Below are 111,952 nucleotides of genomic sequence, written 5' to 3'. Positions count from 1 at the left end.
ACTGATTGCCTAAGGTCAGAAAAGTAGTATGGCACAGAGCTGGGTTTCAAAGTGGGTCCTATGATGCCAAGTTCAGGACTCTTTACATTATACTTGTGTTGCCTTGTCCCGTTGTCCATGACTGAGGAAGTGAGGCCCCAACCTTGCTCCCTCCCACCCTCATCAGGCTTTCTATGTACCAGACAATGTGGGGAGAAGGGGAAATAATCCAGGATTTGGAGTCTGGCCCTAGGTTCAAATCCCAATGTGGCCTTGGACCAGACATATATGGTTTGTTGGAGAGGAGGATAACTGGGGAGATACGGGATAGCTTTGCTGGAGGAGGTAGTCTTGGACTGAACTTTAAAGGAGGGGAATCTAAGAAGTGGAGGTAAGAAGGGAGTATATTGCAGATATTGGGGATAATTATACATCTCCAACTGAGTATTAAAATGTGTGAGTGGATAGGAGATAGATTGGAGATATTTGTTCAATATATATAAAACCAAACTCATATTTTTCACTAAACCTCACCCCTCTTCTTAATTTCCCTATTTTTGTTTTTTTAATTGTTAATTATCTTTTGATTTTGCATCACCTACATTTTCCAAAATATTCCTCCCAACCCCCTCCTCCCCAAAGAGTAAGAAGAAAGGAAAAATAATTCAACAAAACTAACCAACACATAAAGCAAACTCAACATTACAGCTGGTACCATGTCCCCATCCCCCCCACCCCCATGAAGGACAGGAAGTGAATACTCCCTCCCTTCCATCACTTTCCTTCCCTTCATCCTTTCCTTTTTTTCCCTTCCCCTATTTTGTCTTCTTTTGATGCTGCTTCCTCCTCTTCTCCCCCCATCTGTCTCTGTCTGTCTGTCTGTCTCACACACACACACACACACACACACACACACACACCCCTCTAGGCTAAGTTTGGTCATTATTTCACAAATGTGGGTCTTCAAACTCCAAAGACAGCACCCCTTCCACTGATCCACACTGCTTCCCCAATCCTTCCCAGATCTCTCTAACCTCCACAATACATCTCCCATTCATCCCCTTCTGTCTGTCCACTCATTTGATCACCACCCTCTTTTAAGAGAAGCCGAGGGCCAGTGGGTTGTGCGGTGTATAGAGCACCAGCCTTGGAGTCAGGAAAATCCGAATTCCAATTTGGCCTCAGACACTTATTAGCTATGTGACCCTGGGCGAGTCACTTAATACCAAGAGAGAATGAGAGAGAGCGAGAGCCATCAAGAGCAAGAGAGACCAGACATCTCTCGTCAGCACTATTGCAATTGACCCCAATTGGCCTCTCAGTCTCCAATCTCTCTCCTCTCTAATACATCCTCGACACAGCTGCCAAGAAGTTATTAATGAAGTACAGGCCCAACAATATTACCCCCCTGCTCACAGTCCAATGATTCCCTCTTGCCCCCACAATAAAATACCAACCCCTTTGTTTGGCATTTTAAAGTCCCTCACAATCTGGCTCCAGCCTATATTCCTTGACTTATTATACACTCTTACCCTCTAATCAAATGGCCTGCTGGATTTCTTATAAATGACATTCCATCTCCATGCCTTGGAACAGATGGCCCCTCATGCTTTATTTGGCCCTCTCCTTTGTGTTTGTAATCTAATTCCTATAATAGTTATTTGTACACTCACTTTTTTTCTCACCTAGATTTTCTCACCTGCTAGATTAAGTCCTTTGGTGTCAAGGAGTCTATTATTTTACTTCTTTATCTTTACTGCCTAGCACAATAATAAATGTTTGTTGATGAACTGATTTATCTTACTGTGGGTGGAAATTGGCTGACTATTTTATTACCAAGTGTTTAAAGTATGTGGTATGTAAAATAGAACCTTGGATTACCATTTAGGGAGGAGAGACAAACTGAATCAACTCCCTAAGAACCATAAGAAACTGACAGAACGTCCGGTTAACCTAGAGATGTGTGAACCGCTCAGTGGACCCGAGGGGCTGTGGAGTCATCCTAGCTCAAGGAGGAGGCTGACATCCAGAGATCCTGGTAAATTGCCACAGACCTCAATGAAGGCCAGAACTTACCAAGCTCCTATCTTTGAAGCAAGAAAGGTAGATTTAAGGCCTGAGTGCTGCATAAGAAACCACAAGCGGCTGAAGAGGCTTCCACATGAAAGAAAGCCTTTAGGGACCCTGTGCAATAGGCTGAGATACCAGTGAGCTTGATAAATGAAGATGAGTTTCACCTAAGGAAAGTATCAGCCGACTCCGGGCTGATGAGGTTGCTAGGATACCACCAGTCTGATTCTTGAAATAGGTCAAGATCTAGAATAGAATTTCACAGACAGGGTCAGACAGTTAACTGAAAATTCTCTGCATCATGCTGAATGTGACAGCCTTGAATTCTATACACCAGTGTTTTGATTGTTTTTTTTTCTCTTAATTGATCAGGAAATCTTTTTTACTCTAACTACAAATTAAGGGGAGGGAGTATTTTATTCATGCTCAGGCCAGAAGTTTTGGGGTCGTTTTGTTTTTGTTTTTTGGGGAAGAGGAAGGGCAGGAAATCTGACTGCCACAAGGCCAGTCTCTGGAGGGTGGCAGAGGAAGAGAAAGTGATCCTTTTTCATCGGGGATTTGGGATCAGAGTTTCTCTGAGCCAGGGAACCCTGTCATGTTCACCTACCTCCAAACCTGCCTTGTGTCAATCAACAAGCATTTATTAAGCACCTACTATATGCCACACTGTGTTAAGTGCTGTGGAGACAAAGACAGAAAACTAGTCTCTGCTCTCAAGGATGCTTCATTTTAATAACATAGAGTTATAAGTAAATTCAAAATATATATGAAATATAATAAATAATAAAACATGAAATAAAATAAAACCCCCAAATTTCAAGAAGGGGGGCACCAGAAGCTTGCGGGGATCAGGAAAGGCCTCCTGCAGACCAGGGTATATGACCTGAATTCGAAAGAAGCTAGCAACTTTAAGAGGAAGAAGTGCAGGGAGAGTGTTCTAGGAATTGTGGGTTTGGAGGGATGGTGGTGAGGCATAATGCTGTGCAAAAATAAATAGGTGGGAGATGGAATGTCATGGATAAGGAACATGTGAGATAGTTTGGTTGAAACATAAAATGAGTGAAGGGGAGCCTTGTACAATAACCTTAGAAAGGAAGGCTGGAGCTAGATTGAGAAGGGTTTTAAATTCCAGATAGAGGGATTTGTGTCACATCCTAGGGGTCAAATGGGAGCTACTGAAGCTTTGGACCAGGAATGGAACATGGTCAGACCTATGTTTTGGGAATATCATTGGGGGCAGGGGGAAGGATAGAGAACAGACAGAAGAGATAGAGACAGGGGGTCAAGGCAGGGGTCTAAGAGACATCTTAGAACTCCATTAAAGTGTAAGCAGCTTGTGAGAAAGGACTCTCATCTCTTTTTATCTCCCTAGTGCTCAGCATAATGCCTGGTACACATTAAGTGATTAATTTTTATTGATTATTAATAAGTAGGAGATGTTATAGACAGCTTTGTAGTATATTGGATAGGACATTGGGCTTCAAGTTAGGAAGACAAGTTCAAATTCTGCCTCACTTAACTAGCTGTGTGACCTTGGGTTAAGTTGACCTGTTTGCCTCAGTTTCCTCATCTGTTAAATGGGAATAAGAACAGCACCTGCTTTCCAAGGTTGTTGTGAAGATCAAATGACATTTGTAACGTGCTTAACATGGCGGTGCGTGGCTCATAGGAGGCACCGTATAAATGCTGGCTATAGTATCGTTTAAGTTGTGGAGGTAGGAATGGAAAAGATTTAGAAAATGATTGGATATGAGAAAGAAGGGGGACAAAGAGAATCAAAGTAATGAGTCAAGGATAACTCCAAGGAAGTATGGGGATGCTCTTGACATAGAGAAGTTGTTAGAAGGAGGTCCAGGGGAAAGTTAATGAGTTCCCTTTTAGACATATTGAGTTTGAGCCATTTATAGGGCACCCAGCTGGAAATGTTAGTAGGCATTCGGTGATTTAGGACTGGAGCTCAGGAGAGAAACTAGAGCTAAATCTATATGTCTGGAGATCATCCTCAGAGAGGTGAAAATGCGACCCATGGGAGCAGATGATCTCACAGAGGAAAATGTAGCTCTTTTTCTGATGTGGAAAGAAAAAAAGAGCACCAAACAGAGACTTGTATATTGTGAGGCAGAACAGAGCCAAGATGGTGGAGGGAAGGCTGTAAGCTCTCAGAGCTCCTGACACATTCACTCCAAAAATCTCCAAATAACGCCACAGAACAATTCCTGGAGCAGCAGAACCCACAAAATGACAGGCTGAGATCATTTTCTAGACAAAGACAGCTTAGAAGTTTAGCACGAGGGGATTGCTGTGCTGGGGTGGGAGCGTAGTCCAACCCCGCAGTCACGTGCAACAGATCCAGCCCCAGGCAGGCTGTACCACCAAAGAAATTTACCCCCAGAGCCTCCGAATCAGCTGCAGCACTGCATCTTCTGGAACTAAGCTCACGGTCTGGTGAGAGAGCTGAGTGGTTGGCTGGGGGAGAATACAGGGGTCTCTGCTACAGCTGAGGTGGAATTCAGTTGTTCTACCCCGGTGGGGAACCAGGAAATAGGCTTGAGTGGCAGTGGCCCAAGTAGGGGAGGGGCGCAGGCTTGCAGGAGCTATTAACTCAGCAAAACAAAATTTTGTTTCCTGGTTGGATAGCAAGTAGGCTTGGGGTTATTTACAGACCACAGCACGGGCCAGGCAAGTGAAGAACCTGCCCCTCCTTAAATTGTACCACCTTGGACCCCCTGAAGTTTGGGATAGTGCATCCTGGAAGCAGTGCCCCACTTTAAGGAGTTAAAAGTCAAGAATAGGTGGGCAAGATGATTAGACAGAGAAAGACACAGACCATGGAAAGTTTCTTTGGTGACAAGGAAGATCAAGGTGCACCCTCAAAAGAGGATAGCAATGTGAGGGCTCCTGCATCCAAAGCCTCCAAGAAAAATATGAATTGGCCTCATGCCATTGAGGCACTCAAAAAGGACTTTGAAGATAAAGTAAAAGAGGTAGAGGAAAAAATGAGAGTGATGCAGGAAAATCATGAGAAAAAAAATCAACAGCTTGAAAAGCCAAATGGAAAAGCTCTCTGAAGAAAATAATTGCCTACGAATTAAGATTAAACAAATGGAAACTAGTGACTTCAAAACAGAGACTTGGGTTACACCCATAGGTAGGAGTAGAATCATGGATGATGACAAAACAAATACTGGGAAGCACCAGGTTGTTCAGTTAGGTCAAGAACAGGTGAGAAGATGAAAGAAGCGGTGTCGAAAAACCCAGAGATTATCCAAAAGGAGAGGGTCATCAATGGTGCAATGCTGCAGAGATCAGAAAGGAAGATGGACAACAAATCATTGGTTGGAGTGATGAGCTCAGAAGATGGATTTCAAAAGGTTAAATAGTGAGCAAGAGGCAAGAAAGTTGAAGTAACTGGTATAGCTTTTTTTCTAAAAGTGTGACTGTAAAATGACATACTTGGAGTAATGGTCAAGTGCAATTTGACTAACCTTATCCCCGTCCCCCCTCCACCCTTTTTTTAATATTTGTGTTTTTTAGTTGTTTTCAGTAGTGTCAGAGTCTTCATGATTCCTTTTGGGGTTTTCTTGGCAAAGATACTGGAGTGGTTTGCCATTTCCTTCTCTGCAGATGAAGACACTGAGGCAAACAGGATGAAGTGACTTGCCCAGGGTCAGACAACTAGTAAGTAAATGAGGCTATATTTGAACTCATGAAAATGAGCCTTCCTGACTCCAGTCCCAGAACTCTATCTGCCACCTAGCTGCTATCTGCTATGTTACTAGTCTGGTATGTACTTACTAAACATCTCTTATGTGTAAGTCCCACCAAAAGAGTTTTTACTAAAGTTTTATTTGTTTTGTTCTACTTTTAAAATTAAAGTGTAAGGGAATTCATTCTGAATTTTTTCTTAGGAGCCCAAAATGTAAATCCAAATATTAAATGTAGATGGGGCAGGATAAATAAGCAGCTACATTTTTCAAAAGTAAATGACTGACTTGAAACAAAGAATTCTTTACACCTCTGAACTCTATTTGGCTGTTTTTCCTTGAGTTTGTTGCTTATTAGAAAAAGACTCAGGTCTTTCTAATATGCAATATTCAGAACAATCCAACAAGAATTTATTAAATCCTTCACAACAGATAACTGAGAAAATAAAAAATATATTCAAAGTGGAATAAGTGATGATCAAGTTTGGGATACAGCTGAACAAAATATAGTCTATTAACAGAATATTATTACACCAAAAGAAAGGACAAAAACCAAAGAATTCAGAGAGCCATGGGAAGACTAGTGATTCAGAAACAACCAATAGTCCAAAGAGCATACACAATGAGGCAAATGAAGCAAACATGGAGAAGCATGCTCAAAGCTATACCAGAATGCAAATGGCAGCCAATCCTTTATGGTCCTTACTACTCTCACCGGTTTAGAACTAAAAACGACCCTGGAGGTGATCTAGCCCTAGCTTCTTGAACTGTGGGTAGCAACCCTGTATGCAGTCACAAAAAACTTGACAAGAGTAAAAAGTTATATATACTTATTTTATATACCTATATGCCAGGTATTGTATAAAAATTTCTCAGGTTAAAAGGAGTTGTAGGGGCAGCTAGGTGGCGCAGTGGATAGAGCACCGGCCCTGGAGTCAGGAGTACCTGAGTTCAAATCCGGCCTTAGACACTTAACACTTACTAGCTGTGTGACCCTGGGCAAGTCACTTAACCCCAAATGCCTCACTAAAAAAAAAAAAAAAAGAAAAAAGAAAAAAAAAGAAAAGGAGTTGTAAGTGGAAGTTTAAGAAGCCCTGTCTAGCCTGAAGATGACACAGAGAATAGAGCACTGCGTCTGAAATCAGGAAGACCAAAGTTCAAATACAGCCTCAGCCACTCACTACCTGTGTTGGCCTTGGGCAAGTCACTTAACTACTACCTGCCTCAGTTTCTTCAACTGCAAAATAGGGATGATAATACTAGCACCTCTCTCTCTTCTGTTGAAGTTCACTCTATTCAAATTTATCACTCAAAGCCCAAGAAGCATTTATCTATGAGACCTCAGAACATTCTTTCTCCTTTCTCAAGTTTATTCCCTGGCTCATGGTTTTCTCTGCACCAACTCTTGTCCACAAAGATTGGGCCTTCAACATACGTGTTGATGTATCCTCAACACCCTTAACCCAAAATTCTCAGGGTTGTTGTAAGGATTAAATAAGATATTTGTAAAGTGCTCAGCCCAGTGCCTGATACATAGTAGGTGCTTAATGAACCTACCCTCTTCATTTTACAGGTGAGGATTCCTGCTAACAATAATTTAGCTGTTGTCAAGGACTGTCTTTTCTAAAGGAGATTACTCGGCTATTTGTTGGGAAATATCTATTGTGTTACAAAGAAAATATATAGATAGCTTAAAAATATATTATTGTACCACAGGACAAGCCATTTAACCAGTTTGCCTCAGTTTCCTCAACTGTAAGAAGGAAGATGCTAACAGCACCTTCCCAGCAGGTTAGTTGTGAGAATCAAACAAAATATTTGTAAAAAGTATGTACCACAGTGCCTGGCACATGGTAGGTATTCTGTAAATGCCTAGCCCCCCCTCCCCGCCCCCATAAGGAAAGACAAATAGGAATGACAGGAGAATAGAAAATGTGTAAAGTGGTGAGAAGTGGAGAAAACATGATGGAAAGTAATAAAGAGTGTAGTGAACAGTGGATGGAGAGTCAAAGGCCCATTTATTATGGTAAAGTGATTTGTCCAAGACCACAACTATTGACCAAATGGGGACCAGAACTCCAATCTCTTGGTTCCTAGTCCAACATTACTTTTATTGTGCTGCCTCTCTCATCTGTTTTAATGATCATCTTCCCAGATATGCATTATCATCTTTATCTTGATAGCATCCCCAGGGCCTGAGTTTTTTTTTTTTCCACACAATAGGTACTTAATAAATACTGAATCAAATACAATTTTTCTTCCCCAAAGCCATTAACTAAGGTAGGACAAATGGCACAAGAGGAACAAGGCACCTTTTGTTTTGTTTTGGCGGGGCATTGAGGGTTAAGTGACATGCCCAGGGTCACACAGCTAGTGTCAAGTGTCTGAGGCTGGATTTGAATTCAGGTCTTCTTGAATCCAAGGCACCTCTTCTAAGAAGCCCTCCATAACCCTTAGTACGGCCCCTTGCCACAGTTATCCCTCCCCTCTCCTTCATTCCCACCACCCAGGACCATCTCCACTCCCTCTCTAGGCACTAAGCTGTTGGCATGTCCCACCAGACAAATTCTTATATTCTTGGGTCAGTCAAGCATTTTGCCTTTCTTTGTATCCCCAGTGCATAGTAAGCGCAAAATAAATGCTTCTTGCTCATCCTCAAGGAGCTCACATTCTAAAGGAAGAGACAATATTCAACTATCCACATGGTAGCCACATTCTTCAAGAAGACTGTGTCTGGGCCTTCCTTCACTACCATAGTACTCACCTCTGATGGTGTAAAGGAGCGCACCACAAATTTTCTGAAGTGGCATCCCAAGGCCTGTCCGCTCTGCATGAGGGAGGAGGACTTCCTTGGGCCAGCTCTACTCTACTCCTTCATCATCGAGGATGGGGAGAGGAGGTAGCTTCAGGATGTCCCAGGTCTGTCTTTCCACCCAAATTGCTTCAAACCCTCGTCCCCTAGCTAGTTCTGTATTCTCCCTTTGCCATTATCACTCAGCTACTTCTCTTCTGTTGAAGTTCATTCCATTCAAATTCATTGCTCAAAGTTCTAGTGGAATTTATCAGACCTCAGAACATTCTCTCCTTTCTCAATCAGGGATCAGTGTTATCCTTTCTACACCAACTCCTCCTCTCTATAGCAGGAGACTTCAACATACAAATCTTTCTTTTTTTCTTATACTGTATAGTTTTATTTTGTTAAATATTTCCCAATTACATGTAAATGTCTTAAAAATTGAGTTCTAAATTCTCTCTCTCCCTCTTCCCTCCCTGAGAAGGCAAGCAATTTGATATCAATTATAAATGCAAAGTCAGGCAAAACATCAACATACATGTTCATGTATCTTTAAACACTCTAAACTCTCAGTTCCTCAAACTTCAACTCCCATGACATCCTCCACTCTGCCTCAGCTACACCAAGTGACTGTGCACAATGGCTATAACAACAATTTGGGCAAATAAGAAATTAACATCCATATAGCACCTATTATATGCCACTCACTGTTCTAGGTGCTTTACAAATATTAACTCGTGTGACCCTGGGAGGTCACACTAGCTCATATCTGACAGGAGATTGGAGCTTAGGTCTTCCAGGGCAAGGGCTCTATCTACTGCACCACCTAAGCTGCCTCGGTAGGACTAGTGGGATAGGTACTAGCAGTACTGGATTAAGATGGATTTTAGATGGTTTATACCAGTCTTAGAAAGACAGACCTGTGATATCTGAAGAAGGTGCAGGCCTCAGTTGTTAGCTGCTCTTTATTAAGATGATTAACTGAGAAGTCACCAGAATAACTCTGACCATCTCATCAGAACTGTTGCATACTTGAAAATGATGTGTCCTTTGTTTTATCATCATTTTGAACACAGGCATAATAAACTATTTTCTGGCAGATGCTTTTCTGACCCAGGAATGGTTATACCTTTGATCTCCAAATCACCCACAAATGCTGCTGCACTTGACAATCACAACCTCCAAAACATCGACTTAAAAAATAACCTTGTAAGAGTCTGTCTCTCCTTGAACCTTGCCCCTTCAAAACCCGTGCTTCATTCTTGCCAGTTCTCTTCTCAACACTTCTCAGAAATCTCCCAGACCATCACCCCAGCTCAAACATCACTATCTTCTCTCCTGATCTCAGCTCTGCACTGTCCTTTGCTCTTGGATCCTTTGGCCCCTGGTCCCGTCCACTTCTGTCCAACAACGACCCTTGGATACTTCCTCCTGATTTTCAAGATGCTGCTGAAGGTGGAGCTGGAAGAGGGAACTCCAAGACAGAACTGATTGAGTTCTCTATGATTTCCTCCAACCTCAACTGGGTGCTGGTTTCTGCAAGACAACACTTCTACTCCCAATTTATCCTTCTAACTGATTCCCCAACACAAGCTGTTCCAAAGCACCTTTCCTCCCTCATCACCTCTTCCTTTACTGAGATGATTATGGCCATTTGCTGAGCTTCCTCTTCTCACTTTCTCTTTATCTCAAAACCTCCTGAGAAAATATCTGCATTCTTTCCTCTGTACTCATCGCTGACAATGAAGTGACCTGAGCTGGGCTTTGAAGGCTTGTTAAAAGATAGAGTTGGGGCAGCTAGGTGGCGCAGTGGATAAAGCACCGGCCCTGAATTCAGGAGTACCTGAGTTCAAATCCGGCCTCAGACACTTAACACTTACTAGCTGTGTGACCCTGGGCAAGTCATTTAACCCCAATTGCCTCACTTAAAAAAAAAAAAAAAAAAGAAGTGAGAGCAGGCAGTTAGGTGGCGTAAGAGGGCAGCTAGGTGGCACAGTGGATAAAGCACTGGCCCTGGATTCAGGAGGACCTGAGTTCAAATCCGGCCTCAGACACTTGACACTTACTAGCTGTGTGACCCCTGGGCAAGTCACTTAACCCTCATTGCCTCTCAATTAAAAAAAAAAAGACAGAGGTGAGAGACTACGTTCCAAACATGGAACAGTTTGGTACAGAAGTGTGGAAATGGGAAACGGATTCAGTGCTCACCTAATTAAGGATAGAAACAGAGCATATTGACATTAGGGCTTAAAGGTTTAGGTCTAGATTGATTGATTGACGGGCTGTGTGTCTCTAGACAAATCTTCATTTCAGGACAAGGAAGAGCAATTATTCATTTCTGCAGAAAAGGAGGTTGGGGGTGGGGGATAGGAGTGGGGTTGGGGAGGATAATGCCCTGGGAAATCTTCAGTAAGAAACCAGAGAGCTGTACATGCTAGACGGTTTCGACATCTAACTTCCTGATACTGAGGAAGGGCAGGATGGTCTCTACATCCCATTTTGTTTTTCATCCCATTCTTTTGAATACATACTGGCAGCACACTGTCTCCTCTTCCTAACAATGCAAGACTCATGCCCCTCTGTTAAAGGCCTTTTCTGATTCCCTGCTGTCCCCACCCTCTGAAGTTACTTTGTCTGTTGTGTGTGCTTATTTCCCCCAAGAGAAAATAAACTTCTTGAAGACAGACAAGTCTTTTTTTGTGTTTGTATCTCTAGTACCCATCCTGTAACAGATATGTCCCAAGGGAAGGAGAGAAAAGGGAGAGGAACACTTTTCCATTGTTTACTTGGGATCCCCTGCCCCCTGAAAATACAAGAGTTGTAGTTCCTGGAACATAATTACTATCCATCCTCAGCCCATATGACTGTTTTATCCATTGAAGAATAAAATCTAGACCCTAAGTCCTTAAAGAATTTTTATAATCCTCACCTAGAAAAAGGAGAAATAACTCACTAATAAGAACCACAGGAATTGTTTAGACAACATAAGAATCACTGACCGACATCTCTAGAGAAATTTAACAAAAGCTATCATTTTTCACCAAAAAAAGAGAGACAGACACAAGGCAATTTTAAAAAAATCTAAAAGGCCAGACATATGCAAAAACCCCTAATAAACTTTTAATTAGAGTTTTTTTTCTTTTTGTGTTTTGTGTTTTTTTTAAACAGGACAAGTGACAAATTACATCAAACATCTGAACGTCTCAAATGTCTAGGTTATTATACACATTCCCATCTGTCTTGCAGGAAGGGATATTGGTCAGCTTAAACAGTTGTAGGTAAAATATTCGGCATAATAGTACATATTACAATAATAAATGTACAATGTTTACATGAAATATATTTTAGAAGCAAGGGAAAGATGCATCTGCATCAAAAGGCGACCTTTTAAAATGCCACAGCTATTTTTACATTCATTCTTGCAACAGGTCACAAGATGGGGTCACTAAGCTCAAGTCAACAAATCACTATGATGCACATAAAATACAGCAAGATCAGTTAATTTATATATTATATATTTATATTTTCACACTTTAGCATCTGAGACGTAAACTGAGAATTTTAAATGTATTCTCTTCAGTTAACAAATCCACCTTTATTCTTCATAAACATGGTGCCCACAAAAGCACGAAGGTAAGGCACAAGAGGGTTTTGTGTTGCAGAAGTGTGCATCATGTTTACTTCACCAGAAAACGTGCATTATCTGTGCAAGTTCATGCTGCAAACCCAACACATTTACAAAAACAGGAAAAAAAACTGAGCTTTAAAAAAAAAATTATTAGAACTCATGTACTTCCAGGCTTGCTATCTATGCAGCATTCCTTTTGAAAAATGGATAAATATGCTGTATCAACAGGATATAAAGAGAGCCAATCAGAAGAATACAACTAAATCTTGCTCAGCAATCATTCTTACTCAGAAATTATCAACAGTAATAAAATAACTTATCAATAGTTGAATTTTAATACTGAGGCACAAAGTAATTGTCACTTGTACATTTACTATAATTCCAGCCCTCAAACCCAAAATCGCAAATATTATTTGTCAAACAAATGTACATTTTATTGCAAAATGGTACACTGCTTCCAACTTTACAGATAACTGGGTGGTTAAGACTTTATTAAATTATAAATAGATTGGGAGAATAACTCAATCCCAATGGTTCTTTGTCACAGTCCTGTTATAATAAATACAGCTTTTCACAAAATATTTTTCCAGTATCTGCCAATTGCTTCTTTATTGCTTACATAAATTTGAATTTGTTACAATTGGTATCAGAACTTTCACACAAAATCATAGCCAGACATTTTATATAAAACCTATAAAAGATATTTTAAACTGGTATCTAATACTTTAAGGTGTTTGGCTGATTGACCTAAGTGATGGTACAGCCTATATATTTATATATATTTATATATAATATAAAACATTAGGTTATGAATAAAATAGGAAGCTTATTCACTGCATTAATGCAGACATCCTCACAGAACAGGACCTTTGCCACCACCAGCATTTACATGTATATACAAAAACCAGTTTAAATATATCTGCATCCCTTCACACTAATATGCAACCACTAAAGCCAAATAAATTCCCCCATATTCCAGCGGCAGCAAATGAATCTCTTATAGCAACAGAAACCTAAGATTAAATTCTGAAATTAACAGTTTTACCTATCAGTCACCAGGAACCATGTAGGTGGTTTGTTACAAAAACTCACAACATTAGTTCACAGGAAACTATAAAAATGCAAGAAGTCTTCTCTTCACCATGCTTTTATGTGGTTATTAAAACACTTCTTGGTGCAAATGCACAACCACCATCATGAAAAATGTTTAATAAATTCAATGTTCCTCATGCAAAACTTTAAATGCATTGGTTTGAGCTCCCCAAATGACAGGAAGTAATTGTTCTATTTGTTCAATGTTATTCTAAGTCCCTTTGGAAACTGAAGATTTCTGGAACATTCAAGCAGACCTGTGTTCATCAACGAAAATATTACATACAAAAAAGCTTTTAAAAAAAAAAAAAAAGGGAAGACCGGCAGCCAAACAGGGATTTTCCTGCTGTGAATAATAGTCTTAGCAGTGGTAGAAACACTCTCTCAGGAGCTTCCCTGAGAATTAGCTGTGCCTGTCCGAAGACGGAGATGAGACATAGAGTTCATATGTTTGTTTGATGGCTTCAAGGGAACGTTGCAAGTGAGAGCTTGGGGAAAACGGTGATGGTATCTATCTAGTCGTAGGTATTTTACTGTTACCAATTTTCCTGTTGCAAAATACAAAGAATGTTTTAGATTCTAAGAAGAAATATATTTAGCTTTTATAAGAAAAAAAGCTACTGAAAGATGCATAACCTTCAAGTGTAAATGAATAATAATATTCATCTAAATAGGTTCATTTGAAATGCTGAGTGATTCTGATAGATAAAGACATATTTTTTCAAAATATTGATTAAAAAAATTTCTTACCATCAAACCATGAGCCATGTAATGCCTTAAAAGCCTTTCCAGCATATTCTGGAGATAGACATTTAACATAAACACAACCCTGTGATGAAATAATAGTTACAGTCAGTTTAATTTCATTATGCCAAATCAATGAAATGGATACATGCAAGCTAATTTACCTCACACGAGTTTCTGTCTACCGCAATGTGTACGATGCCATCATTATCGCTGCATTTTTCTAAAATTGCTTCTTGAATTGCCAGGTGCCAATGATCCCCTATTTCCCTAAAAATCAATAAAAAATACATTAAATTATTTAATAAAAAACACCCTGCAGCAATTTGACTACCAGAATCCATTATTTCAAAAAGATGCATAGTGATATTTGTTATGATAAAAAAATTACATTAAATTAAAAAGTATACCCTGAAATGATAGGCCTTTGTGAACTCACCTCTTCCCTAGACTACAGTGACTGCCTCTGGAATCATCTCTCTGCCTAAAGTGTCCCCTCTTGCCAATCCATCCTTACCAAAATGCTATTCCTAAAACAGGGGTCTAAAGGTATCACTTCAATCTCTTGCTCAAAAAGCTCTATAGCACTGGTCCCCTCAAGCCTCTACAATAAAATACAAACTACCTACTTTGGAATTCAAAGCCCTTCCTAACCTCAGGCTTTTATTCATCACCTTCTTGGACAGATCCTGGCTGGGTTTCCTTCTATCTCCCACCTCAGTGAGCTTGCACAGGATGTGGCACCTATTTACCACCACTTCAGAGCATCTCCAGCTCCCTTCAAAACTCACCTCAAGCACCTTTCCCCCAAAGAGATGTCATTTTCCCTTCCCAAAGAATACATTTAACATGTATTTAGTATGTATAATTTTTGGTTTTGCTGCACTTAATAGATGCCTAATACTGGTTGATTAATGTTTAAACTCATTTTAGTATTTGACATACTGTTATAAACCTCCAAATATTATTTTGCCAATGTTAAAATGATGGTTATTTACATTTTTACATTTGTATTACATTTATTTTTTAGCAAAATAAAGTTTTCCTTGTAGTCCAGTTATAAATTATAAATTTTGTTTTTCTTTGAGTAACTGGAATTATAAAATTCTTAAACTTAAGTAAAACTTTAGGTCTTTTTCTACTTTGAAATTTTATTTCTGAAAAGACTCAAGAACGTAGATAAATATAGCATATATAAGTTACTTTGATATTGTCATATTAACTAAATAACTTCCAAGAGTTAGTATAATGAGCTATTCACTCATGAAAACTGAAAAGATATTTCACTTTTTAAACTATTATTAAAATGAACACAATAATACTATGAAACAGACATTCTGCTAAGGTATTTTAGTAATTACAGAATTTCCCATTAAGCTATTTGTAGCAATGTGTTCAAGCCAGCTAGTATGCTATTTAAGAAAAGCAGTGGAACTAAAAAAGTTTCAGACTGTTAAAATGTATCACCTACAGTCAAAAGCTCATAGGTGCAATACCAGAAACTTTCACCTTTTGTTTGGATATAAAGAAATATTGACAGAACATGCTATGGAGGAAAAAATTGTGTTTTATTCAATATTTTGGATATATTTGTTATAATGACTTAACTAGAAAAGTTCTAGAAATAATATACATTTGTATATAGAAATAGGGATTTTTTTTTTTTAAAGATTAGGATATCAAATGAGAACAGTCATTCTATAGGAAAATCATTAAATGGTTCCATGATATTAAGTGAAATGATTTTATGGGGAACAGTTCCATGAATGTGTTCTACAGGGTAATAAGGCAACTGATTTTTATATAGTGGAATTTGGTTGTAATATTATTGCAAAACAACACTGATTACGGCATCCAAAAGTAAGGTATACTTGTAAATTATTATGAATGGACAAATATACTGAACGTGTCTTTTTATGGAGATGTAGTGCTCCTCATTCAATTGGTATAAGGAAGATTTAGTGTGAAAGCTTCAACCACACCAATGCAAATTAGTAACACATCTCTAAAGAGTCTTAGGAGAGTAGCCAGAGTCAAGAGGAAATCCTCCGTTAAGGAGCTTGCTCACACCCAGACAATGTGGATAGAGCAGAAGCCAGATCAAGTCTTCTTAATTCCAAGGCTGTCCCTCTATCCACTGTGCCTCTTAGATTATGTGCGACACAATTACAAAAATGTACTATTTTATCACCATCTACACTGATGTCAGACAGGAGGAAACAGTGGGCTGATGACCAGCTAGCCTTACACACAGAACATACCTTTGGCATTAATAAAGAGAAAAGGAGATATATTTTTTTACAATATTTAAAATGAAAATGCACTGTCACCTGTAGGTATACCCAAAGGACCTCCGTGTGATACATTACTGAGGATACTCTTCCTACTTAGATGATGATCTTTTTCTACAGTTTAGTTGCAACAGCAATCACTTAATCAAGCTGGCACTGGTGCTGGCGCTGAAGCTGAAGGCCTCCCATGTAGGTGGCCTGATCCTTAGAGGACAGACACACAGGCCATTCAGTGGGCCCAAGCTTGCAGCCTTTCCATCTGGGAAGGCCCAGCTAGGACTTGCACTCTGCTGGCAAAGAGCTGGAGACTCCCAGGGCCACCTCCAAGCCAGGCTGAACTCTCTAGTTAGGATTCCGGTGTGATAGCTTGATAAAGGGGAGACTTCTGACTAAATATCTCAACCTTAAAAGAGCCACAGAATATCAAGATCACTTGGTATCCATAACTATCATACTTACATAACAGGATCAAACATATTTCGAATCTTTAGGCATGGCGTCAGACTATTTGGCGGTGAATTTCTTCGATCTAAATGAAATGCTACAAAACACAAACAAATCAATTTTACTAGTATTCTGTAGTTATGCCATTTTATAGACATGTATTTCCTTAAAAAAAAATTCATGAGTCCCTCCGCTTCCTCCATTTAAAAGGAAGCAAGCAAGAAGGGATGTTACATACCATCTTTGATAATCTGATAAGGTAGCTGATAACTGAGCAGCCTGGGGCAACCATTTAAGTAAGTAGCTCATTTCTTGTATAAGGGCTGAAAATTATAATAAAATTCAGTGGGCTTTTCCCCCTCTTTGCAAAGAATTCTTACCACAAGGTTAATGATCCCCCTCAATTTCCATATGCATGGATGTTGCTGAAGCTCTAGGACTCTCCAGGCTTCTACAGTAATAAAAGAGTTTCTACTTGTCTCCTAGATCAGTCAAGTTCTAAGCTTTCCTACTACCTCAATTTCTGACGCTTTGGCTAAAAGAAAGAATGTATGTACCACAAAGAATGGCATAACTCTTCTCCATCTAACCCAAAATCCTACTTAGTTTTATGGACTAAAGACTGGCCTAGAATGAGCCTGACCAGGCCATCTTCGGAATGAAAAAAATTTTATAGACCCACTTCTTATATGTTTTTTCCTCCCAAGTAAATGGCAAAGACCTTGCAGCCAGAGACTTTTACCCTCCACGGGAAGACTCAATTTCAGAATCTTTAGAGCTTTCTTTTTGGGGTGAAAGTTGTATTATTTGCTAAATACTATAACTTCTTGATGTATAATCAATCCACTTCTTTTCTAGCTTTATTTATTATCAGTATAGTGAGTTTTCTCATTCCTTGGGAGAAATCAAGGTTATGATTCTTCACACATTCTTCAGAACTTCAAAGCATGGGGCAGAAAATTAGTTGGCCAAAATGCTTTTCATTTTTTAAGTGCCTAACCAAAAACTGCAATAGCCCTTTTTGGCACAGTAAGAAAAAAAAGTCTACACACTATGTTAAATAGTATGCTGCTACAAAAAAGAAAACTTATTTTAGGTATTAGCAGTCATTATATTGCAAAGGAGTAATATAGCTATAATTTCATGAGAAGCATTCATATTCTACTCTTTGAGGCAGCTGGAAAAGAGCAAAGATTTTAGAGTAAGGAATCTTGGATGACCTGGAGAAAAGCTGCTTGGTATTATCATTCTTTTATTTACTTTTCTACAAAATGTAGGTTAAAAACCTTTGTAAACTGTAAAGTCTTGTGTGTGCCTGCGCGCATGCATGCCAGCTGTTAATATTACATCATTCTAATAGTATACAGTGATATTTAAAATAATTAAAATATTTGCAAAAGTAACATGGCTGCACGCATTTGGATGTCATATTAAAGTTAGGGAAAGTCTGCCTTTTCATTATGGTTATGAAGTTCTATATTAATGAACGGGAATCCTTCTAAGACAAATCTCACCAAGTATAACCACAATTAATTAAAAATTCCTTTATGTTCTATATCTGGAAAATCCCAATAAACCTTGGGGTCTACTTATATTAGAAAAGTTTAAACTCCTTTCTGGACTCCACTGAAGAGAAGCATTGTAATGTAAAGTGAAGAATAAGGGTTTTCAAGTCTATAGACCTGAGTTTAAATCCTAACTCTGACTTGAACTGTGTTATCCTTAGGCAAAGCAACTTCTGGGCATCAGTTTCCTTTCCTGTCAAATGTGGATAATACTTACACTAAATGACTCACAGGCTTACTCACCTGTGATCTACAGAAATATAAGCTTTAAAAAAAAAAAAAGAAGAAACACTGGAGAGTATGTAAGCAGAAATACCACCAGAGAAGGAAACTTAACACTTCCCTTGAAACCTGCTTTACAGTGAGAATCTAGTTCACCAAACTTTCTGAAAAGCAACATCACAATGACATATATTTTGTTTGGGGCCCAGTGTAACTAAACTCTAGACTACCTTTTGCCTCACGTGCAGAGAATTTCTCTCTTCCCTCCTGTCTTCATTTAAAAAATTACAAACACCATTACACTTTAACTGAGGTTGAGGTAGGAATCTTAATGATGTTCTATACATTTTAGAGGCATCAGAACCTCCAAATGACAAGAAATCTAGTTTTCAGTTTGGAAAAGCAAGTGAAAGCATCAGTCATTTTTAAATGTACCTTGGGAGCTTTGTACAAGTGATTTGAGGTCATTCCTCAAGATTTCATAATTAACCTTACTGCAAAAACTAAGTATAAAATGTTATACTAGGATTACGAGTCCATTAAAAACAGGCAACCAGGCACTAATTTAAATCAAGTCTGATTAGTTTTAACTTCTAGCTTAATGTATCCTTTTTTGTATTTGCTAGAGAATTGCTAGTCTACCTCTAAATCCCTAGCAAAATCCAGACTATCATTTGTTCATGATGTCAAGTAGCCTTTTACTTTAATTTTGTAGGGATGATCAGTTGGAAAAAAAATTGTGACCAGTTTTTAATGTTTTGATTTTCTGTTCTCAATGTAATTTTATTACCTTTTAGATGAATGCTGTTTTCAGTAATTAATGGTGAGTATGCTTTTGTGGAACAAAGAACAAACTGACACACTCACCATTTTCTGATGTAGGACTTCCAGCTCCACTGTGGATCAAGAGCTCCATTTTTGTGAGAGGCCCTTTCCCCTCCCACCCCAATCCCACCCCCTTTGCTTAGTTTGCTGGTGACATCATAATAACCTTTGAATCCTTCTACAAAGGACTACAGCAAGTCCTTTTTTTGGTTTAAATAGCACATGGTTTTGTAAAGTTTTATTTTTAAATGTTATACCCCAATGGGTATAAAATAAAAACTTCACAGAACTGCGCAATATTGTAAGAAATGGAACTTACCTGACCTCTAGAGGTCGGCTTCATCAAAGAACAAAGGTGAGTGTGATGTTACCAGCAAAACTGCACAAAAGGGGCATCACAGCAAGCTGGAGCTAGCCATCTGTGGTGGGTCTGGACATCATGAACTTAAAAGGAAAAACAAATGGTAAATTTTGAGTTGAACATGAGGGGGACTGTGTGCCTATGAAAGACTTGGGTTTTCATTATGTTGTGGGAATCAAGAGGATTTCTTAGTGCAGGGAATATCAAAGGGCAAAAGGAAATGGAATATATAAAATTCCTGACATTCCCAACAAAATTAATCAATTTTCCAGTGGTTCTTTTGTCCTGTTCTAATAAGGAATAAGTCAACATTAAAAGAAAACCTGGGCCTGTGATTCTCTGTTCAAATTTAGGGATGTTGGAGATATTCTCATGCTCAGTTAACAAAAATGTGGCAGCACAAGATCAATTAAATCAAAGAATAGTATCATACTTAAGAAATTAATGTGTTTGTATTGAATAGGTAGTAAGTTGTCAATCAAGATTTGGAAACAGAATTCAAATAGAAAAGAATCGTTTAAATTATTTGAAGGATTGAGCCCTTTTCTTTTGTAGGAATAATGTAACTTCAATTGGTCCTTAGGAGATATAAACAAAAAGCTTAAGCAAAAATGTGATTGGTATAATGACAATATTTCACCTCCCCACAAGTCCTACAACACCCCTACATTTTAACTACCAAACCAAAAAGTAAGCCATACATTTGGAAACTAGTCTCAAATCTAAATCTAACAATTTAGAAGCAGAGCCTCTATTATACCATCAAATAACAAGATATCAGTTTCTATAGTGATAATTTCAATTCCAATGACGCACAACAAAACAAATAGTTTATTAAAGACAATGGGAACTACAAGAATAAAGTTAGCATGATAAAAAGGATATACACAATCCTCTAGGAAAGCAAAATGATCTAATGGATATAATTCAATTTAATTCTGCAATGGTTTTATTTTGTAATTTTGATAGTCACTCATGAGCTTCATTTTCATCATAAACAATACCAACAAGGTTCAATGTTGTGCTGACAAAAGTGACATATCTAACAAAATACATAGCAAAAAGCAATAAATACATACTCTCTTAAATTTAAAGTATTATAATATTTATTAGATATACCAAATTACCACTGATTATCAAATAATTCATTATTATATTGATATATTAGTTAAGAGAATGTTGATTATGTTAATATTATAATTGTTTTAGAATAGTATATAAAATACTACATAACAGTTATTTTATCCTTTCCAAATTTTTTTTCAAATAAATTTGTTTACCAAAGCCTTCCAATGAGTCTATAAGGCAGATAAAATTGCTATAATTAATCCCATTTTAAAATGAGGAAAAATACACTGAGGCTAAATGGCCTGCTCAAAGTCACACTGCTAGTTGGTGATGTGGTCAGATTTCCAGACTAACATACTGGCTGACTGATTTTTTTCACTATAATATTCTCCCATCCTCAATAATTATTATGTTAAAAGTTAATAGCTAATGACCTTGATAAGTAAGTTAACTTTTATAATAAGCTTTCAGACCAAACTGTTAAATCAACATTGTCAAGTGTTAAAACTATTCACTGCTTCTGTCATACAGCATCGGGACCCTAATTTACCCTCTAAATCCCTTAAGCATTCCATCTCCAAACACAAACTAAGAAAAATCCAATGGCCAAAAAGTAGTGGAATGAGGGGAGAAAAAACTGATAAAGTTCCATGGGTTCCTACAGCTTTGCTATAGTTTTTTTTCCCTCCAAGGGGAAGGGGATGAGGGAGAAAACGACCTTTAAAGAATTTGAGTGGAAGCTTAGCGGAGGAGGCAGATATTTATTTTTTTAAAGGACAGACTGGGTATGATGATAAAAGCATATGAACCTAGGTACAAAAGATTCAAAGATGAGGATGATGTAATTGTAGCTGATATTTATACAGTGCTAACCAGCCTAGACAGAGGACAACACAAGGACTGTCATCCCCATTTGATAGAGCTCACACACAGCTTGCTCAGAGTCACAAAACTAGCAAGAAGAACTAGGATTTCTCACATGTACAAAAATATTTATAGCTGCTCTTTTTGTGGTGGCAAGGAATTGGAAGCTGAGGGGGTGCCCATCAATTGGGGAATGGCTGGACAAGTTGTGGTATATGAATGTAATGGAATACTATTGTGATGTAAGAAACGATGAGCAGGAGTTCAGAGAAACCTGGAGAGTTGCATGGGCTGATGATGAGTGAGATGAGCAGAACCAGAAGAACATTGTACACAGTATCATCGACACTGTGTGTTGATCTACTGTGATGGACTAGACTCTTCTCACCAATGCAATGGTACAGAAGAGTTCCAGGGGACTCATGATGGAAAAGACTCTCCAAATCCAGGAAAAAAAAAAAAGAACTGTGGAATATGGATGCTGATTGAACCATACTATTTCTTTTGTTTTTGATGCTGTTGTTTTTCTATTTTGAGGTTTTTCCTCATTGCTCTGATTTTTCTCTTATAACATGACTAATGCAGAAATATGTTTAATGTTATTATTTATATATAACCTATATCAGATTGCCTGCTGTCTAGGGGAGGGGGGAGGGAGAAAAATCTGAAATAGGAAAGCTTGTATAAACAAAAATTGAGAACTATCTTTACATGTAACTGGAAAAAAAATAAAATACTTTTATCAAAAAAAAAAAAAAGAACTAGGATTTGAATTCAGGTGTCCTGAGCCCAAGATGAATCCTCCTTCTACTGTATAACATTTCATTCTTTCATCTCTATTGAGAATTTTGTCTGTCAATGATCTACTTGAAATGTGATGGGACCTGCTTTTAAACAATATGATTCCCTTTTTTAGCAAAAGATTTGCCCAAAAGGATCATGGAAGGGACCTTAGAGGTCATCTAATCTAAAACCTCATTTTACCAATAAGGAAACTGAGTAACAGACAGGGTTACGTGACAGCAAGAGTCAGAACCCTCCAACTGCAAAGCCAGCAGTCTCTCCTCTGCACTAGGCTGCCTCCTTCTGTTTTTCCCTGTGATTTGAATCTTTAACAGAACTAAAAATAAAAGATGACTTTAAAGGACTGCATACCTTGTCCTTGCCAGACTTTAGAAGGTACCACTAGAATTTTGTCACAGCATGCTGATGGTTGTATCCACCTCCAAACCAGAAAATCTATGCCACCTATTCTTCGTGTCTCTGTACGAACTCTAGATTCATTTGCTGCCAGGAAGTTGACGGCTCGATCCCAGACTTTCTTCATTTTTTTCCTATAACAGAGAATAAATAAAGCTAAACTCCCATAATGTGATTAATTGTCTACTTATTAAAATGAAATATGCTGCCTCACTTTTTATTCCAAATAAGAGATCAGATAGCATTTCTACTTAAATTTTTTTAATACAACAAAAAGACTCATGGTTTTGCTTGTGAAATGGCATTAGCTGATTGCCTGCTTGTATTTGTCACCCCCAATAGAAAGTTACCCCATCTTATTTACTCTTCTTCTGTCATACAGCTCTGGACTGCAAGACTCTTCATCTGTCAAAGGTTCTCAGGCTCCAACACAAAATAAAATGAAACTCTAAACAGAGGGAGCCAGGGATAGAAGTAACATGCAGAAGAATGAGGAACACAAAACAGTCTAGTTCTAAAACTAACATACTAAAGTATGTGGTTGCTAAAAGACTAGGAAGGTAGAGTGATGAACAAGAGACTATGAGGGCCCAAAAGGAGGCATACACCAAAAAGCACCGGCAAGGCTCAATGAGTCTGTACGTACTACTTTAAGATCACCCGCCATGCTTTAAACATACCTGTCTGCAGGTTGTATTAAAGAATCTCGAACATGTGGAATAGGCATGTATGGCTGTAAATCTTTATTTTCTTGGCAAGCTTCATTATGACTTCGCAACACATCTGAAAACATAAGATGCTGTCATACTTTACGGCTGCATTAGTTACTCAAGAGGTCTTAACGTTTTTTTTTTCTTTTTAAACACACTACTTATCAAAATGCTGCTTGAGAAAAACATCTTGGAATTTTAAAAATTACATAACTATAATCTTCCCAAAGAGATCATAAAAAAGGGAAAAACCCCACATGTACAAAAATATTTATAGCAGCTCACTTTGTGGTGGGCAAAGAACTGGAAACTATGGGAATGCCCATCAATTGGGGAATGGCTGAACAAGTTGTGGTATATGAATGTAGCTATTGTGCTGTAAGAAATGATTAGGGGGCAGATTTCAGAAAAACCTGGAAAGACTTAAGTGGACTGATGCTTTGTGAACTGAGCAGAACCAGGAGACAGTAACAACAACACTGTGTAATAATCAAATGTGATAGACTTTGCTTTTCTCAGCAATACAATGATCCAAGACAATTCCCAAAGGATTCATGATGGGAAATGCTCTACACATCCAGGAAAGAAACTCTGTAATCTGAATACAGATTGAACCATACTATTTTTACTTTTTTTGTTTGTTTGTTGTTTTTTTCTTTCTTGAGGTTTTCACTTTTGTTCTGATTCTTCTTTCAAAATATGACTAATGTGGAAATGTGTTTAATGTGATTGTACAAATATAACGTATTAGACTGACTGCTATCTTGGGGAGAGGGAAGGGCAGAAAAGGAGAAAAATTTGGAACTCAAACTGTTAAAAAAATGAATGTTGAAAAACTATGTTTACATGTAACTGGGAAAACAACACTAGTAAGAAAAATAAAATAAAATTACATACCTATAATCTTAATCACCATATCATACATCTGCCTTGTTTCTTCCTCTTCTTTTGTCCAGTGATATTTCATGTAATGCAGAACTACACAAACCATCACAACACCTGAAATATTTTAAAATGTGCTTTTAAAATTGTTCTTGGCTATATCTTAAAAACATTTTAATCTTAAAATTATTAGAAAGCTAGTTTTCCAAGCTTAGTATTTATGAAGCCAACAAGGAATAAGGATTCAAAGACAAAGAATTATTTTAACAGTAACTAAAATAGCATTAAAAATAACATTTAGGGGCAGCTAGGTGGCACAGTGGATAAAGCACCGGCCCTGGAGTCAGGAGTACCTGAGTTCAAATCTGGTCTCAGACACTTAACACTTACTAGCTGTGTGACCCTGGGCAAGTCACTTAACCCTAATTGCCTCACTAAAAAAACAAACAAACAAACAAACAAAAATAACATTTAAAGAAATTGCCAGTGTTCTTAACTATTTCTTTAAAAAGAACCCCTTGGGGCAGCTAGGTGGTGCAGTAGATAGAGCAAGGGCCCTGGATTCAGGAGGACCTGAGTTCAAATCCAGCCTCAGACACTTGACTGTGTGACCCTGGGCAAGTCATTTAACCCCAATTTCCTCTCACAAAAAAAAAAAGCACCCCTATTACTGTAACATTTATCTATTTATATTTAACCTAATTTTAAAATGTAAATCAACATGACAATGTTTTACAAAGATTTTTCTTCATGAGTTCAAGATAATGAATTACTACAAAAGCAAAATGATGGGTCTAAACTTTTCTAAACAATCTCCTCAAATAATTCAAGCATATGATTTTAGAAAAATGAAACTTCCTAAGAAGGGTTGGAAGAAAAGAAGAAATGAGTGAAACTGTCTTCTAATAAAAGTTTCACCATAAATAACAAACATAATGTGAACATTTTTCAAAATTCAGTATATTAATTAAAATATACATCCAAAGTATTTCATAGTAAAAGGATAATTTAAAAATCATAACTTTTCTTTTTCTATTTTCTCTAACACCATTTTCCCCAGCAAAACTTTCAATGAGAAAAGACAAAGTATATAAACAAATTTCATCTCCACCCCTACCCCATAACCCACCCCCAAGGGGTTCCCTTGAAATCTAATCTAATATTTTTCATGAGAGTTCCCTGGAACATAATAAATATGGTGTGCTGGAGAGAATGCTGGACTTGGAATAAGAAAAACCCTGGGCACATCATTTAACATCTCTCAATCTCAGTTTCATAGACTGTAAAATGGGAACACATCTAATCTCATAGAGTTATTGAGATCAAATGAAATAACAGAGATAAAGCACTGCAAACCACATAGTAACATATGTATGTATCAGCTATAATTTTTTAAAATAGCAAAAATCCTTAACTTTAATATGGAATAAATTAATACACATATTCTACAGACTACCTTCTCTTCTTCATCCTTTACATAATATAAATTATGACTATACCAGCACAGCAACTTACCGAAGCACAACAACAACAATCTGTGAGTCACAGTAATAAACGCCCGTCGAAAGCGACACCAGAAAGACATCTGAGGTCTGGTAGACTGCAAGAATTGCACATCAGTTATGTTTGTCAAATCTTCATTCGAGCCATTGCCAATACACCTGTTTAAAAATAATGAAAGGGGAGTTTAAAACCTAAGCCATCTACTTACAAGTTATAAAGGAAACCAAATTAAAAGAAAATTACTTACCTTATGCCAACATCCTTTCCATTTTCTAAAATCCATTGCAAAGACGTGTTAAATACATCTTCATATTCGGGACCTAAATCCTACCCAGATAAAATACATAAAAATAAAGATTCCTTAGTAAAACAAACTGAATTATCATAACAAAAATTATAATATTGCATTAAGAATAAAACTAGTAAGTGAAATTGCAGGATTTGAGAGTTAGAAGGCACCTCAAGGATCATCTATTCCAACCCATACACAAAGGGTATCCCCACCATAACACAGGCAAAAAGTGGTTGTCAAGACATTACAGACCTCCAAGGGAAGGGGAATCCTTTACCTCTAGAGGCAGCTATTTCATTTTTGGACAGCTCCAATTACTAGGAAGCTTTTCCTGATATTAGTCTGAGATTAGTTCTGCAATTTCCTATCTAACATGACGGCCTCTAAATATCTGAAAGACAGCTCTTATGTGTCTCCCCTGCTAATCTGTCTCTGGATTCTTCTCTGGGCTAAATCTGCCTAGTTCTTCCAATCGATCTTTATATAACCTGGCCCTTCACTATCTTCGTGGTCCTCCTTTGGATACTCTCTAGCTGATCAATGTCTTCTTAAACAATGGTGGTCAGAATTAAACAATAATGCAGATGAGGACTGATGAGACTACAATGGGGCTTTCCCTCCCCCACTCCTGAAATCTTTGCCTCTAGTAAGGAAGCTCAAGATTTCATTAGCATTTTTGGCTGCAACATCACACTGCTTATTCCTGCTAAGCCTACAGTCCACTAAAAGGCCCAGATCTTTTTAAAGAGTAAGTACTGTCCTTCCACCTTCTACTTTATACTTGTAAAGTTGATTATCCATAACCAAGTACTTGCCATTATTCAATTTCATCTTAGATTCAAACTCAGGTTCAGGCAAAATCCTTTTGGATCCTGTCACAAAGTATGCTCGCTATTTCTCCCAGCTTTGTGTCATCTGCAAATATGATAAGCACGCCTTCTATGTCCTGATCTCAATTAGTGAGAAAAATGTTGGACAGCACAGGGCCTAGCAGACACCTGAGCTCACCACTGGACCTCCTACATACTAACAATGAACCAATAAAAACACTTGGGAGTCTAGTGGTCCACACTGGGGTTTTTTTGTTTGTTTTGTTTTGTTTTTTAGTGAGGCAATTGAGGTTAAGTGACTTGCCAAGGGTCACACAGCTAGTAAGTGTTAAATGTCTGAAGCCAGATTTGAACTCAGGGACTCCTGACTCCAGGACCGGTGCTCTATCCACTGCGCCACCTAGCTGCCCAATCCACACTGTTTTTTAATCCATCTGAGTGTATTCCTGTCTAATCCATCTCTCTCCACTCTCTGCACAAGGTTAGAACAAGACATTTAATAAAAAGGTAAAAAAGGGAACGAGGTTAAGTCTGGAATGACTGGTTCTTGATGAAACCCAGCTGCTCTTCCTTCTAGTTGCATCTCATTAATGATGTTGAAAGAACTTTTCTAGAAATCAAAGTCAAGCTTGGGGAGCCTCTAGTTTGCCAGCCCCGTTACCTGGCTCCTTCCCTTCCCCTGCCAAAATCAAAACACTTGCCTTTTTCTAATCTTATAGCACCTCTCTTACTCCTAGTGATCTTTCAAATGTCACTGACAATGGCTCAGCAAAAACATCTGACAGATCTTTCAGGACTCAAAGAGGTGATTCATCTGGATCAGGTGATTGGTTAGGTGTTTTCGTTTAAGTACCAGTACCATCATTTTTTGTTCTGTCATTTTTGGTCCTTCTCCTTTGGAGAGAATCAGAAGCGGCAGGAGAACTGAGCAGCAAGGCATGCTCTACATTGTCTACTATTCTACACCCATCTATGCAAAGGTCCCAGCAGCCCTTATTTGGTCCCTTTGCTCTCAACACAACTCTATGTCTCTGTTTCTCTCCCTCTCCCCGCTCCACCCCCCCCCATACAGAGTTTGTTGTCCTTGGAGAGATGAATCCCTTTCATCTTTTCTTCCAGGAAGGAGATGCATCAGCCTACACTTGGAAGGCAGATATCTGTGGCAGAAATCTAGACTTCTCCATCAGGCTCTTCTTCATCCTTGAAGATTACTTTAGCCCTGGAACTCAAACTCTGGAAGTTCCCTCTGCCCCTGGGTTCCCTCCCTCAGAGTAGAGGGTGGAGGTCTACTCCCTGAACCTCTACTGCAGGAGGGCACCCAGGTCGCCATCTTTTCATCTCCCACCAGGCTGCACACTCCTCTGAACTGCTCCATCACAGCCCTGCACTAGGTACCTTCTCCCTCTCCACTCACTTTTCAGCTTCCTTTTGCATGCTGTGTTCCCCATTGTAAGCTCCTTGAGGGCAGACACTAAACTCTGAAAATTAACCATTTTACTATTAAAGCAATTCTTATTAGAACACTGCCAAAAGTAGGACATTCAACCTGTTACAGCTAGAAATAAAATGGAACCAAAGCTAGGCTTCTCTCAATAGTCAGTTACAGAAAAGAGGTGCTCTAAAGTCAGAGAACAAAAGGAATATTGGCTTTTTCTTAGCAAACAAGCATAGGGACAAGTACAACGTGTTTTTGTACAGGGTCATTTTTGCATTTTTTTAAACCAGACCAACAGAACAGGGGCTAGTCACAAAAATATGATGACTTCAATATTATATGTTCATCAACATGATATTATTTTCAAAATTACAGGGTTATTTAAATTTGCTTTAATACTTATTTTTCTCTGATTTTTTTGCAAACATTATGACAAACTACATGTTTCAAGGTAAACTCAAAATTAAGCTTGATCATTTGGTCTATTACATGAAGATAAATAAACTTTGAAGACATCTGATCACTTAATTATAGAATCTGCTATAAATTCAAAATTTTGTATACAGCTATTTTATAGCAAGGAATACATGCATTTAATATATCAAATGAAGCGATTCAACCATTTAATAAAAAAAGAAAATCTATTAAGAGTTAACATAAAAGCCATCAATGTATCCTTAAATTTTATTTTTTTAATTGTCCAATGCCTCATATTATGTAGAGGTGGTCAGCTATAAGAGAACAATAAGATATTGGGGAGTGGGGGGAAGCTGGATGGTGGTAAAACAGTAAGAGGAAGAAATAGTTAGGGAGGAAGGAAAATATTTTCTCATTTTCTACTTCCCCTATCCACACCTGATGTTTACTCATTTTCAGAAATACTGGAGAGCCTCACAATTTTCACTTCATTGAGAAATGCCACTAGCAGCTGCAGGGATCAGGAAAGGCTTCATGTAGAATATGGTACTTAAGCTGTGCCTTAAAGGAAGAGAGAGAGTGACTAAGAGAGGAGGAGGTAGAAGAGAGAATGCCTTACAGGTATGGGAGGAGGTCCAGGCTATAGACAGGAAATGGAGTAGAGTAGGTGAGAAATAAAGAGAAGACCAGTTTGGCTAGATCAGAGTGCAGAAGTAGGAGTGGTGTCCAATAAGTTGCAAAAGACAGGCTAGAACAAGGCTGTAAAGGGTTTTAAAAAGCTAAAGAGTGTATATTTTATCCTAGAGGTAATAAACAGGGAACTATTAGATATTAGAGTTTGAGAAAGTGAGTGATAGGGTCAGTCAAAGGCTGCTAGATGCCACAGTAAATAGAGTGCCAGGCCTGGAGTCAGGAAGACAAGTTCAAATCCCTGACCCTGGGTAAGTCATTTAACCTGTCTGCCTCAGTTTCCTTATCTGTAAAATGGGGATAATAATAGCACATACTTCCCAAAGTTGTTCTGAGGATATAATGAGATAATAAGTATAAAGCACTTTGTAAATATTAAAATGCTATATAATTGCTATTATTGTTATCATTATTATTTGTACATAAGGAAAATCACTTCGGCAGCAGATGGTAGGGTAAAAAGCAAGAGATGGCAACTTGATAACAGACAAGTAATGGCTTGGATTGATTTTTACCCTTAAAATACATGCCACTGATATATTTTGTTGTTACATTATTGTCATGGAGCGAGGAATCCTTGTGCTCCACAGTGAACTCTCCCTTATGAAGAATAAAATTAAGTACAACATGATGCATTGCCCTCCCCTGGCAAAGTAAATAACATTCTTTCCTAGTGGCCTTTTGCTTCAAGGAAGTGGGTACATACAATATGGCAACTGAATCAAGGGATGATGAGTGGACAACAAGCACTATACCTGCTATCCTTGAAATACTAAAGTATTCAGAGTTAGGGTGTTCAATAAGTTTGGATAAACCCTCTACAAAAGACAAGGATTACACAGGATAAAAAGCCATTGTTGGATGATACAAGTACAGAGATTTGTTAGAGTAACAAAAACTAACACAAAGGGGAAAAAAAGAATCTTGTGAAAGCTGTGTAATTATAATGATCAAATTTAACTCGAAAGAAAACTTACGAAAATGAAGCTTCCTTCCTTCTCAGTGGGGAATTGTGTGTGTGTGTGTGGGGGGGGGGCATGACATGACCTTTCTAGGTGCTGAATACCATATATAACACATAGATACAATTAATGTGGCTTTTGGTTTTGTTTAACTTTTTTTCTTCTTTTTTTTTTTTTACTATTACAAGGATGAGCTCACAGGGCAGGTGAGAAGGGTGATACATTTTGAAATGACAGCAATGTAAAAATAGCAGACTGACAAAATAAGATGAAGAAAAATGCATTCTATTTTTAGAATGTTAGGAAAAATCAAATTGTCTTAAATCTTATGAGGTTTTATTATAAACCCTAATTGTAGTTTCAGAGTGGTATATCTGCTTCATAAACTTCATTTTATAAACCCTAATTGTAGTTTCAGAGTGGTATATCTGCTTCATAAACTTCATTTTGGTTTGGTAGAAGCAACTCCATTGTCTACTTACTTGGATCAACTATAACTGTCTTATTTTATGAGAAGAAAAGAAAAAGAGAATGAAAGGCAAAATGAAGGGTGAGAAGAGGGAAGGAACCTACTTGTTGGCATTTCACAGAATGGCTAATCCACAAGCTGGCCATAGTTAATGGTATCTTACAAAGGCTGGATAAATACAACGTTGAACTCTGTCCCCTAGCTCTTCCTTTGCATCAAATATATTATACACGAAATACTAATTTTCAAAGACTTGGAATAAAATTAAATTGATGTTTGGTTGCTTCAGATTTTTTCTGATTTGAGATTTTCTTGGCAGAGATACTGAAGAAATTTGCCATTTCCTTTTTCAGCTCATTTTATAGATGAGGAACTGAGGCAAACAGGGTTAAGTGACCTCCCCAAGGTCACACAGCTGGTACTATCCCAAAGCCAACTTAACCTGTCTTCTTGAGTTGCCTTATTTTCCAGAAACACTGAACCAAGGGTATGCAAGAGGCCCTGAACAAGTCAAGAATAAAGTCTCACCCTGAGCTTACATAATTTGTTACTTGCACCTTTAGCTGGACTCACAGTGTGTTCCTGAGGATCAAACTACTAGTAAGAGTCTGAGGTCAGATGTGAATTCAGGAAGATAAGTCTTGCTCACTCCAGGCCCAGTACCCCATCCACTGTGCCACCTAACTGCCCCTATGTCACCATGACACAGAAATAATCCTCTATGTCTTAAGTGGACACAGATGAGGACACTCTTAGGAGGGTTAAGTTACTTGCCCCTGGTCACTCATTGCTAGTTTGTGCTAGGAATTGAGTTTGACTCTAAGTTCACGTCTCTTTCTGCTACACTGCTCTTAGTATAACCAAGAAGCTGCCTTTAAAATATCAGGTCCTACTCCAATGACTCGTGTCTTCCCAAAACTGCCAGGTTTGTGAGCTGTGGCGGGTTCTACAAATCTGGAAGTTTCAAATTTGGGCTCAGTGAGGCTCAATCACCACACACCACCACACTTCAAGGTTATGAATTTTTTGGTCACATCATTTATCCAAAACAAGTCATAGGGAAGCTGCCATCATGGTGAGTGAAAGAATTATTCACACCAAATAAAACTTTAAAAATTCAGCAAGATAAAAAATTTAAGACCATTAGAAGTCAAACTCTGAATAACAAAAGAATTAATGAAGGGCCTTGAAAATAGGTATTGAAACATACCCAAAGCCCCTTCTCATTTCACAGTTGTTTTTTCTCCACCCCCCTCAAAAAAAGAGGGTTCATCTTAGGAGAGGATTCCCCCTCTCTACAAATAACTATGATAACATATTAATAAAATGTAATTTTAAAGGAAAAAAATCAGTGCATAAAAGATTCAGGTTACTTGAAATGTATAGATATTAGATAAAAAGCAATCTGTTGTATAGGTACTCCTAGACTTCTACAAAAAGCTGACTAGAATAGCAAGAAATAGGTTATTTTAGGACATCAATAAAATCATGTTCCATTTTCTTCTCACACATAATTTAAAGTGGCATATTCCTTGTCACAAAGATGGTTAAAGATGGTAAATTATTTCAGGGTGTGTGTGTGTGTGTGTGTGTGTGTGTGTGTGTCTGTGTCTGTATGTGTCTTGTTCTTTCAATAAATAAAAGCAACCCACCAGGGCCACAAATACTTCAGATAGCTTAAAATGACATTCCAAATGGAAAGGTTTAAATATACTGTGAGTATATCTAATGAGGGTACCTACTGTTTCAACTACTTACAACTAGTTTCAAAAAAACATTCAATATTTCTTAGAATCATAGGATTAAGAGCTGAAAGGGATCTTAGGATGGGAGGAAGGGGGAGTGTTGAGGTTGTGGTGGCCTGGGTAGAAATCTGGATGTCAGAGAAAGCAGCGTCTAATTAAAGTATTTGCTTCCCATCTTCCCAAGGTTTCCACAGCTATATCCACTCACCAGGACTCATACTCAATCTCTCTCCAGCAGCAGCTGTGACAGGGGAATGCAATTTTAGCACTTCCATGTTTCCTTCTAACTATGCTTAACAGAATACATTTTCCCATAAAACACATTTTATATGTATGGTAAAGTTTCTAGTCTAACACATAAAAAGTCTATTCACTCCATAATTCAGCTAGTACAGCATACATACCACAGTTTAATTTTCTACTATTTTTCCATGACAAATGTATCGTATTGAAGTTATGTTATGGGTTTAAAAACATTTGAAGGATAGCCTGGGTACTTAACCACAACTCATTTTCTATGGAAAAATGCAGACTCCAGAGCGATCAAATTACAAAATGAATGTTTGGAATATTTGTTTTTACATTAGAGATGCTTATATTTTGAATAAAATAATATGTAATACTAAAGTGGTCCACTAGAGGGACCACAACCCTTCACACACAAAAATGAATCTACTTTCTATTTGTGGGGATATACAAAAACTAAGTAAAGATGTTTTATAAGAAAAAATAAATAGTATTAACAATCAGAAAAAAATATGAATGTCTTCCAAAGTATAAAGATAAAAGAATTAAATTTATGAGCACACAATGCATGTACAAAACACACGCGCGCACACACACACACACACACACACACACGGACAAGTGACTCAGTTCATGGGTACGATTAGGCAAGCAACGCAAAAAACAGCCTCTTTCATGGGAAGCACTGTCTTGAAAGAAGCCTAGACTTGGAGTCACAGGGTCTAGGGTCATATTCCATCTCGGCTACTCACCACTTATGCAAATCTTGGGCAAGTCATTAACCACTCTGGACCTCGGTTTCCTCATCTGTAATTTGAGGGACCTAAACTAGAAAATCTCTGTAATTCCTTCTAGCCCATCTATAAGACTAGGCCACCTATAAGATTTTATTGCACATGCATTAAAAATGACATTTAAAATCTTTACACCAAAGCTATCAAACATGGTAGGGAAAATTTGAAATTTATACACTCAAAAGATTCTCAACTTTTTTCTTTTTTAAGTTCTAACCTCATCAGTGTATGTGTAAAAAGAGTTCTTCCACTGAATAAAAACAGCCCATCAGGGCCACAAATACCTCAGGAGAGCTTAAAATGAGGGTTTAAATATACTCTAATGTGAATATGAGGGTACAAAAAGTTTCAAAAAACATTCAATATTTTCTAAAATCATAAGATTGAGAGCTGGAAGGGATCTGAGAAATCCTTTAGTTTATATCTCCTTATTTTATAAATGAAGAACCACAGAGTTAAAAACATTCAATGACTTGCCCAAGGTCAATATGAGCAAGAAACAGCAGAACTGGGACTTGAACTTAGGTCTTCAAATCCAGACAGAATATTCATGAATAAATTGGACTCCTATGAACACTTGGATGCATTTATTCTTCAGGAAATAATTCAATGACTCCAGTATGCCCATCATTTATAAAAATTATATATCAAGAGTCTATTGACTACTCATGTATAGCTTACATTGAATTGCTTGAGTTCTTGGGGTGGGGGGTGGGAAGGGAGGGAGGAAGAGAAGTTGGAACACAAAGTTTTAAAAAATTGATGTCAAAATTTGCTTTAACATATAATTTGAAAAATAAAATTCTAAACAATGTGAAAAAAAGGAGTCTACTGAACCAAAATAAGTGCCTCTAATTACAAAGTTATTATGGGCAAAATACACGTGAATGTTGCTTTTTTTGCATACATGCATGGTCTATGACAGCAGGGACATTTGTGTTCTTATTTTCTCCACAGCTACAAAATGCCTGGCACATAGAAGCTTTGGCTGTGTAATGATTGGAATGATGGCACCTACTGGAGACTTGCTGTGGGAAAGCTCTGCCATGAGGAAAATGCCTCAGAGGGCAAGGCCATGTGGCTTTTCCTTGGTGTCAGGAAGTGACATTTGCTCATGGGTGCTGTCTATCAAGGCTACCAGCCAATCAACTTGAGGAGCCTCCTATTTTCTGGGAGGAGACAGGAAGGAGAAAAGAGGGCCTGTGCGGAGAGCTCTCGCTCTTTTGGGTTCCTGACTTGATGGTGGTGGTGGCGGCAGAGGACTTCACAGGAAATTTGAGAAAAGAAAGGAATGCTAGGCTGTTGGAATTCTGTTCTCAATCTTTTTCTTTCTATTTTTCAATAAACCCTTAAAAACCTAAACTCGTTTTATCAGTGATTTTAGTCAGTTTCCCACAAAACTGGGGGAACAGATTAGAATCCACATTTAGAATCTTAAATTACCCAGTTGAATTAGTGAATGAGAGTCATGAAAATATTCTGAAAACTGAGGTTAATTCTGTTTTCCGAGTATCTGCAAGTAAGAAGCTTTACTGATTCATTAGGATGCCATTCAGTTCAATAGTCTTAAAGGTACCAACACTGAAAGTACTCAGAATGTAATTTTGGAAATTCTTACAACAGTAAAATGTAAATAAAAAAAGGAAGAAGAGGACGAGGAGGAGGAGGAATCTGACAATTCTGATGTTACGGTCTAACAACAAAAGAGTTAGGTTCAACCCATCTCTTACTATTTAATGAATCTTAACCATAATGTTGAACCAACTGTTTGATACACAAAAATCAGTCTGTCAGTGAAAATTCAAGTTTAGTTCCCAAAATAATGTTATTTCACCTAACATCTAATTAAGGAGAGTCTATTATCAATAATGGAAGAAATATTCTTAAGAGATAACCAAATTCACTTGCTTATCTTTAGGTATAGATGTGTCAATACACAAAAATATGAAACCAAAGACTTTTGAGTTAGAAGGGATAGAGATCAATGGGTCCTTCATTTTATAGATGAGAAAACAAGAGCATGAGAAGTTAAGTGATTTGCCAAAGGTTTCAGAGCTCATACTTAGAACCCAGGTTTTCTGATCTCAATACATTCTTCATGACCTACTTCTCCAAAAGGTTATCTGTAATAGCATTCCTTAGAATTTCTAGCAGTATTACAGCTAGTGACTGAGAGGCCTTGTCTATAAAGGGTAGGAATAGGAATTGACCCTAAGATTTCACTGTTACAGGGAACTCGCAGGTAAGGAAACTCCCTCTACCAATACAGATCTGGAACTTCAACAATTCATAATCTTACAGTAAGCCAAGAGCGCTGAAAGTTGTAAAGTGGATTGCCCCAGGTCAAACAAGTAGTATACTTGAACCAGGTCTTCCTCTTTCCGAGACTAGTTCTCTATTCATTATGCCTAACTGGTTCTTGTTATATATGGGAAAGAGGGGAAAGGAAGGGGAAGCAGAAGAAAAGCAGGTGGAATGTAAAAGGGGCAAAAGGAAGGAAAAATAGAAAAAGGAAAAGAATGAAGAATAAAAAGTGCATCTGGAATGGAGTAAGTGAAACCAACACTGACTTCAGGTTTGATCAGTGTCATGCTACCTAATCTTGCTCTAACTTTGACCATTAAAAAATCAAAACCAAACCTGAGCAATAAGTCCTTATTTCTTTTTCCAAAGAAATAGGTTCCTAAAAGGGCAAATTAATAATGTAATAAATATTATAATTAGGTATAGTAACATCTCAGTTAACCAGTGTACCAACAGATAAAACTTTCCAATTAACTAAGGATTAACATTTATAAAGCAAACCACTAGAAGAATGAAAGTCTCAAATTCTCTTTCAGGTACATACATATAGAATGCATTTGCAGACTCTCCAAACATGCATGTATTTTTATAAATACATTTTAGTAAGCATAATCTTGTTTCTAGTGACCAAACTAATCAAATTCTCAATGTTAATAATAAGAAAATTATGAATGAGATTTTTAAAAAAATACAAAGTTATGGCTCTCATGTAATATTTTTGCTAAGCAAAATAAATCAAAAAAGGAGTGAGGGACAAGCTCTGAATTTCCCTAAAGATAAAAAAAAATCACAATCGCCTAAATTCCTGAGGGGAAAAAAAAAATTAATTATGGTTTCAACTAGAAATATTCAGGGGCAGCTAGGTGGCGCAGTGGATAGAACACCAACCCTGGAGTCAGGAAGAACTGAGTTCAAATCCGGCCTCAGACACTTAACACTTACTAGCTGTGTGACTCTAGGCAAGTCACTTAACCCCAATTGCCGAAAGAAAGAAAGAAAGAAAGAAAGAAAGAAAGAAAGAAAGAAAGAAAGAAAGAAAGAAAGAAAGAAAGAAAGAAAGAAAGAAAGAAAGAAAGAAAGAAAGAAAGAAAGAAAGAAAGAAAGAAAGAAAGAAAGAAAGAAAGAAAGAAAGAAAGAAAGAAAGAAAGAAAGAAAGAAAGAAAGAAAGAAAGAAAGAAAGAAAGAAAGAAAGAAAGAAAGAAAGAAAGAAAGAAAGAAAGAAAGAAAGAAAGAAAGAAAGAAAGAAAGAAAGAAAGAAAGAAAGGAAGAAAGGAAGAAAGGAAGAAAGAAAGAAAGAAAGAAAGAAAGAAAGAAGCCAATGGTGAAAAATAATAGATCAACTTGTCTGCATAAAATTAATTTTTTCAAAAATGCTAAGCTCATGATCTCTTATCATCAAACTGTAAGGCTGAAACATTTTCCCTTAGCATCATTAAAAAACCCTCCATAAGTTAAAAAAAGGGGAGCGAAAGGGGGGGGGGGGGAGTTAGCCATCAGTTTAGATAACCTAATCGGCAACTCCATTAAGATTTTATGGCAGTGGATAGAGCACCGGCCCTGGAGTCAGGAGGACCTGAGTTCAAATCCGGCCTCAGACACTTAACACTTACTAGCTGTGTGACCCTGGGCAAGTCACTTAACCCCAATTGCCTCACCAAGAAAAAAAAAAAAAGATTTTAGGTTCCCCAATATTCACCACCCTGCATTAATTAGTGCCGGTTACATTTGTCAAAATCTCATCTGAATAGGCAGTTCCTAAACTGCACCAGTGCCTGAATGTTAGTACACATATCATTGTATATCATTTAAATTTTTAGCAACACAGAGTAATCCAGTTCACAACAATTTAGACAAAACTGCTAGACAAACAGCATGACTAGAACAATTAAAATTTTACTGCTTACTTTTAAATATGCAGCTGCCTCCTGGACAGAAAGCCTCCTCTGGACAGAACTGCCACACTCATGATCTCCTAGAAACGTTAATATTTTATGTGAATCAATATTTCATAAAAAGCAGATAATTTCAAAGCATTTACATACAGAATTTTGATATGTTTTAATGATCTTATAAAATATCAATAATACGGAAGACTAAAATATTGTTTATACTTTCTATGAAAAATACTTACAGCTTAAAAATACTGAAAAGAAACCACAATCTTCCATGGGAACATGTCCCTGAGTCAATTATATATTGCTTGTCGTCATTCTTCATTTAGTAATCTCTTTATATACTTAAGAGATGAATGCTAAATCCCACTGCACAATTAATAGTAACCCATAATAAATAATGCTTCATCTATACAATTCTTTAAATGCTTTCCTAATAACTTTATCATGTAGTAGTATACTCTATTAGAGGTGAAAACAAAAGATAGTAGGCATATAGTAGCTTACTAAGTGAACAAATTAACGAATGGCACTTAGATTGCAAAGAGCTGAAAATTCCCCTGCTCCCACCCCCGGAGAAGGGAGGGAAGAGCAGGGATGATAATGTGAAGAAAATAAAATCTCTATGCAAATAGTCTATACACATATCAATAATATCCTTGAGGAATACGTGAGAAAGGAAGAGGTAACAATTTTACAGTGAACTTTCTACTAAACCTTCTACTAACTTTCTACTAAACACTAAAATCTTTAGGCATAAAAATGCCAGCGGTACAGAGAACATACTATATTTGTCAATTTTATCCCCAAAGCATTTAACTTAAACTAACCAAATATAGCCTTAAAAGCTCTTTCACCCAAGCATCTCCCCTTTGTGTTAAAATCAAACAAGAGGATGTGATCAATGCAACCATGGAGAAAAAGACTGTTTAAGAGCCCTTTCGGGAGCGCTATTAACTGACAAAAAAGGTGTCCAAAAAGAAGAGGCAATTCCTAGACGTGCTGAGGCTTCCTAGATTTCATTTATGGAGGAGCAATACCAAATAGGGACTCTTCAGTCAGACTTACAAGGTACTCAAATAATACCAATTAGTCAAAAATTTAAGTGATCCTAAAATAAAATAGCCAGATTATTGAAAAATACATACTCCCCAAATTATGACATGCAAGTTGATGGTCATCTAGTATTTTAGACATCACATGTGGAAAGTATGCAGGGTCTAGTATCAAGGAGGGCTGGATTATAACTGAGAAACTAAGAAGCACTTTCAAACAATCCCAAGATGCTCCCAGTCACAAAAATCTAACTTTTACTGAAACTTGGTTTTTTTTTAAACTTTACTGATGACACTTTCTAATCAAAAAAAGATTTTCCCTTTCCCTCACTTTTAACATTTAATTTTTTTTGTTATTCTGTATTTGACAAACTCAAATGAGTAAATGTACAGAGAACAGACCTGAATATCAAACTTTGAATGTCTAGTAGATATAACTTGTATTAAAAAAAACAAAAACAAAACTAACATGTCTTGTCTCCATCTGAGCCTCTTTCCAGAACCATCTCTGGCGATAAAGAGCTATATATAAAACCCCCAAAATAGCACACTAATGTGATAAACTACCTCCCTACCTTGAGTAAGGCATTTCACCTGAACAGGACTCTGGTAAATGCACTGAGTTCAATTCTAATGTCTCAGTGTTTGTTGTGGTGGTGGTGCTCATTGTGTATACTGTTCCCTTTGCTTGGCTACTTTGTGCTGTATGATTTCAAACAAGGCTTTACAAATTTCTGTGAGTTCACTTTTTCATGAAACTATAATATTCTATTACAACTAACATAACATACTGTGTTTTGGGGCAACTAGGTGGCTCAGCAGATAAAAGCCTGGGCCTGGAGTGAAGAAGACCTGGGTTCAAATTTGGCCACAGACACTAGTTTTGTGACCCTAGGCAAGTCACTTAATCCTGTTTGCATCAATTTTCTTCATCTGTAATTTTTTTTTAATTGCTGGAGAAGAAAATGGCAAATCACTGCAGTATCATTGCCAAGAAAACCCCAAATGGGATCACAAAGAGTCAAAAACAACTTAACAACAACAACAAAAACCCATAATGTATTTAACCATTTCCTAAATGATAGGAACAAATTTTGTTTTCAGTTTTTTTCTAAAACAAAAAGCACTGCTGTGAATATTCTGACATATTTGGGAACTTGCCCTGTCTTTTGGGTGACATAAGTGTCCTAATGGGATTGTTACATCAAAGAGAATAAACTATTTAGTCACTTTTATAGCATAGGTCCAAGCTGTTTGCTCAAATCACTAAATCTTCTTATAATTCAACCAATGCTGTATTACTGTGTCTATTGTCCCATAGCTTTTCCAACACTGGATATTTACGTCATATCTTTGCCAATTTTCTAGATGAGAGGTAAAAACTTATTTTGATTTTTATTCCTCTGATTATTAGTAATTTGGAGAATTTTTTTCATATGGTTCATAAGCTTGTATTTCACTCTTTGAAAAAAAAATCTATTTGAGGCATACTTGTTTCTCAGTGTCTTTTTGATAAGCCACATTATGATCTGACCAAGAAAGTTGACAAGTGGGACTACTCTCCTCCCTTGAGCTAGACACTATCTTTCATAATGCATTTTTGGGGGACAGTTATATAACACAGCTGACATACCAAGCTCACAGTCATCAAGGGCTGATATCTTTAGAATTTGCCCTAAAACTCTGATGGTGAGCCATGGGGAGAGGAAGAGCTAGAGATTCAGGTCTCTTTTCACATGACCATCTACAAAATCATGTCTTCTCAGCTCTACAAGTGGGCAGGTTGGGTTAAATGCATTTGCACAAAGAGCTTTGTGTACACTTCCCTACTTCAAAGATCTGTAATTTCATCAAGGTGGAACTGCAGGTTGAAATCTTTATAAAGTTTAGTGAATGATTTTTAAGAATTGCTAGGAACAAAAAATTTACAGGAAGTATGATGAAGGATTTCTCCAAATTTAGACAGACTAGTCTAAGATAATATATGGTTCATCACTGGAACCTTCCACATGTCCAAATTACATTTCATTTTCTTTGATTTAGTACATGTTTCTAATCTTAACATTTTGAAGGATCTCAAATGTCAAGAACAGCCAAACCTCCTAATCTCCCCTCTTCAATTCCTAAACGGGATGAACAGCATCTTCCTTCTGAGTGAAGGATAAAAACCAACCTAAAGATAGTTGTCCTTAATCAAATTTTTGCATTATGGAGAATCAATTATGTTTTTGTTTAATAGCCTCTTCTGTAACTGAGTCAGGTAGGAAGGGAACAAGAAACATCTGAAAGCCAGATCTAGACCTGTTTGAGAACTTTCCTTTACAGGATGACAGTATAGGACAGATATGTTCTTAACCTTTTGTTCTCATGGACTCTTTTGGCAGCCTATTACAGATCCCTTCTGAATCAGTCAGATTACAAAAGAAACCAATTATAATGAAATGAAGTAACTAAAAATATTTTTTAATAGTTCACAGACCCCACAATAAGAATCCCTAGTAGACGATGACAGGGACTACCTCTCTTAATGGTTCTGAAGTTGGAGCCACTAGGAGGAAAAGAAAAACCAAAGCCTCAGTGTAGAAGGAAAACTTCAAGCTTCCCTTTTTACAACCTAACAGACTAAGGGATATTCGATATGTAAACACTGATCGTGGATAGGAAATAAAAATAAGCAGGAGAGATAAAAGCAGTATTTGCTAGGATGAACTGGTATGACAGACATGAACTAGACCTGGTCAGATAGAAATCAGTGATGCAAATTGTATAAACCTACCAAAGTGTGGAACTTCCAAAACTAAATAGAACCTGAGCAAAATGCAATAAAGCCCATATTTTGAGTCCTACACATTTTGACTTCAATCCATCAACAAACTTCCTGAAGGAGATAGCCCTTGAGTAGAATCTTATGAAGGAAGCTACAGCTTCTACAAGAAAGCATTAAGAGAGAACAAGTAGTGTGAGGCACAGAGACAGGAGATGGAACAGCAGCAGGCAGGTCATCAAAGCTGCACCCAAGATTGTGTGCGAAGAAGGGATATGTAAGAAGACGAGAAAGAGAAAAAAGATCAGGTTGTGAAAGGCTAAACTGTTCAATGGAATTTATGTGAAATCCTGTAATAGGGAGGTACTAGAATCTATTGAGTTGGAGGAGCTGACAGGCTCACATCTGGCACCTATGTGAAAAGGATGGATTCGAAAAAGGAGAGTGACATATAACAGCTAAGTAAGAATTTACAAGTTGCATGTATTCAGCACATTTCATTGAACACTAGTAACCCTCTAATCTTTTGGGGGAAACTTCTTGCCCACATTCAGTTATTACTGGGAAATGTGAATTCATTTTACAAGAAGATATTTTAATGGCCTCTTTTTTGAATGGCAGAAGAAGAACTACTTTGATTTTACTGGTGTAGGGAACTCCCACTGATAAAACTCCCTCTACCAAGGCATACGGGCATCTGCTGTGCAATGTCTAGACTTAATGAGAGTTGCTAAAGGTCACTAGGTGGTTAAATGACTTGTCCAGGTTCAGACAGAGAGTGTTAGATGCTGGATTTGAATATGGGTCTTCCTGACTCCAAAATTAGCTCTCTATCTACTATACTGCAATGTCTCTCTCTCTTTTTTTTGGTTATTTTTTTAAACTTTATTTATTATTTATTTTCTGTTTAGAATTTTATTTTCCAAAATATATGTAAAAACAAATTTTGAAATCAATTTTTTAAAAACTTTGTGTTTCAACTTCTCTTCCTCCCTCCCTTCCCACCCCCCCACCCCAAGAACTCAAGCAATTCAATATAAGTTATACATGAGTAGTCATGGAAAACATCCCCACATTAGCTAGGTTATGAGAAAAAAAACAGTTAAAAAACAAAAATTCAGATTAAGGAATTGTCAAAGAAAAGAAAAAAATGTGTTTCAATCTGTTTTCAGATACCATCAGTTCATTCTCTGTAGATGGATTGCAATTTTCATAAGTCCTTCAGAGTTATATTGGATCATTGCATTGCTGAAAATAACCACATCCTTCCCAGCAGATCATCTTACACTATTGCTGTTATTTTGTATACAGTACATTTCACTCTGCTTCAGTTCATCTAAGTCTTTCCAGGTTTTTCTGATAGCATCCTGTTCATCAGAACTTTTATATAGTACCTTAAACTTGACAAAGAATTTTCCTCACAATAGCCCAGCAAAGTAGGTACCATACATTTTGCCATTATAGTGTGTAATTTAAAATTCTAAATGTGTTCTAATCTGTCCCCTCCAGTTTTGAGGGGAAACTGATAGACGAGTTTAGTTTTTTTTAAGGGTTTATTGAAAAATAGTAAAAAAAAAAAAAAAGAGAAATATTGAGAACAGATTTCCTATAACCTGGCAACCCTAGCCTTCCTAATCTCCCACTTCTCAAGTTCTCTGCCACCACGCCCAATGTCTCACAGCCAAAGAGGCCAAGCTCTCCTGCCTCCTTCCTGTTCCCCTCCCAGAAATGGGAGGTTCTTCAAGCTAACTGTCATTCAAATTCACAGGTTCACTGGTGTAAAGTTCAAAGTTGTTAGCTTCTGAGAACAATTACTTTCTTAAGTACCCTTAAGTACCAGTCATAGGTGCTTACAATCTAATTAACCAGTAATCCAGTCAGCAGTCAGCTACCTTATCCAATTCAATCAGTTTAAACCAGTCTCCAGGTGGGCCCCTGAGTATCTGCTAAATCTCATCTATCACATTCCATTATCTTGACACAATAATGAATCATAATAACTATTTCCCTCCATCCTATTCCCTTCCCATGATAATTACTCTATTTTCTATCTTCTTTTACCATATTCCTCCTCAAAAGTGTTTTACTTCTGACTGCCACCTCCCCTGCTCTGCCCTCCCTTCTTTCACCCTTCCCTTCTTATCCTCTTCCCTTCCTACTTTCCTGTAGGATTAAATAGATTACTCCTCACAATTGGGTGTGAATGCTATTCCCTCCTGGAGCCCACTCTGATGAGATTAAAGTCTTTGAGCTAATTCTGTGTTCTAAATTTTTCTTCCTCCCTCCCTCCTCAACCCTCCCTATGAAATCAAGCAATTCAATATGTCTTGTGCAGTTACACAGAACATCTTCACCTTCCTCAAAAGTGTTTTGCTTTTTACTGCTCTCTCCCCCAATCTGCCCTTCCCTCCTTCCCCTCTCCTCACCTTATCTCCCTTCCCTCCCACTTTCCCTCAGGACAAAAATATATTACTATACCCACTTGAGTATGTATGTTATTCCCTCTTTGAGCCAACTCTGATGATAGTAAGGTTCACTCACTCCCCCACTCTGTCCCCCTCTTCCCCTCCCCTCCATAAGCTTTTTTCTTGTTTCCTTCATGTGAACTACCTCTCCCCACTCCACTTCTCCCCTCCCCCCTCCCCCATAACTCTATTTTTAAAATGTCATCATGAGTTAGTTAGGTGGCACAGTGGACAAAGCACCAGCCCTGGATCCAGGAGGCCCCAAGCCCAAATCCGGCCCCAGACATAAGACACCTCACCCTGTCTGCCCTACAAAGAACAAGGATAAACAAAAAATAAATGCTTTACAGATATCATCCCTTCATATTCACTTGAGACCTGTGTCCTCTGTGAACTCCTTACTGAGAACTTTCTTATGAGTTTGAAGTATTATCTTCCCATGCAGGAATGTAAACAGTTTAATCTTTTAATATCCCTCATGATTTCTTTTTCCTTGTTTACCTTTTTATGCTTCTCCAGGTCTTGTATTTGAAAGTCAAATTTTCTATTCAGTTCAGGTCTTTTCATCACAAATGCCTGAAATTCCTCTTTTTCACTGAAGTCCCATTTTTTCCTCTGAAAGATTATATGCAGTTTTGCTGAGTAGGTGATTCTTGGCTATAGTCCCAGTTCCTTTGCCCTCTGGAATATCATATTCCATGACGTCTGGTCCTTTAATGTAGATGCTGCTAGGTCTTGTTTTATCCTTATTGTAGCTCCACAGTATTTGAATTCCTTTTTTCTAGCTGCTTCCAATATTTTCTCCTTGACCTGGGATCTCTGGAAGTTGGCTATAATATTCCTGAAGGTTTTCCTCTTGGGATGTCTTTCAGGAGGTGATTGGTAGATTCTTTCAATTTCTATTTTGCCTTCTGCTTCTAGAATATCAGGACAACTTTCCCTGACAATCTCTTGGAAGATGCTGTCTAAACTCTTATTTTGGTCATGGTTTTCAGGTAGTCCAATGGTTTTGAAATTATTTCTCCTGAATCTATTTTCCAGGTCAGCTGTTTTTCTAAGGAGATATTTCATATTGCCCTCTATTTTTTTATTCATTTGGATTTGCTTTACTGTTTCTTGGTTTCTCATAAAGTCACTAGCTTCCATTTGTTCAATCCTAGTTCTTGGGCAATAATTTTCTTCACGGAGCTTTTTTATCTCCTTTTCCTTTTGGCTTTTCAAGCTGTTGACTTTTTTCTCATGACTCTCCTGCACTGTTCTCATTTCTCTTTCCATTCTTTCCTCCACATCTCTAAATCTTCCTTCTATTTCTCCTACTTTCTCTTCAAAGTCCTTTTTGAGTGCTTCCATGGCCTGAGATTGCTATCCTCTTCTGAGGATGCACCTCAATCTTCCTTGTAGCTAAACAAACTTTCTATTGTTCTCAACTTTCTTTGCTTGTGCATCTTGCTGTTTTTTACTTGACTTTTAACTCCGTCTTACAGTGAGGCCCTACTTCCAAGCCACACTGTCCCAAGCTTCAGAGGGCCCCAGGTGTTTCGGTTTGAGGGAGGGCAGGTTTTTCTCTCGCCTAGCCTGATCTCTGGTCTGAAGATAACCTCACGCCAACTTGCTAGTTAACCAACCAGCAGAGGGCTGTGGTGGTTCTTAGCTTTGTGCCCCTCCCCAACCTGGGCTTCCTGCCACTCAGGATTTCTTCCTGGTTCCCTGTTGGGGGAGGAAAGCTGAATTTTTCCTTAGGTCCCCCAGACACTCCTGCACTTTCCCCCACAGTCGGCCATTCAGCCCTCTCACCCGACCGTAGGCTTAGTTACAGGAGATGCTGGTGCTGCAGCTGATTCGGAGGCTCAGGGGTAAATTCCTCTTTCTCAGCATGTCTGGGGTCTGTGTCAACACGATCGCGGGGTTGGACTCTTCTCGAAGCCCAGTATGGCCCCCTTTAATCTGGAAAATAATCTCAGCCCGTCTTTTTGTGGGTTTTGCTGCTCCAGGGCTTGTTTTATTGCTATTTGGGGGGTAATTGTGTCAGGAGCTCTGTGCGTTTAATCCTACAATGTTTCTTAACAGCTATAGTAACAACTACAAACAGGAGTACTTCAAAAATTAACCAGATTTGTGATCTCACTACTGTAAAGATTGCCTCTATTGGTACAAGTCAAAATTCATATTTTCTTATCTTAAGCAATTCCTACCCTAGTTCTCAGACTCTCCGCAAAGAATCGAGCCAGTGTCCTGCAGACCTTTCTTCAGGTCATTCTCTATTCCAGTTACAGGTGCAGCACTTGAATTGTCTTGTCTATCACCACCACCCCCTTCTTTGTGTGTGTTCTTTTTTCAATTCTATTTTATTTATTATATATCATATTTCCTCATTTGATGTTGATAATCAGAGGATCATTAAACTGAGTTATCTTTGTGGTTGCATTTATCAAGCAATCTTAAATGATCTTAATACATGTAAGATCTTAGAGGAAAACATTTCAAACTGTAATTTGCTTAAGCCAAATGCTCTTTAGTAATTAAAAAACAATAAACCAGGGGCTGGCATTCTATGTACCTTTCAGCCAATTACGAGACTAAAGATGTGGTTTGCAGTACTGACAAAGCCTGTCAGTTCCTTCCTCAAATGTTATTCTGAGTATCTTCAGTACATTTTCAGAGTATTATCAAAGATAAGAAAGGAAACATAAAGATCATGAGTTACTGTCTCTCAATAGCCTTTTTGATTTTTTTCAATTCTTTTGTCATTATCTTGTAAACTACTTTTTAATATTTATTTCCTCTAACATTAAGTGTGGACTGGTCATTCTGTTGGGCTTTAAGTGTGTTTCAATTTCCTTGTACAGTAGATCAGGTTCAAATGTGGTCCTTCCACTGTTTTTTTGTTTTTTTTTGTTTTGGTTTGGTTTGGTTTTTTGTTGTTGTTTTTGGTGAGGCAGTTGGGGTTAAGTGACTTGCCCAGGGTCACACAGCTAGAAAGTGTTAAGTGTCTGAGGCCGGATTTGAACTCAGGTACTCCTGAATCCAGGGCCGGTGCCTTATCCACTGCGCCATCTAGCTGCCCCCTTCCACTGTTACTGATAAGAAAAACATTGCTCCAGAAATTACCACTTTGTCTCACTGTCTATGCCTATTTGTTGTTTTCCACCCACTCCCATTTATGAATGCTCTTAGAAACTTCTGGCTCTATTATGCCTCAATATAAGGCTGGTTATTAACTTTTCACTTCTCCTAATTTTCACTGTTGCACAAAAGAATACTACTCATGATCTCCCATCTTCTTCTGGAATGTTTTACAAGTGGAGTTACCTTTTGCTGCCATTCCTTTTTTTTTTTTTTTTGAGTGGGGCAATGAGAGTTAAGTGACTTGCTCAGGGTCACAGAGCTAGTAAGTGCCACATGTCTGAGGCCACATTTGAACTCAGGTCCTCCTGAATCCAGGGCCAGTGCTTTATCCACTACGCCACCTAGCAGCCCATTTTTTTTCTTTTCTTTTTTTTGGCTGCCATTTCTTTTCAATGGAAAGAAGATCAAATATTTATGCTTAAGGTGACTTCTAGGCCCTTCTGTCTTCCATTATTCTAAAAACAATTTCAGCCCTTTTGCAGACTTTTGAAGAAAATGGCCAATTATCAAGTTCTAGGTCAATAGTGTTTTCTTTTTGATATAGGTAATTTTCAGAAAACATGAGGTCAAAGCTATTAAAAATGTTTGTACTATCTCATTCTCATTTTTATCCTGTCTAACTTTACATCAGTTTTTAAAAACCTTTGCTCTGGTCATCCCAAAAAGTACTTTGGATATGTGTCCCATTAGTTTGTTTCCAATGTATTACACTGTAGTCAATATCACTTCTTCAATGATGTTGCTTGACTCTTCCCAAGGAAACTATTAGCCTGTGGCCCCTTTCTTGCATGAAACCTGGTCTCTATCTTCTATCATATTTTCTGTTATCCTCTCTGATGCCAACCATCACCTAGTGAAGGAGGTCACCTAGTCTGCAATGACTTTGGAGGATTTTGTCAAGTTCTATGTATATATTCTCTACTTCTTCATCCTCTGCAACAAACGGTGTTATTGCAGTTTTCTTGTTTTTATTTTTCCTTTTCTTTTTGCAGGGCAATGAGGGTTAAGTGACTTGCCCAGGGTCACACAGCTAGTAAGTGTCAAGTGTCTGAGGCTGGATTTGAACACATGTCCTCCTGAATCATGGGCCAGTGCTTTATCCACTGCGCCAACTAGTTGCCCCACAGTTACTGCAGTTTTCATGGCAAGTTGCTCTGTTTATACTGATTGTGAGCAGTGTCAAAACAACCAACTATCCCTTAAAGTTATATTTCTTCCTGTCTTTGGGGTCACAAAGAAAGCAACTCCATTACTAAGTCTTTTCTTTCTCTTAAGAAGAACCTGAGAGCTATTAATCCAATATATTGTAACTTCTTTTTTTTATCTTCTGGTTAGTCTCCTTTTATCTTTACTTGTTGATGCTGATGTGGCTTAGTCTTCTAATATGTAAACATACTGATCGGGAAAAGATCTTGCATTGAGTATAAAGTTAATTAAAATTTATAGATGCCCTAAAAACAGTAATCCTGGATGCACTGTATACACTCTTCTGCTTTACCACCACTAATACTACAGAAACAGAAAGGAACTGAGTAACATTTCAAAATGTTTCCTTGTTTCACAGCTTATAATGACCAAAGAATTAACTGATTACCTATGGCTACCACAGAAGTGGAAATCTTTTTCAAACTTAGCTAGATTAAATTTCAGAGAGTACACTGTTTGTTGCTAAGATTTTATGAAAATATGAAACCACTCTACAAATAAAAACAAAACAGTCCAAAATAATGATAAATGCAACAAAATTAAATACAAAACTTGAAAGTGTTTCTACTAACAATATGACATTAATTTTAAAAGTTTTTAATGCCAATGAGAATTTTGAAGCAATTACCTGCTACTTGTGCCAATCGATCGTGAAGTTTGTATAATGAATTCATCATGAGATTTTTTTCATTTGCCTAGAATTAAGAAAGTCTATTAGAGAAACATCAAATTTCATGAAAAAATGATTCAAATAACCATTAGGCAGAAAATTAAGGAAAGATTAGAAGTATGCTAAGCCTCTATAAGATTTATAGTTAAACATTCATTCACACATACACAAATATACAAATATATATGAATGTTTAAGTTCATAGAGCTCTGAATTTGAACTCCACTCCTTTTGGGACCCAGCTGAAAGTGACTAGACAATGACTCAGGAAGCTAGCTGGTAGATATAGTTCTCCAACCAAGGTTAAAAAAAACACCCAAGGCTCATATGATTAGCCTGTATCTTATGGGATAAGATCAAGATCTAGAATTTGAAGGGAGTTCAGAGGTCATCTAGTCCACCACTATAATTTTACAGGTGAAGAAACTGAGGTCCAGTGATGCTAAATGACCTCCCAGATCAATAAGGCAGAATGCTACTATCCTCCCTTTATGAACATACTCTGGTCTTGTGTCTTCAACTTCCTACTAGACATCCCAACCTGGATATCCTGAAGACATCTTTAAGTCAACATGTCCAAAACTGAACTCTTTCTTTCCCAATATGCCCTCTCCTTTCCAAATTTCTTTATTACTATCAAGGGTACCGTCATCCTCTCAATCCCTGGGGTTCACAACCTAGGAGTTATCCTTGACTCCTCATTTTTTCAACCCCCCCCTTCCCAATCCAATCTGTTACTAAGTCTTGCCCCCCTCACCCAAGTACTGTTAATTCTAACTTTCTGGTATATGTAGGGCCTCATCACTTCAAGCCTGGACTTTAAACAGCCTGCAGGTTTGTCCCTATTTCAAGTGTTTCCCCACTCCATTCTATCTTCCGCTCAAGCTATCAAAGTGATTTTTCTAAAGTGGAGGTCTGACTGTGTCACCACCCCCACTTAAGAGGCTCCATAACCTAGAAGATCAAAGATAAAATCATCTGTTTGGCTTTTCAACCCCTTCATAACTTGTCCCCTCCTTGTATTCTAAGATTCAGTGACACTGGACACCTTCTTGTTTCTCAGACACAACATTCCATTCCTGGACTGCATGCATTTTCACTGCATGCATTTCCCCATGCCTGTAATTCTCTCCTCCTCACCTTTGCCTTCTGGCTTCTTTCAAGTCTCAGCTAAAATGCCACCTTTTTCAAGAAGGCTTTTCTGGCCCAACTCAATGCTAGTGTCTTCAGAGATTATTGTAATTGATCCTGTATAACTTATATGTACATGGTTATTGCCAGGTTGTCTCCTGCATGATCCTGTGAGTTCCTTTATCACTAGGGGATGTCTTCTGCCTTTCTTTGTAAATCTAGTGCCTAGCACATAGAAGGTTCTTAATAAATTCTTGTTGACTTGAGTTTGTTGACAACAAACTACATGTTTTCCTTTAGTGACTTTTCCTTTTAAAGTCTATCCTTGATATTTACCTAAATGTTATCTATATAAAAATTAGGGAGATGAAGGCTAAATGTACATCGTGTCATTTGCCTAATCTATACCCCACAATTAACAATCCCTCACACTGCAATGTAGACATAAGGTCAAACAACTTGGCTTGGCTCCTGGGGATGAAGAATTATATCTTATCCACCAACATGGTGTCGTGTGAATCCCAAGTTGGACAATTCATGGTTATATGATTATGGACAAGTGACTAGACATCTCTGAGCCTCAGTTTCCTCTCATCTACAAAAGAGAGAAAATAAAACCTGTTGTGCCTATCTCAAATGTAAAGTTCTTGGCTATGTATTAGAGTGCTTGAAAAATGTCAATTATTATCACCACCTTCATAGTAAGAGGCAGTCCTGGATGGAGTCCTAGACAGCTGTATTTGCTATGGCGATGAGCAGCAAGAGCAAGAGAAGCCTAAGGATCTCAGCTTCTGACAGTTTAGAAGGCAAAGTGTAATTTCAGGTAAACAATGAAGACTGCAATATGCAACATTCTGCCACTGCCAAGTTAATAATACACAAAATACAGATTTTTCTCCCTACTGGAAAAAAAATAAAAGGATCAAAGGACGGCCTCTATACCTTTAGCTCATGAGGAAAGAAAGAAACGTTTCTCTAAAGAATGGAAGACACATTTCAAGAGGAAAACAAAGAGGAAAAGTAACCAACAAGTCAGGAGATTAGAAGACAGAATGTGACAGAAAAGGCCAAGGAAGATTGACCCTTTGGAGTGACTGAATAGGTTTGGGGCTCTTCCTGCAGAGAAGACACCACAGGCTCTGAGGAGCTTCTCATGCAGCAAGAAGTGATGAAATAGATCCACAGATAATATGAAGGATAAGGACACCCAATGTCAGCAAGAGAAAGAAAAGGAGTTTTGAAAGGATTAAGGAGTAAGAACCTGAAGGGGACTCTGGGAGAACAAAAAAAAGAGAATGTAGTCATTGGCAAGCCCAGGCAACAAAGAAAAAGAAAGTAAAAGCAAATTGTTATTTAAAAATTTAGAACAAATCTGAAACAAATAAGTATTTTGTATGAAAACAGGAAAGTAATGGGGCCTGACTATGAAGTTGTTGAGACAATGGAGGTTGGATCACTGTCAAGTTATTAAGAGGTAATAAAAGACTGCAAATGCCATCACAGGTACTTAAGAGCCAAAACGTAAACACCCACTGGCAGTGGAGTTGAAAAAAAAAGTTTGAGAATTTCAATCAGTATAGAAGCTATCTGGCAGTGGTTTGTAGCATTGAGTGTGAAATGTTTGTATTTCTGCTTTAAACCAAGTGAATGTTCCAAGTGTAGGATGGTCTCCTTCATAGAAGAAAAGATGAAGGGATTAAAACACTTCATTACTAGATGAAGGAATTTCATGAGTTTAAGTGTTCTCAAACAATAAAAAAATAATGGAACTACAATGTAGGGGGGGTGGGGATCTCAAGTACAAGAAGAGTACACTTGTCATAAGACTGCAAAGGAGCACACATGGAGTTAACAGGGGGGAAAAAATCTAAGACACTTTCTGAAGAGAAAGCTGTTGGGGGCAGCTAGGTGGCCCTGTGGATAAAGTACCAGCCCTAGATTCAAGAGGACCTGAATTCAAATCAGGCCTCAGACACTTGACCCTTACTAGCTGTGTGACCCTGGGCAAGTCACTTAACCCTCACTAGCCTACAAAAGAGAGAGAGAGAGAGAGAGAGAGAGAGAGAGAGAGAGAGAGAGAGAGAGAGCGCGAGCAAGCTGTGAGGAACTCATCCTAGAAGGAACGATCAGGTAGAGTCATTGAGGTTTTCAGATGAGACAGCATCCAAGAAGTGTCCAAGGAAGAAGGCTGCTACTGACTCCCCACTCCCTACCAAAGTCAGGCTTATCAGCTGGGATGATAAGTAACAAGAGAGACTGATGACAGTCTTCCAAGACTCTGTATCTAAGATATTAGAGAATCTCTAAGCAAAATAGACGGCAACCCACTTATGGTGACTCATATGGGTATAAATGACACTTCCCAAAGGAACCCAAAGATTACTGCCATAAATCATTAAATCTTGGGTAAGAAACTGAAAACTACACAGGCATATATTGTTTTCCACACTACTGCTTACTTAAAGCATGAGATCCAGAAGATAAAAACTCATTTGAGAAGTCAACAGCTGGCTAAGACCATGTTGTCTGAGAATGTGATTATAATTTCTGTACCACAGCTAAAAATACAGGAATGACAGATGCCTACTTTGACATAGAGTGTATTTAATCAAAGACTTGTAAGACTGTATTTGTCTGGTATCTTAGAAAAATAAACAAAAGGGTTTTAAACTAAAAAGGATGTGAAAGAAGACTATGTATATTCACCTGCTAGTTACTATAAAGATTAGCACAAGAAAGGAGAAAAGAAAAAAGACAGTCAACACACCCAGAAGTTCACTAAAGAAGAAAAATGAAAGAAATGAGCCCCTGGGTTTCTCTTCAAATGAGAGAAACAGAAGCAATTGTCACTGATGCATATTATAGCTGATATAGACAGAAAGAAACAAACAGACAAATAAGCAAAGAGGTATGATCATAGTAGTGATAGGAGACATAAATTATCCAGACATCAAATCAAGTGTTCTCCATTAAAACTAGCAAAGCCTACCACTTCTTGATTTGCTCTAATAATTTAATCCTCCAAAAGATGGGGAATCAATAAGGAAATACAAACAAACCAAAAAAAAAAAAAACACAAGAATAACAACAACAAAACCCGATTCTCACCAACAAGGAAGAATTGGTGATTTGGGTATAAAGGACAGGAATCCAATAAATCAGTGACCAAAGGAAACGAACAAACAATTCTCAAAAGGAAATAGGGGGCTTTTCAGGGCAGAGCCAAGATGGCAGAGGAAAGGCAGTAAATTCTTGGAACTCATGACACAATAGCTCAAAAAAACCTCCAAATAATGCCATAGGACAATTCCTGGAACAGCAAAACCCACAAAAGAACGGGCTGAGACCATTTTCTAGCCAAAGACAGCTTAGAAGGTCAGCAGGAGGGGACTGCTATGCCAGGGTGGGAGTAGAGCCCAGGCAGGCCAAGGCAGGAAAAGAGACCCCCCCCTCCCCCATGCTTACAGTCTGATGAGAGGGCTGAGTGATTGGAAGGGGGAAGATTACGGGGGTCTCTGCTGGTGCTGAGGCAGAACTTGGGTTTTTCACCCCTGCTGGGAACCAGAAAGTAGGCTTAAGTAGCAGTGGCCCAGGTGGGGGTGGAGCACAGGCTTATTGGAGCTAACAACCACAGCACACACAGTTTTGCTGTCTGGTTAATTAGCAAGTTGGCCTGAGGTTTAGATAACCTGACCAGGGAATGGGCCAGGCAAGTGAAGAACCTGCCCCTCCTTAAATCATACCACCTGAAGCTTGGAACAGTGCAACCTGGAAACAGTGCCTCACTTTATGGAGTTAAAAGTCAAGTAAAAGACAGGCAAGATGAGCAGACAAAGATGAGGACCATAGAAAGTTTCTTTAATGACAAGAAAGACCAAAGTGCACCCTCAAAAGAGGATAGCAATGTCAGGGTTCCTACATCCAAAGCTTCTAAGAAAAATATGAATTGGTCTCAGGCCATAAAGGCGCTCAAAAAGGACTTTGAAGGTAAAGTTAGAGAGGTAGAGGAAAAAATGGAAAGAGAAATGAGAGTGATGCAGGAGGGTCATGAAAAAAAGGCAACAGCTTGAAAAGCCAAATTGGTAAAATGGAAAAGGAGGTACAAAAGCTCTCTGAAGAAAATCATTGTTTAAAAATTAGGATTAAGCAAATAGAAGTTCATGACTTTATGAGAAATCAAGACACAATAAAACAAATCCAAATGAATAACAGAGGAGGGCAGTGTGAAATATCTCCTTAGAAAAACAGCTAACCAGGAGAGATAATTTGAAAATTATTGGACTACCTGAATACCATGACCAAGGAAAGAGCTTAGACATGATCTTCCAAGAAACTGTCAGAGGAAATTGCTCTGATATTCGAGAAGCAGAAGGTAAAATAGAAATGGAAAGAATCCACCAATCACCTCCAGAAAGAGATCCCAAAAAGAAAACTCCCAGGAATAATATAGCCAAATTCCAGAGCTCCCAGGTCAAGGAGAAAATATTGCAAGCTGCCAAAAAGAAAAAATTCAAGTACTATAGAACCACAGTCAGGATAGCACAAGACCTAGCAGCTTCTACATTAAAGGATCAGAGGGCATGGAATATGATATTGCAGAGGGCAAAGGAATTGGGATTACAACCAAGATTCACCTATCCACCAAAATTGAGTATAATCTTTCAGGGGAAAAAAATGGGACTTCAATGAAAAAGAGGACGTTCAAGTATTCATGATGAAAAGACCTGAACTGAATAGAAAATTTGACTTTCCAATACAAGACCCTAGAGAAGCATAAAAAGTTAAACAGGAAAAATAAATTAAGAGGGATGTTAAAAGGTTAAACTGATTATATGCCTACACAGGAAGATGATACCTCTAACTCATAAGATCTTTCTCAGTATTAGGGTAGTGGGCACAGGCAGGAACTGATTATGAAGGGATAGTATCTGTAAAGTATTTTTTTATCTTTTTTTTGTGGGGTGGTTGGAGTTGGATGACATGCCTGGGGTTGTACAGTGGGTGAGTGTCTTGTGTCTGAGGCTGGATTTGGGCTCGGGTCCCCTGGGTCCAGGATGGGTACTTTGTCAGCTGTGTCACCTAGCTGCCCCATGATGACATCTTTAGGATAAAATTGAAGGGTGAGAGGAACGCACTGAGGGAGGAGGGAGGGGGAAGGGGAAAGGTAGAATGGGGGTGAAATCCCACATGAAACAAAACAGGAAAGGGCTTATGGAGTGGGGGAGAGATAAGGGAGGAACAAGGCAATAAATAAACCTTATATTCATCAGAATAGACTCAAAGACCATAATCTCATAAGAGGTGGCTCAAGGAGGTATTAACATACACACCCCATTGGATGGAGTAATCTATCTAAGCTGGGCAATGAATGAGCCTTACACTCATCAAAACTGGCTCAAAGACCTTGATCTCATCAGAGTTGGCTCAGGGATGGAATAACATACACACTCAATTGAGTAGAGTAATCTATCTAACCCTGCAGGAAAGTAGGAGGGGAAGGGGATAAGGAGGGAGGGGTAAAAGAAGGGAGGGCAAATCTGGGGAAGGGATAGTCAGAAGCAAATCCCTTTTGAGGAGGGATAGGGTGAAAGAAGATAGAAATAGTATAAATATCATGGGGAAGGAATAGGATGGAGGGAAAGTCAACAATAGTAACTGTGAAAAAGAGAAAAGGGAAAAACTGTACAAAAAAATTTATAGCAACTCTTTGTGGTGGCTAAGAATTGGAAATTGAAGGAATGTCCATCAAGTGGGGAATAACTGAACAAGCTGTGGTATATGATTGTAATGGAATATTACTGTGCTATAACAAATGACAAGCAGGATGATTTCAGAAAAACCTGGAAAGATTCATATGAATTGATGTCTAGTGAAGTGAGCAGAACCAGGAGAACATTGTACACAGTGACATTATAGCTCTATGAGCAACTGTGAATGACTTAACAACTGTTATTTAAGATTCTAAATGTGGGTTCTAATCTGTTCCCCCAGTTTTGGGGGAAACTGACTAAAATCACTGATAAAACGAGTTTAGGTTTTTAAGGGTTTATTGAAAGATAGAAAGAGAAAGGTAGAAAGAGAAAGGTTGAGAACAGAATTCCAACAGCCTGGCATTCCTATCTTTCCTCAAATTTCCTGTGAAGTCCTCTGCCGTCACCACCACCATCAAGTCAGGAACCAAAAAAAAAAAAGAGAGAGAGCTCTCCACGTAGGCCCTCTTTCCTCCTTCCTGTCCCCTCCCAGAAAATAGGAGGCTCCTCAAGTTGATTGGCTGGTAGCCTTGATGGACAGCACCCATGAGCAAATGTTACTTCCTGACGCCAAGGAAAAGCCACATGGCCTTTCCCTCTGAGGCATTCTCCTCATGGTGGAGCTTTCCTATACTAAGTCTCCAGTAGGTGGCATCATTCCAATCATTACACTACTCTCAGCAATGCAATGATCTAAGACAATTCCAAAGGACTTATGATGAAGCATACTATCCACCTCCAGATAAAGAACTGATATTGATTGGGTTTTTTTGGTTTTGTTTTTGCAGGGCAATGAGGGTTAAGTGACTTGTCCAGGGTCACACAGTGTCAAGTGTCTGAGGCCAGATTTGAACTCAGGTCCTCCTGAATCCAGGGCTGGTGCTTTATCCACTGCGTCACCTAGCTGCCCCCAAGAACTGATATTGATTGAACACAGACTGAAGCATGTTGTTTTGTGTTTTCTCTTTCTTTTTACTTGAGTCTTTTTTTGTAAAATGACTGATATGGTAATGTTTTACATAACTGCACACGTATAGCCTATACTGATTGCTTGCAACCTTGGGGAGGGGGGAGGAGAGGGAATGAGAGAGGAATAGAATTTGAAACTCAAAACTCTAAATAAATAAATACACATTTCTAAAAACAGGAAATAGGGGACATTGTATAGTGAGTGACAAGCATCAAATATGATGAAGAGAAAGGGACGGCAAAGGACAGCTGTACAAGAGAGCTTAAAAAACAGATTTGAGTCTTCTTGAAGAGGATAATGCTGGATGCATCAAGAAAAAGGTTGATTATTTACCAGAGAATGATGGAGTACGGCTACAGAAACTGTCTAGTAAGAGATTATCTAGTAATGCTCAGAGGGAAAAGAGAGGAAGAAAGGAAGAAGAGGAAATATATATACATATATACCTAGCTCAAGAGTATTTAAGCCTAGCTAGCGTGAAAACCCTATTAATAAAGACCTCTCTAAGAAGACACAGGCACCAGGACTTATCAGGCCAGGCTATTTTTCTTTCTTCTATTATTTTTTTTAAATTAAGAACTTAAACAGCAACAAACACGAGTATTTCAATATATAAAGAACAAAAAAAATTGTATATGAAACTGAATTTCTATTCTGTAGTTTTTTTAAAGTGTATGCTAAATTTAACATGACAGTAATAAAACTACTGATTTTGGCCCAATCGAAACTTTATTCTGCTCTCTTTTGTTACATTTTTAAATGTTTCATGCACATGTTTTTTCTTTCCCTTTTTTTTTTTAAACCTCTATCCTACCAACTCATACTGTGTCTGAAAATGTATATTTCCTTCAGCACTTCCAGTCCATCAGATCTCTGCTAAGAGGTGGAAATCAAGGCTTCATCATCAGTCTTCTAATTTTTAAATTTTTTTTTTGTGAGGCAATTGGGGTTAAGTAACTTGCCCAGGGTCACACAGCTAGTAAGTGTTAAGTGTCTGAGGCCGGATTTGAATTTAGGTCCTCCTGACTCCAGAGCCAGTGCTCTATCCACTGTGCCACCTAGCTTCCCCATCATCAGTCTTCTAGAAAGACACAACCAGATGAATGACCACTACAAATTCAGGCTAACCTCAGCTGACTCCTCAACTTTGGCAATCTTTCTATTTATCTAATACATTACCTGTCAAATTTCCCCAGTGATTCTTCCAAACCACTTTACTCACCCCCAAAGGAGACTTGATCTCCAGTTTTACCCAACAAACAGAAAGAGCCATCCAACTTCCAACCTTCTACCATAAACATTTTATCTTCATCTGTCCTCTCCTACTTTCCTCATGCCTAGAAGCAACTAAACTTTCCCTTTTCTAAAAGTCATATTTAGGCCCTAAGGGCATTATTGTGCTAGTAAAAGATGAGATCCAATTGGCTCATTCTCTGTAGTTCTTTGTGTCATCCAATACTCTGCTTATTCCTAAATACTTTGTATTATTTTTCTACTGCTTTCCAAAACTTAAAATTCTTTGCAGGTCAGATTCCAAACTCAGCTTATCCTCATCCTCCTTATGCATACATTTGAATATTTCAATAAAGAGAAGAGGCAAGAGGAGAGAGAAGCCATATGAAGGCTCTGCTCAATTATTTATAGGATAGGTGACATCCACATTCAGGCAAACATGAAAAATTGTGAAGCACAAAACAAAAAGGGTTAAATAGTAAGTTGAAACCCAAGTTAAGTGAAAATGCATTAAGAGAGCAGTTAGTTGCCCTCAATGAGTTCAATCACAAAGCTTGGCCAAACTATATTCCAAAATGGTGAAAGAAAGCACTGAAGTTCAAAAGATCATAAAAAAGGGAAGAGGTGCTTAAAGGACTAGAGAAGGACAAATGTCACCTAGATTTTCAAAAAGAAAGGGGGTGAAAAGAGTATACTAATGGTGAGTCTGTTTTCAACTCCTAGAATAATTTAAGTATGCATATAAAGGCCATGAGAGGTAACAAGGTATGGTGTATATATAGGGTCAGGCTAGAAGACCTAGGATTAATTCCTGCTTCTGACATATACAAGCTGTACAATCCTGGGCAACTCACTTAACCTTTCAGTGTCCAAGGCAATTTTCTAAGAATGTGTGTATGTGTCTATAACACCGACAAGTTATAGATTGGCATGGATAGTGATTTTCAACACTGGGAAAGTCCTTTGATTATGAAATCACAAGTCCAGACCAAATGTGTGTGATGGAAGTGGTTGGGATGGCATATGAGCATTTAAAAAAGAAAGTGACCATAAAGATGACTTTCATGAAGGACATGGTCGGGCAAGATGAACCTAATTCCTTTACTGAGGGAATTACCAGACTAGTAGTAAATGTTGCAGAACCTATCTAGATTTTAGCAAAACATTTAACAAATTATCTCATGAACAAAACCGACATATGAACTGGGTAACAGTATTTAGGTGGATTCCGAAATGGATGAATAACCAGGTATGAAGAGTTATTAATGGGTCTGTGTAAGCTTGGAAGGAGATGCCTATTGGAATATCCCAGGGATTTATTCTTGAATGGTTTTCTGTTAACACTTTTATAATAACCTGGATAAAAACATCTGCCATAAGGCAAACTTAACATAAGGCTGGGAGGAACAGTTATAACTTCAGGCGAGATCTTGAAAGTTACAATGATGAGCTGAATTTATTAAGATGAAAATGTAATATGCAAAAATGTCAAGTTCTACACATTTGTTTAAATGATCAGCTTCACAAGTACTAGAAGGGAATGAGATATGGCTGGGCAGTTTCTTTGAAACAGATCTCTTAATTTAACAAAAGTTCAATATGCCTCAAAAGTGCAATACAGCAGGTTAAAAAAAAAAGTAATTTTAGGCTGATGTCTAGAACAAAGGAAATAGTGGTCAAACTGTCCCTGTCCTGATCCGGCATCTAAACTATGATGTTTCATTCAGCCAGGGTACTACATTCTTTTTGGGTTTTTTTGTTTTGTTTTGGGGGTGGGGGCAGCTAGGTGGCGCAGTGGATAAAGCATCGGCCCTGGATTCAGGACTCCCTGAGTTCAAATCCGGCCTCAGACACTTGACACTTAACTAGTGGTGTGACCCTGGGCAAGTCACTTAACCCTCATTGCCCTGGGGCAGGGGGGGGGGAGAGAAAGGTACTACATTCTAAGAAGGACATTAGCACATTGGAGAAGGTCAGTTCCAAGAAGCTGGAAAGGAAAGCAGAGTCCAGACAGAGGGTTACAGTCCAATATCTCACTTGGTCAGCAAATCCCGTAATACCAAAGTAGATTTAACTTCTGGGGGTAGGGAGTAGAGGGAATCTAAATCAGAGGATAGTATTATGAGTCTTGAGGAGACTGCCTAGTATTCTGAAGATAAAGGGAACTCATCAGAATGACAATGGGTTGCCCTGATAACCAAGTTCAGTGACATTCAGGGAGGAAGCTAATGAGCTACTTTTCAGTGCTTTATGTTTCTATGTATGTTCATGAATTCCCAAGAGCCCTTAGCAGCTTAGGCATTTTCTGTACGTGAAATAACCACTGTCTCATGCCTAATAGCCATTACCTTACATTAAATGCCTTTGAGGGAGCTGGAGACCTATTACTCACATTTGAAGAAACCTAAGATTTAATTTGGAGATTTTCCTGAATTAAATGCAGGTGGGGACAAAGAGCCAGACAGAAGCAGGTCCTCTGGGTTCAAGGCCTCTAAGATTGAACTTGGTCCAAGTGATAACTTGGAAAGGGGCCTTGGACACAAGCTTATTACACATTCTCCTTCATGTCTTTTCTGGCCCAGCCAGACTTGCTGATTTTTGCATATGACATTCCAACTCCCTTTTCTGAGCTGTGCACAGACTGCCCCACCCCCAAGCTTCTGCCTCTTACAATCTCTAGCTTACTTCACACCTCAGTCCATGTGCCACCTTAGACAGGAGAGCTTTCCTGATCTGTTCAATTGCTACTGTCCTCTCAATCAAATCACCTTGTACTTATTTTGTATTGGCTTTTTACTTTTATGTGTAGCTATCACTTCACCTAAGCAATGTAAGCTCCTTGAGGACAGGAACTTCTCTGTTTTATCTTTGCATCCCAGTGCCCAGGGGAAAGGACTCGACACATGCCATGTGAGGATCATTTGAAAGAGCTGGATATCTTTAGCTAGGAGGAAAGATATGATGACTGTCTTCAAGTACCTTTCATGCAGAAGAGGCACTGGACTGGTTCTACTTATCTCCACAGGAGAAAACTAGTAGTCCTGGGTGGAATTCCCAGAGGCAAACTGTGCTTGATGATCAAATTGATGCATAATGATCAAATGATCTAATCAGCTAATGATCAAAGCTATCCAAGCTGAATCACTGAAAGAAATTCCAAATGTATGCTAAATGATGACCTGATAGGGCTATTGTAGAAAGGATTTCTATTTAGGTACAAGTAGGACTAGACAACCTCAGAGGTCCCAACACAAATTATATAATATACATGACAACTAGTAGTACACAAAGACATACAACATTAAAGTGTATAGATAGTGATGTACTAACTTGACAAAAGACAATAGTGAGTGATAGCTGGCTACAGCTTGCCTCAAGAGCCTATATCCTTATTTTGTTGGCTTATGATTCTATAACTCCAAGGCAATTTCCAAGGCCTTCCAGAGATACCTAGGAGGGATAACAGGGTACTCATTATATCCAGGACTGCAGTATCAATATATTTTGTACTACAAAGAGGGAGGTAACATGCTTCCAACAAACTGGGTCTTACACCATAGGGAAAGGTAAAAGTTTTCTTTAATTACTGGCAAAAGCTATTTATTGTATTGTCCATCTCAGTCTTATTTATCCTATAAAGGAAAATATAGGTTCAAAAATGATAACTCACTACATAGCCATTCAATAAGAATTTAGACTATTATACAGATGCTGGTAAATCTGGCAAATTCTCACATGTTTTTAAATACAATAAAAGTTGGGAGCAATATCATTATCCAAGTAGGCATTGGCCAATTTCTAGTCTTCTTAGATTCAGACCAAAATTTTAAAATTTTAAATTACAAACCTGGATACCAATGTTTATATACATATAAAACAGCAGATCTTTCTTGCCAACATCTGGTAAGGAGCACAATATGGTAATATGAAAAATTTAATTATCTGAAATTAAGTTATCACCTCTATTCTTGGGTCAGAAATATTCTGCTTCTTGGTAATAAGTAAATGTGATTTATTTGAACTTAAGGTACTCAGGGGCCAAAAGAAATTGAGGTTCTCATGAAAACATTCCATATAAATGTATCAGATTAATCCTTAGACTGATAGTAATCTTAGAACAATGATATGGGTTAGACTAGATGGCTGCTGAGGTCCCTTTCAACTCCCAAATTCTGTGATTCTATAATAGTTATCCTAAAAACATAGAGTTGTTACTGTTGATCTTTACTTACTTGGATCTTTTCGAACGTTTCATCAAAGGGGCTTTTTACTATTGAAGAAAAGAAAAAAGGAAAATTAGTTAACATCTAGGAACAATTAAATATTCTACAACAAGGCATCAGAAATTAATTCATGTATTTTAATAATTTAAAGACTGAACATTAAAAATATGCAAAAATGTAAATGGGGTAGCAAATTAAGAGGTAACTTTCACACTTAATATGTTTACTTTCAACTAGCACTTCTCCAAAATATGACTCTTTCCCTTTTCCCATGTCATTCATATTCTATTTTCACCCTCTAAAATTTCATAAATTGAATCTCCTAAGATAGCTAGTATATGGTTTAACTTAATCTCTGCAAGAAACCTCACCAAATGTCTTTGTTCTTCCTATTCTATTTTCCTAGATCTGCTTCCATCAGTGAGAAAGTGCTTCGAAATTCCATGAAAACCCTGCTATTCCTGACTCATGCTTCCTAACTGGGATAGAAAAATACTGTGTCCTTTGATTGGCACCGGGGAATGGGGAGGTGGAGGAGTAATTCTGAGAAATGTTATTTCTCCTAGCAAAATGCATCATACTTTACACACACTTAATACTGAATGAAATGAAATTTTATGTCTTTGATCCATTCCAAAAGTCAAAAATTAATTGACCAAGAGAAAAAAATTTTTTTTAAAAATTAATTGACCACTTAGCTCATGCTAAGTCTCCTTTCACGCAATGGCATCCATGAGTGATTTACAGCCCTGTCGCTAAAATCACTTTCTCCCTCCTAAACTGATCCCCCAACTCTCCATTTGACTTTTGAAACTACTAATAGTCATTTGTAGTCTAATGTCATGAAATATTTACGTGTATACATGGTTAAGAAGAAGGTGCTTCTATTGCTTTATCAAAGGCTGACATTTGGAGTCACCACATGCACTTAACTTTGACTTTCTTAAACCTGCTAGAAAAACCTGGTTTTGTGGAAAATGTTCTAACCTAAATGTCTTATGTCTAAGTTTAGATTCAGACTATACTTTCTAACAAAATCTACAAGATATACAAAAAGTCAAAACAAATCTGTTTATAATTTTGACTCTGAACGATTAAAAGGTTTCTTAATCATCACTTAATATTTTCTCAGCAATTCTGAGGAGTAACAAAACATATACCACATGGAAATTGAAAATTCAAACAGCTCAGGAAATTTTGTAATAGGAAGAATCCTGCAAGGAAGAAACCTAAGAAATATGAATAGGGCTCCAGGCTCAGGAACTACGTAACATACTAGTCTTCCTTCTAGTCTAACTTATGTAAAAATATTCAAATTTTTTAACAACTAGATCTCACCAATTCTGGGCTGAAACAAGTGAAAGAGCCCATAAAACAATGACACATCATGTTCCTTTCTATGTTAAAGTTCTATTTTAAATTAAAACCAGGACTGCCAGAGGAATTAGGAACTGTTCACTTCTAAGACAGTAAACAGAAGAATAGTTTAACAAGGTGGAAAAGAAGTCTCCCTTTTCTACCTAAAGTCATTCCAATAGAGCAACTAGGATTATAAATTTAATGGCTCTATTAAAGATTACTTCTCTAAACCAGAGAAGCTTCTGATGCCTACTGGGAGATGAAAGTACTTGTGGTTTACAAGATCCAACTTGTTCAGAAAAAAGATAACTGTTCATTCTGAATGAAGTAAATTAGGAGCTATTTGGAGGTCTCTAATTTCTTACTTTTCAGTAAAATAGAGAATTTTAAAGGAAATGCTTACAGAATAGAAAAGCATAAGGATATTTGCAAATATGAAAGTAAAAATCAAATTTTGGAAATCTGAAAAAATGTAAAGGAATCACAGAACAATCCATAAAAAACTCTTTTTTGTCATTAATTTATTTTGATTCTACCCTATGTAGAGTACACCCTCACCAAATTAAACCATTACCTCATTCTTTGGGTTTTTTGGTTGTTGTTTTTAGGCGGTGCAATGAGGGTTAAGTGAAGGTTGCATAGCTAGTAAGTGTCAATTGTCTGAGGCAGGATTTGAACTCAGGTCTTCCTGAATCCAGGGTCTGGGCTTTATCCACTGTGCCACTTAGCTGCCCCCATTTCCTCATTCTTAAAACACACACACACACACACACACACACACACACACACACACACACACACACACACACACACACACACACACACCTTTTGTCAAAGCAATGTTTTGTCAAAATTCCCTGTTTCTAAGAAGGGGGGAATCCTATTTTTCTCAGGGTGGGGGAAAGGAAAGGAAAAAAATCCACATTTCTATCAACAGTCCTAGAGATTTTGTCATATATATGTTTCTATGGCTACTAGAAGTAGGAAGTGTAGCTTTCTTCCTCACATCATATAAATTCTTTACCTAATTTGTGCTTAAGTAGATAAAATTTGCTTTGTCCCCTAAAACCACCCAAGATGGTTGTCTCTCCTTTTTCCCAAAGTAACTTTATAACTAAACATCTCTGTGAACCCAAACAGCCTCACGGCACCTGGCCTCACAGATAAGCCTGTGCATGTTCTGTCCCCTTGTAAGCCAACTTTGGATCAGGCAAAGTTCCAAGTTCATTCCTCTCAACCAATCACTGCACTCGGGATCCCAAAGTATAGATAGATCTGGAAGCAGAGGAATCATCAGCCAACACTTTTCCCCATCCTGGCAATTCTGAAAAGGAGGGAAAACTTCTAAGCTTAGGCCAGATACTGGACTTTTCCTCTCCAAAAAGGTAAAGCTGTTTTGGAGCATCTGCATATTACCACAATCAGGGAAGCTGCCCCATTACAGCCCCAATTTATACACACATTTGGAAGCCATTAATATCCCACTGCTGTTTCCAAAGGACTGTAAATTAAGATTCTTTCACGAATCTCCTTTGCATATTGGGATAGCATGCAATTGCTCATTTGGCAAAATATCTGTCACCAGGAATTGAAAAAGGCAAGAGAAACTGATCAATTCTCCTTTTTTAATTCCTTAAACTCAAGAAGCCCTCGTTGCAAGTGTCACAGTGAATGGCCTTAGTTTACCTCATCATATTCTAATGCTTTTTCATCTTTTTCCATTTACTTTGCAAAGTAAAAAGAGGTAGAAAAAGAACCTGACCAATATGAATCATCTAAATTATAGTGATGTGCTCTTATTCTTCTGCTAGTTTTCTCACCATCAAGGCTAGACATGAACTTGGTTTCTTATACTTTCCTTTTTAATTCTCCCTTTATGATCCACTTTAAGTTTTACTTGGTTTTATTTGGGAGTCTCCCCTCCTGGCCTCTACTCCTTCTTAAGCACTCTGTGTAGAGCATAATGTATATCTACACCAAAATGCATGTGTTTATGTGCATTCAGCCTTCCTCTGCAAGGTTCAGATAAGAGTGGACCTGAGATAGCTGTTTGGTCTACTTCCTTCTTCAGTGTTTGTATACAAACTTTCACCTTACAAATCCCAATTTTACAAAATAATACGGTTTTACTCCTTATTCCTTTTTCTTCTAATATATCCCTTTTCTCTCATTTAAAACCACGAACAAAACTACAACCAGGTCTTGTCTGTCAGCTCCCTCTATGACCCTTGAAGACAGTAGAATTCTGAAGGGACATTAGGTCTCTTCTCCCAGCATGTAAGGACTTCATCACTGTTCAGTCCATTCTCTAAATTTCTGTTTGCTTCTCAAAGTTTCTACCGAGCTCTGGGCTTTTCATCACCAATGCTTAACAGTCTTTTATTTTATTAAAAAGTCCATTTTTTTCTACTCTAGGCTTATACTCATTTTTTTGCAGGGTAAATTATGGTTGCCTTTTGGAATGTCTCCCTGCTATATAATCTTGTATACACCTAACTATGACTGCTTCATTCTTGAAGTCTTTCTTGCTGTTCACAGTATTTTTTCTTTGACTTGGAAGTGCTTGATTTGGCCTACGAAGTTCCTAGGTGTTTTCCATTTAGAAGTTTCTTTTAGATGGTAATCATTGGATTCTAAGTAATTTACTTGGCTCTCTAGCACTTTTCTTTTTATGACTTCCTAAAACCTGGCACCCAGTTTTTTGGTTGGTCATGGATTTCAGGTAGTCCAATGATTTTTAAATAATCCGTTCTCTCTAGTCCAACCTTCACATAGGTGCCTTCCTAAAGCCTTCACATAGGTGCCTTCCTAAAGGTTTGATCACGTCACGCCCCTGTTCATGAAGCTGCAGTCTCCCTTTTGCTTCTGGACAAAATGAAATTCCTCCGTCATTGAAAGCCTTTCACAATCATCTCTACCACTTGGAATCCTTAGTTTCCTTCAAGGTTCTCAGCTCATGTCCCACCACCTACAAAGACCTAGTTCATCATCTTCCCCATTCACCAGTTGTTAATGATTTTTACAATCCTGTTTTCCCCATCTTCAAATGGTTTTGTATTGATTTAATTTTGTAGTCAGCAGCTAGGTGGCTCAGTGTATCCACTGGGCCCAGAGTCAGGAAGACCTGAGTTTAAATCAGCTCAGACACTTACTAGGTGTGTGAACCTGGACAAGACACTTAACCTCTGTCTTAATCCACTGGCAAAGGAAATGGAAAATCACTCTAGTATCTTTACCAAGAAAACCCCAAGGGGTCACAAAGGGGATGACACAGCTAAATGACTGAACAACAACATCTTTGTACAGGTAGGTAGTATTGACCCAGTAAACTAAAGGCAAGGATCCATGTTTATCTTTGTCACTGTACCCCAATGCCCAGTGCAATGCTTTAAGTATGTGCTTAATTAATAAATGCTTGTTGAATTGAATTAAACTGCTGAATCTCCCAGTTCTATCTAGTAAGACTTTAAATCCATATTAGCATTGTTTTTCTGGCTTAAATGTGAAAAACATTCTAAACTAGACTCTGTGAACTTGTTTTTATTTTATAGTCTAAAAACTATATTGTTTCCTTTGTGATACTATTTTATACATTTAAAAACATTATTCTGAGGAGGGGATCAAAGACTTCAGACTTCAAAAGGAACACATTATACTAAAAAGGTTAAGAACTCCTGAGAAAGGAAGAATTTTGAGCTACCATGCACATTTACATTTGGTTGTCAAGGGCAAGGGGTCCAACAAGGTGTTTCTCAAACTAATGTACAAATTAAAATGGTTAAGGAAGAAAGCCAGAAAGTAAGGTTTAGAACCATAGCATAAAAAGTTTAGCAGAGTAGAGCAAAAAGTAAAAGTAGAAAAAAAAGGGGGTGAGAAACTCAATGGTTCCACATTATAGATGGTGCTGTAACGATTGGAATGACGCCACCTGCTGGATACTTACTGTAGAAGAGTTCTGCCCATGAAGCGAAGGTCTTTGAGGGCAAGACCAGGAGTCTTTTCTTTGGCGGGAGGAAGTGACGCGGACTAGTGGGAGGAGGAAGGAAGAGACTGGCGCTGACTTATTCTCCTTAATAAATGCTTAAAAGTCTAACTCTTGCTAAAGCTTATAATTTATTGGCGACCACTCATTGGATATTTTAGACAGACTAGCTAGAATTTTAGCCCCTAACAGTGCTAAGAGAAGTGGACTGCCTCTATGCCTTTCCAAGCTGCACAGGAGTATTTTACCCAATGAAAGAATGTGAGAGAAGAAAACTTAGTTATTTTCTTAGTTGCATATATTTTTATTGACCTACTGGAGTTCTCCCTTTCCCAAGGGCTGGCTTAGAATCTTTCTGAATATATAGTGTACCTGCTTTACCCATATGACATTCTTTTGTTTAGAACTTCCCTTCCAAATACCCAAGACAAGTGGACCAATGATCATCTACTGAATTAAATGACATTGCACCTGATCCTTGTCCTAAAAACTGGGAGCAGGTCCAAGAATGAATATTAAAAACACAACATGCTCACAGCTAGGAGCCCTTCGATTTATAGAGATCTCTTCAGACTGCTCCCATCTAAAACTCAGCATCTCAACACTCTGAAAAGCACCCTCTTATTGCATTTACATAACCTCTAGTTTTAAAATCATTTAATTTTTTGAGCCTAGATATGGTGGGTAGAGAGGGAGGGGAATTCACCCCAGCTTCCATCAGCAGGGGTAGGGATAAATGACTGCTAACTCCCTACCCAATCCTAAAATGGGTCACAAGGGCAGGACAAGCAGTTATTTGCAGCATTCTTAATCAAGCATTCCTATTATTTCTGCTTCTAAACCATCAACGTCATGGCAAAACATTTCCTATCAACATCCTCGAGTAACTACATGCGGCAAGCAATGTACACAAAAAGCTCTCAGTGGCTTCATTTATAGACAAGATAAGTAAGGGAAACTGACAAAGAAATTCAAGGAGACCACCCTACCCACACTCTCAACTATCAACAAAAGAAAATACAGGAAGATTTAAAATATCATTATTACCAGCAGTCCCACATATGGATTAGTACTCCAAGAAACCATGAAAAGGCTTGACAGCAAAGGATTTGTCTATAAGCAATCCCGACCCCAAGAGTGAGGGGCTCTTTGCAGGACATTTTAAAATTAGTTTGTTTAGATTAGACAAATTGGTTGGATAGATGCTGCCAGATTTTTAGAATCTTGGAAGGAGACTGTTCAGTGATCTTTTTAGTCATAGTCCCACATTACCACCTGGTAATCTCTTATGCTTTGACCATCTTTTCCCCTTTGATATCTCTTTACAGTTGATCCCTTAATACTAGGAGAAACAATCACAGCAGAAAGTCTGAGTCTCCTCACCTTCCTGTTCTATCTCCTTCTCCCTCGGGAGGAGTTTCTGTGCTCCTAGAGTGGCAGCTCCAATCACACTAGCATTTAAGTTCCTACATGCTACAGGAACTGAGGAAACAAAGACAAAAATGAAAAATCCACGTGCCTTCCTGGAACTTAATTCTGGTGGAGTGTTCACCAAGTGAGCTTCCCTAGGAGGCAGAATACCTGAGTTCCCCTGTTTTGCACTCTAGATTTATGGATAGAGTATCTTCCTCTTGGTCTCCTTGAGGCATTCCTGTACCTAGGGTGACAGGTCTGCTGGGAGACCTCTAACAATTATGACTGAGGTCCAGCTTCTTTTTGCACTTTCGCTGCAAAAATATCAAAATTCCCATTTTCTAGGAAGGAGAAAAACATCTGATTTTTTTTCCTCTCGGTGGAGGAAATGTAGAAAAAAAATCTACCAGTTTCATGACTTCAAAATTCCTAGAAATTTTACCCACCTGTGTACTAACTAGGTGAGGTATTCACCTATCTGGAAGAAAGCTACAATTCCTACTTCTAACAGCTGCATAAGTGTGTACCCATTTAACAAAGTACTTCTGTAGATCACCAATAACGGGTCTGATCTAAAAATAAATAAGGGTGAGCAGCAAGGTAATACATTCCCAACAAAGCGCAGCAAGAGATAGAAAGAGTAACTCCATTTAAAAATAACTGTAGGAGCAATTAGGTGGTGCAATGGATAAAGCACTGGCCCTGGATTCAGGAAGACCTGAGTTCAAATCCAACCTCAGACACTTGATACTTATTCGCTGTGTGACTCTGAGCAAGTCACTTAACACTCATTGCCTCGCAAAAAAAAAAATTAAGCAAGTAAATGAATGAATGAATGAATAGATACATAACTGTAGACAATATAAAATATTTAGTAATCTACCTGCCAAGACAAACCTAGGAACCACATGAACACCATTACAAAATACTTTTCACACAAATGAGATCTAAACAATTGGAAAAATTATCAATTGCTCATGGGTAGGCCAAGCTAATATAAAAATGACAATTCTACCTAAATTAATGTACTTATTCAATGCCATGCCAATCAAACTACCAAAATTTATTTTACAGAGCCAGAAGAAAATAACATCAAAATTCATCTGAAAGAACAAAAGGTGAAGAATATTAAGGGAATTAATGAAAAAATGAAAAGGAAGGTAGCCTAGCTGTGCCAGATCTAAAACTATATTATAAAGTGGCAACCATCAAAACTATTTGGTACTGGCTAAGAAATAGAGTGGTAGGGGCAGCTAGGTGGTACAGTGGATAAAGCACTGGCCCTGGATTCAAGAAGACCCGAGTTCAAATCCGGTCTCAGACACCTGACACTTACTAGCTGTGTGACCCTGGGCAAGTCACTTAACCCTCACTGCCCTGTGAAAAGAACAGAACAGAAGAAATAGAGTGGCAAATCAGTAGAATAGGTTAGATACGAAAGACAGTAGTAGTAAGTGACTATAACACTCTACTGTTTGATAAACCCAAAGACTCCAGCTTCTGGGATAAGAACTCACTATTTGACAAAAACTGCTGGGAAAACTGGAAAATAGTATGGCAGAAACTAGGTATAGACCAACATCTTAAACTGTATACCAAAATAAGGTCAAATTGGGTACATGATTTAGAGATAAAAGGGTGATACCATAGGCAAATTAGAAGAGGAAGAAATAGTTTACCTGTCAGATCTATGGACAGGGCAAGAATTTATGATCAAACAAGATATAGAGAACACTATGAAAAGCAAAATGGTTCATTTTGATAATATTACACTAAAAAGGTTTTGTACAAACAAAACCAATGCAACCAAGATTAAAAGGAAAGTGAACAGCTGGGAAATAATTTCTATATCCAGTGTTTCTGATAAAGGCTTCATTTCTCAAATATATAGAGAACTGAATCAAATTCATAAGAATACAAGTCATTCCCCCAATGAGAAATGGTCAAAGGATACGAACAGTTTTCAGATGGAGAAATTAAAGTTATCTATAGTCATATGAAAAAATGTTCTCAACCACTAATGATTAGAGAAATGCAAATTAAAACTACTCTGAGGTACCACCTCATGACTATCAGATTGGCTCACATGACAAAAAAGGAAAATAAATGATAAATGTTGTCGAAGATGTAGAAAAATTGGAACATTAATGCATTGTTGGTGTTATGAATTGATCCAACCATTCTGGAGAGCAATTTGGAACTATGCACAAAAGGGCTATAAAACTGTGCATACCCTTTGACCCAATGATGACACTACTAGGACTGTATCCCAAAGGGATCATAAAAAAGGAAAAAGGAAGACATGTACAAAAATATTTGTGGCAGCTCTTTTTGTGGTGTCAAAAAATTGGAAATCAAGAGGATGCCCATCAACTGGGGAATGGCTGAACAAGTTATAATATATGAACATAATGGAATACGATTGTGCTGTTAAGAAATGAGGAGAAAGGAGATTTCAGAAAAACCTGGAAAGACTTACATGAACTGATACAGAGTAAAGTGAGCAGAAACAGAAGAGCACTATACACAATAACAGCAACATTGTGCGATGATCGGTTGTGACAGACTTAGCTCTTCTCAACACTATAATGATCCAAGACAATTCCAAAGGACTCATGATGGAAAATGCTCTCCACATACAGAGAAAAGTATAGAGTCTCAATGCAGATTGAAGCATACTATTTTCACCTTTTGGGGTTTTTTTTTGCTCAGAATGAAGCCTGCAGAGAGAAAAAAACAATGCAGGAATTCTAGACCTAAGGGAATCCTGAAGCTCTGTTACTAAGCCAGCAAAGCTTTCTCAGCTGGTTGACTGATAGTGAGTGGCCAAGTCCAGCAGCAGTCTACTGTTGCTCAGACCCAAACCCAGGAGTGCAGTAATTAGACTTTGCTGTGGCTCTCTAACCCAAGCTGTCCTTGAGAGCCTGGAATCACTCACACTCAATACCCTGTTAAGGGTTAAAATTCTAGCTAAACTGTCTAAAATATCTAATGAGTGGTCGCCAATAAATTATAAGCTTTAGCAAGAGTTAGACTTTTAAGCATTTATTAAGGAGAATAAGAATTTAGTAAAGAGAGAGAAAGGCCTAGATTCCTATCTATTAAAGGGAGAGCACATTTCTAGCTCCGCTCTCCACCCGAGTCCAGAGGAAAGAGCCCCAGACTGAGCGCCAGTCTCTTCCTTCCTCCTCCCACTAGTCCGCGTCACTTCCTGAATCCTGAAGAAAAGACTCCTGGTCTTGCCCTCAAAGACCTTCCCTTCATGGGCAGAACTCTTCTACAGTAAGTATCCAGCAGGTGGCATTATTCCAATCATTACAGTCCCCCCTGTTGTTCCTCAAGAAACAAAATGTTTCCTTGACGGAACAACCCCAAAAAGGAAGCAGTTGGACCAGCCCAGACCATCCCTCCTGAAGTGCCCTAACACGAAGTTCCAAGTCAGGAAGTGGGCTGGAAAAATGAAAAACAAAAACATAAATGGCCGTTATATTGACAGACGCTGAAATCAAACCCAAAAGAGGAAAATCACTCTAAACCATTTGCAAATGAAGTCTTAAAGAAAACAGAACATCCTGGAAGAGATGAAGCAAGAGTTCAAAAGAGGTGTGTTTTTTTAAATTCTTTATCAAGGAAATGAGAAGGCTAGAGGTAAAAAGTGGAAAAGAAATGAGAGCTAGAGAAGAGAGAAGGGAATTAACAGCTTGCACAAACCCTTGCCCAAGCAACAAACTCCCTAAAAATGGAAGTTGATGACTCAATAAAATAAGAAATAATAAAATAAAGTCAAAAGACAGAAAAAATGGAAGAAAATGTTTACATTTCATAACAAAAACAACTGACATGGAAAACAGATCAAGGAGAAAAAAATTAATAATCATCAGATTACCTTAATGCCATGAGACATGGAGGCCATTAGGTGGCACAGTGGATAAAGTACTGTGCACATTAATTCAGGAAGACCTGAATTCAAATCCAACCTCAAACACTAACTAGCTGTGTGGCCTTGGGCAAGTCACTTTATGCCTAAGGTACCTCCACTGCAAAATAGGGATGATAATAAATAGCATCTACTTCATAAGGTGGTTAAGAGGGCTGTAACGATTGGAATGACGCCACCTGCTGGATACTTACTGTAGAAGAGTTCTGCCCATGAAGGGAAGGTCTTTGAGGGCAAGACCAGGAGTCAGGAAGTGACACGGGCTAGTGGGAGGAGGAAGGAAGAGTCTGGCGCTCTTTCCTCTGGACTCTGGTGGAGAAGGGAGCTAGAAATGTGCTCTCCCTTTAATAGATAGGAATCTAGGCCTTTCTCTCTCTCTTTACCAAATTCTTATTCTCCTTAATAAATGCTTAAAAGTCTAACTCTTGCTAAAGCTTATAATTTATTGGCGACCACTCATTAGATATTTTAGACAGACTAGCTAGAATTTTAGCCCTTAACAGATGGCTGACCACGAAGAGGAAAGCTGAACCTCACTTCTGATCTTTCGGTTGGGTAAGAAATTTCCCCTACCCTAACCCTTTAAATCTTAAGAACTGCTGAATTGCCTGGTGTTTTCCCTTTAAGTTTTTTCAAATGGACCTTTTAAACTCCCTAATTACCCTATTTTTGATTTTAGTCTGTTTAACCAGACAAATGGGAGGTAAGACCATGTTAATGCTTTGTTTTTGTGGATTTTCTATTTTTCTTTTTATTTTTGTTAAAAGAGCCAGCAACTTACTCACACAAGGAAATATCTCTCCCTCTCCCAACCATGCTTTTTCAGAGAAACCTGAAGAGATTCCCGCAGCTTTTCCCAGTTCTAACACTAATTGTTGCTTTAATTTTGCATGCCTGGAGGCAATGACCCACCCTCTAGAAGCTTTTAATCCCCTAGCACCTGGAGGCAAAGTGGGGGAAGAGGAATCCAGGCCTGAGTTCAAAATCAAGTCTGATTCAAATTGTGCTGGTCCCTCCCCTCCTCTCCAGACCCCACCCTCTACTCCCCCCATGGCCAAGCCCATTGCTTCCCCTGCCTGGGAAGTCCAGAGATCTGATGCGCATGCTCAACTTTCTCTAACTACATTTGCAGCTTCAGGCTCAGCCCTTCCCCAGCCTGGCTGTGCTTCTGAGACAACCTTAAAAAGCCCTTTAAATTCCAGATATGCTCGTTTTGTTCATAATTTTGCTAACCTGCTTTTGTCTTTAATTAGTAATCTTATAAAGCATTTGTATGGTGAAAAGCCCGACAGACAATATAGAGGGGTTAAAGAAGAAAAACTTAAGCTGAATAAGAATGACAATCATCAACATAGTTCAAGACTCTGCTTCTTTTGCCATGGAAGGGTATATATTTTACAGAAATGTAGAAGTAAGCAGCAAGGTATTGATATGAGTATTGGGGATTTTAGATATCGGAATCAAAAGTGTTCTAAATTCACTCAGATTATTAATAGTATCAGTTCAGAGGTTACATAGGATTTCTATGCTATTACATATACATTTTGAAATTAATGGTATGGGTTTATTTTCATAGAGATTTTCATGCTTTTGAGATTGTGTCTTATACCTAGTTTCTAAAACAAGGAGAATATTTGTAAAAGCTTTTTATAGTCATGTGATCAAGTTTATATTTTATAATACTCTTATTGATATTAAGTTCATATTCATTTAGATTTCCTTAGTTTGAATTTCACTGTCTTTTATTGTTCCATTTGTATTTTCTTCTATTCATTTGTCTATCTAATTTTGAAACATTGCAAGATGGTTTTGATTTTATTATACAATGTTAATTCTAGGAGTATTGTGCTCCCATATTCCGAGTTGTTTGTTTTTGTTATTTTTTCTCAACTGATTATTTGATCAAACTCTTTAAAGCATTTCCCTGGCAAATTGTTTGCCATGGCAAGTGTAAATTGATTCTAGAAGTATTATTTTTGATAAGCATATTCCAAAAAAAAAAAAAAAGAGGGGAACATTTGTAAAAGTTTTCTTTTTTCAAAAAAAAAAAGTTCTTTGAGATTCTGTTGTGCTTTAACTTGTATTTAAGTATGTTCTGATTTTTCACAAAAGTAATTGTATACTAAGTAAAAAAAAGGGTATTATTTGAAATTGTTGCATAATTATATATTATATTTTGAGTCAAGATGTATTCACATTTTTTGCAATCATTTATTATCCTCAATTTTAAATCCATATGAGACTTGGATTATGGGAACTTATCATTTAAGACATTAATTGCCTTTATTCTGAGTTATCAGATGCCAGTTGGCCAAGATGCCATCCAGTCACAAGAGGAATACATGCAAGAGCAGACACTGAACTGTCACATGAGGGGAGACATGCATGAAGTCAAGGTATGGCCGAGGGAACGGCTTTTGACAAATGTTGAGGTTGGATTCTCTTGGTTTAATATTTTATTCTCTTTTTCCCCACAATATTGTACAGATGGCTGGAAGTATTCATCCCACCCATCTCACTTCTACACCTGGCTTCTATGCTCCCTCCTATATGCCCGATGCCATGGACATCTCAATCCCATGCATCTGATTAAGTCTGACTCAGTTTCTTCCAATATGTTCGGTGGCATGGACATATATTCCATCCACCTATTTTAAGCCTGGCATACTGTATGGGCAGTACATATTGCTCAAGTGTGGGAATGCTCATATCCCATCATTTCTCTGTTCTTTTATGGTAACCCCCATAATTATCTCAGGTGTCATGATAAATAACAGTGTTGAATTTGGCCTTGACACCTGTTACCAATTATATTAGATTTTCTAATTTCTCATAATGGCATGAGGATAATTAGGCAGATGATGCAAAAAGTGATGAAACAAAGATAAAAATTATTTTTAAAAATTAATATCGCAGCAATTGTCTTCTCAAATACCCTCCATAAGGGGGGACTATAGTATTTTATAATTTTAAAGAATGGTTCAATTTTTGTTTTATTATATGTTTCATGTGTAACAACTAAGATTCTGAATTCCCTTAGACATGTTTTTGAGAACTTTCATTGTTTGATTTGATTATTGACAAAGCTATTTTAAAGTTGTGTTAAGCTCAATTTTGTAGGAAATTTCCTGGCTGATTACCAGTATCCACACATCAACCCCTGAAAAGACTTCCATTCCACGACTACACCTAGAGGACATCTGAGAAAAGACTTTCAGAGACTTTAAATGAACAGTTTTGATTTGTTTTTGTTGGGTTTTTTTCACTTTCTGTTATAATATACACCATCTGTAACATGTATTCTCTGCAGAGGCCCTCCCTTTGCAAGACTAATGTCAAAGCGTCGGTTCATGAGGACAAAAAAAAAAAAAAAATCGCCCCTCTGGACAAAACTTTTCTCTCTTCCTTTTCTATATTATTGTTCACATATTATTAGTTAGCAATAGTTATTATATTGTTTTTACTGTTCCGTCAAGGAAACATTTTGTTTCTTGAGGAACAACAGGGGGGACTGTAACGATTGGAATGACGCCACCTGCTGGATACTTACTGTAGAAGAGTTCTGCCCATGAAGGGAAGGTCTTTGAGGGCAAGACCAGGAGTCAGGAAGTGACGCGGGCTAGTGGGAGGAGGAAGGAAGAGTCTGGCGCTCTTTCCTCTGGACTCTGGTGGAGAAGGGAGCTAGAAATGTGCTCTCCCTTTAATAGATAGGAATCTAGGCCTTTCTCTCTCTCTTTACCAAATTCTTATTCTCCTTAATAAATGCTTAAAAGTCTAACTCTTGCTAAAGCTTATAATTTATTGGCGACCACTCATTAGATATTTTAGACAGACTAGCTAGAATTTTAGCCCTTAACAGGGCCGAATAAGATCATATCTGTTAAATGCTTAGCAGAAAGGTTGGCACATAGCACTTCCCTTTCCCCATTACCAAATAAAAAAAAAAGAGTCTAAATATACTATTTCAAGAAACCTTAAAAATGCTTAGGTCACTTAGGAAAAAAAAGTAAAGGAGAAACAGAAAGAATCTACCAGTCACCTCCAGAAAGAAACTTCAAAATAAAAACTCTCAAGAACATCATAACCAAAATTCTAAGTGTCTAGGTGCAAGAAAAATACTGCCAAGCAGCCAGTAAGAAAGAATTCGAGTACCTACAATTCAGTCAAGATAATACACAATTTGGCAGCCATCACCATAATGGAGCAGAAAGCAGGTATTACAATATTCCAGAAGGCAAAGGATATAGGCTTACAACTAAAAGAATAACTTAACCAGCAAAAAAAGATATAATCCTACGGGGCAGGACTTCCAAGCATTCTAGACAGTTTCTGAGTGATATAAGATAAGGGAAGAAAAAGCTCTCTGCAAACAGCCTCAATTTTTTTTTTTTTCAGTAAAATATGAGGCAAGGTTCTCAGCTGAGAAGGTGGGAAGAAGTGGATCTATGGGAAATTTGAGGAGGGATGAAAAGGTTTGGAAATATTGCTATGGCAAGTGAGAAAATGAAGCCACATTAAGGGCTCGAGTGAGATTTTTTTGTAGTCAGCCCCATTTTGTGAATTTCTCCAGCTTCCTTTAACAGCAGGTAATATGATAAAGGCAGTGGATGGTGGGAGTAATCCAAGGCTGGGGTTTGGTAGAGAAAGATCTTAAACAGGATAAAGGAGAAAAAAACACTAGATAAAAGGAGAATGTAGGGTAGAAATATACTATACTTTAACATTTGGAAAATTATTTCCTCACAACAGCCTCGTAGGTTAGAAAGATGGACATATTAATGACCTGTTGGTAGAGCTGTGAACTAGTATTATTCTGTAAAGTAATTTGGAAACATACTAAGAAGGTGTCTAAATGGTCTCTACTCCATGACCTAGAAAATTCTACTTCTCACAAATACCCCAAGGAGTCCATGAACAAAAGGCCCCATCCTAGGCAAGTCACTTAACCCTGATGATGATGGTGATGATGATGACGAAGAAGAAGAAGAGGAGGAGGAGGAGGAGGAGGAGAAGTAGTATATTAGGGGCGGCTAGGTGGCGCAGAGGATAGAGCACCGGCCCTGGAGTCAGGAGGACCTGAGTTCAAATCCGGCCTCAGACACTTAACACTTACTAGCTGTGTGACCCTAGGCAAGTCACTTAACCCCAATTGCCTCACCACCCCCCCCAAAAAAAAGGGCAGGAAAAAAAGGCCCCATATAAACTTCTGTTTACCATTTAAAGCTCTTCATCATCTAGCTAGGTCCTTACTACCTTTCCAAATTTCTTACATTTTATTCACCTCTTAAGGATTCTACTCCAGACTCCTTGCAGAATTCTGACCATGTTAATCCCCTTGCCATCTTCATGTTTTTGCCCTGGATGTCTCCCATGTCAGCAATATTCTTCTCCTTATCTCTACCTCTGGGCATCCCTGGCTTTCTTCCAGGTCAGCTCACCTTCTGGGAGAGGGGGTGGGGACAAGGATGAGGGAGAGGTGGGAAGGGCTATTATTCTGCTTGCTGTTAGTGACTTTCATAGTATTTTACAACTACTCTGAATATGTTTTGTACCTGCCTATTTCACATGTGGTCTCTCTACTAGAATGTGCATTCCTTGAGAGCAGAGGCTGTTTTTGCTTGGAAAATAGATCCAAGAGATATAATTTAAGAATTATTGGACTATCTGAAAGCCATGATTTAAAAAAAAGTTTAGACATCATATTTCAAGAAATTATCAAGGAAAACTGCCCTAATTATCCTAGAATCAGAGAGTAAATGGAAATTGAAATAATCCACCAATCACCTCCTGAAAGAGATCCCAAAATGAAAATTCTCAGGAATATTATAGCCAAATTCCACAGCTCCCAGGTGAAGGAGAAAATATTGTAAGCAGCTAGAAAGAAACAGTTCAAATATTATGGAGCCACCATCAGGATCACACAACATTTAGCAGCTTCCACTTTAAGGGATCAGAGAGCTTGGAATATGATATTCTAGAAAGCAAAGGAGCTAATTTTATAACTAAGAATAACCTACCCAGCAAAACTGAGTATAATCCTTCATGGACATTTAATGAAACAGAGGTCTTTCAAGCATTCCTGATGGGGAAAAAAAAAAGAAGAAGAACAAAAATGTTGTCTTCAAAGTACAAGACTCAAGAGACACATAAAAAGGTACACAGGAAAAAGAAATCATAAGGGATTCAATAAGGTCAAACATTCTGACATGAAAAGAGGATACTTGTAACTCCTAAGAACTTCCTCATTATTAGGACAGTTACCCAAGATGTATACATAGACAGAGGGGGCATGGGTGTGAGTCAATTATATTAGGACAATCTCCAAAAAAGAATGAAGGAGTAAGAAAGGATACACTTGGAGAAAGAAGAAGAGAAAGGTAAATTTTCTCACATAAAGGAGGCACACAAGGAAAAACTTTTATGATTAATTAGAAAATGGAAGAGGTAGGAAGTGGCAGGGGTGGACAATACTTGAATCTCACTCTCATTAGAACTGGTTCAAAGAGGGAAGAATATATAAACACACACAGTTAGGGATAAAAACCTATCTGACACAATCAGAAGATGGGAAGGGAAGGAACTAAGAGATATGGGTGCCAGGGGGAAATGATAAAGGGAAGGGTGGGTTGGATAAGATAGTTGTCAGCAAGGGAGACTTGTGAGGAAGGGCAAGATAAAAAGAGAGAGAAGACACTGGAAAATTATGTGGATAGAAACGCAGCTAGTTATAACTGTGAATGTAAATGGGATGCACTAACCCACAGAATGAAAGCAGATAGTAGAATGAATTGGAAACCAGAATCCAAAAATATGTTATGTAAAAGAGGCACACTGGAACAGAAAGACACACAGAGTTGAAATGAAGGGCTTGAGCAAGAGTCTATTTATTATGCTTCAGGTGAAGAGGGGTGGCAATCATGATCTCAGACAAAGCAAAAGCAAAAATAGATCTAAATGAAAGAGATAATTAGGGAAACGACATTTTGCTAAAAGGTACCATAGACAGTGAAGTAATATCAAAAAATTTCACAGCAAGTTTCCCTGATAAAGGCCTCATTTCTCAAATATATATGGAATTGAGTCAAACTTGTCAAAAAAAAAGAGCCATTCCCCAATTAATATGAATAGGAAGTTTTCAAAGAAAAAAATCAAAGCTATTTATAGTCATATGGAAAAAAATGCTCTAAATCACTAGTGATTGATTAAAGAAAGGCAAATTAAAGTAACTCTGAGGGACCACCTCACACCTATCAAAAATGACAAATGCTAGAGGGGAAAATACCTACATCAATAAATCAATGATGGAGTAGTGAACAGATCCAACCATTCTAGAGCATAATCTGGAACTATGCCCAAAGTTCTACAACTGTGTATGTCCTTTAACCCAGTACTATATCACTACTATGTCTATACCCCAAAAAGGTTAATTAAATAAAAAAGGACTTATATGTACAAAAAAAAGGTTATAGTATGTCGTGTGGTGGCAAAGGAAATTGAGGGACACTTATTAACTGGAGAATGGCTGAACACGTTCTGCCATCTGATTGTGACGGAGTAATACTGTGCTATAAGAAATGATATGGGGGGAAGTTTCAAAAAACATGGAAGGATCTATATAAGAACCAAGAGTTCACTGTACACAGTAACAGCAATGAAGTAAGGATGATTAACTATGAAAGACTTGGCTACTTTGATCAATACAGTGACATAAGACAATTCCAAAAGCCTTTTTTTTTTTGGGGGGGGGTCACACAGCTAGTAAGTGTCAAGTGTCTACGGCTGGATTTGAACTCTGATCCTCCGGAATCCAGGGCCAGTGCTTTATCCACTGTGCCACCTAGCTGCCCCACCCCACAAAGGACTCTTGATGAAAAAATGCTATTCACCTCCAAAGAGAGAACTAATGAACTCTGAGCGCAAATTGGAGTATAATTTTCTTAGGGTTTTTTGCTTTTGTGTGTGATATGGCTAATTTGGAAATATGATTTCTATGATTTCATATGTATAATTGATAACATATTGTTTGTCTTCTCAGTAGGTGGGAGAGGTCTGGGAGGGAGAATCTGGAACCCAAAATTTAAAAAGAATGCTAAAAATAAATTTTAAAAATAAATAAATAAAAACATGATGATTTATTGGCTAACCCAAGAAGAAATTTGAGAAGGCACTCCCCACTTCTTTGCAGAGGGGATAAACTATGAGTGTAAAATAGTAATACAATGTGAAATTTTTTCAATATGATCATTTCGCTAACATGCAGGCTTTCATCTCTATTAGACACCTTGAAGTGGATATCATGTAGACATCTGAAACTCAGTATGTCCAAAACTGAAATTGTTATCTTTTTCCCAATAAATCAAGCTACTTTTAAAATTCATCCTCCCAGGACCCCCAGGTTTGAAACCTGGATGTTATCATGTTATCTCCTCATTATCTCTCTCGCTCTTTCATACACACACCCCTCTCCCATTGCCAATCTGTTATAAAAGCCTATCAATTTCACTTTCATACCATTTCTCAAATATGCCCTCTTCTTTCCTCTGACGTTGCCACCATCTTGGTGCAGGGCTTCATCACCTCAAGCCTGGCCTATTGCAATATACTGCTGATGGTTGGTCTCTCTCCACATTAGTCCATCCTCATTTCGGTTGTCAAAGTCATCTTCCTAAAGTGCAGGTCTGACAGTGTCATGTTCCCAAATCAATAAACTCCAGTGACTCCATATCAATTCCAGCATCAAATATAAAATTTTCCACCTTTTAAAGCCTTTCATAACCCCTCCCTCACCCACCTCTCCAGTCTTCTTTTTTTTTGGGGGGGGGAGGGGGGGGCAATGAGGGTTAAGTGACTTGCCCAGGGTCACACAGCTAGTAATTGTCAAGTGTCTGAGGCCAGATTTGAACTCAGGTCCTCCTGAATTCAGGGCCGGTGCTTTATCCACCACACCACCTAGCTGCCCCCCTCTCCAGTCTTCTTAAACCCTACACTCTACTAAGTACTATGTGATGTTGATCTCTCAGTTGCTTGGAAAACAAGTCACTCCATCTCTTGGCTCCAGGCGTTGTCAGTGGCTATTCATCATGCATGTAATGGCTCTCCCTCATCCCTACATCCTTCCTTCCCTCATTTCTTTTAATTGCCAACTAAAATCCCACCTTCTATATAGGAAGCCTTTCCCAATCCCTCTCAATTCTAGTGCTTCCTATTTATTATTTCCCATCTAACCTGTATATAGTTTATTTGTATATCGTTTGCATGCTGAATCCCCAATTAGATTGTTAGTTCCCTGAGGGCAGGGATTATCTTTTACCTCTCTTTGTATCTCCAAAGTTTAGACAGGTAATAAATGTTTACTGGTTTACAGACTAGTTTGCCACACTGTACAATCTTAAGAGTCAAATAAGAATATTTCAGAGTTTTATTTCTGGTTTCCTGACTTAACATGTTAAAAATGTAACTCCGAGGAGCAACTGTAAATTACGGAAGGCAGATTTCAACCTAATATAAGGAAGAACTTTGCAACAATTAACACTCTCAGGAAACAGAATTGGCTATTTTGAGAGACAGTTCCCTGGCACTAGAATTGTTCAAGCAAAGGCTAAGAAACAACCATTTATCAGGAACATTTAGAGGATAATCACTGCTGGAGAGGTAAAGGAAGAATTAACGGATCTATAACATCCCTTCCAACTATTCTGTAATCCTATATAACACCCTGCAAAACTGAATTTTTGTTTAAAAAAGAAATCTGTGATAAAGGATAGGTCATTAAATTCTATAAATATGATCTAAAGAATCAGTGTAAATTTTAACTCCATCCCCAAAAGAATTAAGAGTATCTTAAAGACGGGGGCAGCTAGGTGGCGCAGTGGATAGAGCACCGGCCCTGGAGTCAGGAGTACCTGAGTTCAAATCCGGCCTCAGACACTTAACACACACTTACTAGCTGTGTGACCCTGGGCAAGTCACTTAACCCCAATTGCCTCACTAAAAAAAAAAAAAAAGCATAAAAAAAAAGAGTATCTTAAAGACAATTTACCCATATGTACAAAGAACAATACTACACAACTAAAAAATTCTACTGGAAAAAAATACTTTCTTTTTAAGCTATATAAATTAATGTAAGTTTAAATTTTCATACTAGTAATATCTTTCTCAGTAAGAATTTTGGCACAAATCAATCGGGGTATGGCTAAAAAAACTGTCATACATGAATGTAATGAAATATCACTGTGCTACAAAAAAAAAAGTGAATTCAATCAAAATTCAGAAAAGCAAGAAAAAACTTAAATGAACTATTTCATACCAGGAGACTACCATGTAAATGGAAAAGCTAAAAACAAAACAAAACTCTAAATGCTATGTAATTAAGAGCAAACCTTATACCTTCCTCCCTCCTTGCAGAGGTGGGGGATTATGGGTACATTATACATACTGTGGGACTTAATACATGTATATGCATTAATACATGTATTAAGTTCCTACTGTGGGACTTAATCATAGATCTAGAGCTATAAGGGACCTCAAGAGGCTGCCTAATCCTTAGCTTCTTAAATTGTGGATTATGACCCCAAATGGGGTCCCATAACTGAATGTGGAGGTCTTGAAAAATTTGGCAACAATAGGTTATGCATACCCATTTTATATACCTGGGATCTTGTAAAAGTTTCTTGGATGAAAAGGGGTCTTGAGTGGAAAAAGTTTAAGAAGGCCTGAAAGAATCTAACTTCTTTATGTTACAGATAAAGAAACAGATCCAAGGAATAACTTTCCCAAGGTTTATTAACAAGGGCCCAATTCTGCTCCTGAGGCATATGTGTGCCAGGGGATCAGCTACCACCCTAGGCCAGTGGTCTAGAACTCTGGTGAGAAATAAAAGCCTGATAACAAGGCAACCCTTCCTAAGTAGATGATGCTGAAAGGTCCTTCTAGTTCTTAAAACTACAAATCCATGAACCATTTATGTTCACTTGCTTTAAGAATGTGAGATTTGTCATTAAAGCAGTTTTTGAAAACAAGGTAGTTTTCACATGGTCAAACAAGCTTTACACATGCACATTTTCTATTAATAACCTATGTATAACAATAAATTTATGCTTTCACTCACTCAGGTATATACAGCTTTGGAGTCGATCTTAATTTCTTAATCTCCCTCACCCAAAAGAATCAATCTGTTGCCAAGCCTTGTCAATTTTACCTCTCAAATCCAAATTAAGACAACTCTGAGGTACCACCTCACAACTATCAGATTGGCTCACATGACAAAAAAAAGGAAAATGATAAATGTTGGAGATGTGGGAAAATTGGAATAGTAATGCATTATTGGTGGAGTTGTAAACTGATCTAACCATTCTGGAGAGCAATTTGAAAATATGCCCAAAAGGCTATAAAACTGTGTATACCCTTTGAGCTACCAATACCATGACTAGGTCTATATCCCAAAGAGATCATAAAAAAGAGAAAAGGACCCTCATGCACGAAAAGATATTTATGGCAGCTCTTTTTGTGGTATCAAAAAACTAGAAACTGAGGGAATGCCCATGAATTGGGAAATGGCTGAACAAGTTGTGGTATATGAACATAATGGAATACAACTATGCTATAAGAAATGAGAAGGAAGGTGATTGTGATTTCAGAAAAACCTGGAAAGAATTATATGAACTAATGCAAAGTAAAGTTAGCAGAACCAGGAGAACATTGTACACAATAATGGCAACATTATGTGTTGATCAACTGTGATAGATTGTCTTAGCTCTTCTCAGCAATACAATGATCCAAGACAATTCCAAAGGATTCATGATGGAAAAGGCTCTCCACATCCAAAAAAAAAGAACTGTGGAATCTGGATGCAGATTGAAGCATACAATTTTCATTTTGGGGTATTTTTTCTTTCTTGAGGTTCTTCCCTTTTGTTCTAATTCTTATATCACAACAAGACTAAGGTGAAAATAAGTTTAACATGATTATACATATATAACCTATATCAGATTGGTTGCTGTCTTGGGAAGGGGGGAGGGAGGGGAGGGAGTGAGAAAAATTTGGAACTCAAAATCTTATAAAAAATTGTTGAAAACTATCTTTACATGGAACTGGGAAAAAATAAAATACTATTAAAATTGAAAAACAAATTCTACCTCTCCATCTCCTTCATTATCTCCTTCCTTTTCTCAATCACTAAGCTAATACAGAACCTCATCACCTGTCATTAGGCCTATTTGCAGGGTTTTTTTTTCTTTCTCTAATATATCCTCCCAATAGCTATGAAGTGATATAAAGCATAGGCCTGACCATGTCACTCCAATGGTTCCCTATTGCCTCTATAACTAAGCACAGATTCCTTTGTATTGCACATAAAGTGCCTCATAACTGGACTAGACAGAGCCTAGCTTTACAGTCTTCTACATCATTCCTGGTTGCCACCTCTATGGTACAATTGGCCATTCCATCTCCATGTCTAGAAGGTATTTATTTGCCTCTTAGAATTCCTAGTTTCCTTAAAAGCTCAGGCCAAGAGAGTTTTTCAGTGAATATTGCCTCCCTGTAGCACAAGCAGCATCTCCTAGAGACCTGCCACCACATTACCTGGTCATCTTTTCCTAGTGCCCTACTCTAAAAAGGCTAGGCTACAAGATTTTCCTGAAACTGGTCCCCAAAACTTAGCTGGCTGAGTGGAAAACAAAGACTCAACCACTAACATTGTCTCCTACTGCTTAAGTACAAAAAAGTAAGCACAAAAAGAATAAGATACTCTTTGACCTGTGGATCAGCATGGCCAACACAGACCAAGGGGCACTGCACTCAACTAAATCAGGACTGTATCCTTGCTGAGTAACTTGTTCATGCTGTGACGAAGTAAACCTTTTGTTACCTGATAAATGGTCTACAAACATCTCATTTGATTCCCATTCTGAACCAAAGGCACCAAACCAAGCTGGAGTCTGGTCTGCAACATTCCCCCACTCCTGTCAGCATGTAATTTTTGCTTACACAGCACATGCTGATACTAAGTTCCTTTAACAGTAGGGACTGTTTCATTTTTGTCTTTGTACCCATAGCACCCAGCACGGTATCTGACATAGACTAGACAGACACTAACACATTTTTTACCTTTTATAGTGTCTAGGTGGTTATTCCATACCTAATATAGCTCACACAAGAAAGCAGAAAAAAAATTATACTTTCATTTGTATGGAAGAAACAAGTTACAAGTAACAGTAGTATTCTAATACAGTTCTAGTAAGCCAGGATTTGGTGGACAAAAGTGTCATCCCCCAACATCTACAACACTGAACTGTGCATATCATACTGTGTGCGCTACACAAGTGTTTGATGAATGAGTAGTATAAATGTGAAGTACGCCCATTTCCACCAATCTTTGGAGACTAAAGATATCCAATCTTTTAAATAAACTATCATTCTAAATAAGCTATTTCATTCCCTTGTTCATTTAGTTGACCTTCTAGGGACCTTTTCTAGCTGTTTCATCTTTCTTGATGAGGAGATGAGAATTCCACTTGGTACTCTAAATAAAAATATATCTAAGTAATAATGGAAAAAAAGGCAGGCTCTGGGTCCTTGGATGTTTAACATTACATATCATTCAGTGATTCTCAAAATATTTTGCTTATGGCACAGTATACTTTGCATGCACAATGGACACAAAGGGTTCCCAAACTGCTGGACCTCCAGGCCCACCACCTATATCTTGGAATTCCTTCAGCTCTCCCCAACTCCTTGTCCTCTTGAAGCCCATGAGACTTGCAGCAGAGGATGCACCCTTGAATCTCCTCAAAAGGAGCTCTTACTGGGACCTTTTCAAAGCCAATTAAGGAAGAGCAGGCAGCAAACTTCAGCTGAGAACAGGATAGATTGTAGAAGTCTTAGGAGTTACAAGGCACACCTTGCAAAATTCAAGGCACATCAATATGCCGCAGCATGCCCAGTTCACAGTTGTGAACCACTGTTCCACATAAATTTGGGGTTTTCAAAGTTACGCAGAAATACCGTACACTAAAATTTCCTACTCTTTTACTCAAAAAAATAGAACTAGTGGTTCTAGCCCTTATCTATCATCATGATTCTAGTACTGTATCTCCACCTACCTAAAGGCAATCTTCCTTTGGATGTAACAAATTCAGTATGTCCAATATTAAAATACCTAGATTCAAAATATCAGTTTTCTTTGACTCTTCCATAGTCAAATATAGTCAGTGAATCTTGCCAATTCTTCCTTTAAATTATCTTTCCTATTTCTCTCTTCTTCTCTACCCTTAATGAAAAAGAAAATAAAAAACTTTCTTCGTTCTGGTCATCTTAGGTCTGGAGTATTACATTAAACATAGGATTAATCTTCCATCCTTGGCTCAAAAAATAGTTGATGACGTCTTTATAAGGATAAGCTCATCAGGCTGACATTCAAAGGTCTACACAACCAGGTCCCATCTTATCTATCCAATATTTTCTCTTTCTATTCTCCACCCCCTCTTTTCCATGAAGTTAGTCTCCTCCTAACATTTCCAGGCTAACTGAAGACTACCACTTTTTTTTTTTTTTGGTGAGGCAATTGGGGTTAAGTGACTTGCCCAGGGTCATACAACTAGTAAGTGTTAGGTGTCTGAGGCCAGATTTGAACTCAAGTCCTCCTGAATCCAGGGCCAGTGCTCTATCCACTGGGTCACCTAGCTGCCCCAGACTACCACCTTTTAAAAAAATGCCCATTCCCCTCCCCACCTCAATCTATCCAAATTTACTTCATCCTTCAAGGTTCTGCTCACAATTTCACCACCTCCATGAGATCTTCAAGACTGCTCAAGTCCATGTTGATCTCCCTCTCCTCTGAATTTAGGATACTTACTTCATATGACCCTCAGCTCATCTGGCCCTTATTTATATAAAGCCACTGAACTCTTATTTAACTATCTCATGTGTGCTTATGTTACTAAATACTAAGTTTCTGAAGCTTCATGGGCTCATGTGGTTTTTCTGGACCACAGATCTATAGATAGATATAGATCTAGAGGCCCTCCAGGCCACCCTCTCTTTTTACAAATAAGGAAAGTGAAGCCCAAGGAGGTTCACATACATAAGAAGTATCAAAGTGGGATCAGAATCCAGGCCTTCTGATTTGACAGTGACTGCTTTTTCCATGACACCATACTGTTCCTGCAACTTCTGCAACTCTTTCTATCCCTAGTAGAGTGCTATCACATCTTATACCTCTTCCTCTGAGGCTCTTTCCACCTTCTGGCAATCATGGTTCCCCCTGAAGACACTGGCTCCCCATCATTCTGCCCAGCATTGGATGTACCTTCTCTAACATTCTCCAGGATCACCTGGATGGAGAGGAAGTAGGTGTACTGCTGTTTCTCAGGACTTCCCTCTACCACCATCAATTAGCAACCTCTCCTGCCCTAAGGTTGACTAACCAGATATACCATCCAATCCAGAGCCTAATGGCAGTTAACTACCAGTCCCAGGGCCATTTTCCCTTCTTTCTTAGGAAGTCACCAACTTCCTCTCTACCTCATCCCCTAAACTTATACCGGGAGCTCTCAACATACAAGCTGACATTCCCTAAAACACCTTGGCCTCCTTGTTCTGTGATCTCAACAACTTCACCTCAGCTACACAAAGGGACTGTCAAAAGGACTCTTGCCTTTTCATCACCTGCCAGGGTTCTACCTACATGATGAAAAATTCTGACATTCCTTTATCAAAGGATAATCTTTCCCAATGCTTCGCTCTTCTTAACCCCATTTTTTTCCCTTCATCCTGACCACTAACTCTGCCATCCCTTAGTACTCTCCTAGGCCATTATCCTCTCTCTGGCTTCCCTACTTCCATTCTCAAACTCAATCTTACAATTAGTTCAACTCTGTTTTCTACTCTCAAATCCCTTGCCTCTTATTACCTCTTATTACCATTTGTTCCTTGCCAAACCCCGATACTAGTTACTGCCACTACTAGTACCACTACTATTAACAATGCTGCCATTCTGACTGGGTCCACTACAAATTTGTGTTCTCAATTGAGCCCTCTCTTTCACCAAGGGATGCCTTTTACACCACAATGATTCTCTTAAGTCCCACAGCAGCTTCTGCATACCTCTCATCTTTCCAAGTCTCCTATATTAATGTTGTCTCTCCAACAAAAGACTGCACTTCATACTTTACAGAAGAGACCATTCTCAGAAAGCTTCCCTTTCTCTACTATACATCTCAAAACCACATGATATGGGGGCAGGTAGGTGGTGCAATGGATAAAGCATTAGACCTGGATTCAGGAGTACCTGAGTTCAAAATCGGCCTCAGACACTTTGACACTTCCTAGCTGTGTGACCCTGGGCAAGCCACTTAACCCCCATTGCCCCGCCAAAAAACCAAACAAAAAACCAAACAAACCACATGATAGCACACCATATTCTCCAATCAAGAGACAGTTCTTCTCAACAAGGCCAATCCTTCTGCTTGAACCTTTGCAATTCAATTCCTTTCCTTCTCCAGTACATTGCTCCCATGATCCCCTTTCTTTCTCTAATCTTCAGCCTTTCCTTACCTACTTGCTGATTCTTAGCTGCCCACAAATAAGCCCAGGTCTCCAGTATCCTAAAAAACAACAACAAACAAACAAACAAACAAAAACCAAATCCCTCACTTAATTCTATCATTCCCTCAATATATTCTTCTGTTTCAACCACATTTCATAGCAAACTTAGGGGGAAAATAAAGCTACTTAAACTAGTTGCTTCCACATCCTCTCCCTTCCCTGCCTTCTAAACCCTGTGCAATATGTATTCAGATCTCATCACTCAACTAAAATTACTCTCTCAATTATCTCTTAATTGTTCAATTTGGCCATGGTCTTTTCTTCACCCTAAAAGCTCATCTCCCTGTAGCAGTGGACACTAGTAACCACATCTCTTCTCTTTGGATTTTAATGAGTCTTCTCCCTCTTGGTTCTTGTCTGATTTTTGTTTCCTTTGCTTAACTATCATCCTATCCCACCCAGTGACTCCCTCTGCCACTCTCCCCGTCCTACAGTATATCCCAAGGATCTGCCAGAATCCCTCTTCTACACTTTCTTGGTAACTTCATTAATTCCCATGGCTTTAGTTCTCATCTCCAAACAGATGATTCCCAGATCTTCATATCTAGCCCTAACCTCTCTCCTGATCTCCAATTCCTGAATCACTAACTGCTTATAGGACATTTTGACCTGGATGACCCTTGGGCATTTTGAATTCAACATATCCAAAACAGAACTCACTAATCAATCAACAAGAATTTATTCCACACCCACTATGTGCTAAAGACAGGGAATACAATGACAAAACTTAAACAGTCCCTGCTCTCAAGGAGGTAACATCCCTCATTATCTTTCCCCATAAGCCCAACTTTCTTCCTAACTTTTCTATTTTTCAAGGGCACTACCATTATTCCTGTCACCCAGATGCAAAAACTCAGTCTATCTCAACTCCTTAATCTCTCTCCCTCATAGATCCAATCAGCTGCCCAATCTTGTAAATTCAAACTCTACCTCTATTTCATTAGTCCTTTTCTCTTTAACCACACAGAGACCACCCTACTTTAGGACCTCATCAGCTTTTGACCAAATTTTGAACAGCTTCCCAACTTTTCTCCCTGCCTCAAGTCTCTCCCTTCTCTAAAAAACTCTAGGGATATCCTTAAACATAGGTCTGACCAAGTAACTCAAACTCCACTACTTCCCTATTGCTTTTAGGATCAAACACAAACTCCTCTCTCCTTCCTACACTTTTCAATTCCCTATCTTCAAGGTTCAGCTTATGTACCTTAAATATGCCTCTTCTGCTAGTGCCACCAACTCCCAAATGACCTTGTATTTATTTTGTCTGTATTTATATGTGTATATGTTGTCACTTCCCCTTTTGAATGTAAGCTTCAGGAGCAGGGATAATCACTTTTGTCTTGTATCTCTAGCACCTAAGCATTGTCTGATATGGTCAGGCACACAATAAATATCTGTCCAAAGAATGAATTTATTGATTCTCATAATGAAAAAAATGCTCTTGTGCTCAGTGATGACTGAGTTAGAAAAGAAAAATCTCATAATAGGTCTAATGAAAATGTATCTACTTTGCTTCTCTTCCTATTGTCTTTTTATTTTCAAGGTTCTTTAAGTGTGCTAATTATAGGCTGGTATGAAACTCCTTTATAAATAGAGATATATAGAGCAAATGGAGATGTCAATTAATAAAAGCATGGTACCAGAGGAAATTTTTCTGACTTTTTTTTTTTGCTTTTGCAAGAATTATCTAGTCTTTGCTAGGCAAAACCTAAGGAGAAAAATAATAAAAGCTTATTTGTATAAAACCTGCACTTTTGTTACTTCCTACATTGTGACTGGGAGCAAGTCATTTCCCTTCACTGGGCCTCAACTTACTAATCTGTTAAAATGAAGGAGCCAGAAGAAAATCAATGACAAACCAATAAACGACAAAATAGTCATAGCAACACTCCCAAAGACTTGGACACAAATGGGTCTATAAACATAATGGGGTATTATTGCAGAGTAAGAAATGATAAATAAGAGGAATGCTGAGAAACCTGGGAAATTCTGCATGAACTAATGAACAGGGAAATAAACAGGATCAAATATATAAAAAAATCAACTACAAAGGTGAACTCTGAGTAATAAGGGGGGAAAAAATTAACGAAAATCCAGGAAAAAAGATAACAAAACATATCCTTTTCCCTCACAGTAGAGAGGTAAGGAGTGACTATATAGCAGAACATCACATGTGTTGTCATACAAAGTTTATTAGATGTTTCTGATTAATTATTTTCCTTTGTCGCAAGGGAGGTTGGGAAATGACAGTGATGTAAAAACATGTTCCCCCCGCCAAAATTTTAATTGGATAAATATAAAATGAGGATGCTGGACCAGATGATCTCTAAGGTCCCTCCAAATTCTAAATCTACAATCTCTTGTTTTTCTTACATATACTATCAAACCAAAGAATGAAATCTACAGTCAAATGCTTTCGAGTGTTTCTAATCCCTCATCAAAAGAATTACTCTGGGAACCCCACAGATCTGTTAAACAATTTCAATGCTGAAAGAGCTAGTGGATCCCCTTCTTTTCACCATTGGTTATCAATGGGTAAACATAATATACTGCAAAAAAACTTAATCCCAACTTGATAAGAAATATCTTTAAGTTCTTTAAAAAAATAAGAAATGCTGAGTCCTCAGAACGAGTCATAAAAAGACCATATCTAAGATTTCTATTTCTCTTTATAATGTTATTGATAATTTTAAAAGGAATATAACAATTAAATTTTATATGCTTTTATGTTTTAACTTTTATAATCTGGTCAGGTAGAAAGGGTAAGCATCATTTTCCCTATTTTATAGATGAATAAACCTATGTTCAGATTTTCCAAGGTCACATCCATTATTAAATGGCAGATCCAGGATTAGGATAAGTCTTAACACTACACCATGGTGCTTCATATTCACCATCTACTAAAATGTACGTATATTTTTTCTTAAGTTTTTGAGAAGCATATACCTAACAACCTGCATAGCTGCCATATTTATGTCACTCATCTCATTAAAGAGGAGAAAAGGGGGAAGGTCATTCATCTGGCTCTGACCCACCTTTTCAGCTGAATTTCACAGGTGCTTTCTACACAAACCAGAATACTCCTCTCATATAGCTAGCACTGCCTTCTTACAACATTCCTCAAGCTAAGAAAGGATTTCCTCATCATCTTTACCTGCTGAAAATACCTCCCCTTCCTTCAAGCCAGAAATCAAGTGTCTGCTCCTTCACAGAGCTTCTCTATCACCACCCCCATGAGCACTCCCACCAGGTAAAGTTATGGAAAGCTCTGAACATGTCATATAAGCAAAGAGTTCCTGTTAAACTCTGAATAAAGGGAGTGACACATTAAACTCTATGTTTTAGAAAAACATGTTTAATCCCATAGTGATATTAAGGCAGTTATAGTTGGCAATTTAGAGTGAGAGAGAAACCAATTAGGAAGTTCTTGGACTGTTCAGAAGTAAGCAAAGTGATGAGGGCCTGAATTAAAAAGTGGTAAACGGTGGGAATGGAAAGGAAGAAGTAAATGAAGGACACATTTTGAAAGAACTGACAGGATTTGGTAAATAATTAGGTAACATGACAAGAAGAATGGATGGATCAAGGGACAACTCCAATGTTTGTAAAATGAAGTGAATGTTGAAATGTAGAGAAGTTAGAAGTGGAAGCTAATTCTCCTAAAAAGTTAATGATGAGGGGGCAGCTAGGTGGTGCAATGGATAAAGCACCAGCCCTTGATTCAAGAGGACCTGAATCCAGCCTCAGACACTTAACACATACTAGCTGTGTGACTCTGGGCAAGTCACTTAACCCTCATTGCCCTGCAAAAAATAAAAGCTAATGATCACATTTAGTTTGGGATCTATTGAATTTGAGGTGATGGAATTCTTGGTAGTTATGAGTTGGACTAAATGCCTCTAAGGTCTCTTCTAAATATGTGATTCTAGTAACCAAATACTGTTGAGCAAAGAAAATATGTACATAGGTTCCCTTTTGATCCTAGGACAAAGGTTCAACTACTAAACCCCAACCTCGGGTTAGCCCTATGATCTACTTCTCCACTCCTACTCCAGTGCTGCTAAATGCTACAAACAACTGTGCTTACTGGGCCACTCAGTGGTCTCCTGGAGATGGGCTGCACCAAATTTCTTATTGTTAAATTTTCAATGTAAGCTTTTATATCTCAGAAATATGCAAATGCTACAAATAGGGGCTTCAGTTGTTGGTGTTTTGATTGTCTAGACTTTAGAACATGCTGAGAGAAAATGTTAAAAATGAGGATTTGGGGGCAGCTAGGTGGCACAGTGGATAGAGCACTGGCCCTGGAGTCAGGAGGACCTGAGTTCAAATGTAGCCTCAGACACTTAACCCTTACTAGCTGTGTGACCCTGGGCAAGTCACTTAACCCCAATTGCCTCACCAAAAAAAAAAAAAAAGAATTTAACTAGAGTGTGTTGTGTGTACAGTTTTCTAGATAGTCTGTTGTTAAATATTCACCCACACACCCCTGAGTCCATTACATATTCCCTCAATATGCATTTCTTGACTGAATTCCACTTGGGCAGCTGTTCAAAGCCTTCTCTCAAGAGCCAACAGGACTCCCTCCACTCCTCTCTATCAGAAAAATTCTATTACTTAGAAATCAAGACCAGCCACTGGGTGCTTTCTCTTTTTCCCTGCTTCACACTTCAAACCCCTTCACTTCATCTGGGGAAAGTGGCTTTTCATGTCACTGCCAATCCTCATGCCCTTTATTCCAGCCTCTCCAATATCCTCTGGAAGCTAGCCCCTTTAATCATTTCTTCTCATCTTCCAATCTCTCCTTATCTGTTTTTTACTACTTGCAAATGTGCAGGACCTCATCCACCTGAAAAATTTTAAAAATCACTTGACCCTGTCATTCCCTTCAAAATAAGGATCTTTTTATTCTCCCTTTCCCCCAAATAGCTTACATCCACTTCCTCACCATCCATTCCCTTCACAATTCTGGCTTCTGACCTAAGAACTCCATGGAAACTGCTCGGCTTCAAGATTACAAATTATTTCACTGGCTAAAACAGCCTTTTCTCAGTTCTCCTTCTATTTGACCTCTCTGTACTAATGACCACTCACCTCCTCCTGGCTACCCTATCTTCTTTCTTTAACACAGATCTCTTCCCTGCTTCTCCTGTTTGTCCATTTCTTTTTTGAATCACTACATTTCTCTGGCCTACTCTTGCCTCTAGGATAAAATAAAAAATTTTCAGCATGTCACAGTTGACCCCTCCACAACTTGCTCCCATCCACATTTTCAGACATTTCATGTTATTCCCATTTAAGCACTCCAGGAAAAATGACCAACTACCTCTTCTCCAAATCCAGCATTCCATCTCCATGCCTTCTTCACCTGGAATGGGATCTCTCCTCACCTCAACTGACTACTTCAAAGTTCAGTTTAAGTGACACCTCCTACATGAGACTCTTCCTGATTATTCTGACCCTCTCTGACCCCTATGCTTTTTCCTTTTCAAATTATCTTGTATTGACTTATCTGTGTACATGTTATAACAACCAAATAGAATTTGAGATCCAAGGCCTGGGTTTATTGTTTAACTTTACATTTCCTAGTGCCTAGGTACCACGTTTTGCACAGAGTGAGAAACAATGTTTACAGTCATTGAATTGACTTCCTAAATACCGCAGCAGTAGTCAATTACCCTTGACAGTTTTAGGACCAATATTTAATGTATCTAAGTCAAGACCTACTTTGACTCATCTTTCTGGGCAGTGCAAAAAGTACTGGACTGGAAATCAGAGGCTCTATAACCCTGAACCTTTCTGGGCCTTAAAGGAGTAGACTAGTACCCCTTCAAGGTCCCTGCCAGCTCTCAATTTATGATCCAATATGGAATTTGCTAGCAATTTTTCTGGGCAACGTACAGAGGGAACAATTCACCATATTCCTTAAAAACCCTCAATAATCAATCACCTTGATAAAGAGCCAGAAATTATGCTCTCGAGCTACTTAGAATGAGCATAAATCATAATATTATAGAAACTGTTTAGTATAACCAAGAGTGAAGAATCTCACTGTTATGAAAAGCACTCAACCCAGGTGAAGAGCGGGTGCAGTTTAACTCCCAAAAAATCACATGTGGGCGTGCTGTATTTCTGTTCTCCATGAAATTATCCACATTAGTGTCCATGTTAGTGAAAACTATAAAACGCATATTTAACAGTTTTAAAGAGACCCGATGTCTTAAATCTGGGAGGAAAGAAGATGTTCCACCAGCTAAGAAACACTTGCCAATTACTTTAAAAGTTCTACCTACCAAAAGTAGGCTTCTTACATTTTCAGGCAGAAAAGAAGGGCTGGAAAGGTCCTTAAAAGTCACAGTTCAACCCCTCCTCTTAGGGACAAGAAAACTGAGGCTCAGAAAGGTTGCCTGACTTACCCAGGGATCACAGAGGAAGCAAAGAGCAGAACCCAAATTTAAACTCATACTTTTTGACTCCAAATCCATTGCTCTTCCCACTATACCACTGAGAATACTACTTAGAACATGGAGGTGACTGTCTGCTTTTTCTGAAGTGTTTTGGACTCGCTGCATAATCTGGGTAAAGGATTTTCAAACCCAAACAGGTAACATATTTTGGTGATAGGCTGTACTATAAATATAACGTCTGATAAACAACCTGTTCACAACTTCAAACCTTGTTTCTGATTCAAAAGGGTCACAAAGTAAAATGACAACTGCAATTAATGATATGGTTAGGGATTAGGCCTGAACCTGTGATTTCACTGGTGTAGGGAACTCCTGAAGGAAATCCTCTCAGCCAAGGCAGATCAGCACCTTCCTCTGAAATGTAAATAGCTTTGACATAAGAGAATTTTCAGAGAAGTTAAGCCACCCAGACTAACCCCAAGGCCAGCAAGTCTCTGTCCACTACCCCGAGCTGCCCGCAGTAAACCGGAATACCGAGAAAACAGAATCGCCCCCGTGCACGGGAGAGGGTCTTACCCACTGACCAATACTTACTGTTGAGTGCCCCGTCCTCAGACACTCCTGTCCCTCTCATGCCAAGGTAGGTGAGTCCAAGGATCAGGAAAAACAAGCAGGCAGCAGTCAAGAGAAACATGGATAAATAGTGGGCACTGAAGCCCCCCGTGGTGGACACCTCCTCGCGTTTAAACTGCTGGAGAAGTTCCTCCTCCGGCTCTGAGAGCTTCTGCTTGTTGTAGGCGTTTTTCAGGTAGGTATGATTGGAGCCCGTGTGGTTGGAGTGATTGATCCTGAGCGGAGGGGAGGAGGCGGTGGCGATCAGAGGGCTGTGCGGGAGGCTGTTGGCGTAGACCCTGGGGGGGTCCAGGTGGAAGCCCCCCCCGCCGATGTGGTTATTGGTCTTGCGATCCAGGGTCAGATCCCCGTCGGGGAGGGGCGGGGACAGGAGGGGGGTCTGCTTCTTGGAGTTCAGGCGGTATCGGGGGATGGGGCTGCAGTCCAGCGGGTCGCATCCTCCCCCTCCCTCCTCCGGACCTCGCCTCCGTTCTAGACCGCCGGCGGCCCTGTCATTCCCCGGGACGCCGCCCGAGGCCGCCGCCGCCGAGTACGGGGCTTCTCCCCGGGCGCCCGCGAGGGCTTTGCCGTGGCCGCGCCTGGGCCGGGGCCGGAGCAGCGAGTCGTCCCTGAAGAGCGGCCGGGCGACGGCCACGTCGTCCTGCTCCTCCTCCTCTTCCTCCGAGTCCGAGTAGTTCTCCCGGCAGCTGAAGGGGAGGAGCCGGCTGCCGTTCACGGGCCGGCTGGTCCAGCGCAGCTCCTCGCCCTCCGGCTCCCTCTCGCCACCGCCGCCGCCGTCCACTCCCTCTTCGGCGTCCTCCAGCGCGCCCTCCCTCCCCGAAGGCCCGAGGGGGTCCGGGGCGGACGCGGGTCTCCGGGCCCCCCACCACGCGTGCGGCTTCCTCCGCTCGGCGGGCTGGCCGGGGCCCGCCTCGCCGTCGGCCAGGGGCGCGGGCTTGGGTCCGCCGCGAGACTGCAGGGCGGCCCGCTCTTTCCTGCCGCCGCTGGCCTGGTCCCTGGGGCTGGCCTCGGCGTCCGACTCATCCGAGCTGAAGCCCAGCAGCACCTTGCTGCCGCCGCCGGCGGCGGCGGCGGCCAGGGCGGGGGCGGGGGCGGCCGTGGCCCCGGCGGCCGCCGCGGCTCCGGGCGGGTTGTCTGGGGCCGAGGCCGAGCCGCGGCTGAGCGCCCCGGAGGTCCGCAGGTAGGAGAGGTCGCCCGAGAGCGGCCTGCCCCCCATGCTCGCGGCGGCCGCTCCCGCCCCCGCCCCCGGCGGCGCCGCCGCGGCCGCCGTGTTATTGTTGTTGCTGTTCCGCGTCTTGGCGCTGCGGCCCCCGGTCCGGTGCTGTTGCTGCTGCTGCTGCTGCTGCTGCTGCTGTTGCTGCTGCTGCTGCTGCTGCTGCTCCTCCTCGCGGAGCTTCTTGAGCTTCTTCAGGTACACGGGCCGGGTACTCTCCGTCACCGGGCCCGGAGACAGGCCGTAACGGCGGAGCTGAGAGAAAAGCTCCTCATCCGAGAGCTGCTGAGCCGCCGAAGCCGCCGCCGCCGCCGCTGCAGCCGCCATTTTCTCTCCTGGGTGTTTTACAAGCTCCGCGCTACCGGAAGTGACGCGCCCACCCTAGACCCTGAACTAGACCCGTCGGCGTTGGCCTTCCCGAGCCGGCGGCGCCTGGGCCAATGGGAGGCGTGGGAAGGACTCACCTGAGCGGGAAGGGTCCACGTAAGGTGCGGCCGTGGGGCGGCGGGGGGGGGGGGAGGGGGAGCAAAGGAGAGGGGGGCTCCCCGACGCTCGGCGGGCGCGTCTCCGGGGAGGGGGCTTCCCCCCCCCCAAGTCCCCTGCCTCGCCCGGATTGGGGTGCGTGCTCCCAAAGTGCGTGGGCTCCTCACGCCCAGCTCCGGGCTGTGCCTTCGGGGAACACCTTGACCTCTAATGACGGAAAACCGAAGGGAGGATGGAGAGGGTCCGCCCCACCCCCGGCTCCCTTTGTCTCCCTGCAGCCCGGGCTGGAGAGAGCGCCCCATCCCACGTTCCCCATACCGTAATTGATGACCCTTCGCTTTTGTCTGTCTTTCTTTTTAATACAGAAAAACGTTACTTCCCGAGCTGGGGCCTTTTGCTGGAGGAGGAAGAAGATTGGGAGGGGGGGGGGGAGGAAGGGGAAGAAGGGGACATAGAAGAGGAAAGAGGAGGAGGAAACGAAGAAGAAGAGGAAAGGGGGAGGAAAAAGAGGAGGAGGAGGAAGGGGAGGCAGTCAGAAGGAGGAAGAAGAAAGAGGAAAAGGAGGATGGAGGACTGATGGACAGCTGGAGTGGTCCAGCACTAACCTGCTTTTCTAGGGTCACGGCTGCCAGGCCCCTAACCTAGTATAAGGATCTCACTATTTCCTCTCCCAATCTCCCTTCACCCCGCCCATTTTTGAAATATGTTCGCTCTGTGTCAGTGATGCCCAGCCTTATTTATTTTTGAAAGCCAAGTGATGGTTTTAAAGGCTTTTCACTACTTTTAGATCATTGAGGATAATCCAGAGGTGATTACAAAACCATCTTTGGCCATTTCTTCCTCTAGGAGCAGGTGTACAGGGTTCGATGTTATGAGTGAAGAATTTCCAGGAGTAGAGGAGCCTTGAACCTGAGGTCATACCGTCCTCCCCACCCCCAAAGTCCTGGCAGTCAAAACACTTTCTGAATATGACGAACCATTGTTCCACCTTGTGAACAATCTGCAAGATTGCCCTGAAAACCACAAATACTTGCTTTTTCAATCCCCTGCATACTACAAGAGAATATTTAGCACTGGGCTTTTGCCAAAGAATATTTTCTCAGGGAAAACCCTTAAATTAAATACCATTTCATCCTTTCTCTGAGGATTTAAATCTCAGGCTTTGGGATTAGAAATATATTGTTTTTGCACAATGAGAGAAAAGTGGTTACAAACTTACCTTACCCACATAGTATCTACCCCATGTCTGGAACAAAAAAAGGGAGATAGGGATATATTTTAGTGTCGTGTCATGGGTAGGTGACTGTGCAAATTTTATAACTTCTAATGGAATCAGAATTTCAGAGTTGGAAGGGACCCAAGTAACTAGCTTATCCCAGAATTCCTGACCACTGGTCATCCAAGAGGAAGATGCAGATGAATCTGATGCAAAAAGAGCAGTAGTGTCTGTCTAGCATATAGATAAATAATAAGATTGTGGTAAGCAGCAAAATGCATTCTCTATTTGAGCCCCAGTTGTAAAGTGCTTAGCATTGGGCCTGGCAAATAGTAAGCAATGTATGTATGCATGTATATACATACTGTGTATTCATACTGTATATATACATACACTGCAAACAGTGTGTGTGTATATATATATATGTATATTTGTTAGCTATTATTATTGTGATTATTACCTTTCCCTGAATACATACTACTAGTATGTAGACTAGTGAGGACAAATGGGATGTTTCCAAACTCCTCCACTTATTTGAGCCTCATCTCAACAAAAAAAAAATTTCTGCACGTACCTCATTCTTCTAAAACTTTAGTCTCACCTTAAGGGAAAACTTCATAACTCTTAGAGCTGTCCAAAAATAAAAGTTTTGTCTTGGGAAATGCATAGTAAATTTGCCCTCCCTGGAGAGTAGTTTCAGATAAGCCTCTGTTTGGCACAGGAGCTCCCTCCAAGAAACAGTAAACCAGGAGATAGACAATTTTCACTGTATTGAAGTGGTGGAAACTAATCCTACCCTTGCTTCCTCAGGGAATCCTAGCACTTGCTTCCTCAGAAATTATCTAGAAAGATAGGGACACATAACAAAAGAAAACAACTAAAGAGTAGCAGCAGCTGAACATAAGTGTCTAGAAGGATAAAAGTCTCAAATGAGCTGAGGTTTATAAAATATATATGCTGAAGAAAACCATCATTAAAAACAGATTTATTCAGAGCTAGGAGAAAAACAAAGAAAGCATAGACACGATTGTAGCAGTGTTGAGTTGATTGTTTAACCACTCCTTTTCACCCTGTTTATCATACCTTCTGTAGATAGATTTCCCAATATAAACACTACTGTGTTCTGGGCAATCGTATTTAAGGATAACTCCCTAGCATTTATAGCTAGGTGCCCCCAGCCAAAGGAGACATCTCAATGTTAGATCTCTCTTTTCTTCTTTTAATATTTAAAATAAAGGAAGGTAAACAGGCTTTCCTATAGCAGGGCTTTAGGCTTTCCTAAGGGAGCCCAAGGGAAATAGGAGATTGCCACCCTAGGGTCATGGTCTTCAGGGAGGATGGATTTAAGGTTACAGTTAACCTGCTTGTCCTATCAAGAGGGTGAATGCATTTGGAGTGCCTTGAATGGTTCAGGGGTTCATTGGAGAAATGTAAAGTGGCCTGTGTGCTGCAGGGACTCAGAGGAAATTTTATATCACAAGAGTGAGCCCTCAGACCACCCTGGGCTGGATGAATGAGTATCCTTAGCTATTTGTGTTCCTTATGGATCAATAACAACCCCTGTCCTGATACTCCTGATGTCCGACCTACCCAAGCAATCTTGCTGTCAAGAAGGGACAAGAGAAAGGGACCAGTATTTATTAAGCATGTGTGAGGCACTGTGCTAAGCACTTTACAAATATTATCTCACTTAATCTTTAACAGCAATCCTATGAGGTAAGTACTATTATTATCCTCATTTTACATTTGAGAAAACTGAGGCAGGCAGCCAAGGGTCACACAGATTTGAACTCAAATTGTCCTGACTCCCAGCCCAGCATTCCACCCATTGTACCCATCAGGAAGCCTGGAGTGCCTCAAACTAACTGGACTGTGTCACCCTGGGGTGTGGCTCATAATACTCTAGTATAGTTGCTCCCTTCTGATTCACTCAGGTACTTATTTACACCTCATAAAGGAGTCACCTGGCATGGCCTGAATTTTTACAGTTAGTTTAACACCTTGTTATCATCCCCAATAGTATAATTTTAACATTAAGGCAAGCACGATTAACTCCTATTTTGCTTTCATCCAGTCCAAGGAATATAGTCCTCAAACTCTGCCAGACTTCTGGAATAAGCAGTCTACCTTCCCAGCCTCCACATATCCCCACCTACTCACACTCTTCATCTTAATGTAATTTGACCTTGGTTCCTACCGCTATTGAAATTACCCTCTCATAGGTCACTAATTACTATTTAATTTGCCAAACAATGTCCTTTTCTCAGTCCTACTTCTGCATGACTTCTGAAAGATTTGAGGCTGTTTTATACCTTATGTGACTGCCCCATATTAGCCCTACTTCTTTGACCTAACCTTTCTCAGCTCCTCTATTGGCTCTTAATGTCATCATCCATCAAGACTGTATCTTCATGCCTCTTCTCTTTCTCCACTCCCCTTAGTGATCTTATTCACTCCTATTTCAACTATTACCTCTCTTCAGATAATTCTTTATGAGGACTCAGTCCTGGGAACTTATGGGGCAGGAGAAGGATTCTGCCTGGTGCCATCTTTGTAAAGCTTGCTTCCAGAAAAGCACAGTGAAGGTCACTGCCCACAAAAAAAAGATATATGCAGGTTCCCCACATCCATATCTTACTCATCTCTGCCCAGTACCAAAGACAATGAGTTACACATAGTGGCCAACTTAATAAGTTTGTTGAATGAATGAAAAATTTTCAACTAGATTTTAAAAATCAACTGCATGATTTAAGCACTATTTTTTTTTACTTTCTACAGTTTTCTTGTTTGTGTTTTCTTTTGCAAGATGGCTAATATGAAAGTATGTTTTGCATGACTTTAGTTATATAATCTATATATTGCTTGCCTTCTCAATGAGTGGGGAAGGGATGGGACAGGGAAGGAAAGAATTTGGAACTAAAAATTTTTTAAATGAATGTTCAATTTTTACTTGTAATTGGAAAATATTAAATGATTTTTTAAAAATTAACTATGCTAACATAGGAGAAGGGAAACCTACCTCTCTAGCTATTTACAAGTCATTGTCAGCTGAAAGGGTTACCTGTCTGCCTCCAAAGCTAATGCAATCCGAGGTTATATTAATGGAAATACAATGTTCAGAACAAATTTTTTTATTCTGCACTGGTCAGACTGCTTCTCAAGCATTGTGTTTGTTTCTGGGAACTACATTTTAAGGGCACTAAATCTGGAGCATTCCCAGAGGAAAGTCGATAAATATTTATTAAGTCCTGCCAGGCACTGAGCAAAGTAATGGGGATACAAAAAGAGGCAAAAGACAGTCCTGGCCCTAAAGCTTACAATCTAATGGGAAATACAAACAAATATGTACAAACAAGCTCTATACAAAATAAATAGGAAATAAAAGAGAAAGGCATTAAAATGGAGAGGGATTAGGAAAGGTTTCTGTAGAAGGCAGGATTTGAAGGAAATTAGATGAGATAAGGAAGGGCTGAAAGAACTAAGGATGATTTGGTATGGGAAAAGTAATTTTAGCTGTCTTCAACTTTAAAAAAAGATTATTATGCAGAAGACACATTAAACTTATTCTATGTTGCTCCAAAGGACAGAACTTGGACCCATGGGTAGAAGTTATAGAGGAAGATGTGGGCTCATGATAAAGAAGAACTTTTTAAATAATTAAAGTGTCCCCAAAATGGAATGAGCTTCATTATGAAGTAGTGATATATACCTCAGTTACTGAAAACTCTTCCAGCAGATGATGGATAATCACATAAGGGTAAACACCAGTTTAGAATACAAATTCATTTGTAAGATACATAGGAGGTGAGTGACAGGCGATAACAAATAATAGCCTCACAAAATGGTGAAAAGTGGTAAAAAAAAAATTTAAAAGTTTTGCAGAAAGCTGGGAATAACACTATTAAGTCATGTCATCCCAAGGGCATTCAAAGACAAAATTGGCTGGAGGACAACAAATACAATGTTTTTTTCTATGGCAATCTATTTTTGCTTTCAATAACAATGGATCCATGACATTTGATACCTGAGTCCCCAGTGTTCTGCATTAGGAAGTGAAAATAGCACTTGAGAAGACAAAGTTAGCAAGATTAACTCTACATACAGAGGAAATCTTGCTGGAAGCAACATAATTTTAAAAATCTCGACTGATAATCTGACAAGATATCTCCAAGAAGGGTAAGATACCAAAAAGATAAAAAACCACCGACGGCATTACTATTCAAACAAAAAGTTTGGCTGTAACATAGAGTGCATGGGAGGGGAAGGGGTAGTATTAGATAAATCTAGAAAGGAAGAGTGACTCCAGATTGTGGCAAAAGAGATGAAAATCTTATTAGGTAATGTGGAACCATCAAAAAATTTTCAGCAGAGGAATGAGATCCATTGATAAGGAAGATCAATCTGGCAACTTTATTGAAGATGAATTGGAAGAGGGAAATATTAGAAAGATGAAAACATACTAAGTTCTAATCTAATAATTTTCACGTGGTGGAATTGTTGAACGAGTCTGTATTAACCATACCCAAGACTTGATTATAATCACTCAGCTTTCTTCTTTCTCTAAAGGAAATACAATATAAGAATGATATCGATGCTTTCCAAGTTAATTGATAGATTTAATGCAATACTAACCAACATTCCAATGGCCTATTTTTTTTATAGGACCAGATAAAATGGCAGTGAAATGTATTTGAAAAAAAGGAGGGAACATGCTGTAAAGCTGAAATTATCAAAAACTATTTCATGCTGGACAAATAATACTGGAAAAAAATAGATCCATCGAACCCAATAGAGATTCCAGAAATAGAGCCAAATGTATATAAAAGATTAGTATTTGACAAACTGATGTTAAACAATAAAGTTTTAGAAAAATTGTAGAGCACTGTGGCAAAAAAAGGCAATCCATACTTCACACTTTATAGTTCCATTTGGATCAATGAGGTAAACATAAAAGACAATTTAAAAACTATAGAGAGAAAGGATATTTGTTTCAACAGTAGAAGGCAAATAAATTTATATTATCCATTCAATGAATGTAGAAATTGCTGAGGAAAAAAATAGTCAATATACATTAAGTGCCTACTACGTGCCAGGCACTGTAATAAACAAAAAAAGAAAGAGTCTCTGACTTCAAGAGGTTTATAATCTGACTGAAAGAGGATGCATAAAAGGAAGCTTAAAAGGAGGAGGAGGGAGGGAAGAAAATATCCAGCAAGGGGGCATGGCAGGGAAGTCCAAAAAAGATTAAATTATATTAAAAAACAATTGGAAACACTATGTAGTAAAAGAAACAACGTAACCAAAATAAAAGGGAACATAACCAAGGAAAGAAAATCATTTATTTGGTGAATAGGTCTTATAAAAGACTGACATCCAGAATATATAAAGAATTGATCTAGATTTATGAGCAACACTCCATGTTACAACTTGGGAATAAATAACCAAAGAACGTGAACAGTTTACGAATGAAGAAAAATAATGTTAAATAACCATGGGAAATTGTTCAGTCTTTCTAATGATCAAATAAATGAAAATTAAACAACACCTGCCAAGAAATAATCTAAAAGGAACTTTTGAAAACGGGTATTGCTATTGAAATTGTAAATTAGCGTACAATATGGAAATTCGGTGTGGGGTGACTTAGAACACAAACAGAAATGCATAAAATATGAAGGACTCACTGGAGCCCATGGGGAGGGGAAAAATGTGTAACAAAAAGTTCTGAAATAGACTATTTGACACTTTAGGGCTGATTAACAAACACTCCCACCTGTACTGTCTAAGCAACTCATAGATAGCATCTTACATGGACAGCAAGTTTCAGATATTCCAGTCTCTCCATTCCTCCTTCCCACTAAAGAGGCTACATTGGTGATCCTTTCCATAGAATCATAGGTTTGGGGCTAGAAGGGACTTTAAAGGTCATCACATTCAACTGCTTTGTTTTACAGATGAGGAAACTGAGCCCCAGAGAGCTGATGTGATTTGCCAAAAGGAGCATGTTTTTAAAGAAATTTCCCTCTAGGAAAGGGGTTCTTTACCTTTTCTGCCTCATGGACTCCTTTGGCAATCAGGTTTCTTCAATTATTTTAAACATGATACCTAGAAGAAGATACTAAATTTCAGTTAGAGGGGAGTGAAAACAAAAACAGTTTCCTCCCTGCTCCCAGGTTTATAGATCCCCTAAAATCTATCCACAGGAAGATATACTAGGAGGCTGATGTCCAGATCATTAAACTCAGAAACTCTTGCTCTCTCAAGATTACCCTAGACTTTGCTAATGCTGGAAAAGTTCATTTCTCAAGAAATCCCTGTGCTCAGAAAAAGAAACAGGAAGTCAAAAGAAAAGTTCCCTTCTGATCACCCCTATGTTTATCTAGAAGTTCAAGGGAGAGAATGCTTTTAAAGATGAGTCACTCTGTTTCACAGCTCACTTGGTTTTTTCAACAAGTCCATATTTCTTCACTCTCAGTCACCAATCATCTTGTATGCTACCCCAGACATTGGAAACCAAAGTAGTTTTTTCTGTGATCTTTCAAGTTTTTTTGAGTGCGTGTTTACCTGTTCAATTCTTAATGCCACATTTTTGTGTCTTTTTGTCTCTAGCACCCAGCATAGTGCTTTGAACACAGTAGATATACAATAAATGTCTCCAGAGTGAGGCGACAATTGAAAGACTTGGAAACATTTAGCCTGGAGAAGAGAATTTGTAGGGATAGGGGTGGGAAGCATGGTGACTATCTTCAAATAATTGAAGGACTGTGCTAAGAAAGAGCGATTATCTTTGTTCTTGACACTCTTCAAGTCTCTCTACAATTCAGCCTGCCCTTATGCAGGCTAGGGACATTGATCTACACCAATGAGGAGAAAGTCCCGTACCAATGCGCTTTGGAACTGGGTTTACAATTATTGAGCTATCCATAGAATGACTGTCTTGGGAAATAGTGAGTTTCCTCTTAATGGAGATTCTCAAGCTGAGGGTGAATGACCCCTTGTTAAGTATGCTGGTTAGATAGACTTACATGACCTGTGGGCCTCTTCTAAGTCTGGAATGCTTGGAGATTCTGCATTTAAAAAGAAAAGAAGACCTATATTTGCAAAATCAATCAATCATATCTCCGTTATTTGTGACATGAAAAACTGGAAATGATCTATGTGTGCTCTGGTAGGGGACTGGTTAAATAACTTGTTATGTCAATGGTATAATATGAATGCATTTGCCATTAAAGTGACAAATAGGAGGAATATAAAGAAATGTAGTAAGCTACAATAATGGAAAATTAAGACACCGTTGGAAGAGTAGTATCTACAACGACTAAGAAATCATATGTGTATATATATATATGAATATATATATGAATATAATATATAAAAGGTTTTACATTGGTAGATGTAAAGTGGATAAGTTGGTCTATCAATTTATAATAATGAAAAAATAACTTCTTGAATTTAGAAGACCCAGATTCAGGTTTAAACTCTAATACTAGCTTTGTAAACTTAAATAATCCATTTAAGCACTCAGCCTCAGTTTACTCATATGTAAAATGGGGATAATAATACTTGCACACGTTGTGAGGAAAACATTCTATAAATCTTATAGAAGATAGCGACTGGAAATGCCCAATTGAATTGGGATAAGAAACTCCCAAATGAGGAAATTCCCTCTGCCAAAGTAGGTTGTCACCTTCTCTTCTGTAGTTTTAAAGAATTGCCTAGGACCTCACAAAGTCAGTATATTTCAGAGGTGTGTTTAAACCCAGGTCTAGCAGGGCTAGGTAGCTATCATCCACCATTATTCCATGCTTCTTTTAGAGTGATTTGTAATGTAAGATGTTGTCACTATTGTAAATAAAACTGATTATATGGGTTTGGGGATTAAAAAAAGAATAAATGAAATAGAGTAATAATTTTATTTTGGCAACAAAATAAAATTAATAAATGAATAAAGGTTTTACTTAGTTTATAATTTGAAAAATATTGTTTGAAAAGACTATATGGTATGACTTTGCAAGAGCCAAGCTTTCCACCCCCACTTCCAGCTCCCTTCCCGCAAAGACAGTTTGGATTTTTACTTTATGAATTCTTATTTTTCTACATGTGTGCTCTGTTCTCATTCCACTTTTCTATTTCTCCTGGAAGGCCTAGCTCAATTTAATTCAACAAAGATTTATTAAAGGACTTTGTACATACAAGGCTCTGTGCTAGAATCAAAGGCAAAAATAAGACAGCCCCAATTCTCAAGAAGTAATTCGAGACAGGGAAAAGAACGAACAATTCAAGGGATGGAGGGAGGATTTGATTGGTAAGTGGCACCTTGAAGATAGATGGCACAATGGAAAGAGCCCAGGCCCTGGCATTAGAAAGACCCATCTGCCTAAGTTCAAATCCAGCCTCAAATACTTCCTAGTTGTGTGACCCTGGGCAAGTCACTTCATCCTGTTTTGCCTCAGTTTCCTCATCTGTAAAATGAACTGCAGAAGGAAATGGCAAATCACTCCAGGATCTGCCAAGAAAACCCCAAATGTGGTCATAGAGAGTCAAACATTAATGAAAAACGACACCTGGCCTGATCCTTGAAGAAACTAAGAATCTTCACAGGTAGAGAGAGGGGCAAGGAGAAATTGGACTGGCATGGGATGGCCAATGATGCTGACTTTGGCCTGTGACAGCCAAAGACTGTGTCAAGTTCAGAGACCAACTACTACTTCGATACAATTCAAACAATGAATACAAGAGAATAAATCCCAGAAATATAAGCAGGAACCAGATTGTGGAGAACCCAACATGGTAGGTAAATGATTGTGTATTTTATCCTAAACGCTTCAGGGAATCTTGGAGATTTTTGATCAAAATAGTTTAAAATCCTACTTTCTCAAATTTATCCAGGACACATTAATCTCTCCTTCCTCTGAACTCTTCTGATACTTATCTAACCTGTGGCCCAGTGTCCCTCCTAACACTGAGCTGATATAAAACAAGTTTATTCTTGGGGGGGAGGGTCTCAAAAATTCACATCTTTTTGGCCTTTCCCTCCCTTCCACCCACCCCACCAAAGTTTACTCAGAATCATAGAACATAGTACAACTCTGTCTACCCAGAACTGGGTAAAAGGGCCCTAGCTCTTATGCAAGCATTCCACATTATTTCAGTCCTGGATTGGTGCTGTTACTCTAAGTTCCAATGATTTTTTTCTTAAAATTTAAAGTCTTAATCAAGGAGAATTGATGAGAAGGTTTTCCTATCCATTTTAATGCCTACATTTGTTGCAAAATGACTTGTCAAATGAGTGATTCTGAGATAAAGCGGGCAGCTTGTAGCACAGTGGATAGAGCACTGGGCCTGAATCCAAGAAGGCCTGAGTTCAAATTGACCTCAGACACATTAACTATATGACCCTGGGCAAGCCACAACCTCTGTCTGTCTCAGTTTCTTCACCTGTAAAAAAGGGATCATCATAGCACCCACCTCTCTGGGCTGTTGTGAGCATCGGATGAGATGATGTTTCTAAAGTACTTTGCAAACCTTAAAAGTATTGTGTCAGTGCTGGCTGTTGTTTTTCTCCATACTAGGGAGGAAAAGGAGTTACCCCCACAAGAAAACCTGCATCTCCAAGTTAGTTATTCAAGAAGGATATTCTTTACTACCAATTTAGGCCTCGGAAAGGATGGAGATGGAGGCATGATGTAAATCTCCACAATATGGAAGCTGGGGACTGGGAATGGGGCTGGGTGGGTGGGAAGCAGTGTCAGAAATGGCTTACCAGGGGCAGCTGGGTGGCGCGGTGGATAAAGCATCGGCCCTGGATTAAGGAGGATCTGAGTTCAAATCCGACCTCAGACACTTGACACTTACTAACTGTGTGACCCTGGGCAAGTCACTTAACCCTCATTGCCCTGCAAAAAAAGAAAAAGAAAAGAAATGGTTTCCCAGATCTCTTATAGCTTCCATCTTGCTTCCCTATGTATTCCAGGGAAGCTTCTAGTGGGGAAGTAATATGTTATTTGTTACCCCTTCTCTTAGATCGATGATTTGGGATCTTTTACATTGTAATTGGTTGACAGGTAGAAAGAGAGAAAAAAATAGATTGTCTGCCTCACCCATAAATGACTGTGGGCCAATTCTCATAGAGCCTCCTACAACTTTGGACTCTGAAAAACTCTCCCTTGGTGAAGGCTGTCTTGAGTTTGTACAAAGAACAAAGGGGTCAAAGTTTTTTTCATAGCCTGAATTTAACTCAGATCTCTGGAGCCAGTCCCTAGACTCTAAAACATGCTAGAGATGCAGTAAACCATTGAACATTGACTTAGGACCTTTGTTCACTACTTTACATACTAACATGACTTGTATCTATGAGATGGGTTAGCAGGCAGTTGCCCAGAGCTAGAACAGGCTCTAACACAACCCCATAAAAAGTAAAGAAATCTAAAGTACTCACAGTAGCACATAAACATAAACACTCAATTCACCTCTCCTCGATTTTCCAGTAAGTCCTACCTTTGCCCCAGAGACCTATGCAGGGATCTAGCAGTACAGTGCTACAGTAAGGGTTTGGCCTCTCCTCCCACACCTCCCCTACCAAGAAAAACAACTTTGCATTTGCTAAAGAGACAAGCTCCTTTCCAACAAGTCAGTATCATCTGAATAACTCAAACCAGTAGTATAGGGCAGAGTTCATATTTTGTCTTCCTCAAGGGACTCAATCGTTGCTCCTCCAACTCTGGGGCTGTGAGCTCAATCCTAGGTCCAGGCACTTTGACGTTCCTCTGGAAGGCTGGGATTCTAGGAACTCTCAGCACCCCTCCCAAAAGCCAGGGTCTCAGAAACATTTGATTCTCCTCCAGAAGTATGGAATAGAGGAATTCCCACCTGACCCCTGCTGGCATCTCTGGAATGTTTCCTCCATTGCCTCTCCATGATTTGGTCCAGGAACTCTTGTCTTGTCCCAGAAATATATTCTGCAGGAGGCAGAATTCGGCAGCTCCCTTATCTCCATGAGGTTGAAAGGTTATACTACTGATTTTCCCTACCATCTTTCTATATGTGAATTAGAACATAGGCAAAGGCAACATTCTTTACCCCTCTCTCTCCAAGGCTTCTATTATCATATCCTAGAGAAGGTTATGACAGTGTACCCACTTTAGCTCTGCTGGGGCTCAGGCCAGTCCCCTGGTAGTATAGATTCAATAATGCCATCAAATGAAACACTGATAGATCATTGAACAATTAACAGTTAACATTAACAGTATCTTTGCCAAGTTAACAAAAGATTTACTTAGCCAACGCAGAAGGATATTCAACAAGGATATGCACTAAAGACACCTTTGATGATCTACCTCTTGCTGCAAAGCCATTGCCCATTGTGGTCTGCCAGCCAAGTGTCAGAGAGTACCTTGAGTTCCAGCTGCTTTTTTACATGGATAACCAAGAAATGATGTCCAACAGCTTGTCTTTAGTCCCCTGAGCCAATCAGATCTCAGTCAGGATGGTTTCAATATCACTAAGGAAAAACTAACAACATCCAAGGAGAAGGGTTAGGATATTACTGCTACCACTTGGGTCATCAACTGTTACTGTCCCTATAGTCTCTCCCTGGATGTCCTTAATTCTACTACAGAGTCCTTGCTCCCTTTTTTAGGTCCAATACAAAAGGATGATATGATAATAGCCAGAGCCAATCAAATATTTATCCTCTAGGAGGTACAAATGGTCCTTCTCCCACCTCTCCTATCAGAGAGGCTAGAAGAGTTTTGACATTCTCTAAAGACTGAAAAGAGAAGAAAAATTTGAAACAAGAAATCTTATAAAAACAAATGTTGAAAACTATCTCTACATGTAACTGGAAAATAATAAAATATTTATATGGTGGGGGAAAAGACTGAAAAGAGAGAGCCAGAGAATAGAATTACTCACTTTTAGGTCCACTGAGTAAACCACTCCTCCTGACTTAGTGGCCAATAGTCTCTGAAGAAGCAATATAGCCTTTTGCCCTCTTCAGCTATGAGGGTGGAAGGAGGGGAAAATCAACCAATGAGGGTTTTTCTTGGTCATTCTAAAGCACCCAAGTCCTTCATCACTCAGCAATACATGGT

At 38.8% G+C, this 111,952-nt stretch overlaps 1 protein-coding gene across 1 annotated transcript; it reads right to left on the bottom strand.

Annotated features, from left to right (window-relative positions):
• Positions 1-11,643: 11,643 nt before the first annotated feature.
• On the bottom strand, positions 11,644-98,563 carry LEMD3 (LEM domain containing 3). The gene is made up of 13 exons (XM_043967380.1): positions 96,913-98,563; positions 62,625-62,662; positions 49,267-49,333; positions 38,035-38,102; positions 26,194-26,273; positions 25,959-26,104; positions 24,459-24,560; positions 23,532-23,634; positions 22,807-22,985; positions 16,762-16,843; positions 14,176-14,281; positions 14,018-14,096; positions 11,644-13,815 (listed from the first exon to the last, which is right to left on the bottom strand). Exons 1-13 carry the CDS (start codon positions 98,489-98,491, stop codon positions 13,652-13,654), a joined length of 2,793 nt encoding a protein of 930 aa, XP_043823315.1. The 5' UTR covers positions 98,492-98,563; the 3' UTR covers positions 11,644-13,651.
• Positions 98,564-111,952: the final 13,389 nt, after the last annotated feature.

Source organism: Dromiciops gliroides, chromosome 5 (assembly GCF_019393635.1).
Source record: "Dromiciops gliroides isolate mDroGli1 chromosome 5, mDroGli1.pri, whole genome shotgun sequence".
Taxonomy (NCBI): Eukaryota; Metazoa; Chordata; class Mammalia; order Microbiotheria; family Microbiotheriidae; genus Dromiciops; species Dromiciops gliroides.
Note: the sequence above shows the minus strand (reverse complement) of the source record. Positions and strands in the feature narration are given on the sequence as shown.

What these genes read in the sequence shown, in the direction of transcription:
- LEMD3 (XM_043967380.1), bottom strand. Translation starts at nt 98,491, where the DNA reads ATGGCGGCTGCAGCGGCGGCGGCGGCGGCTTCGGCGGCTCAGCAGCTC. An exon ending in AGGCAGCTGCATATTTAAAA is followed by an intron (nt 26,274 to 38,034) that starts GTAAGCAGTAAA and finishes TTATCTGGGTAG; the next exon opens with GATTTAGGTCCCGAATATGA. An exon ending in TTAATACAACCTGCAGACAG is followed by an intron (nt 22,986 to 23,531) that starts GTATGTTTAAAG and finishes TCTCTGTTATAG; the next exon opens with GAAAAAAATGAAGAAAGTCT.